This window comes from Notolepis coatsorum (assembly GCF_963971535.1).
Source record: "Notolepis coatsorum genome assembly, chromosome: 17".
NCBI lineage: Eukaryota > Metazoa > Chordata > Actinopteri > Aulopiformes > Paralepididae > Notolepis > Notolepis coatsorum.
The window spans coordinates 68,376,580-68,520,758 of NC_140181.1; the positions used below are offsets into that span (position 1 = coordinate 68,376,580).

Sequence of the window (144,179 nt, forward strand, 5' to 3'; positions counted from 1 at the left end):
CCAGGCGATCAGAGTCTTGAACACTGAACTCTCCACACACAAGCAAACATGAGCACACACACAACACACACACTGTATACTCTTGCTCACACACTAGCAGTCACTTTAGCATGAACACACACACACACACATGCTGCACACGTTCACACTCAACGGTCACTTTACACAATGAAAGGTCACTTTAAAAACAAGAACGGGAGTGGTTCTTGTATAGTAAACAGATGGATATAGCAAGCTAGCATAAGGACACATAGTATAACTGTAGATTGTATAGTATAGCATTGTATAGTAGTGTACATAAGACCCAGTGCCTCATCCGTAGCTAACAGTGTATTGCACTATCGCAGGACCTTAGCATGTCTTACCATGATTTTTATAAACTGTATGTACATATACCTGTTATGTCTTATTCTTATTACTTGTATTATTGCACAAATGTCTTATTCTCATCCTATTCTTATTACTGTATTATTGCACAATCGCTGCGGGCATGACCCCCTGCATTTCACTGTATGCTTGTATGCCGTGACAAATAAAACTCTTGACTCTTGACTTGACTCTTGTTTGTAGTTGCTCCATGTTTGAGCTCAAGCTTTTAAATCTGAAGGACGCTCTTATGAAAACTCATAAAGCACTCTATTATGCTTACGCGGTTCTTAAAGAATGTCAGAAAACACATTGGTAAACTGTGTCTTATTTGAGGGTTGTCATAATAGCATAGTGTGATGTGGCATTCCACACACTTTCAACTAGGTCACTATTGTGTGCTTTTGTTGACACAGGAATGTGTGTGTGTGTGTGTGGACTGGTAGCGCTCTAGCTTCCATGGCAAGTTGCCATTAACTGTTTGTGCTTTCTAGGGCTGTACCGAATGCTTCGAAGCTTCGATCATAATGTTGACATTCAAAATCAACATTCAAATTTTTTATTTTTAATAAAAAGGAAAAAAACTTTTTTTTGTGTCTATTCAATCTGTTTAAACCAATGGGGGTTTTCTTCACAGTTACAGTTAAAGATTAGGCTACACTAATATTATAATATTATACTATAAGACGTCACCATCACTTTCATACCAACCGTGCCCTTATTGGATTATTTATGTTGTTAATTGTTTATTTTTTTTGTAATTTTTTTTTTAATAGACATTCGAATGTTCAATCGAAGCTTCGAATGTTAAAAAATGACATTCGGGGGCGCCCTCGTGGCGCATACCATAGTGCCTCGCGCACCTACGCGGCCGACCCGGGTTCGATCCCAGCTCCCGTCGTTATTTGTTGCATGTCCTCCCCACCTCTCCTCCCGTTCGCCCTCTCCTCTGTCGGTCCTGCGTGGCCAATAAAAGCTGTAAAAATGCTAAAAAATAATAATAAAAAAAAAAATGACATTTGGTACAGCCCTAGTGCTTTCATCATGTTGTAATGAATAAACTGCCCTACCCATGATTTTATATAATTGATTTTATGATTAGTGTATATAACACATATCTATTTGTTACTATGTGTGAGTTTGAATGTTGAATGAATGTTGATTAGAGCCTTGGCGTATACATTGGTTGTAATCAACATTCATTAATTTGATCCCTCCCGCGCTCCCTTTCCCCCCTTCCCCCTCCCCCTCACAAGCTCCATGTAACGCAGTGGTCAACAGTCTGATAATCTCATCTCAACTGATTATGGTCTTGACTGAAGGCAACCTCAGTTACAGTGGGTGACAATATTGTCACAAGGAAAGATGAAATTACCTACCTGGGTTCCATCCTAGAGGCAAATCTTTCCTGTGACAAAATGGCATCCAACAAACAAGATTTTTGTACAGGATCTCCTCTCTGGTAAATAAGATAATACCTTGAAGACTAACAGGAGCACTCATTCAAGGGTTCTACAACTATACTTGCACCTCATGGTACCAAAGCACCTCAAAGGCGCTAAAAACAAGATTACAAACATCACAAAACAAACTGGTCAGACTACTATACTTGACCTTACCCCTAGAACCCACCTCACCCCTGCCCACTTTGACAACCTAGGATGGCTTAGAGTAGACGACAGAGTACAGCAACTTGCAATGGGCCTGGTCTACAAGATACACTATACGACTAAGGTACCCATGTACATGTCAAAATACTTCCCAAAGGTCAGTGAATACCACGACCACAACACCAGAGGAAGCTCAACAAATCATGTTAAACCCAGATTCGGCTCAAACAAGGGACTAAACACGTTTCGCAATTATGCCACATCAATGTGGAACGCCCTACCCAAAGCTGTAAAGGAATGTGAATCCCTACCCACATTCAAAACCGCTCTTAAAGAGCACCTACGGGAGGCTGCAATTCTAAACTGGCCACTGTAAATGTCCAAACCCCCCACCCCCTCCTAATAGACAGTCTCCTCCCCACCGCATGTATATATTCTCTCCCCGCCGTATGTATATTTCTCTCCCACCCACCCACCCCCTCCAAATGTACAGTCTCCTCACCACCTTATGTATATTTCTCTCCCACCCACCCACCCCATCCTAATGTACAGTCCCCTCCCCATCATATTATACTCTGTCAGGATCTATGGGTAACAGTACTGTATATTTGAATACCGTATATGTCACAAATGTATCAGTACTAAATACCTGTATGTCCCTATGCCATAAATGTCATGTATGTTGAGTATGTCATAAATGTCAATATGAATTGAAAATGGGGGACCCTGATGTAAACAAGACAAACGTCTTTCTCTGGTCTGCATCCCCTTAACAATTGTGTGTATTGAGCCGTACTGTATTGTACCCATTCTGCAATCTGTTAAATAAAGTTTTCATTCATTCATTCATTCATTCATTCATGTCGAAATACTTCCTAAAGGTCAGTGAAGTCCACGACCACAACACCAGAGGGAGTTCCACAAATCACGTTCAACCCAGATTCGGCTCAAACAAGGGACTAAACACGTTTTGCAATTATGCCACAATAATGGAGGTCGATTTCTATCAAAAATAATGTGGAACGCCCTACCCACAGCCATAAATGTCTTGATGAGTTGAAAATGGAGGACCCTTATGTAAACAGACGAAAGTCTTTTTCTTGTCTTCATTCTCTTAGCAGTTGTTAGTATTGAGCTGTACTGAGCCGTAGCAATCTGTTAATAAAGTTTTCAATCAATCAATCAAACCCGCGGCAAAATTAATCGTATCACGTGGCACCACCGTAACACTTCCGGGATTCTGAAATCAGGGAGGAGATTGCGGGGGTCAAATGAATGAATGTGGACGAGAGCCGTGATGTAAGTGGTTGCCGATACGGCTGTGGGGGTGCTAGAGACATGATCGAATAGACGTTTATGCGCCTCGCTCTCCTGAACACGGCGTGACCCATAACTAATCGATCAGAACTAAATCGGCAGAGAAAAAGCCCATTTTAAAGCACCTATTCCGCATGGACATGCGCAGAGTGCCCATGGAGTCTGGACGACGCGAGATGACGCTCGAATGAATGTGGACTGTTCCATCAGAGGGGGGAGCTTCGATGGTCATGTAAGTGGCTACAGACCGCTGCACTTAAATATAAACATTAGTCTACCTGTAGACTCAATGAGGTAATTGTAGATGTCGCCATAAGACGCGTCTGGCCATTTAGTGGGATCATTTTTTCATTATCCTGTTCGGCTGAAAGGACATTGGCCACCGAAGCTCCCCCCTCTGATAGAACAGTCCACATTCGTTCGAGCGTCATCTCGCGTCGTCCAGACTCCATGGGCACTCTGCGCATGTCCATGCGGAATAGGTGCTTTAAAATGGGCTTTTTCTCTGCCGATTTAGTTCTGATCGATTAGTTATGGGTCACGCCGTGTTCAGGAGAGCGAGGCGCATAAACGTCTATTCGATCATGTCTCTAGCACCCCCACAGCCGTATCGGCAACCACTTCCATCACGGCTCTCGTCCACATCCATTCATTTGACCCCCCGCATCTCCTCCCTGATTTCTTCTTCTTCTTCTTCTTCTTCTTCTTCTTCTTCTTCTTCTTCTTCTTCTTCTTCTTCTTCTTCTTCTTCTTCTTCTTCTTCTTCTTCTTCTTCTTCTTCTTCTTCTTCTTCTTCTTCTTCTTCTTCTTCTTGTAAGTTTCCGGCGGACTACGCGTCTAGGCGTATTGCCGCCCTCCACAGGACAGAGGGAGCACTATAGATTTCCAGCCCTATAATCTATTATACAGCCCTGCAGCAAGCAGGAACTGCACAACAGCACTAGCTCTCTCTTGGTGGTTCTCACCCAGGCCTAGAAATGAAGGCAAAGAGAAAGAATTAACTCCGCGGAAGTGTAGTGGTCTATTTTCGCGTAGTTGTTTGCGCAAACTTGTGGCTGATTGGTGGAAAACAATGCGACGCCTAAAGTAGCACAACTATTGGTTGACATGTTCTTGCTTTTCGACCAATGGGAATGAGCGCTTTTTACAAACTGTGAGGAAGTTGCTACACTACAGTATGTTTCCCTGCAGTGTGAACTCTCAGGACAAGGACCTTTAATTGGGGCAGAAATCATTAAACATTTCGGAATTTACAACAGCAGAGACGTTTCTTGATCGCACGGAGGGAATTAACTTGCTACCGTTGAATCTGTAAGTACGTAACCAGTCAAATGCAATTGTTCACGTTTGTTCTTCGCCTGTATTAGTTTTGTTCAACATGTGCTAAAGTCGCAAAGTTACTGTAGTAACCCTACGTTATGTTAAATAAGCAGTGCTGGTGATTATTCATATTGTATGCTTGTTTTAGCGCTAACGTGATTGCATACTCTCGAGTACAACATTTGACGTAATGCTAACTTTATGTCGTGAAAAGGACGTGCTGTGGGTTATCTGCTCTGTTCGAACTCAGATTATGGTTGTATTATTGGCTGAACGACTGGCTATATAGCTATTAGCTATGAATTATAATGTTACTTAACATTTCTTCTGTTTTGCAAGGGTTTGTATATTTTGCTTGCATCTCGCAGCATCTAACGTTAGTCTTGCTTTTTGGTCAAGGCAAGATCATAGCTGTTGCCCTGTAGTTAGGAGGCTAATGCTGTTTGTGTTTACTGCATGATATTTGGCCTAATTTGTCTAACTGTATGTTTTGTCATTGTTGCTGCTTGTCGTTGCAGCAGATCTGCAATCCAGCGTCTTTGCATATGGACACCTCACCAGTATTTCAACAGCAAAGTCAAAACAAAGTCCAGAAAGAACATAGGTTTGATTGATTGATTGAAAAGTTTATTAACAGATTGCAGAATGGGTACAGTACAGCTCAATACATACAATTGTTAAGGCGATGCAGACCAGAGAAATACTTTCATCTTGTTTACATCAGGGTCCCCCATTTTCAATTCATCATAACATATACGACACACACAACATACAAATAGACAGTACTGCTACATCTATACATTTATGACATACCAGATTTGCAAATACAGTACTGTTTGTGATACAAAAAGTGTCCAGAAAAAGAGTGTATATTTGACGTAGAAACTGTACATTGGAGGAGGTTGGGTAGGTTGGGTGGGTGGGGGGGGGGGGGGGGTCAGGTAGGGGGTGGGTGGTGGACACTGTACACTGTACATTGGAATACTGACAAAGCCATACTTGGTCATTTACTGTACAACTGGGTTAGGACATTTGTATGGGCCAGTTTCGAATTGCAGTCTCCCGCAGGGGTGAGGTGGGTTCTCGGAGTCAGGTCAAGCAGTAGTCTGACTAGTTTGTTTGAGATGTTTGTAATTTGGTTTTTAGTGCCTTTGAGGTAGGATGATGGGTAGGATGATAGGCCAGTGGGTCTCAACCTGTTTCATGTCAAAGACTCACAAATTGATATAAATTAATTTCATTAAATGTAGTTACAGAGACTCTAATCTGAGATGATCTTTATCGCTGGATTTGGTCCAGAATGTTGTAGCTGTGATAACGGTAGAAAGTAAAACCTGTGATTGGAATAGTCAGTACAGTAAATCCTCTCTGCGAACCCCATGGAACTCTCTTGAGGACTGCTATTGGATCCCCATTAGCCACAGCAGTGCTGTGGCTATTCTTCCTGGGGTCCATACGTAAAATACAGTTACAGACTTTATACACTCACAAACCACTCGTGTAGGCCCTAGGCAGACAGTTCATCTTATCATCTTATTATTCATCATTAACTTACAGATCACACAATTTTTTGGAGATGCCATTAGTACTTTTTTAATAATTGTTTGTTTTTCTCTTTGACAGAATCAGGAATGATCTTAACAAAATGCCTGCAGACCCAAAGTCCTCTCCAAAGTTTGTTCCTCCGCTTTCTAAACGAGATCTTGAAAACCGGGACCCAGGGAGCGCAGAAAAAAGGCAAAAAGCACCTGTGAGACTGGGCATTAGTAGACTCCCAGTGCTTGCAAAGTCCCTGCATCTTCTTCAGACTCCCTCTGACTTCAGTCAGTCCTACAAGAAGTGGGAAGAGAGCCCTCTGGCTGTAAGTGCCTCTTTCCCTGTTTTGTGAAATGGAACAGAATTAGTTTCACTCAAAGTTATGGTCTTTAATATGTTCCTTCTCTGTTCCTCCGCAATATATTTTTTTCTTTTTCTGCAGGGAAAAACTAAGAGGAAGAAGCCGTGCACTAAGCCTGTGCCTTTCAACTTATCTCAGCCCAAGAGTACAAGGACGGCAGCCCAGAGCCAGAGGCCTCTGCATGTTTCTGCGTCAAGGACTGGCACTCGTGCTCCCCAACCTGAAAAGACTTCACACACCGCCCATCCAAAAACCAGAAATATCAATGAGAAACTGCAGAATGCTACCCAAAACACCCAGAATACACAATTTAATAGGGATGTGGCCGCTCATCTCTCTATTGCTCAACACTTGGCAACAAGAAAAGCCAATCCATTGGTCTTGTTACAGCATAATTGGGAATCGACCATGGGGACAGAGAAGCCTCAAGGACATCAGCCTACCTCTGCTGTCTCTTCTCTATCTCATGTTCCAAAATGGACAGCTAAGCCTCCAGGCAATGCATCGCTAGCAGAGCCTGGTTATTCCAGTGCATTTACCACTGGCTCAGTGGGTATTGACAATCCTTCATCGTCCATTCCAAATGAAGTAGAGATGCATCAGAATAGTCTAACTACCGCAGAGGACTGTTTGAAAAACTTGGACCTACTTAGTCTTAAAGATCCATGCAAGATAATTCGGACTAGCCAGCCAAGTCAGTGTGCCCCCAGTGCAAATTTACCAAGCAGTTCAACTGGTGAGTAACATGTCTCTTGGCTTTGCAGTCAGACAATAACAATTCCTTGTTGGATATAAATAGAATTGGTAAAGAATGTCCAAATGCTCTCCTGCTGCCATTCCTTCCTTATTCAGCATTTTATCATAACACTGCATTGTATATTTTCTAGGGCTGTCAATCAATTAAAATATTTAATCGCATGATTGTCCATAGTTGACTGTGATTAATCAAAAAAAAATTGTCTGTTCAGAATGTTCCTTAAAGGGTTATTTTTCAAATCTTTAATACTCTTATCAACATGGGAGTGGACAGTTACTTTTATTGATATATTACAGTAATAAATAAATTTGTACACTTAAATGTGCGTTATGTGTCAATTAGTGGCGTTAATACACATTTGCTCTAACGTTTTATAAATACGCTAACTTTGACAGCCCTAATATTTTCTTTTACAATGTGTACTCGGGGCTGAGATCTTGTGTGTCTTTCAGGCAGTAGGGAGGCCTTCCAGTCGGACCACGCAGCCTTGCTCAGTATCCTAAAGAACGAGGGGATCGGTGTCACAGGCCCGGGGTCTACACTTCGAAAGACCATGCAACCCTATCCTTACATGGTGAGCTGGTTTCACAAGTCCTGCATCGTACCCATACTGGCACAATACGACGTGTTCAAGTTTCAAGTTTGTTTATTAATTATCACAATAAAATACACATACTTTACGGTGAAATGCTTGGTTCTGTATGAGCCCCTGAGAGTGTGCTTTATACAGTAAAAAAAAGTAAGTAAAGAGGAATATACATATATACAGTCTAAAGTACAACCTAGGTACAGTCTAAGTACAGTGAGTAAGAATGAGTTAACAGTGAGGTACAATGCAGAAAATAAGGTACAAAACTTTGAGGTAAGGTGCAATTGCAAATGAGGTATGAATGTACTTGTAGTGCAAATCTCTTTAATAATAGATACCCGTACTTTTCGCACTATAAGCCGCACCTGACTAAGCCGCAGCAGCTAAATTGAATGATGTGTACATATATATATAAGCCGCACTGGACTATAAGCCGCATGTGTTTTAATGTTTAATTACCATAATGTAAGGAGTGGAGCCTGCGGCTTAATTTGACTCGACACGGGAAACCTCACCCGGCCTGGACACGGAAAGGATTGACAGATTGATTGCTCTTTCTCGATTCTGTGGTGTCGTTCTTATATTGAGCTTTAAGTTCCCACCTCTACAGAGAATGACTCCCACCTCTACAGAGAATGACTCTCACCTCTACAGAGAATGACTCCCATTGGGACACAATACTGTTGGACAAATAACAAGAATTAACTCATTTACAAGTTGTATTAAAGGGGAACTATCTTATAAATGTCCTTTTTCAGTGTTTAGCATTGTTTCCTAGCTATGTGGACTTATATTAATATGATCTATGTCTTTAATTCTCATATTGACGCATTCTTCCAATTCTCCTCTCACAATATTCACCCTCACTGAACGGAGTCATCTGAAAATGTGCTGATTTGTGATGTCAGAGAGACTCAGCTGCATGAGACTCACACACACTCCACACAGTTCCGAACACAGTGGTTGGAGCCCAGGCTCAAAACGGCTTAAGATCTTGAGGTAGAAAAATGCTGTTTTTGAGGACTTGATTAGAAATACAAAACGATGAATTAAAAAAAATAAAAAATTACAGAGGTGTTCCATAAACTCACAGGAATTGTGTAAAAGTGCCCAAATAGTGAAATAAATAGTAAAATAGTTCCCCTTTAAGTAAATAGCAAATAAGGGAACAGATAAATAACATTTCAATGCAGTAAAAAAAGCAATATTTCGATTTTCGGGTTTTGTCCACATATAAGCCGCACCGTTATATAAGCCGCAGGGTCGAAAAATGGGGAAAAAAGCTGCGGCTTATAGTCCGAAAAGTACGGTAAATATAATGCAGTGTTTCCCCTAGGATTCTTTCAGTGGGGGTGGTAGGCCCCCAAAACTACTAGTGTTTTCGCGGGCCACGTGTGTCACGGATACGTGGTGTCAACAGTGTCGTCATAGACGCGCGCAGTAAGGTGGTTGGTATCGGTGCATTTCTCTACACTGAGCTGAAATGAAACGATTGCACATAAATTAGGTAAATAAATATTAACAATATTTATTTACATTAACAATATTTATTTACAACACATAAATTAACTTATTTACAATTATACATACAGTAGTGACAACACACATATGAACTATTTACAACCACCAGTGTCGGAGCGAGCGCACTCAAGTTGTTCGGAAATTCTGAGGGCTCAGAGTGCACACTGGACGCTCTGACCAAAGAGTCAGTTTATCAGAGCGGAGCAGATTTTCAGAGTGAATTTATTAACTCACCTTAACACTTTGGTTGCCACTTGTTAACATGCTAAAACGTGGTTGGATGCCAGCACCCACTTCAATGATAGCGTTGTGAACGCATAATCTCTGTCTTAAATTATGGCTATGTGTCTAATATGGCCGTCGTTTATCAATGACTTGTTTGCAGTCAACATTGTCAAAACGGATTGTTTTTTAATCGGTTCATTTAAGTTTTATAGCATTTTGAAAAGCCCTAGTTTTTCAGGAAAATATATAGATTCCGTAATAAACGCCCTTTACTGGAATATTCTGGCATACACAAAAAACATTGTCATTTTTCGGGGGTGAAAACCAAGAAACCAATGTATAGACTAGGGCTGACCCCTATTAATCGATTAGTCGACTAATCGGTCGAAAGGAGCCGTAGTCAACTGGCTAACCTCTTAGTCGAATATAATATAAAAAAAAAGAGAATTTTTATTTTTTTATCATTCTTTCCAAAAGAAAAGAGGCCTAGAACGTGGCTAACGCTAATGGCACGCATACCAGAGGCCAACTGCCTACGAAAACAGGCACAGAGGCACTGAAAGAGGATTTCACCCATCTAATGAACACACTAGACTAGACAAATATCAAGATGTATCCATCAGTGGACCAATTGCATGCTTTTGCAGAGCACAAGAAGCCTTCAGTCGACTCCTTCAGACATTAAGCACCCCCCACAGCCCAAATGGAATGATGCATAAAAAATTATATATATATATATTTTTTAAGTCGACCAATAGTCGACTAAGGGCAAATTTTGGCCAATCCTAGTCGACCATCCAAATCCTTAGTCGGGGACAGCCCTAGTATAGACATAGCAATGGCAAAAAAATTGCCAGGCCTAATGCGAGCCAGGGAAGTCTTGTGCTTGTAACGTGGCTTCATGTTTTCATCCACTGAGCCGTGAGGCTCAACATGCTTGTTTGGTTGAGGTCTGAACTCTCCAAATTGCCCATAAATATCGTTTTTCTGGGTATTGTCCAGTTGTTGCTGTATGTTTTATCTGCCCAAAATTCAAGCAAGCATGAAAGCATTACAGTAAGCATGCACCCCGCTCCCACTGGCGCGCACCCGAAACCACCTATTCCAGCGTTCTCAGTAGGACGATCACACCCTATTTTGATGCGATCGTGCTCTGATTCGACCCCGAATGGTTAGTGAGAAAGCCCCCTAATCTAATGGGGTGCAGTTACACAGGGAGAGTCTGCAACACTAGCGTGAGGCTCGATTGATGAAATATGAATTCGAAAATCGCTAATAAAAAAATATACGACAAACAAACGCTATATAGTGTTGCTGGCATTCAACTGGCGGCATGAACTAACGACAACGCGTCCATGGCACTCAAAGTGTCTAGGGCCCTATGAAATCCGTTTTTATTTTTCGGATACGAATTTTCCTGTTTTCGGATTTCTCTGTTTTTAAATTTCCCCGTTTTCTGATTTTTCTGATTTTATATTTTTTCCTTTGGATTTAACCAAAAAAAACGATACAAAATTATGTTTTTAACTAACTTTAATAACAGTACATCTGCAAACAATGCCAGTGTAGTTCAATGTTCAGTGCCAGTTAGGTTATGAGGTTTATTTTTTCAGTTCAACTGCAGTGCAATAACTAAATAATAATTAAATAGTTAAATAATACAAAATAATAATTTGTTTAAAAGAAATCGAAAAAAAACTGTAAAATGTAATTTATTTCAAAGAGATGTCCTTTTAAAGGTTCATGCTTCTCCCCATCTCTGGCTGACATCACCATTGATACATGATGGTTAGGCCTTTGTGTTTTCCTCAGTGAGGGATTCTCTTTTGTCGGTCAGCAGCGTTTTGTACTTGCTGAAGCTTCTCTCTGTATAATTATTTTTTAAGTTTAAATATCAACATTATCTGGCCATCCTCGGTAAATGGTAAATACTATCAAACTTGCCAAAGACCAGAGTTGGGACGGACACACACACACACACACACACACACACAGAAAGGGAGAATGGCTTATATGAACTATCCAGTTCGTTTTTATAGTGTAACGTTTGGCTACTTGAAGGAGAGAGAGAGAGACAGTCTCGGAATGGATTTGGTAGCTTTCTTTCTGCATCTCCGTAGACTGTGCCGCACCACCGTTTTAAAGTCTTAGTCAATATTGATTTATATGAAAACCGATTTATGTATAATTTAGCTAGCTCGCCAACGTTACTGTGATTAAAGCAAAATAATAAAAAAAAAAATGTATTTACATTTTTTTTAAATAATTTTTTCTGGAGGGGCGGGGCGCCCCGCCAAGGCAATGGTAGGGGAAACACTGTAATGTAGTGTTGGTGTCTAAAGTGAGTGTTAAGGTGAATGTTTGTTTAGAAATGAGTGTGTGTATGTGAATGTGTGTGCAACAAGTGTTACATGGAGTCATTGAGCATCGTGATGGCCTGGGGATAGAAGCTCCTTCTGAGTCTCTCTGTACTGGCCATGAGACTCCGGTAGCACTTGCCTGACCGCAGCAGTTCAAAGAGGCAGTTGTTTGGGTGACTAGAGTCTTTGGTTATTCTCTTAGCCTTGGCCCTGCAACGCTTGTTGTAAATGTCCTGGAGAGTGGGAAGCCCACCTCTTCTCCTATATCTTTTCTACACCGTTCGGCTACTTTGATCCCTCACAAAATGGAGAGAAAGCGGACGGAAGGCATTGCTGTGTCCACTGTCTGTCAGTTTGTTATTAAATTGGAACCTAACGTAATCGTGCGTTTTGCAGGAACCGATCTTCTAACGGACGGTGATGTATCTGTCGCTTCCAAAATATCATCCCCTCCAAACTATTCTGTCCCATCAAAATGGACACAAATCTTTGCAGAGACGGACACATCATCAGCCCTGTCCCAACGTTGAAGAATAATTTAAAAACAGAAGGACACAATGGATCAATGTAGCCCGGTCCCTACGAGTGTACTGGTTGTACTCATCTGACTGGACCTTTGCCGATTTGATGGCTCACTGATTGAGCTTTTTGGATTAGATTTTGTGCTGTGTTCTTGTTTTAATTGTAATTCCATTGTGTCCTGGTGATGTAACGCTAACTGTGTAGATCCTAAGACTTAGAATAAGAGGATGGGTCACAGTCAAAACATTTATCATGGAAGTTATTCTGCACCATCTGGGACACTACGCTACTTCTTAAAATGCAATTTTGTCTCCCCACTGGTAATGAGGGAAGCCATTTTCAAACGTTTCTATGATTGCACTGACCCATCCTCTTATAATTCTAGGCTAGGACTGTTTCCCATTGACCCTGGGAACGGGGTGTAAAGAAATCCCAACCTGAGCAAAATGGCCGCTGTGTGAATATTGTCAACAGCTATCTATCAGTTTGTTTACTTTGCTCTGTTCTCTACAGCCCCAGAGAGTTTCTGTTATGAGGAGTCTGCAAAAGACTGGACCCTCGACAGGTTGGTGCAAGACTGGAAACCCCACGTGTGCTATAAATATGATCTTGGATTACATTTCATATACTGGTTGCTGTTAAACCTAGGCTTATATGATAAAAGTTGAAGTTAAATTGATCATTTCATAGAATCTGCTAACCTTCATACAGAATGCTACAGTAGAGAGTGTGAAACTGTAATTCTTATATTCTCTGCTCCACGCCGCCTCCCATGTGAAGGCGGAACTGGAAATATAGATGATAAAATATGGGTTTTTAACTAGTGTTGACTAAACGTATGCTTGAAAAAGGTTATGTAGCGTTTTTTTTGCTTGCTAGCTGTTATAAATGATAAAATAAATAAATTATTGTAATCAAAACTAAACCAAATAATCTGGAAGTAAAGACCAATAGACACAAAAACATATAGGCTATCCGTCAGCAAACCAAAGAAAACCATTTGGGAACCAGCTTACCATGAATGATGATAGTGATTTGATACAACACAGCATCAGAACCAAGTGGTAACGTTAGCAACTAGCATGCTATGTTATGTTGGTTTTGCTAACTATGTAACTGTTCTCATTTGGTCAGAGATTGAAGAGACGGAACTGCTTTCGACCATTTATTGCCTATGGACGACACATAAAATACAATAACTGTAGTTTTCTGGTCACTGCACATCTTGCATACCTCAACAGACGGGTACAAAACTGCTCTTTTTATAATGTCTCAATGACACAGTATTTATAAAAGTACATGTATTTTACATTCTCATAACAATTACTTCCCAATACAATGTACCACAACACAGTATCATACCATTAATTTGCAAGTCTATAAACCAAATTGGTAAACTTGCACGACCTGCTGGACATAGCAGGAAGTGCATCAGTAAATTAACAACAAATATAATGACGTCGAAAATAACATGTTTGCACTACGTATGAAGCCACATACCTATGGACGACACATAGAATACAATAACTACCGTACTTTTCGCACTATAAACCGCACCTGACTATAAGCCGCAGAAGCTAAATTGAATGATGTGTACATATATAAGCCGCACTGGACTATAAGCCGCAGGTGTTTTAATGTTTAATTACCATATGTAATTAGCATTGGGACACAATACTGTCGACAAATAACAAGAATTAACTCATTTACAAGTTGTATTAAGTTTAGCAAATAAGGGAACAGATAATAACATTTCAATGCAGTCAAAAAAGCAATATTTAGATTTTTACATTTTCGGGTTTGGTCACGTCGAGTCACATATAAGCCGCACCGTTATATAAGCCGCAGGGTCGAAAAATGGGGGGAAAAGCCGCGGCTTATAGTCCGAAAAGTACGGTAGTTTTCTGGTCACTGCACATCTTGCATACCTGCATGTACAACATAAAAGAATACATTAAGCAACAAAGAAAGTATTCGCGCCATGACACGTTTCCCCAGTTCTAATATTTGCAAAACGCAACACACACATACACCAATACCAGCGGTCAAACCAACACAGCTATCATTACATTATGTAATACAGTGAGCGTTATGCACTATGTTATTACAGTTTAATGTTTAGACAAATTCTAACCAGAGAAAATATTGAAATAGCAGAGCTACACTTCAATGGGGGACCTACCTCAACAGACGGGTATAAAACTGCTGGGTAGGTACGGCATCCCCACAGGGACATGCAGCGCGATATACAATGACCTCAACACGTCACCAGGTGGCTCCCAAAACAAATACGGTATAATGTTTCTCAATTTAGATAAAATTCACATGCAAACAAATATAATTTCTAACTCTGTTACACACAGTCAAATGTGTCTATTTCACTAGCATGCTAGCTAGATAGCTACTTGGATTCAATCATAATGTTTCTAGTCCTGACCTGTTGATAATAACACAAGTTAACATAAGTTTGAGACGTGTAGTACAACAATATTCGTCGGGCCACAAGGCATACTCTGTGTGCAAGTATGGGGGCAAGTAATGTTGTCACCACCGCAGAGGGGCCTATAATCACAGTAAAGAACTGTTAGCTATTGAGGCTTCTATTAAACTATTTCCAACATGTGCCACCTGAGATGTTGTCTCTAATATAGCAAGTGAAATCCAGGAGAAAACAGTAGTTTGTTCCCTGGTTACCATGAGTAGTTTGAATTCTTAAAATTAGATAGATTTCTTAAAATTAAAATCTTAATTTGAAAAATGTAAATACATAAAAAAAAATATATATTCATAAATACAAAAAAAGGATACAATTCAACAACAAACAAATGGTTAAAACTAATACACAATATTAATTTAACACTTCCAAAGGAGTAGGAGGAAGTATAAATGTATTTAATACTTCCTCTTCTCTACTACTATTTGTGAATATACAGTCTAAATACACATATATATATATATATATACAAACATACATACATACACATATCTACCCATAAATGCATACATTTCAATATATGTACCCACAATAATAAAGTAAACGCCTAATGTAATGTAAACAGTAATGTTAACACCTGCTGATTGTCAAAGCCCTTCTTCATCCCTGTACCTCGTAAAAAAATCATATACCTCTTTTTAAACTGGTTCATGTTTGGGTTCATTGCTTTAGCTCCACATTCAGACTGTTCCACAGTTTCACTCCACAGATTGAAATACAAAAAAAATTCATTGTTGTACAAACATGAAGAGTTTTTTAATGTAACTTCCCCTTTCAAATTATAAATTCAATTTTAGCAATCGTATAAAACAATTGCTTTGCAACCAATTCAAATTCTCATTGGAACGCCTATTTAACCAATCGCATTTAACCGTTGTATTATGTTAAACAACTCACTCTAAAGAGTTAGTGGGATTTGTACTGTGCCTGAGTTCACATCCTGCTTGACTGTGTCGTAGGAGCAGCAAAGTCGGTTCAGTTCTCCCCTGACCCTGCTGCGCTGAGCAGCATCCTGCACGGTGAGGGGGTGAAGCAGCCTAGACGGCCTCTGGAGGCCACGCCTCGAAACTCTATCTGTCCCTCAGGCAGAGGCACCTCCATCTACACCGTGAGTACATTTTACATTTACATTTTGTCATTTAGCTTGCCGCTTTTTATCCAAAGCGACTTACAAGTTCTGTACGACAAGTCAGCAGGAAGGGTACAACTCTTACAACTGAGTAACAATGTTCATCAAACAGTGCTTTCAAGGGCGGCTAGGTGGTGCAGTGGGCAAGGCGCTCACCACCAATGCAGGAGACGCTGGCCGCTGGGTTCGAGCCCAGCTCTCCGCATTGCATTCAGCTTTGCTGGTCGTTCATACTAATACATTTGGCAGTATTAGGGGGTGGGAAGCTGATGGGTGGGGATCGGACGTTGTGGACAGCGACTCCTACAGGTCGGTTGGTGCGCCTGTGCAGTAGAATCAGGAAGCGACGGGGGCGGCGTCCCTCCAAAGCGCAGACCCCCGACGCTGAAAGATCGCGCTGTGCAGGTGAAAAGATGCGACGGCTGCTACCTCGAGTACCGGAGGGGCCTCGTGCAATGTATGGCTTCGTCCACATTACAGCCGGCTTGTGGGAGGCATGGCCTAACAACGTTAGAGACAGGGGAGGGTAGAATTGGACGATACGAAAATTGGGATGGGAGAAAAATAGAAAATGGGAGAAAAAGTTGATAAAAAAATAACAGTGCTTTCAAATGAACTTGGGTGCTGCAGTGTTGAGTGCATAGTAGTAAATACATATTAGTATGGTAGGAAGAGTGCATGATAGTATAAGAAGGTTAGTGGGTTATTTTTATTTTTTAAATTCATTTCAGATATTGATTGAAGAAGTGTGTTTTTAGTCAATGGCGAAAGATTGGTCGGGTTTCGGCTGTCCTAACTGGTGGGAAGTTCGTTCCACCACCATTGTGTAGCGAGGACCGAGAATAGGCAGCTTCTCTTTGATGACCCTCCAGGAGCTCGGATAGGAGCGGGTCCGAGGCGGCCAGAGGATGTAGAGCGGAGGAGTCTTGAGGGTGTGTAGTTAGAGACCATTGACCGGAGGTAGGCGGGAGCCATTCCCATCGCAATATGCCAGGTCAAGGACCTTGAAGCAAATTCGTGCGGCGATGGGGAGCCAGTGCAGGTCCCTAAGAAGCGGGGTAACATGGGCTGACTTTGGTAGGTTGTAGATCAGAAGGGCGGCTGCGTTCTGAGAGGCTTGGTGGTCGGTAAACCAGCGAGCAGTGCATTGCAGTAGTCGAGGCGATACATGACTGTTGATTGGACAAGGAGTTGGGTGGCTTCTTTTGTCAGAAAGGGGCGGATCCTTCTGACAGTGAGTAGAGATGGTTTTCCTTAGTCCTAACCTGTGCCGGCTGTGTCTTGCTCTCGCTACGGTACTTTTATGAACATCATTTTAAAAGTTTGATTTACTGTGATGGTTGGCTTTTTAGGCTCAGAGAGTGCCTGTTTCAAAATGTCGTGCTGGAGGTCCCACGGGTAAGATCCTTTACCATTCCTCTCGAAAATGTCTGTAAATGAATGCATAATCAGTAATCACCTTTTGTCCTTCAAACCCTTCTGAGGCATGACTGCTTTCTCCTCAGCAGAATGCTCTCCAGCGACAAAATGGACTCCTCAGCGAATCCCCATGACCTGCTCCGTGCCGATGTCTGCTATGGCCAGTATACATGTATGTCCCACGTTTTCATGTCTGGTACCTATGACCAGTATACATGTATGTCCCACGTTTTCATGTTGGCTATGACCAGTATACATGTATGTCCCACGTTTTCATGTCGGCTATGACCAGTATACATGTATGTCCCACAATGTTTGCTCTGGCCAGTATAAATGCTTGTCCCATGATGTGTGCTATGGCCAGTATCAGGGTTTCTGACTTGTCCTGGAAACTCTGAGAATAGATTTTCCAGCCATGGAAAACCTTGAAAATTTACTAAAGTGACCAAATATCCTGGATAAAAAGCTGTTGTCCTTGAAATGTTTTATTAATGCGTATGTAAACCTAGGTGTGTATTTTGTTTAAAACTCAACTGTTGGTAGGATTATAGCCGCACTGTCCAATTTGTGGCCCACGCTCCCCTTGTTTTTGCTGCCATGGCATTTGACAAGTGCATGCTTATTCTCCTTATTTTTAAAGTGCGGTACAATCCTAACTGTAATGACTGCAAAACATTTTGCAGTCAATGACTGCCTGAAGTCTGGAACCCATAGACATCACCAGATGCTAGGTTTCGTCCCTGGTGAATCTGCCAGGCCTCTACTGCAACTGCCTTCAGTTCTTGCTTGTTCTTGATGTATGTTCCCTTCAGATTTGTCTTCAGCAAGTGAAATGCATGTTCAATTGGATTCTGGGCAGGTGATTGACTTGGCCATTGCATAACATTCCACTTCTTTGCCTTAAAAACTCTTTGTTGCTTTTGCAGTTTGCTTCAGGTCATTGTCCATCTGCACTGTGCACTTGGCTGAATATGAGCAGATAATATTGCCCGAAACACTTCAGAATTCATCCTGCTGCTTTTATCGGCATTCACAGGGAACCAGTTTCATTGGTAGCCATACATGCCCACACCATAACACTACCACCATGCTTCACTGATGAGGTGGTATGCTTTGGCTCATAAGCAGTTGCTTTCCTTCTCCATACTTCTCTTCCTATCTTTGACCTACATGGATCTTTGTCTCATCTGTTCATAGGATGTTGTTCCAGAACTGTACAGGCTTTTCTATATGTTCTTTTGGCCAACTCTTAATTAGTTTTTCATGTTTTATGAAGCTTACCAATGGTTTACATCTCTGTATTCACTCTGGTGAAGTATTCATTTGATTGTTGACTTTGACACAGATACACCTACCTCCTGGAGAGTATTCTTAATAATAATAATAATAATAATTAATTTAATTTATATAGCGCTTCTCAATAACCCGAAGTCGCTGTTGTGAAGGGGTTTTTCTTCACCAGGGTGATAGATTTTGTCATAATCAGCCAGTATCACTTCGTCACCTGTGGTAGAGCCATATGAAATCAGTTTTATTATTTTCCAAATTCCATTAAATTTTTTCCCAAATTCAGAATTTTTCCGTTTTAAATTTCAGAATTCTGTATTTTGCTTTTTATGCTCATTTTACCGTCAGAAATAGTGTCTAATAAGTGGGAATGAATAAATGTCCACAGTCCATTTAATGTTTTTAAGTGCTGCAACTCAGAAATACAGTTCAATTTTACACAATATTTTTCAAATAATATTGTGACAAAATAAAAATGCACACAAAATAAAAACACAAATTTCAAGTGTAAACAATAGATCAGGGGTAGGCAACCCTAGGCACGCGTGCCTGCATAGGCACGCGGGGGCATTTGCATAGGCACAGGGGGCAGCATTTAAATAAATTAAAAAAAAAAAAAATGTTTTTTTTGTTTTTTTGTTTTTGAAATATTATAGTGAAATATTTTGCACTGTTGTCACATTTATCTTGTTGAAATCCTCCCACAGGTTCTTTCTACTACCACATATTTAATTGAGACCCTTTATTTGTTTATTATTTCAATTTAGCTGGAAATACATTGCTACATCATTCAGTAACATTTGCAGAGCCTTATAACAAAAACATTATTACGGTCACCATTGTGACCAGTGGGATTAATCAACTAATTGTATTATTTATTTTTCTATTTCATTGAACATTGCACAGTACTCAAAATGTGAGTATTACCAAGTCAACTTGTGTTCTTAAAACAATGACAATAAACAGTTTTATTAGGTTGAAATAATGTGGTTGTGTACTTATTTTTCTGTTAACTTATTATGGATTGAAAACTGAAAACCTTAATGCACAGTAACTGAACTCAATATTTGTAAGTTCTGGTAACTTATTATTATATTTCTTTTTACAGTGTAGTCTTGCGATGAATCAAAACTTATTTACACGATATACCTCACATTCACCCTCCATTCACATCCTGGTGTTCTCCATTAGGCCTGTAGGTGGAGCTATGACAGCACACGTACAGTGCACACACCAATGGTGTGTGATGTGTCCAAAAATGAATGGGCAAATGTACTGTGGCACTGTATGCAGCTGTTTGTCTGCATTGCACCCCCCCCCCCCAACTCAGATTTAGGGTTGATACAACCATCATAATAATATTGTTAATAATAACAATAACAATAATGATGTAATAATGTAAAAATTATCATTAAAAAGACCTGATTATGAGAACACATTTTTACGATGCATGGAATATTGTTGAGGCACACTAGTTACAACTATATTTCAAACAGGCACTCCATGTCAAAAAGGTTGCTGACCCCTGCAATAGATACAGCTAGAGTAGCTACTACTGACATTATCACAATGACAATGTCAGTAGCCTAGCTATATCTATTATATTGTGATGAAATATAGTAATGCATAATTTAGGCACCTTTTAGTTTATTTCGTTTATATAAAGGACGGTGTACTGACAATCATTTGCATTAAACAAATGGATGGGTGCACCAGATTTAGCTAGAAGCTATCATTTCCATCTATAGTCCTATGTACTGTAACGTTAGCTATTTAATCATAATAGTGTGTTTTATAACGTGTTTTTGCGGGTCCAGTCCACGGAACGTTGACAGAATTTGCAAAACACCTTATCGCCGGAGGCATAAAAGTCATTAGGATACTGCTCTGCTCTGAATTTAGGGCTTATTGCAGAATTTCTTAGCTTCTTGACGACGTTAACACCGAAGCAGCCAGACGGCAGACGCTTGGACACTGCTGTGTTGTGTGTAACACGCAGCGGTCCCCGGTCATGTTTGCTTTGCACCAAACGTTCCACCCAAAAACGGAATTTCAGTCCAGATTAGGCAAAATTCTGCAATATTCCACGTTTTGCAGTTGATTCCATTTTTATTGGTCAATTCCGCGATTCCGTCCGCGATTCCGTGAACGCGGATTTCATATGGCTCTACCTGTGGTTCCGTGAAGTTTCTGCGTTGTGTTTATCTCTTACTCCGAAGTCGACTTTCCCCGTACTGGCTGTACAACTATTTCAACCCCGTTAATGCAATCCGACTCATGAAGAATTCGACACTGGCAACGTGATCTCTTTCCTTAGATTGTGATGTTTATTTTCATAAACATATTCAGATTCAGAGTATTTATTTGCCACATAGAATCATACAATCAGAGTTTCTTCATTACACAATCATAATTATCATTCCATGGACAAAAGGAGCAGGAAGAAGAATAAATCTTATAGTTACCTGCCCCTTATTCCTAAACTAAACGAGTATTTACTTAATGATCGGTGTACAACCTAATTTGCACAAATAATAATTTATACCATTATACAAGAAACACACAATCCACAGTTAAACAAGAAAAAATTAAATAATAATAATAATAAAGAATAAAGAAAGAAAAAAAAAAAAAAAAGAAAAAAAAAATCTCACAAGGGAAAGAATTCTTATGTCCTCCACCACAGTTGTTTTCTGTGGTCTTCTGTGTCTTTTGGTGTTGCTGAGCTCACCAGTGCGTTCTTTCTTTTTAAGAATGTACTAAACGGCTGATTCGGCCACACCTAATGTTTTTGCTATCTCTCTGATGGGTTTGTTTAGATTTTTCAGCCTAATGAATGATTGCTTGCTTCACTGATAGTGACAGCTCTTTGGACATCATATTGAGAGTTGACCGCAACAGATTCCAAATGCAAATACCACTCTTGAAATGAACTCAAGACCTTTTATCTGCTCCTTGTAAATGAAATAATGAGGGAATATCACACACCTGGCCATGTAAAAGCTGAGCTGCCAATTGTCCAATTCCTTTTGGTCCCTTAACACATTGAGAGCCACGCCCCTATGCCCAAAATAGGCCGTTCCGTGCCAGCGTTTTAGTCAATGGGAAAACGGGGAAATTTGCAAACGCTTAAACTATATCTTAAAGGAACACTCCAACATTTTGGGAAATTTGCTTATTTGCCATCTACCCTGGAGTTAGACAAGAAGATGCATACCTTTTTCTTCTCTGTGCATGCAGTAGGAGTAGGAAGACGTTGGGAACTAGGCTAATGGAGGAACCTACTTCCAGTGACTGACGCTAAGCTAGGCTAACGGTGCGCATCTTCCTACTCCTACTGCATGCACAGAGAAGAAAAAAGTTATGTATATTCTTGTCTAACTCCAGGGTAGATGGCAAATAAGCTAATTTCCCAAAATGTTGGAGTTTTCCTTAAAATTATGGCTATGGGTCTAATACACCCGTCGCTTATCAATGACTTGCTTGCAGTCAACATGTACGAAACAGATTGTTTTTTCATTGGTACATTTCCGCTTTATACCGTTTTGAATACGAGTATAGTTTTGAAGATTTCTAGTAGGGGTGTAAAGGTACACGTATCCGTACCGAACCGAACCGTTTCAGTGTGTACCGTACCGTACCGAACTGCTGTGTAGTGTACCGTACCGAACGAATACAACGGTATGTTAACCACTAACGACCGCCCACCGGGGGCTGTTTTTATCACAATCTAATATAATTATTATTTTTATTTTTTATTTTACAAGTCGATTATTAATTTCAATATAGAATATTCGTTGACAGCCCTACACGTACAATTAGTTACTGCACACTACATCACCCCTGAGTGGAACATGGAAAGCCAAACTTTCCCCCACTGTACCGAAAACCCGTACCGAACCTTGACTTCAAAACCGAGGTACGTACCGTACCGTGGTTTTTGTGTACCGTTACACCCCTAATTTCTAGTGATTCCAGAGAAATCCGCGATAATGGCTCTTTAGTGCAGTGGTTCTCAAACTTTTTACACCACGTACCACCTGAGAATGTAGCTGGCTCTCCAAGTACCACCATATGACCGATGTTAAAATACAGTCTATTCAGCTATGCACAGTTCACGCAGGAGGCAAATTTATTCCTAATACCATTATTTATTGTTATCTTTTGTCAGACACAGCCACAATGTACAAAGGGGTAGCACTAGAACTAGCAAACTCTTCCACACAACTCATACAATGCAAGGGGCATTGAGAACATAATAACTTAACATTCTCACATAGCAAGTGAGAAAATTAAGAACAACTGTATTTCAGCAAATGTACTTAATTCTCTCTCTCTCTCTCTCTCACAGCAAGCAATTGTCCTTCATTCTCTCACACTCTCACACACACAGCATGTTGTTGTCCATTGACAACTCACATAAACGGGGCCGGACTGGGGAAATAATCCAGGCTGGGAAATATAGTCCCAGTCAGGCCACTTTCTAAGTGGGGGTCCCCCACCAGGAATAATTTTGGTACAAAGACTTAATTTCCTGCATTCTGGTGCAGGAATATTTGAAATGTTACCCTTTAAATGCCAGTTTGTGTGATGGCATCACAAATTATTGTTAAAAAAAACACAAAGTAAAATATTTTCAATATATCAAATGCAAAGTAAATCTTTCTGGCGGGGATTATTACAGGCTAGGCATGGGTCAATGATTAGCAACAACACAGATTTTGATGGATTTTTTGTAATGTCAGATTTAACAACAACTCTTTTCAGAAAAGTGGGAGTATTTCATTTTTTATCTGACATTACAAAAAATCTAAAAATAAAAATGGTTATGATCAGGGCTGAAGTTGAATAAAAGATTTATGACTGTTTAGACTGCATTACTCTCTGTCACAGTGATCTCCTGGTTGTTCCCCACTTAGGTTATCTAACTATCGCGCCGCCGCAACTAGAAACACTGGCCTGGCCTGCTTCTAAGTTCAGTGGCCTGACTGCAAAAAGAAATTATTTTTTTTTTAATTTCTTTTAAGTACCACCAGCAGTACCACTAGTGGTACGCGTAGCACAGTTTGAGAACCACTGCTTTAGTGGAATACACAAAACACGTAATTTTTTGGCTGATTTATGAATCGTTTTCAAATAAACGCTAGATTATCGATAGTATTATGTGTACTTATGCACGCTAGAGAAGCGGGCTGAAAAATCGATTATCCATGACCTGGTCAGCGCTAACGTCATACACACAGACACGCTGCGATGGCTGAGAAAAAAACATCAGATTAACCCAATACTGGTAAAATAGAGTCCTTACCTCACATCAGATGTTCTGCAAAAAGATTAAGCCATTCCAAATATTGATCGCGTTTATTGATCCAACGTTATAGTCCGAAACACATAATCGACGCTGCTCTGAGGGTCCTCAGTCAATCTGGTAACATTGTTGTGAAGGATCAGATTAAACCGAATATATATATTTATTTATGGATATATATTGAATAGTATTTGTATATCGTTTGATATCCCTTGTATATTCCTTGTACATATACACGGAATATCCCTTTAGTCTACTACAGCCCATAATAGTTCATTCTCTTATTGGACAAGGACCTGGCGCCAGGGACAAGCCCCTTGGAGCCAAGTTCAATGGTACCGACGAAACATGTCCCTACTAGCCCCGGCTCTGCGCAGGAATACGGCTACCGAAAAGAGAGTGGCACTATTTGTTCACCGTGCATATAAATAGGGCGCAAGTAAATGTAGACTTCCTCTTATCCCTTAGTCCTTTACCCTTCTACCCAACTAAGTAACAGAACGTGAAGCCTCACCCCACGATACCGCGTGCGGTGTAGTATGGCCTGTTTGGCCTTAGAATAGCATTGAGACCTCGTGCGAATTAATAGCTGAATTGTCAGAGTTTGGCACCGTATTTCTATTAAGTAATAATAGTCTATTATGTATGGTGCATCGTGCGGTTAGAGTTCTAAAGTGAGCAGCACCCCCATCGCTTCCTCGTGTTATCTAGAGTCTTAACCAGGTTGGGCAGACCACACGTGGTGCTTTCATCCGAGGAGTTCTAGGCGAGGACCGAGTGGACCTGTACATTGGATTACCTACCCGACGACTGCTGAGCCCTATGCGGCATGGAATATATATTTGCTTTGGTACTTTGATTTGTGGAGCGGATAATCGCCAACACCGGTGAGTGTTGGATTTACCCTGAAAGGAGTCAAGGTGAGACGGCGCTCAGACCAGACTGAGGTCGCCTCGCTTCTTCTTCACTGTGGAGCTACAGCTACAGCTACAGCCTACAAGAGAGCCAAGGTGTATTCATCTGTGGATCAAGATTCTACTGCACTGTCTTCTGTACGTGAAGTCTCCCTAGACATCGTTGACCAGACGGGATACTGCCGACGGCTCTCCTACCCCCCCTACCGGCTTACGACCGGGAGGACCCCTACAGTATATCCAGCTATAATCATTAAGTGTGCCATCGTTATAATTCCCTAAGAGCCAGGTTGTATACTTGCTTCCTGCGTAACCAGAGATTGGACATTCAGTGTTGATTTGCCTACGAGTACTCATTTGCCTTACAAGAGCATTCAAATCATAAATGTAATGGTGAATATTATATGTACCTTTTGCTATATATTAAATATTTGATTATTACCTTTGTGTGGACCTGGTTTCATGGTGGGAAAGTGTTCATCATATTTAGATATCGTGTACTGTATGGCCAGTAGTTAAAGTACATAAAGCGGTAGTGGTTTAATGATACCATACTTATCAATACAGTCAGGGAATTGTACCCCTCAGTTACAAACATGATACTGCATGCCAGAGAAGGGAAAACCCCCGGACCGGACTTTTTTTCTGGTGCACAATTGCCCACCCAATCCAATCCAATGATGTGCATTACCATCCGGGAGACGATAGGCGGCGGTATTTGCCCTTTTCGAGCTCAGACCCATTCACAATGATAACGTCAGGCTGGATGGATGAAAAATGTATGGATATTGCTAATAAAAGAAATAACGATTAAAAGACGAGCAAACTCGTCATTGGCACTCAATGCATGGCGAGTTAGCACGACTGATCTCGTCGTCGGCACTCAATGTGTTAATAAGGGGGGGGGGGGGCATGTATAGAAATTATTGTAATTCCTACACCATTCGCCTCATTTCAAATCTCATTGTATATTTATGGACCCATTTGTATGTCCCACAATTTGTCTGTTTAGTGTCCTCTCACCAACACTGATGCTCGCTCACTCATCTCATGACGCCATTGTTTAAATTTTCAGAAGAGGCTTCTGTCTGCACAGCGGACCCCCTGCGACGGTTCTCCCAGGCTCGGGGGCTTCCCGGGCCACGGCACAGAACTGCAAACGCACAAGGAGGTGAGAGGACAACAGGGGAGCTGGTCAATGGTCATGTTGATGAAATTAACCTAGTCGGTGTCACTTGATCACTTTTAGACAATGTACAGGAATTTGTATCACCTTTTCAAATTCCACAGTACAATGACATACAGTCCACTAGGATATAGAGCAATATTGTGATGTACTGTAACAACTGCAATGACATTCATCTACTATGACATTTGGGGGGGGGGGGGGTATTGTTGTCATGGTCAGTTTTAGAGATGGTCTTTGTTTTTTGGCAGGAGATTGTCCAAAGGTTATTCAATTTTAATGATCAAGAGGAGGATGAGAAGGAGGAGGAGGTGCTGGTGCAGAAGAGCACAGGAGGGCCGCCGTTTTGCCAAATGCCGCACAGAGAATCTGTAATTTTTTTCTCAACGGGCAAAAAGCTCCACAGAGCTCCGTTATTTGAGAAGCAGGAGAGCTCCACGCGGCCAGAGGAACACGACACGGTCCCAGCAGCTCTGAGAACGGTGGTCCCAGAACACGCAGAGAGAACATCTGGGTCAGACGCGTCCCGACACTTCGACCGTCCTGTTCCGAGTCAGCCCAGAGGTAACGCTGAACTTAATACTTTGGGATTCACAAAAAACCTGGCATCTCGTGTACCACGTCAGGCACTCCGTCCAATGGGCTGGGGCTTGAGGTCCAGTGAGGTTAAAGGCACACGCCAACATTTTGGGAAATTAGTTTATCGTCTTCTCCAGAGAGAGAGAAAAGAGGATAGATGCCAGTTTCCTCTCTGTGCGTTCAGTAGAAAGCTATCTGGCTGCATGTTAGCCTAGCTTAGCACAATGAATGGAAGCGGACAGTGCCGGTTAGCCTTCGGGAGAGGTGTTAGTTGGACAATGCCTAGGCTAACCGGCACTGTCCGCTTCCATTCATTGTGCTAAGCTAGGCTAACGTGCAGCCAGATAGCTTTCTACTGAACGCACAGAGAGGAAACTGGTATCTTCTTGTCTGTCTCTGGAGAAGACTGTATAAGCAAATTTCCCAAAATGTTGGCGTGTTCCTTTAAGGTAATGGTTTATACATGAGATGCCTGGCTTTTAGATCATGTTGGATCAGGTGGATTGAATGGGATCATTAGCAGCAGGACTGCTGTTGCATCTTATCAGCTGAGCTGAATAATCATTAAATGCAATTGTAGGCCTATAGACCACTGCACTTCCGCGTTACATTGAAATCGGGGAGGAGATAGCGGGGGGAGCAAATGAATGAATGTGGATGAGAGCCGTGATGTAAGTGGTTGCAGATACGGCTGTGGGGGAGCTAGAGACATGCTCGAATAGACTTTTATGCGCCTGAGTTTCCTGAACACGGCGCGACCCATTCCTAATCGATCAGAACTAAATCGGCCGAGACCAAGTCCCTTTTCCAGCACCTACTCCCCATACACATGCGCAGATTGTCAACAGAGTCTGGACGACGCGAGATGACGCACGAATGAATGTGGACTGTTCCATCAGAGGGGGGAGCTTCGGTGGCCAGTGTCCTTTCAGCCGAACAGGATAATGAAAAAATGATCCCACTAAATGGCCAGAGCCAGACGCGTCTTATGGCGACATCTACAATTACCTCATTGAGTCTCCAGGTAGACTAATGTTTATATTTAAGTGCAGTGGTCTGTAGCCACTCACACTACCACCGAAGCTCCCCCCTCTGATGGAACAGTCCACATTCATTTGTGCGTCATCTCGCGTCGTCCAGACTCCGTTGACAATCTGCGCATGTGTATGGGGAGTAGGTGCTGGAAAAGGGACTTGATCTCGGCCGATTTAGTTCTGATCGTTTAGGAATGGGTCGCGCCGTGTTCAGGAAACTCGGGCGCATAAAAGTCTATTCGATCATGTCTCTAGCACCCCCACAGCCGTAGCTGCAACCACTTACATCAAGGCTCTCATCCACATTCATTATTATGCTCCCCCTGCTATCTCCTCCCCGATTTCAGAATCCCGGAAGTGTTGCGGTGGTTTATGACGGGTGTCTGAGAAAAAAGGAAAGGGTATTAATCAGGGCTTGACATTAACACCCGCCAAATGTGGGTAGAATTCGGCTGTGGCGGGTAACTCTGTCATTCTACCCGCGGGTGACTTTTTTTTTATATGAAAAAAAAACATTGTAGTCTACAAAAGGCATCAGCAATAATTAAGTCAATCCAGGTGATACTACATAATACTACAACTCCCACGAGGACTGGGTGCGCACAGTGTGCTCATTTATTGGCCCATCCACTTCGCCCTATCGCCGTCGTTTTGCTCGCTCGCTCGCTCTTGCTCTCTCTCTCTCTCACACACACACACACACTGAATAGAGCAGGGGTTCCCAAACTTTTCAGGCCAGGGCCCACAAAATAAGGCGTCAGAGAGCCGCGGCCCAATGCACATCGTCAGGGTTTTTTTTTTTTTTTTTTTTTTTTGCCAGGCGACAATTTTTTAAGCCAAATATCACTTCAATCCTATTAAGTTAGTTCAAGTTAGTTATTCATTTATATGTGCTATTTATGAGAGGGCTAACTTGTTGCAAAATAATAATGATAATAATAATAGCCTCATTAAAATACTATTGTTGCTTCGGTTGTTTTCAGCGTTTTATGTGCATAATCTGTTATTTAGTTTGAAATGTTCGTTGAAATAAGTAGATTTTTTGTTTTTGTTTATTTATTAAGTTAATATAAAACCATATAGTCACATTTTAGAATACAACTAGAAACACTGTCCTGGCCTGCTTCTAAGTTCAGTGGCCTGACAAAAAAATAATATTAATAATAAAAAAAAAAAAAAATTAAATCATCTCGCTGCTCGCGGCCCACCTTTGGGTCGCGACCCCGACTTTGGGAACCACTGGAATAGAGGACTAGACATCAAAGCAAATATTGGTAACAAATAATATATCACAGTGCTCTACAATTTAATTAAGTTTGTAAGTTTGTAAGCCAAAAAGTTAATGTCAAGCCCTGGTATTAATTCAAATGACTGAACTAAAATGGAGTCAGAATGGAGAAATATATATGTTAGCAAAGCAAAGATGAAGATGCTTATCAGTCAAAGGACCACCCCTTACAAAGAGTTACAGAAAACAAAGCATGCATGTGGGGAAAACTGCAGTAGCTGTAGCTGTTTACTAAGATGTGCAAGAGGAGCATTCACATTAATTTGAGGAAATTCCTTGAAAGGGAAAAGGGAGAGCTGGATGAGGAGAGATGGCAAACTGATTAGAATAGAATAGAAATACTTTATTTATCCCAAGGGAAATTCAGCACTACAGAACCTGAAGTCAGAATGGTCAGGAGAGCAAAGATGAACATGCCCCACACCTAGGCCTGCCACGATAACACATTTTGCTGGGCGATTAATTGCCCCCGAAAATATCGCGATAAGCGATATTATTGCGACCGGTTAGAGAATTTTTTTTGAGAAATGTATTTCCCAAAACTTTTATTTTGAAGCCCACCGCTCCGTCTTTTCCGGTTTTAGACTTTTATTTTGAAGCCCACCGACCGGACCGGAAGTATTGTTGTGATTAATATTATCCTAAGCAGAACATATGAGCCGACAACATGTCTCGTCCGGTTGTTTTTGAGCTAATAACAAATGTTGAGATTGTTGGTGAACAACTAACTTTACGTTAGTTTTAACGTTAGCTACTAACGTTAGATGCAGCTACTACAGGCAATCAACGATGAGGAGGAAGCGTCAAAGCAGTATATAATAGAATAGCTGTGGTGCGTAAGCACTGCAGCACGACTCGAAACTACCGGAGTGTTGTAATAAATTTATTCATGTTTAACTTGTCCCCGTGTCCAGTCCTTTGACTAGCCCCACCCGTTCATTGTAAACAATGATGCATGTAATTGTATTAACGTTATTCTGTGTTGTACTTGTAGCTATGCTATACGTTGTATTTCGTTTGTTATCTAATGTTGTTAGCATGGAATGAGAATCAAAGCTCTATCTTTCATCTTTATTTAGCAGTCCAGTTTCTCCGGGCAGTAGCGAGTAACTACTTGGGTCTAAAAATAGCTAACGTTACACTACAAATAATGCTACTTGGTTAAAAGGAGCAACACTATTGAGAAATGTAGTTAAGCTGTGGCGTTGCCCCACGGAGCTCCCGTGCTGTACTCTAGTAACGTCAGCGGCCCGCCTCCCAACACGGACAGTGACTGACAAGCGGCACTGGTTCCGCCTCATTAAAACAAACGCGCAAATAGCAATTAATCGCGCCCGTCAAAATCATTGCATTCATTTTAATTATCGCAGCAATTAATCGATTTATTGCTTATCGCGGCAGGCCTACCCGCACCCATACACAAAAAGTCACATTAGAAGCAAAACAAGCATGTGGAAAAGACAAGCAAGACACAAAAAGACTCTATACTATAGAGTTACTATAACATAATTTAAAAACCTAATCAGAACTGATTACCTTAAAGGGGACATGCATTATAAATGGCCTTTTCCAGTGTTTAGCATGTTTTCCTAGCAATTGGGGATTATATTAATGTGGTCTGTGTCGTTAATAATTATCATATTGACTCATCAGTCTAGTCTCGAGTTCACGAGATCCTCCCTCACTCAACTAAGCTGTTCTGATTTGACTGTATCTAACGCCCCCTCTATGGTTGACAGCGACAGCAGAGCGAGTGGAAATATCTTCACTTCCTCAAACAGAGCGAGGCAGAGAGAGAACGAGGGAGCGAGAGAGAGAGAGAGAGAGAGGGACCGTGGTGCAGGAGGCCTGTACGTTAATGCCAAGCAAGCAGTGCAAAAATGCTTCCGCATTCGTCACCGCACGCTAGTGCGGTAAAGCGCCCTTCTTTTCAGACAAATGCTACCGTGCGTGCACCGGCGGCGGCGTGCTCGCTCAGGTGCGTGCGTGCGCCGGCGTGCTCGCGCGAGGTGCCCGCGCATGCGACACGAGCGGAGCTCAATATATATAAGTCACCGCCCCTTATTCAGTATCCAACAAATAGCTCAATTGGCTAGGACACATGGCTGTGGATCCTATGGCTTGTTTGCTGGCGAGTTCGAATCCCATCGAAAATATTTTTTAACGTGATTTTTTTTTAACGTGTATTCTTTCGCCGATTAAGGTTAGGCATTGTTTCGGAGTTGGTTAAGGTTAGAACGGTTAAGTTTAGGCGCTGTTAAGGAGCTGGTTAAGGTTAGAGTTTGTCAAAGAGAATGGCAATATAATTTCTATGGTTAAGGTTAAGGTTAGGCATTGTTTCGGAGTTGGTTAAGGTTAGAACGGTTAAGTTTAGGCGCTGTTAAGGAGCTGGTTAAGGTTAGAGTTTGTCAAAGAGAATGGCAATAGACAGCCTATTTCCGCGAAAATGAAAGGCGCATTACTGCATGCCACTACGGTAAATTTTTTCACTGCTTGCTTGGCATAAAGCTACACGCGTGCAGGAGTGTGTGTGAAACACAAACACGCACGCATTTACACAAACAACCTGGACCGCGTGGGGGAAGCAGTGGAGAGATAACTTTATGCTCTGTGTCCCTCACTCTCTCCCTGTCCCTCTCTCTCTATCTCTCTCTCCCTATCCCCCTCTCTCTCTGTCTGCCAGTCGCAGACTGTGGGTACTCAAAGCGCTTATGGGTGGAGCCCATCCAAAAATTGCCTTAAATCCTGAGGCTGAAAAATGATGCTTTTGAGTACTTGATCAAAAATATAAAACGATGCATTTTTCTTTTGAAAAAAAACTTTCTGATGTGTTCCATAGACTCTAAGGAATTGTCTAAAGTTGCCCAAATAGTGCAAGGAATATCAATGCATGTCCCCTTTAAACGATCTGAAATTGTGGTAATATTCATCTCTTAAAATAGAAATAACAACCAACACATTTTTTGGCACACACACATACACTAATTTTCAGATTTTGTTCCTTTACCCTCTTTGATCTCTGTTGCAACACCAATGCCTACTATAAATATGAACCGTTGCATTCCAGACATCCTTGTCCAGAAGAGTTCTGGTGTGAGCTCTGCTGTGGCGTTGCTGCGCAAGCGTCTGCCTCCACTTGATGAGCTCCGGCTGGACGAGGAAGTGGCCACCTACACCTCAGCCCCTGCCCCAATGGCCTCCCAGCCCCCACTACCCCGCTGTGACAACCCTCTGGCCTCCACCCTGTTGTTCCAGGAGTCCACTGTGAGTTCAGTATTAATGATTTTTAATGTATTTTTATCTATATATATTTTTTTAACCCTAATTTAAACAGCTGCAACAGAAAATGCGTTATGAGTTTTGTCATATTTGCTCAAACTGGCAACATGCACTCACACACCTGATTTTTGTGATATTATATAGTCTGGTATAAGTATGGCATGTACTAGTCAACACCAGGGATGACAGTGGCTCAGGGGGTAGAGCAGTTGTCTGGTAATTGGTTGCCTCCGCCGTCGGTGTGCGACTGGGTGAATATGAGGCAAAAAAAATTGTAAAGCGCTATATAAATGCACCAATTACATCATGCCAGGCAATGTTTAAATAGGTCCTGCATTCTAAAAACATAAACAGTTCCTTTTTAAGGATTTTTTTTTTTTTTTTTTTTATATTTTTATTTTTTGCACAAATCTCTCCAACATTCCAAACATCTCTTTCCACATCATCATATTCAATTTCCAGGATTTGCCTTTTTCTTTTTTGTAAGAACATACAAAACATGTAAAGGACTCATACAAATACATTAATAACTGACATGGAAAATAAAAAAAGACTTACGAAAAAAGAAACATACTATACTATACATTATGCGTATACATTCCTGATATATATACCTTGCATGTAGACCGAACTACCTTCGAGCAGGTATGTGCTGCATCCTCTATCGGGATGCCACCCTTCTCCATATTGCATGTGAGAGAAAGCGCCCCAGACATATGCAGTTGTGCATGATAACATGCATGCACGCATGTCTCCGACACATGTATGTGGGTACGTGTATCACGTAAGCATGTGTACATGCCTCATATGTGTGTGTGTGCATCTTCCTGGTATGTGACTGTACTCCTATCTCTTGTGTGTGTTTCGTATCCATGTGTGCCTCTGCCCCCTATGTGAGTGTATATCTCAGATGTGTATATATATGTGCGTCTCAGCTACGTATGTGTGTGTCTCCTATATACATGTGTATCCCCTTTATGTGTCAGTGAAAGCTTATATTTCAACTATGTGTATATGTAGGTATGTGTATGCCTATTTCCTATAAATGAGTATGTGCATGTATGTGTGCCCCTGACGTGTATACCTTATCCTTGTGTATATGAGTGTGTGTAAACCTATTATGTACACATATGAATATGTGTATCCTAGATGCTTGTATGCGGCTATACCTGCGCACATGTGAGTGTGATAGAGACTGTGACCGTTCCATAGACACACCATCCGGACATAAAATATATGTACATATATACACAATACATTATAAAGCACAAGTACCATCAGATCAAATCCCCTTTTTCATATTCATCCTTGATAATATTGTAATCCCATCTTAATCATTTGTCCCCAGACCGTTCAGTCAGGTGTAGAAAACTGTCCCATACCTCAGCGAAAATATCCTCTCTCCCTGCGACTCTATACGTCACCCTTTCATATGATGCTGTCCGGAACATTAGTTCCATCCATTCTTTAAAAGTAATATCAACAGGTGATTTCCAATGTCGTAATGCAATTCTACATCCTGATATCATGGCCATTCTATACCACATTCCCCGGTATTTAGGCAGTTTAATCCCTTTCGGTACTATACCCAAAACACATGCCATTGGGGCGTTATTTATCTTCACATTCAAGACCTTACTTAGGAATATCACAATTTGATCCCACATTTTCCGGACCTTCTCACATTCGTACAACATGTGCAGTAAAGTGCCTGTCTCCTTCTCACATCTCCAGCAGATGTCACTGTCAGTCTGGCCAGTTTACTAGGCGTCCAATAGCTTCTGTTCAACACTTTGTAAAAAATAAGTTGTGATTGCGCCTCCCTAGAGAATTTACTCCATTTGGACACCAGTTTCTCCCACATTTCCTCAGTAATATCCTCACGTACATCGTTCTCCCAGCTCAATCTCAGACCCGCCAATTTGGGTGCATTGTATTCTCTTATAACATCATAAAATCTTGACGCACCGCCTTTCCTACGCCATCCTTTATAGAATATTTCTTGAATTGCAGTAATCGGGCCACACTTTGGTCCTCCTATTGATGACGATATACAATGTCTAATCTGTAGGAATTTATAAAAGTTTTTATTATCTATATCAAAATCCTCTTTAATATCCTCAAAAGGCAAGACCCCATCCTCCCCGGCTATATCCCCTAGTACATGTATCCCCCTTTTAATCCAATCGTCCCATATGACTGATTTCTTACCAATCTTTAGTTTCTTATTATACCATATAGAGGCTCTCGTAGTTAAATATGGGCTATCACCAGTCATTTTGTGCGATTGATTCCAAGTTTCCCTGATAAATGCCATTAAAGGGTTTTTAAAAGGTATAGGTCTGTCTGATTGTGTCAGGAAGGATTCCAGAGATGAGGGATATATCATTTACTCCTCCATCTTGACCCAAGCAGGTGCCTCCTCAGACGAGTGATTCAGTTTGGAGAGCTGGGAGAGCGAGAATGCATAGTGATCTTTTTAAGGATTTGTAAACTATTTATCTGGTCAAGTTAAATGTTCTGCTGCTACTGATGCTGTTGTGTTCTTTTCATCTTCCAGGGGTTTGTGCCAATCTGCTGCGATCCCTCCTCTGGCTCCACCTCCCCCTCTCCCCCTCTATTATGATGGGGGTGGGTGGAGGGTGGGCGGGTTCTTTTCGGTAGGATATTTGACTTTCCTTTTTCCCCTACCTAATGTGATTTTTTTGTATGTCCTTTTTTCACAAAATAAAAAATTGTATCACAAAAAAAAAATACCATGGCTACTATCGAAGTCGCAGATGATGGAGTGGGTGGGAGTGAGTGAGTGAGTGATGGAGAAGTGGAAGATCCTCCTTCTTGCTCTCTGATTTTAAATAGTCCAACACTGTCTCCTAGCTAGTTTGATCAAGTTTCATTCGTTCACATAATGTGTATCAAATGCTCACAATATATTTATCCTAATAACCAGTTGATTAATTACCACATAAGTGTTGGCTCATTTACTAGGGATGCACCGAATGGGAAATTCTTGGCCGAAACCGATACCGAAAATAGGAAACAGTTGGCCGAAAACCGAAGGCCGAAAATGATTCATAGAATAGAATTTTTTTTTTTACCAATGTTGTTCAGCTACCTGATTATGGAAAAATATATGATTATGGCAAAACTTAACTTAAATAATCACTATTATGGGTCCATAAAACATTTATTCAGCACTTCTGAATGCATACAGTACATTAATTCCAAGTCAAGTGGCGGACATCTGTGCTCTACTGAGCGCACCTTTCTAGTCCGCAGATGAATGTGCTCTCTTGACTTTGGCACAATAGACGCGCGACGTGTATTCTTGAGAATGATAATAATAATAATGCTCTTCAGATTATATTATCAACGACAGACGGCGTCAATGTGTGAAACACAATCCCCCCCCTCTTAAGTTAACCGCGACGGGCATAATAGTAAATAAGGATATAAAGCATGTTAAAGACGCATTTATTATTTATTGGACGCGTTGCGCGCTGAGTTTACATAGAAACAGCGCGACACATAGAAACAGCGCGCATGTAATGACTGAAGCCACGTTTTGATGACATCATCACAACAACACGCGTTAGGTTACAGGTTGTTTCTGTTTCGGTGATATATTTTCGGTGAAAAAACTCTTTCGGCCGAAAGCCGAAAGGCCATTTTTTGTCATTTTCGGCCGAAAACTTTCGGTGGCCGAAATTTCGGTGCATCCCTATCATTTACTGTATGAAGGAAGAAATAGAAGATTAATTGATGCAATTGAAACATTGATGTTTTTTCACTGGGATCAAAAATGAATGTTTGGGTTGATAAAACAAGTCAGTATTGATACAGATGAGAATTGTCAATTTAGTTTTGTCCATTAAGTTTTGATGGCTTGTTACATTATGTTTCTGGACTTGATAAATCTTCTAGCTACAAAATAGATTAGGATAATTGACACAATTGTGGGTAGTAGTTGTTCAAATGTTCATGCCTTTTTTTTTGTTAAAGATCTCCAGATGTATTTTAAACCCTTAAAATGTGTATAAATATGGTTTTTCCACCAAATTGTTAAATAAACTACTGAAAATGCCATCTCTATACCTTTACCCTCATTAAGAATGCAAGGATCTGGGGCGCCCTTGTGGCGTGTACCATAGTGCCACGCGCACCTACGCGGCCGACCCGGGTTCGATCCCAGCACCCGACGTTATTTGTCGCATGTCCTCCCCACCTCTCCTCCCGTTCGCCCTCTCCTCAGTCGGTCCTGCGTGACCATGAAAAAGCTGTAAAAATGCTAAAATATAATAATAAAAAAAAAGAATGCAAGGATCTATGAATATGAAAATCGGCAACAAGCACTCATTGATATTTACCAGTAATTCCATGTTGGCAGCTTATACTTTCAAGATGGTGTCAGTATCTACTCTGGCAAATTCACAAAGGGATTGCCGCAGCTTTTTCTGACACTATGCCTGTGCAAAGGGCGCCGAAACACGCCTTGCTATTCACAAAGCCCGCGCAAAGGGTGAAGTACCGTGCTAACTGCATTGAGGTAATATGGGCAGGAAATGTGCCCCTTTCTATGCAAATGAGCCTCATTGCAAAAACACAAAAAGTCACAAAGATTGGCGCTAATTGCCACGTGCAGTTAAAGGATAACTCCACTATTTTGGGAAATTAGCTTATTTAACATCTTCCCTGGAGTTAGACAAGAAGATGCATACCTTTTTTGTCTCTGTGTGTGCATTTTAGCTTTGGGAATAGATGCTCTGTTAGCATAGCTTAGCTTCATCACTGGAAGTGAGGCAGGACAGTAGCCTTACAGTGCCTTACAGTGTATTGCAAGGTCTGACATTGACCAAACTTGATATGCATGACCTTGGTGGGCTCTAGGTCAACTCCTGAAAAGGGGGTCAATGTCAGACCTTGCAATCAAAAGTTAGGGGCGCACTGAAATTATGGCAAGGGTTATTAGCCCCCTAACTTTTGATTGCAAAGTCTGACATTGACCCCCTTTTCAGGAGTTGACCTAGAGCCCACCAAGGTCATGCATATCAAGTTTGGTCAATGTCAGACCTTGCAATACACTGTAAGGCACTGTAAGGCTACTGTCCTGCCTCACTTCCAGTGATGAAGCTAAGCTATGCTAACGGAGCATCTATTCCCAAAGCTAAAATGCACGCACAGAGACAAAAAAGGTATGCATCTTCTTGTCTAACTCCAGGGAAGATGTTAAATAAGCAAATTTCCCAAAATAGTGGAGTTATCCTTTAAAGTGACGCTATTTATGTCTTCAGAGAATTGGTGGTAACTAAGCGCATTAGTGGCCAGCGTCTCCGGTGATCCGTTGGGTTAGGTAATAATCACAGAGAATAGAACCCACACACTCATTCTCCAGAATAAACTTTTAACGTATAATGTTTTGTCAGGTCCATGAGTGGATGCTGGAAACACGGTCAATGAAACGTTTATTCTGGAGTATATGAGAATGCAGGTTTAATTCTCTTAACTAAACATTAAATACAACTTAATTTCTCACAAAATATTCCTAAATCTGAAATTATTTTCCCTGGCACACAGTGCCTAACTTCGGCCGAAAGATGCAGGACCATGGACAGGTCTGCTCAAACGAATTTCTTTTGGGATGACATGACAAACGATTTGCTACCATCTGGGTGGGCAAATTCTAGATGTGATTTCTTTTTTATTATTCTATACATCCCTAGATTGTGTTTTGTAGGGCTGTCCCCGACTAAGGATTTGGATGGTCGACTATGATTGGCCAAAATTTGCCGTTAGTCGACTATTGGTCGACAAAAAAAAAGAAAAGAAATAGTATAATATTTGTTATATTAAAAAAAATATATATATATTATTAAAAAAAATGTATCATTCCATTTGGGCTGTGGGGGGTGCTTAATGTCTGAAGGAGTCGACTGAAGGCTTCTTGTCCTCTGCAAAAGCATGCAATTGGTCCACTGATGGATACATCTTGATATTTGTCTAGTCTAGTGTGTTCATTAGATGGGTGAAATCCACTTTCAGTGCCTCTGTGCCTGTTTTCTTAGGCAGTTAGCCTCTGGTATGCGTGCCAATTAGCTTTAGCCACGCTTCTAGGCCTCTTTTCTTTTGGAAAGAATGTTACATTTCTTATTTTAGGTTGGCCAGTCGACTACGGCTCCTTTCGGCCGATTAGTCGACTAATCGACTAATGTTTTTATATGACCATGATCATGTTTTTAATATGCATGTGAGTCTCCTGAACACGTAGAGAAAAACCCTGAGTCGATCGGACCTTCCTACCTGAGCTATATGGTAACTTTCTCGCACCTACCTCAAAATACCTCCGCAACAAAGGCATTCACCTGTAGGGGGTAGGTACACGAAAGTTACCATAGCTCAGTGTAGGAAGGTCAGATAGACTCAGACGGAGCAAATAGCGGGCGCAAAACACATGCAGATAAGGGTGCTATTAGCAGGCAGCAGCGCAATCCATTCTTTGTGAATTCGCCCCTCAGTGTTCTGTGTATGCTGTAGAATAGATCAAGTTACCACATATTGGCCCAAGATAGGTTCCACCTATTTGTGACATCACACATGTACAACTCAGAAGTACAGGGAAGCTCTCCCTCCAGGGGAAGAATGTGAACAAAGTTGCTCTGGTGAGTGGTGACAAGCTCTGCACAAATCTGTATAGTCAAAGACATGCTCCCAAGAATAGTTAACCATAAAACAATATTGTGTTGTACGTTCCAGCACTTTCAACTAGACTCCAGAATTGTGTGTGAGTGTGGACTGGAATACTAACTCGTGTTTGTAATGTACATTGTTTATAATAAATCCATATATTTTAACTCAAGATGTGTACAGATTCAAAGTGTTTTAAATTCCTCTTTGGTCATGGATTGGACATAAGATTTGACATTATTGTCTTGCATACCCCAAATTGTCCTCAGGGCAAACGTCGAGTTCAAGTCTTTTTCTGGAAGCCAGTGCAGCTCACATGTAACGAGGGAGGGACGCATGTACGCATCATGTGACACGGACGGGTATTCTATAGTGGAGGTGTTTCAGCTGTCGAGCGGCAGACGGATATGGACACTGCTGCTGCTAAATCAGCCCGCCGGGCTCCTTGCTGTGGATTCCTCATCTTTGTCTTCAGACAGCAGGGGACGTCCCTTCATAGTTGATATTAGTCGACCCAAGATATTCTTAGTTGCTATGTGTTGAGGATTTTCACCCTGCTGTATCAGTTTAGCTGAAGATTATAGCCACTTTTGCATTCAAATAAGTTTCACAAATAATTATGTCTTTGATAACACTAGATCTAAATGGGTCGTTTTTCTTTTTTACATCCTTTGCAATGAGGACAATAATATTGGAAAAGCAGGCATTTTCAAATTTGTGGATTGAATGGACTATTTAAATAGCTTCAAAAGTAAAAAATGTCTTTAGTCCGGAACAGCCCTAGTTTCTTCTTTGGTGTTAGGCCCATAAATCACTATTAGTGGCCAACTCCCTTCTTAAAGTTGTTTTTGTTTTTTAAATAAAAAGTGACTAATTCCAAATCTATTATTATTCAGTGATTAGATTGTTGTTGAAATGGCTCAACCTGTTACATTTCAGCCATGGACAATTGTTTGTATCTCATGTGCTCTAAGTGTGTTACAGTGACTGTATATTTTGTTCAGTCTTGTGTGTGTGTGGGAGAGAGGGAGCAAGCTTGTATAGGGGGCGTGGGACAGGATTAAGACCAATAGTCTATAAAGCCCACTCCTTCTCCCAGTCCTCCCCTGAGAAGCAGAGAGAGTGAAGGAGGGGTAGCAGCACTCTGTTCCTTTCCCCTGGTCTCTTCATTGTGCCACCGGTCCTTCTGGTTCTACTGGCAACATGTCCCAGGATAACGCCCCAGAAATGGACTCTACTAAGATGGGGATCGGCCGGTCCATTGCTGTGCTTACATCCGGAGGTGATGCCCAAGGTAAGTGATGGATTGTACTACTAGGACTGCCAGAGAGGAGCAGCAGTATTCAACAGGGAAGAACGATTGCAGAGCTTCACTGTACATTTACCTAGCGAAGGTTACAGCATCACATTGAATTGGCACTGGAATAAAGTACTCTGCCAATTAGGTCTCGATAACCTTGATTGTGAGTTCAAGGTGTATTAGAGAGATATGGATATGGTGTTTTGCTTGAGTGGTGTCTAAAGTTGGCACAAAAGCCAAAGCATAGAAAGGCTTTATCTCAGATGACAGAGTGGTGGCTGATGGATGTGTTTGGCTTTGAACCATGTTGTTAGTGTGGGAGTTATTATAACTCCAAACACAATCCCATTCAGATAAGCATTTTGACTTGGCTGGCACTCTTGAAGAGCAGAAGTTGTAAATGGTGAGTGATAAATTAATAACGCTGACAGTTTGATTGAACCCCACGTTCATGTGCTCGTCAGAAACTCTGAAGGTCCAAGTTATCAAATTTCACGAGGTCTAATCTGCTAGTGTTCACATGTCAAAGTCAGAAGAAAAAAACGTTGCACCAATAACAAATTTTTTTTAACTCAAACTATGGCTTTAGGTCACTAGTGCTTTTTATCACATTGATAATATCGTTTTTTACTGCACTCTACCAAAATAATTGTGACTGAACTAGCCAATGGCGATGCCAGTCAAAGGGCATAACATCACTACTCATCTATCAACAGTGCTACAGTAGCTTACAATGTGCTGTAAATGTCATTCTAGAAAGCATTTCATTGGACGCAAAATTAGTATACGCCTCTGTGTGCAGGATGACTAATCAACATTTAAAAGATTATTTTATCCAGGAAATAAGAAACTCTAAAATACCATTAAGAATACTTACAAAACAATCCGTTTGTCATTGGTGGGACAGATACTGGTATATAAGTGACAATCGGTGCAAGACATAAATTATAAAAGAACATTAACATCTATTTTGATTTCCTGGGGCCTTTAAGGACATTTGGATAATGTTTATCCCACCTTTATTACACCAAACTATTGTGAAGAACCTGCAATAGATAATCACTCTTACAAATTCAATGTAGCCTCCTAGTCACTGCGTGCAACCCCATAACCACTGCCACTATGTTACCTAACTTACCTGCGGTATCATCGCTAAGTCATTCCAAACACGGAATGAATGCACATGCATGGAAAGGGCCGTCTTTGTATCATGATAAGATTTATTTCGGTTCACAACATGGCCTCCATAGAATGGTAATGATGTCATGGAAGTGAACATTGTTTTACATGCAGATGGTGCGCGAGACTCTGAAGTTAGCATGTTCATCACGACTGGGCTGTTGAGTCGATGATGATAATGATAACACCGTTGCCATGGCAAACCATCAGCTCATCATGCACCAAACCAACACGGATTTTAATGACGTCATTATCAAACATTCCATGGCAACCACTTTAAGGTGTACTAAGCCAAATGTCAAACCATGCCCTCTTTTCTTGATCCTCCAATCACAACTGTTGCTTTCCTCTGGCAATTTGAGAGGTTTGAGTGTAGATGTGAATGGGGACGTCTGTTCTATCAATTCTAGTTCCATGATCCCCAGTAAGCCCCCAAGCTTTGGCGTGGAAGCTTTATCTCCCTCTTGTCCCCCTCTTTCTCTTCTTTGGGGCTAATTTTAGTGCCAGTGACCTTTTTCTGGAATGACATAGTATGGAGGCGGGCAAGGACAGCTGCTGAAACAAGAGACCCCCCCAGTGCCAGCCTACCACAACACACTGTGGTGCACAGACATGCCAAGAAACTCTTTTCTGATCTTCCTGATCTTTCCACCATGGCTATGTGTAAATGCTGTACAGGTCAAATCACTAAATGGTTATGGCAGTTCTATAATCTCATATCTGTGTTACATAACCAGAAATCCTTCATGCATCAGAGGTGAATTGTAGGCTACTTATTATGTTATTATTTTCTTTAACTTTTATTTACCCAGGGTAGGTTCACTGAGCGTGGATGCTCTTTTATATTTACCCAGGGTAGGTTCACAGAGCGTGGATGCTCTTTTATATTTACCCAGGGTAGGTTCACAGAGCGTGGATGCTCTTTTATATTTACCCAGGGTAGGTTCACAGAGCGTGGATGCTCTTTTATATTTACCCAGGGTAGGTTCACAGAGCGTGGATGCTCTTTTATATTTACCCAGGGTAGGTTCACTGAGCGTGGATGCTCTTTTATATTTACCCAGGGTAGGTTCACAGAGCGTGGATGCTCTTTTATATCTACCCAGGGTAGGTTCATTGAGCACGGATGCTCTTTTTCAGCAGTGCCCTGTTTCACACTACTGCAGCTGCAAACATTGGCACCTGGGAGCCGCTCAGTACAACCACAGTCTTCTATTGTTGGCCACAGAGCCTTTAAGTTCCCTCAATGGAACTTCAGTGGTGGGTATTTACCCACTCCAGGGATCAAACTGGCAACCTGGACCTACCGGTCTGATCCCTTCTAGTCACAAACCCACTTCTCTAACCTTTAGACAGAGGCTGCCCCATTTTACCACAGTGTTTGCCACTACAATCAAGGCTTGGGCTTTGAGAAGAGTCTCTTGTTGTGTGTGTACGTATTTATTAATCCTCACCCATCATTGACCATATTCACACTGCGCCATGCGGATGTGGTCAATTGATAACACCCCGTGATCCTGTATTAAAAGTGCATTCTTTGTTCTACATGTTCAAATAAAGTGTTTTGTAGCTCTACATTCCGCCAGCCGGTATAGATATAGAGTGTGTGGTCAGTAACATGGGTCTCCCAGTCCCTCCACTCTGCAGTAAACAGAAAATACATTTTCTGCTATCCCATTCCCACTTTATCCCACCAGGAGAGAGAACTCTCACTGCAAAAATTGGCTGACAAAAATAAGAAATAAAACCTAGTTTTAGGCAAATATATGCTTGAAACAAGTACAATAATCTGCCAGTGCAGTAAACTAATTTGGCTTGGTTAGATTTATTGAAGTAAAAAATATATTTGTCTCTCTCCTGACTGGGAGTAAACAGTGATGGCTGTCAGAATGTAGAGCGAATGTAGATTTAGCAATTCCACTTACAGCATCTTTAAATTAACCACATTTGTGTCCCAGGTATGAATGCAGCAGTGAGGGCCACAGTCCGAGTTGGTATGTACACTGGAGCCCAAGTCTACTTTGTCCACGAGGTACGCTGAGAGATCACGCACACTGCCAAGTTATACTACATCACCACGTCATTATGATTGCAAATAGTAAATCAACTCCATTAACATGACACATACGTATTACAGGTATTATGATATTCGTTCTTTGACATAAAGTAAATAGATGTGGTTTCTCTCTGCTTTACACTGATGCGTATTACAGGGCTACCAGGGTCTGGTGGATGGAGGGGACAACATTCGTCTCGCCACGTGGGAAAGTGTGTCCATGATGCTGCAGCTGGTAAGAAACGTACACACCCCTCATACACCTCTAGTGGCGTCAGTGAGCTCTATGTAATAGAACACTTGTGATGTGTTTACGTGTAGCGTTCAAGCTTTTGTTAAGTCATAAGGGCTTACTACACGGTTTTATTTAAATTAATTTAATTATAAGGTCCCCAGTGTTTGCACTGAATTAGGAAACTCTGTTTTTAGCTTCTATGCCCCCAACACATTGGAATGTTTTGCAAAGCACTTTAAAACTCAATCCTTTAGTATCCATTGGTCAGTTTAAAGCTATAATAGCCATTTCACCTCAGTCTGTAGTTGTTTTAATTCATTTAAATAGTTTTATGTATTGTACCTCTCGACGTCACTGTAAATGAGAACTGGCTCTCAATGATCTTTTGAAATTAAATAAAGATTGAATGAATTAATGCATTTCAAACCTTTATTTATTCTCAAAGAGGCATTGAGGTTTCCCTCATTTCCAATGCTGTCGAGATTACAGGCATATTAAAGCAGGTAGAAACACACAAAATAAACACAAAGGAAAATAAAATCAGTTTAGATAATTCGACTTAATTAATTAGGACGAAAACACAGATGAAAACAAAATAAAGAAAAGTCTGTACTTGGACCGGACCTTAAGCACACGCCAGTCATTTGAGCACGTCATCGTCAATTCCAATCTACTGTAGCGCGATCTGGTAACATGAGAAAGTGATAGGCCTATATTTAGAGGCTGAACAGCATCCACATACTGTATCCACACAGCCAAGCCCATTTTCCAGCATGAGACGTGAGGCACTCTGCAAATTAGACATTGAATATGCTCTGTCACCTTGCCACTACACAGCCAGTGTGACGGCTGCCTTGCTGAACTGTCGCGGCTTGTGTGATGATGGGGTCCACACTGACAGCATGATCTGCAGGACATGTTCGATGTCTATTTTGAGGGCCTGTCGTTGCACACTAGAAAACAAGCTTCCTACCGAATCCCTAGGATGACACAGGGCGCTCTAACCTTCTAACCCTCACTACCACACTACAGACGGTTAACCTCACTGCCAGTACGTCACATGAGAGACCCCTGAGAGAGAGAATTATCACATGACATGACATCATCCAATCTTGTTAAAAATACTTTGTCACTTCAATCAGCTTAATTTCTCAATCTTGTGACGTTGCCCAACGCCCAGGCACAGAGATTCATGTCGTAGAGGTTATTTTCCTTCCTCCTCTTACCTGCGTTATGGATTTTCTTTTTAGGATAGGAATTTGAACATGTGAAACGTCTAAATTGTGTACTGTATGATATATCTTTTTAGTACTGAATAGATTTATTATAGAAAATTGTATCCCTAATCAATCTGTTCTAAAATAAAGTACTAAAAATATATATCATACACAATTTGGACTTTTCACATGTTCAAATTCCTATCCCCCAAAAACGTATAGGTAGAGAAGCATTCTCTAAGCTCAATGTCGGTTCACTTTGTTCCAAAAGGTACTTTTTTGGATTCGTGTTTTAAGCATTTACATGTAATTATTCTAGTTTTGTTTTTGCTTCTTCTTCCCAAAACAACATCACAGTGCTTTAATCGCCAGGTAATGTACCGTACTGCCAACCGACACCATCCTTCTGTTTCATCCACCAGGGCGGCACAGTCATTGGCAGTGCCCGCTCCAAGGACTTCCGTACCAGAGAGGGCCGTACGAAGGCAGCCTGCAACCTGGTGAAGCTGGGCATCACCAACCTGTGTGTGATCGGGGGCGACGGCAGCCTGACTGGCGCCAATGAGTTCAGGACTGAGTGGAGTGGGCTGCTGGCTGACCTGATCAAAGCCGGTGAGGGACCGGGGTGGGGAAATCATGGGAACGTGGCTACACCCACCTAAACTCATTTGACCCACCTTCGTAGCTGCGACCAAGTGTCAAGTTCAAGTTCTGTTTTATTTGTCACATAAGGTATTGTACATGTACATGCTTAGTTCTGTATGACCTTTCTGAAATTGTGCTTCATACAGTAAAAAGGTAAAATAATAAAGACCAAACACTATACAAAATATACAATATACAAAACTAAAATGAGGTAGAAGAGGTAGTGCGTTTTAGGAATAAATGGATAGTTTAAAGTGTTTAAAGTGAATACCCTCTTAACATGCAACGGCCCACATGTGGGCCCTGCCCACCGGAACTTTGGCGACCTCTAGTGGCTCGGGTGTGCATCTTTTTTAATACAATATATATATAAAATCGAAAGCCCTATTTGTTGCCTGTCGAGAGCCATTTCAGGTGACAAAATCCGTTCAGCAGTTCTCAAGTTACATGCCGATATGTGAGGCGTGCGCCGAAGTACACGGTATTGCGCAAATACCACTCCTGACTCTCGAGCCTCTATCTCTGTCAATCATTTGGCGATCTCGAAAATGATTGGACAATTTGTAGTAAATGAGTGTGGCTCTCCAATGATACGAATCAGGGATCTAGGTAAAAAGTCACAAGAGAAAAAACGCCGAATTAATTGAAGTCTATGAGGAAAAGGAAACCAGGAACGCTACACAAGTTTACCAAAATCGCTCCTAATCACTGATTGATTGATTGATAAGTTTATTAACAGATTGCAGAATGGGTACAGTACAGCATGTGCTATAAGTATAAAGTATAGTATTGTAATAAATACGTGAGTTATACCAGTAGCAGGAGAAACTGCTATTTAGCAGGGAAACTGCTATTTGTCCTAATGCCCTGAAATAACCAACTTCACAACCGGGGTACAAGGAGTAACAACTTTATTTCATTCAAGTGCCTATAATAAGCGATTATACCGAGGACACAGGATCTATTAATTAAGAGGACCAATTGGGTACCGTAGAGTTCCTATTATATAACACCCTCTTCTATGAGGCACTGCAATTACAAAACACGGTGTGTCTAATCCCACCTATTAAACACCCTCTTTTTGAGGTACTGCAACTGCACACCACGGTGTGTCTAATCCCACGCATTAAACACCCTCGGTAAGAGGCACAGCAATTGCACACACCACAGTGTGTTTAATCCCACACATTAACCACCCTCTGTAAGAGGCACAGCCCTTGGAACAAAAGGCCTAATAAACCACGCACGTCAGACACCCTCTCGACGAGGCATTTGCAAAACACATCGAACCATAGTAGTTAATTAAGGAACACTCTTCCGGCAATAATTAATCCCCCCTCTCGTCTTCCCCTGTCCCTCCTCAATCGGTCATACTCAATATCCTACCGGCTTGGCTATACAATAAATAGGGCATAAATAGGGGATAGGAAGAAATAGCCTATATGCAGATAAAATTAAGAGGTACGGTAGAATACAGAGAGCATAACTATAGGATACCCTAATAATACCATATACAATATAATATACCAATTTACACAGTAGGCCTATACAGTTTATAAAAATAGAGCATAATACAACATCCTATACTAAGTGCAAATGTGGGTAACAGTGGACTTAACTCGCCGCACGGCGCGACCCCCCCGAGGGTCGAAGCTTGGACCCCGTCCAACTCTCCGGGCGAATGCTCCGGCACACGGTGGTCCTCCAGGTTGTAGTTTGATTGGTAACCTGATAATCGTACCCGGTGTCCGCGAGGACGTTCCAAGTATAAGGTCTTTGGGAGCGATGTAACTCAGTACCCTCTATGTCCCGTCCCTATCTGTCTCCAGGAGGGTAAGCCTCCCCTCCTCACGCTACCGGTACCTGTGGACGGCTGCTAACTTATCTTCATCGCCGGTGGATAACTCTCCACGATCGACCCCACCCCCGGGCCCTAACAGAGTCTGGTTACTGCTTGTGTGCTCCAACCCCGATATCTGAGTCCCACTCGCTTATCAATAGTCTCAGCGTCTCATCCCCGCACACAATCAGCAACACCTGAGTTCAATAATGAAGCCACTTGAGTCCCTGCTCCTGACGTCATTACTTCGGCCCATTCACATCACACTCCCCCCCCCCCTTAAAGAAAGGACTCGTCCTCGAGTCCTACGCCGACATGTCGTAGTCTAAAGACCAACGGGGTGCCCTCCGCTGGCGTACTGGACGTCCCTCCTCGACAGACCCTGCATGCCGACCTTCCTGCAGCCCCGGACTGGACACAACCACCTCCGACTGGGGCGCAGCTTCCGTCGCAGCGGGAGCCCCCTGTGTCCCCTCTGCCTCCTCCGGCCCACGATCACTGGCGGTCTGGTCTCCTGGGGCCTCATGTGCTCCTTCTGAGTCCTCCGGTCCACCCTCTGCGTCCTCCGGCCCACGATCACCGCCGATCCGGTCCACTGGCCCCTCCTGTGCTCCTTCTGCGTCCTCCGGTCCCCGATCACCGCCTGTCTGGTCCTCCGGTGGTGGCCTCCCCCCCGCAGAGCCATCCCGGCTGGAAGATCGATGGCCGACCCAACTGGCACCAAACGGGGACCCAGAGGACTGACGCCGGCTAGACAGGTTTGGCCCACTCCTCGGATTAGCTCTCCTGGATGCTGGGACTGGGGGCTGTCAAAGAAGAGGTGAAAGGTTTGAGTCGGTTGAAGTGAACCACACTCTCTGGCCCTCCCTCCACTAGCACTAGCCTATAAAGCACATCGGTCACCCTCTCCACCACTCCTTTGTACACACCCCATGCTTCCTGGCCTTATTCTGAACCCAAACCAATTCCCCCTCGGAATAGTATTGAAAATTGGCCCTAAAGTCATAGGACTTTTTCTGCTGTTCCGAGGCCCTGGCCTGGTGCCTTTTAACTGCTTCCACCACCGTGGACAACGTATCCCGCAACCTAGACACATAATTGTCCACCGAGTCACAGGACTCCTGATTGCCCACCTTCAGCATAATATCCACTGGCAGAGCAATTTCCTGTCCAAACAGTACTTTATATGGGGTGAAGGAGGTGCTAGCATGCACACTACTACGATAGGCCAACATAACATAAGGCAACAGTGTGTCCCAGTTTAACTGATTGTCCTCCACAAAGAGAGACAACATGGACAAAAGGGTTCGATTAAAGCGCTCCACCAGGCCATCTGACTGGGGGTGGTAGCGGGATGTCCTTGTTTTCTGCATGTGCAGAAGCCTACATAACTCCCTGAATAGATTTGACTCAAAGTTACGACCTTGGTCGGAGTGGATACTCCTTGGCGCCCCAAAACGACACACCCACTCCTCGGTCAAGACTTTGGCAATTGTCCGTGCTTCCTGGTTAGGCAATGGAAAAGACTCCAAGAATGTCGAGTGCCACCCGTTCAAAAGGTCTAGATACCCTGGATGTCTGTAGGGGTGCACATGGCCGCTTCCCCTGACTCTTCCTTGAACCACAATCAACACATTCTCTCACCCATCTCTTGACATCGCCAAACCAGCCTGGCCAATAGAACCGGTCTTTAACTTTCCCTTGCAGCTTCTGCACCCCCAAGTGCCCCCCGGTGGAGACATTGTGCAGCTGCTCTAAAACCCCAGACACCATTAACTGAGGGAGCACCACCTGTACCCGAGAGGCTGCATCGGAATTTGCAGGAGGAATCCGCACCAGCCTATCCCCCTGCACCTGTAGCTGACTCCACACAGTAGCATAATTCTGCAGGCCAGCGTCCACCGGTATTGAACCAGAACCAACCTGATTTTTAAAGTTAATTATTTGTCTTAACTCACTATCGGCCATCTGTGCATCGGCTAACTCATCAGTCTCTTTTTCCCCACTGGACACTACAGAAGGCAGAGCTTCCTGTACTGCGCACATCCTTACAGCAGCCCTGTCTGTTATTGCCTGAGAGGCCTTCTGGTCAGATATTTCTTTTTCCAAAAAAGCCGGCAGCCTAGAAAGGGCATCAGCATTGCTGTGTAGCTTGCCTGGACGATGCACAATTTTATACTGGAAATTGGCCAATTGTTCAAGCCAACGAGCCAACTGCCCCTCCAAGTCCTGAAAGTTATGAAGCCAACGGAGAGAATTGTGGTCAGTTCGCAACACAAACTCCCTACCCAACAAATAGTGCTTGAAGTATTTGGTAAACGCTACCATACTCAAAAGTTATTTCTTAGTGGTGGCATATTTACGTTCCTGTTTTGTAAGAGCCCTGCTAGCATATGCTATTACTCTCTCGAGTCCTCCCTCCTCTTGAGACAATACTGCCCCAATCCCCACGTCACTTGCATCCGTATCCAGGATAAATGGTTTACTGGGGTCGGGATAAGCCAAAACAGGGGTGGTAATCAGATTACACTTGAGCTGCTCAAAGGCTCCCTGACAGTCCTCACTCCAGCGAAAGTGCCTCCCCTTTTCTGTCAACTGGTGCAGAGGCCGGGCAATGTCAGCAAACCCTTTCACAAAGCGCCTATAATATGAGGCTAGTCCCAAAAAATTCTTAACCTCAGTCTGGCTGGTAGGAACAGGCCACTCTCTGACTGCCTCCACTTTAGCAGCATCTGGCATCACTCCCTCACTAGAGATTACATGTCCGAGGTACTGGACTCTCGTTGAAAACAAGTCACACTTGGATGGTTTAACCTTAAGGTTGGCCTGCTGAAGTTTTTCCAGCACACCACCCAGGCGTGTTAGATGTTCATGGAAAGTGCGCCCAAATACAATTATATCATCCAAATACACTAAGCAGGTAGTCCACTGCAGATCAGCCAGAATTAGGTCCATCAACCTCTGAAAAGTGCTGGGTGCATTGCAAAGGCCAAAACTCATCACATTGAACTCAAATAGCCCCTGACGGGTGGTGAATGCAGTTTTATGGCGGTCTTTCGGGTCTACTTCCACCTGCCAATAGCCGCTCGCTAAATCCAGGGTGGAAAACCAACAAGCATGACAAAGGCTATCCAGGGCATCATCAATCCTAGGGAGGGGGTATGCGTCCTTTCTAGTAACCTCATTGAGTTTCCTATAATCAACACAGAACCGGAGCCCACCCCCCTTTTTTTTTACCAGTACAATGGGAGACGCCCATGGGCTACAAGATGGCCGAACTATCCCACTATCGAGCATTTGCTTCAAGTGGCTCGTCACCTCTTGCTGTAAATGGAGGGGGACCCTTCTGGGGTGCATCTTTATTGGCTTTGCATCCCCCGTATCAATCTCATGCGGGGTCAGTTGAGTCCTGCCTAAGTCAGTCTCCCCCTGACTAAACACAGTGAGGTTCTTATGCAGTAACTCCCTGACTTTAACTCATCAGGGGCAAGACCCCTCTCCCCCACGCCAAACTGACGCATGAGTGTATCAACTGTCCAAGGCTGCAAGGTTTTTCCCCCCTCCCTCTCGTCATGCAGCTCCGCCCCCCCTTCCTCTATTTCAATATCAGTGAATAGGGTGCCTACTTTCATGCCATGCTTTAGCATAATATCCTCATTAGTGACATTAATAACCCTCACCGGTAATATGCCCTGCTGGACTCTACTGTACCACCCGAGCTACCAAAACATCACACTGTTTGGAAATGGAAGTGGAGGGTTCCAGCATTGCTGCTGCATAATCTCCCCATCTGCTCTGGACCTGACCCAAAATAATAATTTCACTGCGTGGGGGCACCAGGGTGTCAGACAGCACTATCACAGCCTGAGGCTCTAAGGATGGGTTAGGATCAACCAGGGGAAATTTCCTGCCCATTATCTGACATTGTTTCTTTCCCAAATCAACCACCGCACCATATGTTGAAAGAAAATCAAATCCAAGCAAAATCTCATCAGAGGGAATGTCAGCAACCAAAAATGTTGCTACCAGCGCGAGTGACTCCAGTTGACATACCGTCTGCCAGCATCCCAGAATGCTCATCCCCCCCCCATTAGCTGCTGTAGCCTGCCCAACATAATCTAACGGATCACATCCCCCTTTTGTAGCAGAGAGCCACAGTTGTTTAGGAATGACAGAGCTAGAAGCTCCAGTATCTACAAGTACATGACAGTCTAACCCACCTATCTTAGCTTGGAGATATCCCGAACCACCCTTCAAGCTGTCAGGGGCCACAGTAGACTCAGAAATGGGGGCGGGCATTGGACCCTCTGTGCACACCCCCTCTAGTTTTCCTGTAAATAAGGACAGTCGCGTCGGAAGTGACGATTACACCCACATTCCCAGCAACCCCTCTCTCTTTCTCCCTCACGTCTAGTCGGGGGAATGGGGGCACTAACAGAGTATGGAAGGGGAGCAGACACGGTAGGTGTAGGTTTAGGAACAGATTGGCTTGAATTGGCTATAGTCTGTACAGTGGTTTTCAGAGACTTAACTTCCTGCCGCAGGCCCTCTACGACCCCACGCAGCGTATCCATTTGTTTGTCACGCCCAGATTGCTCAGTGACTCCACGCACCTGTGCATCAGAGGCCAATTTACTACCCTCCAACTCCCTAATCAGCTCCAATTCTGCAGCAAGATTAATGGCATCCTCTAAGGTTGTAGGTTTGGCACTGCGAAGGCTAACTCGCAATTCCCCATTCCCAACATTGGAAATAAAATGATCCTTAGCCAATAAATCTTGGGTGTGGGCGTCCGCTGAGGGGTACGCTTTAACAACCAGCCTCCGAAGCGCAATACCAAATTCTCGGATATTCTCCTTATGTAGCCTCTTACGAGAAGAGAAGGTGGCCCTGCTCCAATCATCACTATCACATGGTTCTAAGCATCTACCCATTGCTGCTTTCAGTAAGACATAATTAGCTTTAGCTGCGGCAGATAACCCACCATATAGCTCTCGGGCTCGACCTGACAAGAGAAGACTCATACATTTTAGTCTCAATCGCTCCAATTATTAACCCCAGCGGCCATTTCAAACTGTTCAGCCCAATCAGACCATTCCCGGCCGGCACCAGTGAAAGTCTCAGGCATAAAAATGGGTCGGGGCATAGCCAGATTACTACTAGGGGAAGGAGACGCGTCTGATCGACTTGGGCCGGCCTCAGCCGGCGGTTGGTTATCTCCAGGCATATTTATTAACTATCCCACCGCTGTCACCAATGTAATAAATACGTGAGTTATACCAGTAGCAGGAGAAACTGCTATTTAGCAGGGAAACTGCTATTTGTCCTAATGCCCTGAAATAACCAACTTCACAACCGGGGTACAAGGAGTAACAACTTTATTTCATTCAAGTACCTATAATAAGCGATTATACCGAGGACACGGGATCTATTAATTAAGAGGACCAATTGGGTACCGTAGAGTTCCTATTATATAACGCCCTCTTATATGAGGCACTGCAATTACAAAACACGGTGTGTCTAATCCCACCTATTAAACACCCTCTTTTTGAGGCACTGCAACTGCACACCACGGTGTGTCTAATCCCACGCATTAAACACCCTCGGTAAGAGGCACAGCAATTGCACACACCACGGTGTGTTTAATCCCACACATTAACCACCCTCTGTAAGAGGCACAGCCCTTGGAACAAAAGGCCTAATAAACCACGCACGTCAGACACCCTCTCGACGAGGCATTTGCAAAACACATCGCACCATAGTAGTTAATTAAGGAGCACTCTTCCGGCAATAATTAATCCCCCCTCTCGTCTTCCCCTGTCCCTCCTCAATCGGTCATACTCAATATCCTACCGGCTTGGCTATACAATAAATAGGGCATAAGGGGATAGGAAGAAATAGCCTATATGCAGATAAAATTAAGAGGCACGGTAGAATACAGAGAGCATAACTATAGGATACCCTAATAATACCATATACAATATAATATACCAATTTACACAGTAGGCCTATACAGTTTATAAAAATAGAGCATAATACAACATCCTATACTAAGTGCAAATGTGGGTAACAGTGGACTTAACTCGCCGCACGGCGCGACCCCCCCGAGGGTCGAAGCTTGGACCCCGTCCAACTCTCCGGGCGAATGCTCCGGCACACGGTGGTCCTCCAGGTTGTAGTTTGATTGGTAACCTGATAATCGTACCCGGTGTCCGCGAGGACGTTCCAAGTATAAGGTCTTTGGGAGCGATGTAACTCAGTACCCTCTATGTCCCGTCCCTATCTGTCTCCAGGAGGGTAAGCCTCCCCTCCTCACGCTACCGGTACCTGTGGACGGCTGCTAACTTATCTTCATCGCCGGTGGATAACTCTCCACGATCGACCCCACCCCCCGGGCCCTAACAGAGTCTGGTTACTGCTTGCGTGCTCCAACCCCGATATCTGAGTCCCACTCGCTTATCAATAGTCTCAGCGTCTCATCCCCGCACACAATCAGCAACACCTGAGTTCAATAATGAAGCCACTTGAGTCCCTGCTCCTGACGTCATTACTTCGGCCCATTCACATCACAGTATTTTGGTTTGCAAAGAAAGTATGCAGTCCTCAAAAAAGAACTAGAATGGCCAATTTTGGGGGCGCCTGTTATTAAAGGTGAATGTTTGTGTGTGCATGTGGATGTTGTGTGTAATGGATGGGTTAGTGTTACATAGAGTCCACAGTCAGTCTGTCTGTCTGTCTGCCCCCCCACCCCAAATAGTTTGTATTACGGTCACGGGTAAAACCTCAAATCAAGCAGCTTCATTCGAGAATGGTTTACTATTACTTTGTGGAAAGTTTCGGTCCATGGTGTAAGGTCAACTTTTTTGGCATGTTCAAAACCTTTTCAAAAAGAGTTTCTTTTGTAATGTTCTGCTCTTTCTGTGATTTCTAGTGTGTGGCAGCTACCCACACGGGACGGTCGCAGTTTATCACAAATGATGTGCTTGTTATTTGTGTAGTAGGATTTACTCACCTTTTTAAGGAGTGATTGAAATGCATAGTAATAATAAAACAAAACGTGAATCATGAAGGGGGGGGGGGGTGTTGCATCATTGACATGGCAATGGTTGGAGGATAATGAAATAATGACAAATAGATAATAGAATACCTCAAATAGAAATACCTACATTTTAGACTTATTTGGATGTCTGAAAAGTAAGTGGCTGACTCTGGCGGTCTACATGTTGTCTCCAGGAGACATTACGTCTGAGGAAGCAAAGGAATCGTCACACTTGAACATTGTGGGGATGGTCGGCTCCATCGACAACGACTTCTGTGGCACCGACATGACCATCGGCACCGACTCCGCCCTGCACCGCATCATCGAGGTGGTGGACGCCATCACCACAACCGCACAGAGGTCGGTCACTACTGTAGCACACACATGCACATACTTATACTGCAGTCATTGTTACCTTGTACAATTATAATAATAATAATAATAATAATAATAATAATAATAATAATAATAATAATAATAATAATAATAATAATAATAATAATAATAATAATAATAATTATTATTATTTAATTTAAGCTTACTTCCTGTTTATCCACAGCCATCAGAGGACCTTCATCCTGGAAGTGATGGGCAGACACTGTGGGTCAGTGTGTGTGTGTGTGTCTGTGTCTGTGTGTCTGTTTTGACCACTCACTCACCCACTAACTAATTGCCCACTAGAAGACTGCACCCATGCACCCAGGCAAATCTTTCCTGTGACAAAATGGCATCCAAGGTAATAAAAAAAATCAACCAACGAACTAGATTCTTGTACCGGATCTCCTCTCTGGTAAACAAGAATACCCTGAAGATTCTGGCAGGAGCACTCATTCAAGGGTACTACGACTATGCTTGCACCTCATGGTACCAAAGCACCTCAAAGGTGCTAAAAACAAGATTACAAACATCACAAAACAAACTGGTCAGATTACTACTTGACCTTACTCCTAGAACCCACCTCACCCCTGCCCACTTTGACTACCTAGGATGGCTTAGAGTAGACGACAGAGTACAGCAACTTGCAATGGGCCTGGTCTACAAGATACACTATACGACTAATGTACATGTCAAAATACTTCCCAAAGGTCAGTGAATACCACGACCACAACACCAGAGGAAGCTCAACAAATCATGTTAAACCCAGATTCGGCTCAAACAAGGGACTAAACATGTTTCGCAATTAGGCCACATCAATGTGGAACGCCCTACCCAAAGCTGTAAAGGAATGTGAATCCCTACCCACATTCAAAACCGCTCTAAAAGAGCACCTACGGGAGGCTGCAATTCGAAACTGGCCACCGTAAATGTCCAAACCCCCCACCCCCTCCTAATAGACAGTCTCCTCCCCTCCGTATGTATATATTCTCTCCCCACCGTATGTATATTTCTCTCCCACCCTCCCACCCCCTCCTAATGTACAGTCTCCTCACCACCGTATGTATATATTCTCTCCCTATATACCTGTATGTCATGTATGTCCCTATGCCATAAATGTCATGATGTCATGTATGTTGTGTATGTCATAAATGTCACTATGAATTGAAAATGGGGGACCCTGATGTAAACAAGACAAACGTCTTTTTCTGGTCTGCATCCCCTTAACAATTGTGTGTATTGAGCCGTACTGTATTGTACTCATTCTGCAATCTGTTAAATAAAGTTTTCATTCATTCATTCATTCATTCATTCACAATGGATCCTAATACAGCTGTTCACACTCATTCACTCAATCACTCATTCTAGCCAGTCTGCTGTCTACTGTTAAAGGGGCACTTCACCAAAAACATTAAGAGTAAAGGAGAAGGAGGCATTTGAATATGGCCACCAATGACGTCATTGGGGACATTAATCATTATGTTGTGTTAATTACAGCTTAAAGAAATTAATGGTAGCAGACAGTCCCTATAAGACAAGGTATTGCTATTTTTCATCTACATCATTTCATGGAGCTGTAATTTACACAACACAATGATTCAATGTCCCTGATGACATATCTGGTGGCCTTATGAAGAGGCGCAACAAACACTGGTATGTGTACATTTTTAAGGCCCTTATTGGTAAGCTACCTCCTTATACTAAATCATTACTGGAATGGAACTTTGGTGCCTATGGAACCCGTTCTAGTGACTGGCTGGTCCCTTGAGTTTGCTCAGAACAGGGTAAATCTGCATTTCGTTATGATGCCCCTAGCTCATGGAATGAACTCCAACAGTCCTTAAAGCTTGAGATTCTCCCCTCTGTTGCAAAGTTTAAAACCTTGATCTCCAACTATTGTCAATCAAGTTGTACTTGTTTTAATTGAATGTTAACTTGTCTTATTGTTGTGATTTTATGTTCTGTGTAATTTTATATACCTTTTTTGCCTGTACGTACACTCGACGTGACTGTAAATGAGGGAAACCACAGTTGCACAGTTGCCTTTCGAGTTTAAGTAAGGGTTTGAAATATTCAAACTCATTTACTTTCAATAACTCAGCAAATTTGTTATTTTTAGGGACATGTTAAGGACTCATGAACAATGTACGAGAATGGTACAGCCTAAATAAATAAAATGTCTTATTTTGTTTCATTTTCCCTTACGCAGGAGAGCCTGTGTCTATGTCTGTTACAGATATTAATGAGATATGTTGGTTTATTCTGTAAAATACGTTATTTTCTTCCTTTACCTGCCCTTCTACCTGCGGCTGGGTGGCGCAGCGGACATTGTGCTCGTCACCAACGCAAGAGACACCGGTATCGAATCCGGCTGTCAGCGTTGCCTCCGGCTTGGGCCGGCCGTCATACTGACTCAATTGGCAGAGTTAGCGGGTGGAAGTCGATGGGTGGTAATCTGGTCGTTGTAAACAGCGACTCCTACAGGTCGGTCAGGGCGCCTGCACAGCAAAGACAGGAGATGGCGGGGGCAGTGTGAGCCTCCCACACGTTACACCTCGCCAATGTATCGGAGGGGACATGTGATGGGCTTCTATCCTCCCTACGACCGGCCAGTGGGGGGCACATGCGAGCAACGATCAGGACAGCGGAGGGAGAATTGGCATGAGAGGAAATTGGGATGGGAGAAAAATCACAGAAAAAGTAGGTTTACTTAGACTTGAAACAGGATGTCCTCTAAAGAGAATGCAGGGTCATCTGGGGAAACAGCTGTATGGCCTAAGAAGGCTGTAAATAGTTGTGTTTATTTACTTCCAGTACAAAAGTGAATACAAATAAATATCTTCAGTGTGGGGTGGTGACCCCGAACAGGGCCCCAAAGAATTTAAACTTCCATTGAATTTCACTCCAAGGTTTTCAGACAAATGTGCAGCCCTGCATTACACATCCAACAAAGAAATGTCTATTTGGGTGAAGATACTACTGTAACCAAGTGGATTTCAACCTGGGACCATATAGGATCCACACTAACCAGCTGAGCTAAAGGCAAGTGCAGGTTGACTGTGACCGACTCGTTAGTAGTTTACACTACTGTCGGCACAAGCAGGTATTCTGCCCCCAAGTGATACACCCTGCTAGCAACATGTAAGACTATACTCTGGTGGCTTAAACTTTTTGACCAGCCAAAGTTCAATGCAAGGACTACCAAACATGGACTATCATAACATTCTATATACAAAAGGGACATATAAATAGGGCCGGTTGTAACAGTGTGTCTGTGCCGCTGAGTTTGTGTGACCAGAGCAGAGGTAATGTCATTGGTATAATACAGGGTGGAAATCCCCAACACATATAGACTATCCATGTATTGAAAAGATTAATCCTTCATATCAATTATTTCCCAATTGATCTGGCAACAGTAGACCCTGAGTAACAGTGAGGTACAATGCAGAATAAGATGAGGTACAAAACTTAGGGTAGGGTGCAAATGAGGTATGAATGTAGTGTAAATCTCTTTAATAATAGATAAATATAAGGGCGGCTACGTGGTGCAGTGGGCAAGGTGCTCACCACGAATATTGGAGGCTGGGCTCAAACAGATCATCTCCCTGTTCGAGCCCAGCGCTCCACATTGCTTTCAGTTTAGCTGGTCGTTCATACTAATACACATTGGCAGTATTATGGGGAGGGAAACTGATGGGTGGGGATCGGGCGTTGTGGACAGCGACTCCTACAGGTCGGTTGGTGCGCCTGCGCAGTAGAATCAGGAAGCGACAGGGGCGGGGCCCCTCCAAAGCCCAGACCCCCGACGCTGAAAGATCGAGCCGTGCAGGTGGAAAGATGCGACTGCTGTTACCTCGAGTATCGGAGGGGACTCGTGCTATGTATGACTTAGTCCACATTGCAGCCGGCTTGTGGGAGGCATGAAACAGCGTTCAAAGACAAGGGAGGGTTGAATTGGACGATACGAAATTGGGATGGGAGAAAAATATAGGATATGCTGGGTTCGAGCCCAGCTCTCGGCGTTGCTTCCGGCTTGGCTGGTCGTTCATACTAATACAATTGGCACTATTAGGGGGTGGGAAAGCCGGTGGGTGGGGATCGGACGTTGTGGACAGCGACTCCTACAGGTCGGTTGGTGCGCCTGTACAGCAGAATCAGGAAGTATCGTGGGCAGCGTGAGCCTCCCACGCATTACTCCTCGCCACTGAGAGATCGTGCTGTGAAGGTGAAAAGATGCAACGGCTGCCTCCTCGTGTACCGGACACGTGAGGCAAGGCTTCGTCCACATTGCAGCCGACCAGTGGGAGGCATGGTCTATCAATGATCGAGACAGGGGAGGGAAGAATTGGATAATACGAAATTGGGATGGGAGAAAAATGGGGAGAAAAAGTTTATCAAAAAAAATATATAAAGTGTCTAAAGTGAGTGGTAAGGTGAGTGTTTGTTTAAAGTGAGTGTGTACATGTGGATGTGTGTGCAATGAGTGTAGAATAGATAATGGGTTGTTACATAGCGTCATTGTCATTGAACATCCTGTGTATAGAAGCTCATCTGTACTGGCCATGAGACTCCGGTAGCGCTTGCCTGACCGCAGCAGTTCAAAGAGGCAGTTGCCTGGGTGACTAGAGTCTTTGATTATTCTCTTAGCCTTGGCCCTGCAACGCTTGTTGTAAATGTCCTGGAGAGTGGGAAGCCCACCTCCAATTGTGTGTTCGGCTGAATGGGCCACTCTCTGTATTCTGCTGCGGTCTTGTGTGGTGCTATTCCCAAACCCGGAGGTGATGTTACTAGTCAGGATGCTCTCTATTGTGCACGGGTAGAAGTTCTTATGGATCTTCTGACTCACTTTGAACTTTAGGCGCCTAAGGAAGTAGAGGCGTTGCCGTGCCTTCTTCACTACACTGTCAATGTGTGTGGTCCATGTCAACTCCTCGGATATGTGGACTCCGAGGTACTTAAAACTGTTCACTCTCTCGACCGGTGCCCCGTCGATGCTGAGGGGGCTGTAGTCCAGGGGCCCCCAACCTCCTAAAGTCCACAATCATCTCTTTCGTTTAGCTGATGTTCATGGAGAGGCTGTTCTCCCGACACCCCTCACCAGGTCTATCACAGGAAGGAATTCAAGGGGAAGACAAATACTTGATTAAGATACTAATAGTGGCAGCCAAAAAAGCTTTAACTAAACTGTGGTACAGGGTAGAAGTGCAGACGAAGGACCAATGGATAGAGATAGTAGAGGGGATACAGGAAATGGAGAGAATCACACATCTGCTGAGGCTGCAAGAAGAGAAGTTTGAATTGAAATGGGAAAAGTGGGAAGAATATAGGAGGGGAAGGAACGACATCACAGGGGATTGAAAAGGATACAAGGAAATGATGAAAAATGTAAATAAAGGATGCAAATATAGAATATGTTTTATTTTTATTTCTTGTTGATGAGTCTTTATAATTTTGTATGCTGAAATGTATTGTCTATGTATGTTGTTGAAAACAAATGAAAATAAAAGAAGTGACTGGCTGCCTCCACATGTATCGGAGGGGACATGTGAGGGGCTTCTATCCTCCCTACGACCGGCCAGTGGGGGGCACATGCGAGCAACGATCAGGACAGGGGAGGGAGAATTGGCATGAGAGGAATTTGGGATGGGAGAAAAATCACAGAAAGGAGGAGAAAAAGTAGGTACAAAAAAAGCTGTTCGATCTCTCTAATGGTGACAAATGTATTGTATCTCAGTCACCTTTGTCCACTGACCCTAAACTAATGGTCTAAATATATAGTGTTCAGAAAAAGATAATGGATCCGATCAGTATGGGTAGGGTAGATAGTGTAAGGATTCTGAATCAGTATCAGCCATTGGAATGTGGTACTGTTACACTGTAATACGTCATCATGGGTATTTCTCTCATTCTCATTTACAAAACCTTCCTTGGTTTGATCCCTCCTTAAGTTGTGTGTGTGTGTTGCTCTAGGTACCTGGCCCTGGTCACAGCTCTCGCCTGCGGTGCAGACTGGGTGTTCATTCCAGAGATGCCACCAGATGAGGACTGGGAGGAGCACTTGTGCAGGAGACTGGCTAACGTATGTCTCCATCCACTGAAAGACAAGACAACCGCCAACATATTCTGACAAATGTATCTTTCCACCCCTTTTCATTTGGAAATCAACCAACTGAATCCTTGTGTTATTGTTACATCCTTACAGCAAAGAGCCAGAGGGTGTCGTCTGAATGTGATCATCGTGGCTGAGGGCGCCATGTCCAGAGACGGACAACCAATCACCTCTGAGGATATCAAAACGGTAAACACTGCCTCAGTAAACATTCTTTCCCCATTGGTGCAGAGCAATGTTTTTGTTTTTTTATTGAACTGAGTCAGGGCCCATATTTATCACATGGTCACACATGACCATATACACCTCACTATAACCCTTTCACTACCACACTACCAAAGGGTTAACCCTTTAACTGTGACAATACAGAAGGTTAACCCTTTCACTGCCACACGACAAAGGGTTAACCCTTTCACAACCACACTACAGAAGGTTAACCCATTTCACTACCACACTAACCGCACCACAAATGACGACAGTACTTGAAAAGGTTGAAGACCTGTTGATGTAGAGATTAGCAGATGCTGATGGATGTCTTTGTCTGAAGCTGGTGACTGACAAGCTTGGCTTCGACACTCGCACCACTGTCCTGGGACACGTTCAGAGGGGCGGCACACCGTCCGCTTTCGACAGAATCCTGGTAAGTATCTTGCTATTACAAATCATCTTTACCTCTGGGGAGGATGGCGGCTCAGGATGTTTCACTTTATAGTATATATATTTTTTTTTCTTTCCTTTTATATATTTAATTTATATTATAACTATTTTATTTGCATTAATTTTATTTAATTTAATTGTCTTGTCATTATTATTATTATTATTATTGCTGTTACTGTCCTGTGATGTCTTGTTTATTATTATTGTTACTGTATTGTGTTGTATCTTGTTTCATGTGGAAAAAGGAAAATAAAGAGAACATTTTGATAAAAAACTAAAACAAATTATCTTTACCTGCACCAAGGGTGAAGCCTTCAAAAACGTGTGTGTGTGTGTCCCAGGGCAGCAGGATGGGTGTAGAGGCTGTGATGGCTCTCCTGGAGGCGACTCCTGAAACCCCAGCCTGTGTGGTCAGTCTTTCAGGGAACCAGGCCATCAGACTGCCTCTCATGGAGTGTGTACAAGTGGTGAGTCTCCACCTCCTATGCACTTCCATCCATGCCTGGTTTAATGTATTGATTAGATACAAACGTATTGTCATCGTACAGCACAAGTACAGTACAACGAAAATAAGTTGGAATCTAACCAGAGTGCAAGGTAACAGTATAAGTGTATATACAGTGTGATTAAATGTAAACAAGTGATTAAATGGAATATAATAATGAAGCTACTGAGTAATTATGTACAGTGATACAAGTATAAATACACTAGGGCAGTAAGCCATACTGGCCAGTAGGGCTGACCCCTATTAATCGATTAGTCGACTAATCGGTCGAAAGGAGCCGTAGTCGACTGGCCAACATCTTAGTCGAATATAATAAAAAAAAAAAAATTAAATTATTATTCTTTTTTTTAATCATTCTTTCCAAAAGTAAAGAGGCCTAGAAGCGTGGCTAATGCTAATGGCACGCATACCAGAGGCTAACTACCTACGAAAACAGGCACAGAGGCACTGAAAGAGGATTTCACCCATCTAATGAACACACTAGACTAGACAAATATCAAGATGTATCCATCAGTGGACCAATTGCATGCTTTTGCAGAGGACAAGAAGCATTCAGTCGACTCCTTCAGACATTAAGCACCCCCCACAGCGCAAATGGAATGATACAAAATTAAAAAAAGTAATTTTTTTTTTAAATATTATATATATATATACCGTACTTTTCGCACTATAAGCCGCACCTGACTATAAGCCGCAGCAGCTAAATTGAATGATGTGTACATATATAAGCCGCACTGGACTATAAGCCGCAGGTGTTTTAATGTTTAATTACCATATGTAAGGGTTCGTGCACAGAGGGGATTGTCACAATACTGTCGGACAAATAACAAGAATTAACTCATTTACAAGTTGTATTAAGTTTAGCAAATAAGGGAACAGATAAATAACATTTCAATGCAGTAAAAAAAAGCTATATTTTCGGGTTTGGTCCACATATAAGCCGCACCGTTATATAAGCCGCAGGGTCGAAAAATGGGGAAAAAAGCCGCGGCTTATAGTCCGAAAAGTACGGTATATATTTTTGTCAACCAATAGTCGACTAACGGCAAATTTTGGCCAATCCTAGTCGACCATTCAAATCCTTAGTCGGGGACAGCCCTACTGGCCAGTGGTATAACTAATAGGTTGGTATAGTGTGTATATAAACAGGAATCTATATATATAAACAGGAATAGATATAGTATATATAGTGTGTATATAAACAGGAATATATGCAGGAATATAAGTATATACAGTTGTGATGGATCATTCATGGTCTATGTGGATTTGATTTAATTTATTCCTGTGTGCTATGGATGTATGAGCCACCACAGGACACATCAGATGCCCTTGCTCTTGGTTCCCAAATAGCAGCACAGAGCCGTGCTATTAATGCACAGGGAACCATGTTAGGCTCTCATGAGCATATTCTTCGCACTATCACAGAACAACAGAACACACATGCTGAAACAAAAAAACACCAGCAGTACAAACCCCAATCTTCCGGTTCCACAACCACCTTTAGTCCTGCTCCATAGTCCTCCTAGTAGTGAGCCGAGGATGTTACAGTGGTGGTGGCGAGCGGTGAGTAGGGCCCAAATGCGAGACAGAGGACAAGGAACGAGTCGGGAAGCGAAGGTAGCAATACAAGGTTCTTTACTGGCAGTAGTAAACACGGGCACATCACAAGGCACGGCAATAAACAAAGGTAGCGGCGCAGTCAAACTGGCTCGGGGAAACAAGACAGACTAGAAACAAAACCTGACCAGAAACCGAATTGAGTACGAAACAAAAGAGCATCAAAACGAGAACACTAACAGAACAGGGAGCAAGGGATAACTCCGCAAACGGCAGGAGGACACGAGCAACAGAGTACAGGGGGCTACACGAACGACCGGCAGAACACGGGGTAACACAGAAGACTGGGTACAGAGCATACGGAGCAGGATACTGGAAAACACGGAACAGGATTCGGGGATAAGCAACAAGGTACACTGGGTGAACAGAACAATGACGCCACGGGGAGACACGGGGCAGGCAGGCATAAATACAGATGCTGATTACAACAAGCAACAGCTGGGGAGACACGGACAGACTAGAATACATGACTGGACCGAATACAGATACACACACTGAGACAACACTAGACTAGATCACAATACAACCATACTGGGGAGAACACAGGACTAGATAATGGGACACAGCACAGATAGCAGATACACATGGAGCAGATCAGTGAGCATGACAGAGAACAGATTAATAAACGCAGACAGGCAAATCAGAGATAACATGAGTAGTAGCACCGACAGGCCGCAAGATGGCAGCAGAGGACCACTGTTCATGAGTCTTTGGGTGGAGTTGAGAAACGGATTGTAACAGAGGATCCCTACACCGACTCGTTATGATGGGCATCCAGGAAGATCTAGAGGGTTTATCACCCAGTGCAGTCTGGCTTTTGAGTTTCAACCCTCTATGTTCAGCACAGAGAGAGCCAGAGTTGCCTATATAATTTCTCTTCTCTCTAATGAAGCCCTATAGCAGACTCCGGCCTGTGCCGATACACATCTTTTCATAGCGGAGATGAAGAGTGTTTTTGACCATTAGGCACTAACGGCAACTTTTCTCCATGCCTTGTCAGAGAAAGTGAAAATGAATGATCCTGTCGTGAAGTTCCTGACACGTTTTGAGAGGTTAATCTTGTTGGCTATTTTTTTATTTAGCCGGATAAAACATTAACACATCCTGCACCAAAAACGTTGTACAACGTGTTTCAAGGTCATGCTAATTCTGCCATTCCACGGCGTACAACGTTATTGAGATCATATTTCATTTTTTCGCCATGGTATTCAGAATGCCCTCACGGAGCCTGGTCTGATGCAGTGTTAAGAACACTGCATTAAGAACAGGTTTCTTATTTACAATGTTGATCTGGTTAAGTTCCGTTCAGTTAAGTTAAGTTCTATTAAGTTAGATAGCCGGGCTATCTGTAGGGCTGTCTTAAATACTTCGAAGCTTCGTTCGATGGACATGGGATTCGAATATGAAAATAAAATTAGATTATTATTAAAAAATATATATATATATTATTATTATTATTATTATCTTTTTTTTGTTGTTGCAAAATCAACTCTGCCTCTCTTTGTTAATTACAACAAGCAATGCTGTTTGTTATTTAAGATGAGGTCGGACTCGGCACTGACAGATTTGTGTTCATTGTGCTGCTTTTATAAAGCCTCAAATGACTGCTTACAATATTTCATGTTTCGTTTGTCTAAGATTTAAAAAGGTTTAAACTTTACAGCACTGACAAAGTTGAACAAAGTGCTGTACAAGTCCCACAACATAAAAAAATAGAAAAAATCAACAAAAAAAACGTAAATGTTGTTTATTTTTATTATTTCGATGCTTCGAATTAAAATCGAATCTCGGCCCCGAAGCTTCGAATTCCAAAAAAAATTCGAAGGTCAGCCCTACGAATCTGTGAACGCAACTGAGAGAGAAAGAGCACTCTCACTTGCTCCACATCGGGAGTGAGGTTTACTGGCTCTCAGGGATTTACTGAATTGCTGGAAGACAGCCTTCAATACCCCCAGAGGACACTACGAATATCTGTCATGCCTTTTGGCCTTTCCAACTCGCCGTCTTCCAGGCACTTGTAAACGACACGTATTCGTACCCGAGCCAACCACCTCAAACTGAACCTAAGCGAAACAGAATTGCTTCATCTGCCGGCCAAATCCTCCCCGCTGACCGACCTTTCCATCACAGTGGAGAATGTAGCCATGGCCGCGTCCCCGACCACCAAGAACCTTGGTGTAGTCCTTGACGATCGGCTGAACTTCTTCGCTCACATCATTGCAACGACAAGAACCTGCAGATTCCTCCTGAGCAACGTTAGAAGTATCCGCTCCTTCCTGACAAAAGAAGCCACTCAACTTAGACTACAGATGGAAAATAGCTTCTGCTAAACATGTGCAAACATGTTTTCATGTGACAATGATTAATGTAAATGCACAATGTATACTAATATGTCTTTACTACTATGCACTCAACACTTCAGCACCCAAGTTTCAGCACTGTTTGATGAACATTGTTACTCAGCTGTAAGAGATGTACCCTTCCTGCTGACTTGTCGGCAGAACTTTGGATAGCTAAGCGTCAGCTAAAGGACAATGTAAATGTCAATGAACCGTTTCGGTACGGGACCTTCGGTTCAGTATGCGCTGTGTACCGAACAAATACAATGTTACTTTAACCACTAACGGAACGCACATCCAAATTCTTTTTTTGCATGCAGAACTTAATTCAAAACTCCTTCCCCTTCCCAAAATATAACTTGTGCAAAGGGCCAGATGTTGTTCGCTCAGCCCACGCACACCACTGAGAGATTACTTGTAAATCAGCATAGCCTCATAGTATGGTGAACACAACCCCCCCCCACTGTTTATTTCACAATCATATAGCTCTCTCCTAACACCTCTCTGAGGTTTCTCTATCCTCCTTTATGCACGAGCAGCGCGTGTCTGTCTGACAACCAAATCTGCGGAGTGCACTGGAGTAGATAGAGAAATTATAGGAAAAATATAATCTATACTCACTGCCAGTCAGCCTTTATGCGACGGAGAGATACACTTTCAATTTTGACGGAGAGATAGTTTCCCCATTTCTTTTATCCTGGTGTTTTGTGTTTTCTATAGCTTTTTATTTATTTTTAACGCTCTGCGTTACCAGTGGGATTTCCCCCTTTTGCGTGTGTCTGCATTTGTGTCCTACACCCTCCCAATCCTGACAATAGCAGCATGGACAAGAGGCAGGGAAACTATGTGAGAATGCTGTTCATCGACTACAGCTCAGCATTCAATACCATAGTCCCCTCCAAACTCATAGCCAAGCTCAGGGACCTGGGCTTGAACTATGACCTCTGCCAGTGGGTCTTGGACTTCCTGACGGGTAGACCCCAGGTGGTGAGAGCAGGCAACTGCACCTCCTCATCCATCACTCTCAACATAGGGGCCCCCCAGGGCTGTGTTCTGAGTCCCCTCCTCTACTCGCTGTACACACACGACTGTGTGGCACAGTGGAACAACAACACAATCATCAAATTTGCTGATGACACAGTAGTGGTGGGCCTGATCTCTGCCAATGATGAGAGGGCCTACCTGGAAGAGGTAAAGAATCTGTCGCAGTGGTGTCAGGAGAACTGCCTCTCGCTGAACGTCAGCAAAACAAAAGAGATGATTGTGTGGACTTTAGGAGGTCGGGGGTCAGGGACTACAGCCCCCTCAACATCGACGGGGCACCGGTTGAGAGAGTGAACAGTTTTAAGAACCTCGTTTCTGATGATTGATTACCAATAACGGCATTCGTTATTGTAGCATCATACACTGATCGGCTGGTTGGCTAATGCTAACAAGGCCTGATCAGCATGAAATCTACGTGAAATCGTTCTTACCTGTGGTCGGTTGGATCCCAAAAAGGATTTCCCAGTTATTGATCGCCATCTGGTAGATCGATATGTCCATTGGCTGATGCTATATTCCTTTACTGCATACTGAATTCGGCGTTGCAAAAGGTATTCCATGCGATCTGATGAAGGCATAGCTTCAGGCTAATAGAAAAAGTAGGCCTGAATGAAAAAAATTAACATCCGGTCTGAAACAAGGAGTACTCCATTCTCGAGACAGCACCACTACAAGGATCTGGCCGGTAATGCACTTTTCCGAATTGTTGTGGGAGTTGTAGTATTATGTAGTATCACTTGGATTGACTTAATTATTGCCGGTGCCTTTTGTAGACTACAATGTTTTTTTTTTTCATAGAAAAAAAGTCACTAGCCACTGTGGTGGGTAGAATCACGGAGTTACCCGCCACAGCCGAATTCTACCCACATTTGGCGGTGGCGGGTGTTAATGTCAAGCCGTTGTAGTAGGTGAAGGCAGTAGATTCATGCTACTAGGGATTGATTTCTGAAGTTCTTTTAGAGAATTTTTTTATCAATTATTTTTTATTATTTACATGAAACAAGACAACACATTAATCACAATCACAATACACAGAACTTCACAGGAAAATAACAAAAACAATAATAATACAGAAATAACAATTTATAAATTATAAAGACAAAAAGAAAAGAAAACAGAGTTCAACCTTTTTAAATTTTTAATTCTAAATTCAAGGGGAACTATCTAATAAATGGCCTTTCCCAGTACCCAGCCCCGATTCCCGGCCGTGTGGCCCTATATTAATAAAACGTACATCTCTAATTCACAACAAGGCCCACTCTTCCAATTCACCTCACAGCATTCACCCTCACCGAGCTGAGTTATCACAAAATGTGCATATCAGTGATGTCAGAGATCTCCCAGCTGCATAACAATGTGGCAGATGCCACCGGGTCACACAGTGGTTGGAGCCCCGCCCCTTTGAGAACACGACTCGAAAACAGAGCAATGAACCTTCATGAAAAACAAAAACCTACAGAGGTGTTCCATAGACTCACAGGAACCGTGTAAAAGTGACCAAATAGTGAAGAAATAGCTAAATAGCTGCCCCCCAATAAAATCCCCAGTTAAATTCAAGAGGACAACACAAAAGACAAGACAGACAAGCCATTTCCTCCTCCCCCTCCCACGAGACCGCCGGACTCCCCCGAACAAGCACCCCAACCCCGCTCAGCCGCACGCGGCGGTCCTGACCTTCTCAGCTGCTGCGAACCACAGGTCAATCCCAGCCTGCCCCACCCCAATCACCCGCGCCGTGGATATCTCAAGATAAATCACATCCAACAGTGTTAGGGACCAGTTAATCACTGTGAGCTTCTCAGGCTCCTTCCATCTCAATGCTATTAGCTTCTTCGCTGCCGTGACGCACGCTAGGACAACCCTTTTTAGTTGTACGGACGCGGGTAGTGTTGTTATATCGTTCAGGAGTAGCGTAACAGCTGTGAATGGGATAGTTAAGCCACACAGATCTGAAAGTTTGTCCGTTATTGACCTCCAGAAGCGGGCCACTGGTGGGCAATCCCAATACATATGCATATAAGTGCCAGTGGCCTTTTGAGAGCACAAAGTGCACCGAGAGTCGGTTATCAGTCCCATAGCAAATAGCTTCCTAGGTGTAAGATAGGTCCTATGAATATAATTAAAATTAATTTGCTGGTGATTGGGGTTGCGGGAATACAATGCCACATTTGCCCAAACATCATCCCAGTCAAACTCGGGGTCCAACTCCGGGATATTCACACGCCAGATTGTATCCAATGATACATTTTTATACGTGGATTGAATTAATGGCGTATAAAAGTCTGAGACAAACCCTCTGGAGGTCGTCCTGTCCACTATGAGCCTGAGGAAGGGGTGTGGTTGCAAAGCTTGAGCCCACGGCACGCCATGCGCCCTCAGCGCTGACCTTAGTTGAAGGTAAAGAAAGAAGGACTCGCCGGGAAGATCATACAATTCTTTTAAGTCCTGAAACGCACGAAGGCCGTTCTTATCATAAATATCCTCCAGAGTATGAACTCCCCTCCTTTGCCATTGAGGAATACTAACCGGCTTGTGCCCAACAAGTAGTTGCTGGTTATTAAAAATTGGAGAGTCCAGGTGCCATGGGCATTTAACCCCACATGACTTCTGTACATTACGCCATGTTTGGATCACGTGGGTTATGATCGGTCCATATCTCAGTCGGCATTTCGAAATAGGGACAGTGGAGTACACTACATCCTGCAATCTTAGCGGTGAGACCGCCGCCGCTTCTAAGGAGCGCCAAGATACAGCCTCTACAGGGTCTAGCCAGTACATCAGAGGTCTCAGTGAAAAGGACCAGAAATAAAGCTTAAAATCAGGGATTGCGAGGCCCCCATCTTGTTTCCTACGTTGAGTAGTAGCTCTTTTGATTCTCGGGCGTTTGTTATTCCAGATAAACTTAGATACCATCGATTGTACCTTGCGCCAGTGGTCTATTGGAGGGGGCAGGGGGAGCATTGAGCTAACAAAATGTATCCTAGGCAGGACGTTCATTTTGATTATGGAAGCCCGGGCTTGTAAGGAGTTAGGAAGGGACGACCATCTGTCTAGATCCTGGCGTATTTTATCATAAGTACCTGTGAAGTTGTACTTAGTAGTTTGACTCAGCGTGGGGAATATCTCTATGCCTAAGTATTTAAAATGTTCCACTATGGGGATATCAGCTGGTAGTCGCACTGCCTTGGCCAGCTCATTAAGAGGTAGGCAGGCTGATTTGTTCCAGTTAATCTTAAAGCCTGACAATTTACCAAAGTCGTTGATTATTCCCAGAAATTTTGTGGCCGACCGGGAGGGGTCATCCATAAAAATCAGTAGGTCATCCGCATAGAGAGCAATTTTGTGTGGTGTATTATTGACCATTATGGGGACGATGTCCTCCGATTGCCTAATAAATTGGGCCAATGGTTCGAGGGAAAGCGCGAATAGTCCTGGGCTCAGAGGACAACCCTGTCTAGAAGATCTGGAGACTGAAAAAAGTGTGGAACAGTTTTTGCCTGTCAGTATCATTGCCGACGGCGAGGCATACAGGACTTTAATCATATGAATAAAATTCTTTCCAAGACCCATAACCTCAAGTACCTTCCACAGGTATGACCATTCTAGTCTGTCAAACGCCTTCATGGCATCCAAAGACAGAACTGTGGACGGAGCTGTATTGTCTTTACTGTTATCGACTACATGCAACAGCCTCCTAAGATTATCTGCAGCCAGGCGCCCCGGGATAAAACCAGTCTGATCGCAGTGTACCAATACTGTCATAAATCTCTGCAGGCGGCGGGCCAGCACCTTGGCAAACACTTTTAGATCGGCCCCGAGAAGACTCAAGGGCCTATAGCTACCACAATCATTGGGATCTTTATCCTTCTTGAGAAGTAAAGAAATCAATGCCATGTTGACATCCCTTGAGAACTCCCCTTGTTCGATAGCGTAATTGATCATATCGAGCATCAATGGACCCAGTTGGTCCCAGAAAGCTAAATATACCTCGGGTGGAATCCCATCCCAGCCTGGTGCCTTACCCCTCTGCATTTCAGCAATCGTCTCCCTAAGTTCCATAAGAGTGATTGGTTTCCCCAGTTCCTTAGCCTCTTCCTCAGAAATGTGGGGTATCTCAAGCCCGCCAATGAACGATTCAAATTTAGAGTTATCGAAATTAACCTCTGAGCTATATAACTGTGAGTAAAATTCTTTAAAAGTGTCGTTGATCTTTTTTGAATCAGTAGTGACTGTTCCCTGTCGCGTCTTGATCGAAGGGATATCCGAGAAATGATCATTCGAGCGTATCTTCATTGCCAACAGATGGCTAGGCCTGGAACCGTGAAAGTAGTAATTTTGCCTTGTCCTATGTATCAAGAACTCAGACTGTTGTTTAAGTATGGAGTTTATTTCTTTCTTGACTATCTTACTTTGTGTGTTTAGTCGTTCACTATAGTTAGTTTGCAAAGATGCGTATAGGTCCGCGTATAATGTTTCCAGTCCTTCTAGTTTTTTTGACCGGGATTTACGCAAATTGGAGGCGAAAAGTGTGACATGACCCCTGATAAATCCTTTCAATGCGTTCCACAGGACCCTAGGGTCTTCGACCGTGCCGACATTGATCTGCAAGAATTCAGCTAGTTTACTCCTGAACTCAGTGCAGAAATCATCGTTCTTTAATAAGGTTGAGTTAAAACGCCACCTGGGAGCTCTCGTGGAGAGCCTGCCAAAGGTTGACACAAGGAAAATCCCCTTGTGGTCCGAGAGAGCCAGGGGAACCAATGAGACGTCGAAACTATCAAACATATTAGGGGACGCGAATGCATAGTCTATTCGAGAGAAGGTTTTGTGTCTGGCTGACAGGTGAGAGTAATCCTTGAGGGTGGGATTGGATATGCGCCATAGGTCTGCGAGCCCCGTGTCCTGGGCCCACATCCTGAGGGCCTTAGAGGACCGTTTTTGGTCGCTTGTTTCAGAGGACCTGGACTTATCCATCTCCGCATCCCAGCACGCATTAAAATCGCCACCCACAATGAGAGCGTATCCAGTAAGTTCCAACATATTCTTCGTGATTGTATTATAGAACGCTGAATCAAATGTGTTAGGGGCATACAATGCTATTAATGCCATCTTCCTATGAGAGAACTCAACTTTTGCTATAGTAATCCTTCCCTCCGTGTCCGACCACACATCCAGGACTTTGATATCAAGGTTACGTCTTGTAACTATGACGACTCCTTTTGTCTTATCGTCGGCTGAGGATGAGGAGATAACGTGATATTGTCGGTTTGCTAGCCTTGACACATCACCCACCAATAAATGCGTCTCACTAAGGAGAGCAATGTCAATATTTCTTCTCTTCAATAACCAAAGGACACTGGCACGCTTGTGTGGGGCGTTAAGACCCCCTGCGTTCCAAATTAAAATATTCAATTTAGCCATGGTCGAACTTGTCTAAATGCGTGGAGAACGTACCAGTGCAGCCAGGCTGAGGACAGAGGCGCTGATCCAGGCGGGCCCAGACGGTCAATCCCAAGAGTTCAGAGGTGGAACAATTACACACATACAGGACAACAGTACAGAAAACACAGAAAAATACCACCCCAGTTACAACCCCCCCTACTTCTACTCTATACCCTAACCCACCCGTCCTAATATTAACCCTCCTATACCCATTCTCCAATCCCCTCCCTATGCTCCATCCACTAAGGATGGTCATCTTCCTATCGTTTCCCACTGGAATCATGGATCCAATAAGACGCTCTCCACTCCGACCCCCTCTCTAGATAAACCCCTGATTAAACCCCCCACTAGTCCAATTAACACAAATAAAAATAAAAAAATTTAAATTCAATAAAGTTATCGGTCGAAAACCACCGTGAGCCTTGGCCCTAACATGAGACAACTATAAGGGAACAAATAGCTATTATTATATAATAACTCAACATCATCCCTGTAACCAACTACTTCCGAATCTGCATATCAATGTCGCAATGCTATAGCACAAATGGAAAAAGGAAAATTAAAAAAATTAAAGCATACCAGAAGATAGTCTAAGGCAGGACCCGATCACAGGTAAATTGTGCAAACAGATGTCATTTAAACAGCAACAATAAAAAGAAAAAGGAAAAAGGGGTATGGTCAGGTACAAAGGCTGGAATGACATAATCCTATATAAGAATAGAAGTAAACACCTTCATTAACCCGGGGATAGTAATAAGCTATACCTGACACAGCCTGTTATTATATATTGCATATATATACTTAACCGACCTTCTACGACTGGAGCCTAAGGCTCAAAACAGCCAAACCCCGTCTAGACAACGAAAACAACAAATGTGAGCCTTGGCCCTAATATGAGCCAACTATAAGGGAAAAATTAGCCATTATTATATAATAACTCAACGCCATCCCTGTAACCAACTACTTCTGAATCTGCGTATCAACGTCGCAAAGCTATAGCACAACTGGGTAAAAGAAAAAGAAAAAATAATAAAGCATATCAGAAGATAGGTAGGGCAGGACCCAATCACAGTTAAATTGTGCAAACAGATGCCACTTAAACAGCAACAACAGCCAAAATACGTAAACATTAACGGGTCCCGAATGATTCGGTGCGGGCGATAGCCATAGCATGTTAGTTAGCCCGAGGCTAGCGCGCAAGCTAGTGATGACCAGCCAGCACGCTCGTATCTGAAATGAACATTGTCCAGCTAGCTCGCTAGCTTCCATAGAGGCGACACACACGTACGACCATGAGGTCAGCATTAGCAAGTAACAGAAGTAATTGGGATGCCCCGCTAGCTTGGATGGGCAGTGGCCAGTTAGCCTGTTTGGGCATGACAATAAGCATTTGTGAGTAGTCCGCCCTATCAATGTATTTAGGCCCACATCGCCAAGTCACTCACCCGACATAGTTATCAAGCTACAGTCTCGGCTATCCCCCCGAGATATTCCTCCGCTTTAGCCAACGACCAAAATGAACGACGATCATCGCCCTTACAAGTTCAAGTTCAAGTTCTTTAATAGTTGTCATACAGAAGTACAGAATACTTTCATACAAAATGCTTCTTACTGTTACGCTCCAGAGACTGTGCTAGACAAGATAGTATCAAATAACATAATAACATAATATAGCATGAATTTAGAAGAAGAAAATGAGGTCACAGTGTTCGGTATAGACATATGTACAATGTTCTGAGTTACCATATAATATACAATACACAATACTATGCAGTGTACTAATGTACAGTACTATCTAGTGCAAAGCAGAAATGGGATGAGGTACAATTTTAGGTACAATTTACAGTAAGGTGTACGAGTTGTAGTGCAATCCTTCATCCATAAATATAAAGTGTGGGGAGTGGGTGCTACAGTGTGTTTGTTTAAAGTGGGTGTGTGCTATAAAGTGTGTGGAGTGGGTGCTACAGTGTGTTTGTTTAAAGTGAGTGTGTGCGTGTGGATGTGTGTGCTATGTGTGTTTGGTGGTTGTTGTTGTGTAGTGTTCATTCATTGTTCGTTTAGCAGCCTGATGGCCTGGGGATAGAAGCTACTTCTGAGTCTTTCTGTGCTCGCCTTGAGACTCCTGTATCGCTTGCCTGACGGCAGCAGTTCAAAGAGGCAGTTGTTCGGGTGGCTCGAGTCCTTAATAATTCTCTTAGCCTTCCCCTTGCAACGCTTGTAGTAAATGTTCTGGAGGGTGGGGAGCCCCCCTCCAATTGTGCGTTCGGCTGAACGTGTCACTCTTTGTAGTCTGCTTTGGTCTTTTGCAGTGCTATTCCCAAACCAGGAGGTGATGTTGCCGGTCAAGATGCTCTCTATTGTACATGAGTAGAAGTTCTTAAGGATCTTCTGGCTGACTTGGAACTTCCTTAGGCGCCTGAGGAAGTAGAGGCGTTGTCGTGCCTTCTTCACCACACTGTTAATGTGTGTGGTCCATGTCAAGTCCTCGGATATGTGGGCTCCGAGGTACTTGAAGCTGTTGACTCTCTCAACCGGTGCCCCGTCGATGCTGAGGGGGCTGTAGTCCTTGACCCCTGTACTTGACACAGTACAGATAATCTCGCGGGGGGGAATAGTGTAGGCCTCAGGCCCAGTTTCCATAGCCTGGCCATGACCACTTTGTATTCGCCTCTCTGTGCTTGAACCTCCGGCGAAAAGTCTTCGAAAATGGCCACTTTGTGATCGCCGAGACCTAGTTTACCCCTTCTGGCACGGGCCGACCGCATGATGAGCTCCCTCTGTTGTAGCCTGTTTAGCTTGACAATGATGGGCCTCGGCTCCTTGTTCACTCCAGGACTGGTCTTGCCCGCTCTGTAGGCCGACTCGCATACGGGTGGGCTGGGGAGGACATCTTTCCCCAGTATTTTCTGCAACAATTCCGGCATGGTCTCCGAGAGACGACCTCCCTCACTGCCCTCCGGTACACCAACAATCCTGATGTTGTAGCGTCTCTCCCGGGACTGCATTTCCACAATTACCGACTGTAGTTTGGCAACGTCAGCCTGCCTAGCCATCAGGGAGCTCTCCAGACACGCCAGCCTCTCGCCCTGTTGAGAGGCCTCTGTCGTTAGCGAGGCTAGTTCGTTAGCATTAGCCGTGGAGGCAGCATGTAGCGACTCCATCTTCTCTCTCAACGGGTCGACCGCCAACCTAATTTCCTCTGTCATCTCTCGATGAAGGGTGTCAAAAAATTCCGCCTGTACTTTTCTTTGTGTTTCAGCGAAGCGTACCTCAAAGTCTGCATGGAGTTTGGTCATGACCGAGAGAACAGCTTCATTTATCTCACTGATTCCGGGCGACGGCGAGGGTAGACCCGGTGGCAGTTTGCCGGCTGGGGTGCTCATGGCTCTGGTCTCCATCGACATCGCAGAAAGTTGAAAAAAGTCGACGAAAGTAGTTGAAACTCGACGACTCAACAAGCAGACCAATAACAAATAAAAATAAAATAAAGACTAATGGGGAGAAAAGTGTATTCTCCCCACTCCATGAACGCCTGGCTCCGCCCCCCCTTTTAGAGGATCTCTATTAATAATGTGTTATTAAAGTGGCAGGACATTATCTCAATCTTCCTCCCTCTCCCTTTCCCTCACCTCTCTTGACAGACCAAGGACGTCACTGCTGCCATGGCCGAGGGCAGATTTGAAGATGCTATCAAGCTCAGGGGAAAGTACGAATATTTTCTTTTTAAACATATCAGCTAAATTCACTGCAGATAAACCACTAACATGGCACTTTCTTTGCAATGTGCAGGAGCTTTGAGAACAACTGGAACACATACAAACTGCTGGCCCACATCAACCCCCCAGATGTTAAGGTGAGAGAAAATCACTAACTCAATTATTATCTATCTGGACACTGGTTGCAAATGAATGCATATTATTCCTCATAATAATGTACACCAAGTGAATATTGACAATGTGAATTGATAACTGAGTACCTCAGACCGTGTAACTCCATTTTAGATTTTCAGAGAAGCAAATCTTTTCAAACTGTATTATCTAAAGATGGTACTGTATGTTAAAGTGTTGTGTACATTCACAGTTAATTAAAGACCGTAGAGGTTGAGTACTTTCTTGTGATATATCACATTCACATTCCCAAGTGATTTGTATTGACTTAACACAACTGCAAATACATGGGCTGCCCTAAAACATTTCAAAATCGAGTTGTATGGTTTTTCAGTTTACATGAATCTCTCTCTCTTGTTCTCTCTCTCTCTCTCTCTCTCTCTCTCTCTCTCTCTCTCTCTCTCTCTCTCTCTCTCTCTCTCTGCTCTCTCTCTCTGGCAGAGCAACATTAATGTGGCCATCATTAACGTGGGTGCTCCTTGTGCTGGTATGAACGCTGCCGTCCGCTCTGCTGTCAGGATGGGACTCATTCAGGGACATAACATGTTGGCCGTCCACGACGGCTTTGACGGTCTCGCTCACGGACAGGTGTGTGTGGTTGTGTGTGTGTGTGCGCACGCGTCCTCCAGCTCTCTGCATTTCAGACCTGCTAGTCAACACCAGCCGACATACACAGGCTCTGTAACACACAGCATCCATGGAAAACAATTCAAACTATGTCCACTATCCATCCATCCATCCATCCATCCTTTCATCCATCTATCCATCTATCTATCATCCATCCATCCATCCATCCATCCATCCATCCATCCATCCATCCATCCATCCATCCATCCATCCATCCATCCATCCATCCATCCATCCATCCATCCATCTATCCATCTATCTATAATGTGGTGTGCCCTCCCCTCCCCTCCAGATTGAACCAATCACTTGGACAGATGTGAGTGGCTGGACAGGAAAGGGAGGCTCCATGTTGGGCACCAAGAGGTAGAGGACCTGCTCATTACTTCTATATGTCACTTGATCATGAGGAGGGGAAAGGCTTCAGTCGCACCGCTAAACATCTCTTTGTTTGTTCTCTTCATCTCCAAAGAACTCTGCCATGTAAGGTGATGGAGGAAATCAGCCAGAACATCGCCAAGCACAATATCCATGCTATGGTGATCATTGGTGGATTTGAGGTACGATCAGTGGGGGAAACAACCGAGCCTGAAACGACAACTCATGTCAGGGAGGGTAATGATTCAGTCTGACCCCATAACCCCATTTGATCCTCATTTATCATTCTAAAATCTTATATTTTGACCATGATTTGATTAATTGTAGTACTTTGAGAATTTCAATAGGTTTACAAATGTAATGGGACTGATTCAGTCAGCAATAATTATATCAGTGGCAAGTGTGTGTGTGTGTGTGTGTGTGTGTGTGTGTGTGTGTGTGTGTGTGTGTGTGTGTGTGTGTGTGTGTGTGTGTGTGTGTGTGTGTGTGTGTGTGTGTGTGTGTGTGTGTGTGTGTGTGTGTGTGTGTGTGTGTGTGTGTGTGTGTGTGTGTGTGTGTGTGTGTGTGTGTGTGTGTGTGTGTGTGTGTGTGTGTGTGTGAATCTGCGCAATATCTCACAAACTATAGGGCCGATCAGCCTGTGCTTTGGCACAGAATGTTACGGAGGCACAAGAATGAGCGTGTGGGATGTTTCACATCAGGCAATGGGAAGTATTTTGGGGGAATCAATTTCCAGCAGTGAACGCTAGCGTTTTCTATTGGAAACAACTTGTGTATGCTAAAGGCACATCAATCTCTTGTGACTCACACTGACTCACTCCACAAGAGACAACATAAAACATGTGTACATGCCATACATCCTTCATTCATTGGGGGATATATTTATTACCAACTATAGCATGCCGTGGACATAATTGTGCTCCAACGAGCACCCATTCTAGTTATACATATTCAAACTAAATCTCTTAAACCCAGTTATTTGTTAGCAGAATTATTGATACATTGATTGAATGGATACACATAAATCCATTAATATCAACATAAATTGATAGAGATTAAAAATAAAATCAGATCAATGCAATTCATACTGATGCGTCCAAATGCATCCGTCATATTTTACACCCCTATTCAATTCAAGTCAACAATGACTGATCATCTCTTGATCGTTGTAGATTCAATACAGACATAGAAACGACATAGGCGACTGGGTGGCGCAGCAGACTAAGCGCTCGTCACCACCGCAAGAGACACTGGTATCGAATCCGGCTGTCAGCGGTGCCTCCGGCTTGGCCGGCCGTCATACTGACACAATTGGCGGTGTCAGCGGGAGGGAAGCCGGTGGGTGGTAATCTGGTCGTTGTAAACAGCGACTCCTACAGGTCGTCAGGGCGCCTGCACAGCGAGGGAGGAAATGGTGAAGGTAGTGTGACCTCCCACGCGTTACACTTCACCAATGAGAGTCCGCTCTGTCAGGTGAAAAGAGGCTACTGGCTGTCTTTTATGTATTGGAGGAAGCATGTGATAGACTTCAGGGCTCCCTAGACCGACCAGTGGGGGGCACATGCACGCAACGACCAGGAAGGGGAGGGGGGAATTGGCATAACGACTAAATTGGGATGGGAGGAAAATACAGAAAAAACTGGAGGAGAAAAAGTAGATAAAAAAAAAAAAGACATAGAAACGACATTTCACCGTCATAAACCTGACATGGATCTCTTTTACATTGACCTATTCTCTGCCCCCCTCCACAGGCCTATGTGGGTGGTCTGGAGCTGGTGCAGGGCAGAGAGAAGTACGAGGAGCTGTGCATTCCCATGGTGGTCATCCCCGCCACCGTCTCCAACAACGTCCCTGGCTCAGACTTCAGCATCGGTGCAGACACCGCCCTCAACACCATCACCACGGTATGTACTGCCTGTAACATAACACACACTCAGATGCACACACACACATACAGAAGCACCCACACACCCACACACACAGACAGACACACACAGACACACACACACAGAACAGACAGACAGACACACACAGACACACACACAGAACAGACAGACAGACAGACACACACGTGCACACACACACACACACACACACACACACACACACACACACACACACACACACACACACACACACACACACAACTTTAACAGATTTCCCTCCATATCCTCCTGCAGACCTGTGACAGAATCAAGCAGTCCTCGGCCGGCACCAAGCGCCGTGTGTTCATCATTGAGACTATGGGAGGATACTGCGGCTATCTGGCCACCATGGCCGGCATCGCTTCTGGTGCCGACGCCGCCTACATCTATGAAGAGAAGTTCAGCATCAGGGACCTTGAGGTGAGATGGGGGTCAATAAAACTCTTGACTTGACTTGACTACACGGCTGCTCAACGACCTCTGACCTACTTTTTCTGCGGATGGTTTTGTGAATAAATCTCCATTATGCTTCAATTACTGTGTGTTGGGTGAGTTCGGCCATTGTATAAAAGACATTACATCACTTGTAGTCGTGTGTTATAGGAATTAGATCATGCCTAGGGGGGGTCTAACGACCCTCGGCTGCGCGTCGGGCCTAACAACCACCCCTAGGCATGATCTAATTCCTATAACACACTCCTGCACATGATGTAATGCTTAACTAAGGTCCTGCGATAGTGCAATACAGTGTATTATATTCAAGCATGCGTTGGTGATTTCAACTCTGGTTGCACGCATTTTATTGACGCCACGTGCACGCACACGCATGCGCATAAGGCCTCTGGCATACTCGGAAACTGACGGATGCAGACACGCTGCGCATGCGCTTCTGATTATACTCCGTGTTTGGTGTCCGGAAGCGTCGCGTCGAGTGCTTATGTGATTGATTGATTGATGATTGAAAACTTTATTTAACAGATTGCAGAATGGGTACAATACAGTACGGCTCAATACAAACAATTGTTAAGGGGATGCAGACCAGACATCAGGGTCCCCCATTTTCAATTCATAATGACATTTATGACATACACAATATACAGTACTGTTACATTTGTGACATACAAGATATGCAAATATACAGTACTGTTAAACGGAGATCCTACCAGTAAATATATGACTACCTCAGAGCACCACAGACCACTGCTTCCTTTAAAAGAGGACTTAAAACATACCTCTTCACGAAAGCCGTCCCTTAGTTTTAACCTTTTTATACGTGCCTTGTGTGTTTTATCCCTTTTTTATGCTTTTATGTGTTGTTTTTTAATTGCCTATGTTTTTAAAGTCTGTTTTTACTCTGTAGCACTCTGAGATTTGATTTCCAAATATATAGTGCACTATAAATCTAATGTATTATTATTATATACATACATTACATTAAGATATGATAATCCTTTATTGATCCCCTTGGGGAAATTCGGGTGTCAAAGCAGCATATCGTCACAGTACAAATACAATATAGTCATATAAAATATAATAATATAGAATATAATAATAAATTAGGAGGGGTGGGTGGGTGGGTGGGTGGGAGTTCTCCAGGGGAGAACTCAATTTAAAAGTTCTTAGTGTACGCATACCAGGAGAAGACACTGCATTTCCATGTGGAGTGAAACAGTGCACAGTCTGAATGTGGTGCAAAAGCAATGTCCAAGTATGAGACAATTCAAAATGAATTAGTATAAGGAAATGATTTTCACGAGGTACAGGGATGATGAAGGGATTTGACATTCACAGGTGTTTACATTTTTATTTTATTTCTTTCATGTTTTACATATATCATATTTGTTTTGTAAGGTTTTAAATTAGTACACATTTGAGTAGTGGAAAAGGGGTAGGATTACATAAGTGTATACAATTATGTCTTCCTACTCCTTTTCGAACATGTAAATTGAGTTACAGTATGTTTTGTTTTTGTTTATTTTTTTCCATTTAATTTCTAGAGAGCAATGATTTGTTTTGATTTTATATTGTTTGTATTTACATGTTCTAAATAAAGATTTCAAATCAAATCACACTCCAGCCCAGTAGAAATGTAAATGGCTACCCCTCGACTCGACAACAACAAGAGTTGTTCCACGAGTTCAGTGTGACCCTGCTATCTTTATATGTATATATATATATATATGTTCTCCCCACCATATGTATATATTTCTCCCACCCACCCACCCCTTCCTAATGTACAGTCTCCTCCCCATCATATGTATATATTCTGTTAGGATCTCTGGGTAACAGTACTGTATATTTGCATATCGTATGTAACGGTACTATATACCTGTATGTTGTGTATGTCATAAATGTCAATATGAATTGAAAATGGGGGACCCTGATGAAAACAAGACAAACGTCTTTCTCTGGTCTGCATCCCCTTAACAATTGTGTGTATTGAGCCGTACTGTATTGTACCCATTCTGCAATCTGTTAAATAACGTTTTCATCCATTCATTCATTCAAAACGTACACGGACCATGTTGCTTTCCCAGCAGGCGCCGTGCTTGTAATATGACAGCTGGGCACATGCGCAGTCGGCACGCATATCCACGGAGGTGTCGTACCAAAATTTTGCCTGCACACGGACACGGATGTGAGGTCCGCACGGACGAGCGCGTTGACAAAAATTACACAAATGACGTCACGTGCACCAATGCGGCTTGCGGAGCCAAGTATGGTCAGGCCTTTAAATGTCCCCTCGCGTGCGCACAGGATGTAGCCTTTAATATATAAAGAAATTATATTGTCAACAGATATGGTGGAAAAATAATGTTTTAAATGTTACATTGTTAATTTAGTTTGTATTTACTTTTCTAGTTTAAGTTAATTCAATTAAATCAGAATGAATGAGGATGCCTCCAAAGCCACGCCGGCTAGGTAGCTAGTAGGCAGCTATGTGTTAGCAGCAGGCCTTTGTGTACGCACGCAAGAGTTATGCTCATAACAAGCGTGCATGTCACTAGAGGGTTTGATAGACAGCTTGCTCGTTCTAATCATTTGACTTGGTCATTTGTTTGATTATGTCCTTGTTTTCACTCCTGCCCCTTACTGGAACGACAGATTTATTTCATTTCAGTGTCAAGCTTCTTATTTTTTTAGTACTATTGATTACTGTCGACATATGATAAATCTAAAATGTTGCCAAGAATCGGCAGCCACCTATTGATCCTATGAGGCGCAGGTAGACAACACAAGATGTACCATTACTATTAGACAAATGGAAACTGCATTTACATTTAGTCATTTAGCTGACACTTTTATCCAAAGCGACTTACAAGTTCTGTACGACAAATCATCATATATGCAGTCATATATTTAGTGCAGAGTATAGTGAGAGTGCTATAGTGCAGTAGCCCAGTGTGCCATAGCTCATCAAATCCTCACAGGCAGACGGGAGTATAACGAGACTAGCTTGAGATGTCAAGGACCCTCAGTCGTCCCTACTAACACAATTGGCAGTGTTAGCGGGTGGGAAGCCGGTGGGGTATGTGTCCTGGTCGTTGTAAACTGCGACTCCTACTGGTCGGTTGAGGCGCCTGTTATATTTCATACTGGCTCGCGTCTCGCTTCGCCTATGGGATGTCCTCTGCGCATGCGCGCAAACTTCTCACATGTACCTTTACATCTACCTTACCACACCTCCGGCCACCATATAGCCCAGGTGGCGTGATCAGCTCTCCCTTCCGAGTCTGAATTTCAAACGAAAAACAGTCAGGGCTCCTCAGGGCTCGAAAAAGCGAGACGCTTCTCCAGTAATCATATAACTAGGGTTATAGGATAACCATCGTTCAGCAGGGAGGGGATCTGGGGGAGATAGCATGAACCTCCGCATGCGTTACGTTCCCCCAGTGAAACTTCTCGCTGTCAGGTGAAAAGAAGCGGCTGGCAACTCCACATGTATCGGAGGAGGAATGTGGTAGTTCTACACCCTCCCCAGGCCGACATTGGGGCAATGCACGCACCGTCCAGGAAGGGAATTGGCATAACGACTAAATTGGGGCGTCTATACTTTCCGTAGCCGCATTTCTGCAGGACGCTCTCTGATTGGCCGACTGCAGTTTCTACACTGGTTAGGCTTAGGCACTCTTTCGAAGTAGGTTAAGGTTAGAGTTTGTCTTAGAGCGTGACGGCAAGTTCTTTCGACGGTTAAGCTTAGGCACTCTTTCGAAGTTGGTTAAGGTTAGAGTTTGTCTTAGAGCATGGCGATAGAACGCCAGGTAGTTTGCAGGCTGTTCGACGCGGAAATGGGCAAAGACACAGCTCGTCACGCGATTGGGCAAACATGTCAGTGGCCAATCAGAGAGCGTCAGTCAGTGGCCAATCAGAGAGCGTCCTGCAGAAATGCGGCTACGGAAAGTATAGATGCTAAATTGGGATGGGTGAAAAATACGGAAAAGCCCAAAAATAAATAGTAATTTAAAAAGATATATTTTTTTATATTATACACGTTAGGCCATAGACCCCCATCTAAGACGATTTAGTTGTTAGATATGATTGAGTCCAGAATTCCAAAGCCGTCTATATTGTACAGTGGTGTAGTGGTTAACACTGTCGCCTCACAGCAAGAAGGTCCAGGGTTCGATTCCCGCTTGGGGACCAGGTTTCCATGATGCCAGGTACCCAGGTGGGGTATCTCCCAGGCCTTTCTGTGTGGAGTTTGCATGTTCTCCCCGTGCTCGCAAGGGTTTCCCCCCGATAAGATAAACCCAATGGAAAAACATGCACAACAACAGATCGCTAACGCTGTGGCGTCCTTGACGAAGACGGGCAGGAGCACTTGGATTGGTCCCCTGGCGCGGCCCTCGCCGACGCCTGTCTGCTCCTGGCTGCCCTTGGGGGGAAGGACGATGGGATGGGTTAATCGCAGAGACGAATCGCATCGGCGATCCTACAAGAGACAATGCATGCGTGTGTGTTCCGGTGTGTGTGTGTGCTAACCGTGTGTGCTAACCGTTAAACATTGAGGATAATTGCATGCCAATTAAAGACCTCTGAACAGGTCCTGCATTATTATTATTATATTATTGTAGTTGAGGAGCAGTGGAGAAACCTATAAACATTCATTCATTCATTATATTCACTTATTACAATATATTCTCTCTGGGCTAACCTCTAGTCAATGAAATTGTGAAATTAGACAATTCTATCGAATTGGGGACGTTTCGCAATTGCGCATCAACAATGTGGAACGCCCTACCCACAGCTGTAAAGGAATGTGAATCACTACCCACCTTCAAAACCTCTCTAAAAGAGCACCTACGGGAGACTGCAATCCGAAACTGGCCCCTGTAAATGTCCAAACTCAACCCCCACCAATGTACAGTCCCCCCCCCCCACCCCGCCTACTCGACCCACCCCACCCACCCAACCATCTCCAATGTACAGTCCCCCCCCCACCTCACCTACCAAACCCCAACCTCCTCCAATGTACAGTTTCTTCCCCCTCAAATGTATATACTCTCTTTTTTAGACTCTTTTTGTACCACAAACAGTACTGTATTTGTAGATCTGGTATGTCATAAATGTCTAGATGTAGCAGTACTGTCTATCTGTATGTCATGTATGTCATATATGTTACGATGAATTGAAAATGGGGGACCCTGATGTAAACAAGATGAAAGTCTTTCTCTGGTCTGCATCCCCTTAACAATTGTGTGTATTGAGCTGTACTGTATTCTACCCATTCTGCAATCTGTTAATAAAGTTTTCAATCAATCAATCAATTTATCAATCAATCACCCTTTGGAACCTCCTTAAGGGCCCCTGGGGGTCCCCGGATACCATTACCACATAGAGAACCACTGGTCTAAATATATCTCCCCCCCCCCCCCCCCCCTGTATGTATGATGTATGATCACTGGATTTGGTTTGCAGATGAACGTGGTGCATCTTGTGGAGAAGATGAAGACGACGGTGAAGAGAGGTTTGATTCTCAGGTGGGTTTTGTTCAGTGTTCATCACAAGGGGTACCTGAAAACCAAGCTTCTTCGTTATACCAAACCGGCCTCTCCCTCTCTTTTTTTATGCTGGAGCAGGAATGAGAAGTGCAACGCCAACTACGACACCGACTTCATCTTCAACCTGTACTCGGAGGAGGGCAAGGGGGTCTTCGATTGCCGCAAGAACGTCCTGGGACACATGCAGCAGGTCTGGTAGCGCGCATCCCAAGAGTGAAAACCGTAACACCTTTTAGTGCCTCAACGTAGAACTTGCAATCTGTCCCAAATGAGAACGGCGGTTCGATTTTTGTCCCCTATTTCCTAATTATACAGTATGGAAGCTCGCTAACACTGCTGTCTCTCGCCAACAGGGTGGCACCCCAACACCCTTCGACAGGAACTTCGGCACAAAGATGGGCACCAAGTCCGTCATGTGGCTAACGGCGAAACTGAAGGATTGCTACAGACATGGTATGTTCCAGCATTAGGATGTCCACGTTTTATAAAACCAACCAACCTAGTTTTTTCTCCTTATTATTAGATGACATTGTATTATATGACATGAATGACATGACTTTGTTTCTCTGTTGTGGATACTGAGGTAATAGTCATTACATTGAGTGTTAACAGACCCATTCCTCTCTATTGTCCCGTAGGTCGTATCTTTGCCAACACGCCAGACTCTGCCTGTGTGCTGGGCATGAGAAAGAGGTCGCTCAACTTCCAGCCCCTCTCTGACCTGAAAGACGAGACAGACTTTGAGTAAGACTCACATTTGTTCTATATGATAGACTAAAGAGGATGGTATATTGTATCCATTTACATGTATATGTAAAGGGGCATGCCATCCATTTTAAGAATTCACATAATGTTCTTTCATAATGTTTTGAAAAATATATTTTGAGCTTTTACACCCACATGAGGTTCATATTATAGCATTGCGAGAAGGTCTGAACCAGAATTTAAATCTCAGACCCAAATGAGGTTTTAATTCTGGTTTAGACCTTCTAGCAATAAAAAATAAAAATAAAAGAATGTTACCTTTATTTAGCCAGATAAAACATTAAGAACAGGTTTCTTAAAAAAATTAAAACACAGTTAGAATCATACACAAACAAATAAACACATGCGCAGCCTATGTAAAAAAGCGGAGCGGCAGAGCTTGCGGCATTATGTAGCCGTAATCCCCGCTGTTTTTCCATCGACGCTTAGCTCAACTGGTACGCTGCCGTGCTGTGGAGCCTGCGGTGCGGTTGGTCACAAGTTCGAATCACTTCAATTTTTTTCTTTTTTACGTTTATCATCTCTCGCTATAAACGTGCATTCTTTCGCTGGTTAAGTTTAGGCATTCTTTCGGAGTTGGTTAAGGTTAGGCATTATTTCGGAGTTGGTTAAGGTTAGGGTTAAGTTAAGGTTAGGGTTAAGGTTAGGCATTATTGAGGGGGGCGGAGCTGAGCGATCATGGAGTAGACGTGTTTCACATGAGCTCCCTTCTACCGTGCTGAATATACGTTTCTCCCCATTAGTCTTTATTTTATTTTTATTTGTTTTTTATCTGTTTGCTAGGTCGTCGTGTTTAGTATACATTCATCAACTTTTTTCGACTTTCTACGATGACGGGGGTGGAAACCAGAGCCATGAAACCATGCGCCACAACCAGCAGACCACCACCACCCGGCCTGGCCACATCGTCGCCCGTTGTCGGGGAGTTAAGCGAAGCTGTGCTCTTGGTCATGACCAAGCTACACGCAGACTCTGAGACACGCATCGCTGAAGCACAGAAGAAAGTGTTGGCGGATTTTTGTGTCAGCCTCCGTCGTGAGATATCAGAAGAAATACGGCTGGCGGTAGTACCGCTGACAGACAAGATGGAGACGATGCACTCTGTCTCCTCGGCTAATGCTAACGAACTAGCCATGCTAACGACGGAGGTATCATTACAGTGCGAGAAGATGGCGGGTCTCGAATCCGCCCTGCTGGCTAGGCAGGCTGAAGTCAACAAACTACAGTCGGCAATGGAGGAGATGCAGTCCCGGGATAGACGCCACAACGTCAGGATTGTTGGAGTACCGGAGACCAGCGGTGAAGGCCGTCTCTCTGAGACCGTGCCCGAACTGCTGCAGAAAATACTAGGGACGGACGTCCTCCCGTCGCCTCCTGTCTGTGAATCGGCCTACAGAGCGGGCAGGTTTTCTCCCGGCGTGAACAAAGAGCCGAGGCCCATCATAGTCAAGCTGAACAGACTCCAGCAGAGAGAACTCATCATGCGGTCGGCTCGTACCAGAAGGGGTAATCTGAGGCTTGGCGATCACAAAGTGGCCATTTTCGAAGACTTTACACCGGAGGTTCAGGCACAGAGAGGCGAATACAAGGTGGTCCTGACTAAGCTATGGAAACTAGGCCTGAGGCCCACGTTATTCGCTCCCGCGAAATTATCTGTGTTGGAGAAGGTCGGTGGTCAGCGTTTGTTTTGGTCGTTGGCTAAAGCGAAGGAATATCTCGCGGAGATACCCGAGTCTGTTGCTTGATATCTATGGCGGGTGAGTGACTTGGCGGTTTGGGCCTATACACATTGATTAGGCCGGCTATTCACAAATACTTGCTGTCATGCCCAGACATGCTAACTGCCCAATGCCCATCCAACTAGCGGGGCTTCCCAATGACTTCTGTTACTTGCTAAAGCTGACCTCATGGTCGTACTTGTGTATCGCCTCTTTGGAAGCTAACGAGCTAGCTGAACAATGTACATAATAGGCTAACGTGCTATCCGGATTCATCACTAGCTTACGCGCTAGCCTCAGGCTAGCCAGCGGGCTACGTCTATAGTCTGCGCTGAGACATTCGAGACCCGTTAATGGTTACGTATTTTGGTCGCTGTTGCTGTTCAAAGGGACATTGGTTAGCACAATTCAAGAGTGATCGAATCCCTAACTAACTTCTGGTATGCTTTTATTTTTATATCCAGGTTGTTTTGAGCTTTGGGATCCATAGTAGAAGCCAAGGTCGGTTGAATATGCATATACAATATATGATAACAGGTTGGGTCGGGTATGGCTTGCACTTCATGGCTATATGGTTATATGGCTTGCACTTTAGCCATGTCCCTTTTTTTCTTTCTTATTGTCGCTGTTTTTATGTCATCTGTATGCGCGATTTAAATGTGATCCGATTCTACCTTGGACTAACTGCTGTTTTGCCTTAATTTTGTTTTGAATTTTCCGTGATCCATTTATGCTATAACGTTGCGACATTAATATGCAGACTCCAAGGTAGATGGTTACAGGGTTGATGCTGAGTAATTATATAATAATTATTGTCGCTGTTTTAATGGCATTTGAATGAGCAATTTAACTGTGATTCGATCCTACCTTGGACTAACTGCTCCGACCGATATCTTTATTGAAACAATGTTTGACAACAGGTGGTGTCAGGTGTTGCCTATTACCATCCCCGGATTAATTAATGAATGTGTTTAATTCTATTCTTACATAGGTTATGTCATTTCAGCCGTTGTGCCTGATCAGAGGGACAGCTAAAGGGGTGCACTTTGACCATAACCCTTTTTTTCCCTTCCTTTTTTTGTCATTGTTTAATTGACATTGTTCACACAATTTTGCACAATTATCCTGTGACCCGATCCTGCCTTAGACTATCGGCTGGGATGCTTTAATTTTGTTTTGAATTTTCCTATACCCTTTTGGGCTATAACAATGCGACGTTGAAGCGCAGATTTGGAAATAGATGGCTGCAGGTTTGATGTGGAGTTATTATTTAATAATGGCTATTTTTACCATTATGGTTGTCTCATGTTGGGGCCAGGGCTCAGGTGGGTTTCGACCGATAACTTTATTGAATTTTATTTTATTATTATTTGTGTTATTGGACTAGTGGGGGTTTACTCAGGGGTTTATCTAGAGGGGGGTTGGAGTGGGGAGCGTCTTATTGATCCATGTCTCTAGTGGGAAGTGATAGGAAGATGACCATCCTCAGTGGATGGGGCATAGGGTGGGGATTGGAGAGTGGGTATAGGGGGCCTTATAATAGGACGGGTGGGTTAGGGTTTAGAGTAGAAGGAGGGGGGGTTGTAGCTGGGGTGGTATTTTTATGTGTTTTATGTACTGTTGTGTGTAATTGTTCCTCCTCTGAACTCCTGGGATTGACCGTCCGGGCCCGCCGGGATCAGCACCTCTGTACTCAGCCTGGCTGCACTGGTATGTTCTCTACGCATTTATACAAGCTCGACCATGGCTAAATTGAATATTTTAATTTGGAACGCAGGAGGGCTTAACGCCCCACACAAGCGTGCCAGTGTCCTTTGGCTATTGAAGAGGAGAAATATTGACCTTGCTCTCCTTAGTGAGACGCATTTATTGGTAGGTGACGTGTCAAGACTGGCAAATCGGCAATATCACGTTATCTCCTCATCCTCAGCCGATGATAAGACGAAAGGAGTAATCATAGTTACAAGACGTAACCTTGATATCAAAATCTTGGATGTATGGTCGGACACGGAGGGAAGGATTACTATAGCAAAAGTTGAATTCTTGCATAGGAAGATGGCTATAATAGCATTGTATGCTCCTAACACATTTGATTCAGCGTTCTATAATACAATCACGAAGAATATGTTGGAACTTAATGGATACGCTCTCATTGTGGGTGGCGATTTTAATGCGTGCTGGGATGCGGAGATGGATAGGTCCGGGCCCTCTGAAACGAGCGACCAAAAACGGGCCTCTAAGGCCCTTAGGATGTGGGCCAAAGACACGGGGCTCACAGACCTTTGGCGCTTATGCAACCCCACCCTCAAAGATTACTCTCACCTGTCAGCCAGACACAAAAGCTTCTCTCGAATTGACTATGCATTCGCGTCCCCTAATATGTTTGATAGTTTCGATGTCTCATTGGTTCCCTTGGCTCTCTCAGACCACAAGGGGATTTTCCTTACGGCAACCTTTGGCAGGCTCTCCGCAAGAGCTCCCAGATGGCGTTTTAATTCGACCTTGCTAAAGAACGATGACTTCTGTTCTGAGTTCAGGAGTAAACTAGCTGAATTTTTGCAGATCAACGTTGGCACAGTAGAAGACCCTAGGGTCCTGTGGAACGCATTGAAAGGATTTATCAGGGGTCATGTTACACTATTTGCCTCCAATTTGCGAAAATCCCGGTCAAAAAAGCTAGAAGGACTGGAATCATTATATGCGGACCTATACGCATCCTTGCAAACTAACTATAATGAACAACTAAACACACAACGTAAGACAGTCAAAAAAGAAATAAACTCCATACTTAAACAACAGTCTGAGTTCTTGATACATAGGACAAGACAAAATTACTATTTTCACGGCTCCAGACCTAGCCATCTATTGGCAATGAAAATACGCTCAAATTATCATTTCTCGGATATCCCCTCGATTAGGACGAGCCAGGGTGCAGTCACTACTGATTCGAAAAAGATCAATGACACTTTTAAAGAGTTTTACTCACAGTTATATAGCTCAGAGGGTAATCTTGATGACTCTAAATTTGAATCGTTCATTGGCGGGCTTGAGATACCCCACATTTCTGAGGAAGAGGCCAAGGAACTGGGGAGACCGATTACTCTCGTAGAATTGAGGGAGACGATTGTTGAAATGCAGAGGGGTAAGGCACCAGGCTGGGATGGTATTCCACCCGAAGTGTATTTAGCTTTCTGGGACCAACTGGGTCCATTGATGCTCGATATGATCAATTACGCTATCGAACAAGGGGAGTTCTCAAGAGATGTCAATATGGCGTTGATTTCTTTACTTCTCAAGAAGGACAAAGATCCCAATGATTGTGGTAGCTATAGACCCTTGAGTCTTCTCGGGGCCGATTTAAAGGTGTTTGCCAAGGTGCTGGCCCGTCGCCTGCAGAGATTTATGTCTGTATTGGTACACTGCGATCAAACTGGTTTTATCCTGGGGCGTCTGGCTGCAGATAATCTTAGGAGGCTGTTGCATGTAATCGATAACAGTAAAGACAATACAACTCCATCCACAGTTCTGTCTTTGGATGCCATGAAGGCGTTTGACAGACTTGAGTGGTCATACCTGTGGAAGGTACTTGAGGTCATGGGTCTTGGAAAGAGTTTTATTCATATGATTAAAGTCCTGTATGCCTCGCCGTCTGCGATGATACTGACAGGCAAAAACTGTTCCACACTCTTTCCAGTCTCCAGATCTTCTAGACAGGGTTGCCCTCTGAGCCCGGGACTGTTCGCGCTTTCCCTCGAACCTTTGGCCCAATTTATTAGGCAATCGGAGGACATCGTCCCCATAATGGTCAATAATACTCCACACAAAATTGCTCTCTATGCGGATGACCTGCTGATTTTCATGGACGACCCCTCCCGGTCGGCCACAAAATTATTGAGGATAATCGACGACTTTTGTAAATTGTCAGGCTTTAAGATTAACTGGAACAAATCAGCCTGCCTACCTCTTAATGAACTGGCCAAGGCGGTACGACTACCAGCTGATATCCCCATAGTAGAACATTTTAAATACTTGGGCATAGAGATATTCCCCACGCTGAACCAAACTACTAAGTACAACTTCACGGGTACTTATGATAAAATACGCCAGGATCTAGACAGGTGGTCGTCCCTTCCTAACTCCTTACAAGCCCGGGCTTCCATAATCAAAATGAACATCCTGCCTAGGATACATTTTATTAGCTCAATGCTCCCCCTGCCCCCTCCGATAGACCACTGGCGCAAGGTACAATCGATGGTATCTAAGTTTATCTGGAATAACAAACGCCCGAGAATCAAAAGGGCTACTACTCAACGTAGAAAACAAGATGGGGGCCTCGCAATCCCTGATTTTAAACTTTATTTCTGGTCCTTTTCACTGAGACCTCTGATGTGCTGGCTAGACCCTGTAGAGGCTGTATCGTGGCGCTCCTTAGAAGCGGCGGCGGTATCTCCGCTAATATTGCAGGATGTAGTGTACTCCACTGTCTCTATTTCGAAATGCCGGCTGAGGTATGGACCGATCATAACTCACGTGATACAAACGTGGCGTAATGTACAGAGGTTGTGTGGGGTTAAATGCCCTTGGCACCTGGACTCTCCAATTTTTAATAACCAGCAATTACTTGTTGGACACAAGCCGGTTAATATTCCTCAATGGCAAAGGAGGGGAGTGCATACTCTGGAGGATATTTATGATAAGAACGGCCTCCGTGCGTTTCAGGACTTAAGAGAATTTTATGATCTTCCCGGCGAGTCCTTCTTTCTTTACCTTCAACTAAGGTCAGCACTGAGGGCGCATGGCGTACCGTGGGCTCAAGCCTTGCACCCACACCCCTTCCTCAGGCTCATAGTGGACAGGACGACATCCAGAGGGTTTGTCTCCGACTTTTATACGCTCTTAATTCAATCCACGTATAAAAATTTATCATTGGATACAATCTGGCGTGTGGATATCCCGGAGTTGGACCCCGAGTTTGACTGGGATGATGTTTGGGCAAATGTGGCATTATCTTCCCGCAACCCCAATCACCAGCAAATTAATTTTAATTATATTCATAGGACCTATCTTACACCTAGGAAGCTATATGCTATGGGACTGATAACCGACTCTCGGTGCACTTTGTGCTCTCAAAAGGCCACGGGCACTTATATGCATATGTATTGGGATTGCCCACCAGTGGCCCGCTTCTGGAAGTCAATAACGGACAAACTTTCAGATCTGTGTGGCTTAACTATCCCATTCACAGCTGTTACGCTACTCCTGAACGATATAACGACACTACCCGCTTCCGTACAACTGAAAAGGGTTGTCCTAGCGGGCGTCACAGCAGCGAAGAAGCTGATAGCAATGAGATGGAAGGAGCCTGAGAAGCTTACAATGATTAACTGGTCCCTAACTCTATTGGATGTGATTTATCTTGAGATATCCACAGCCCGGGTGATTGGGGTAGGGCAGGCTGGAATTGACCTGTGGTTCGCAGCAGCTGAGAAGGTAAAGACCGCAGTGTGCGGCTGAGCGGGGTTGAGGTGCGTGTTCGGGTGAGTCCGGCGGTCTCTTGGGAGGGGGAGGAGGAAATGTTTTTGTCTGTCTTGTCTTTTGTCTTGTCATCTTGAGTTTAGCTGGGGATATTAGGGGGGGCAGCTATTTAACTATTTCTTCACTGTTTGGCCACTTTTACACGGTCTCTGTGAGTCTATGGAACACCTCTACAGGTTTTTGTTTTTTCATGAAGGTTCATTGCTCTGGTTTCGGGTCGTGTTCTCAAAAAATGGTCCTTGTGGTGGATTGGAGATGTACGTTTTATTAATATAGGGTCACACGGCCGGGAATCGGGGCTGAACACTGGGAAAGACCATTATTAGATAGTACCCCTTGGAATTAAAATTTAGAAGGTTGAACTCTGTTTTCTTTTCTCTTTGTCTGTATAAATTGTTAGTCTGTATTATTATTATTGTTTTTTTTATTTTCTTGTGAAGTTCTATGTATTGTGATTGTGGTTAATGTGTTGTCTTGTTTCATGTGAATAATAATAAAAATTTGATCAAAAAAAAGGTTAGGCATTATTTCGGAGTTGGTTAAGGTTAGGGTTAAGTTAAGGTTAGGGTTAAGGTTAGGCATTCTTTCGGAGTTGGTTAAGGTTAAGGTTAGGCATTATTTCGGAGTTGGTTAGGGTTTGTCGCAGAGAATGCCTGTCTGTCTTTCTTGACGTGGAGGATGCAGCCTATTTCCACACTGCCGCTCTCTCTCGCTGCCGTGGCCAATCAGAGAAACGCGACGCACTCTTCGGCTGGGATTAATATAGACGCGTCCTGGGGCACAAGAATTGCAAAAAAGGGTGGTATTCCCCTTTATACAATGTGTCTAACAGAACCCTCTGTCCCCCTCTTCTGTCTGGCGCAGGCATCGCATCCCAAAGACACAGTGGTGGCTGAAGATCAGGCCTCTCCTGAAGATCCTGGCCAAGTACAAGTGCAAACTGGACACGTCAGAGCACACCGACATGGAGCACGTCATCAAGACGAGAAGCCCTGGGCTGAAGCTTGTGGAGAAAGTCGAGTAAAGGAAGGAATACGAAAATAAATTTTTCTTCCGTTTTTCAGTATATTTGTTTTTCATCTTTTTTCTCCCCTCTGACTGTTTGTGCCTAGTGAACCCATTCTGTAGTAGCAGGTTTTCTTGTTTGCATTTCAGGAGAGAGAATAAAGATTAATTATAATCTCTTGTCTCTTTTGGTCATTTTGCCTGTTTCCATTTACTGAGAATAAGTGTGATGTTTTCTAAGAGGTGAGAAGATCCACCCTGACTGGCCTGCTCTCACTCTGCATATACAGTAGTGTGGCCTCCACAGTCCACACCCTGACCAGCCTGGGGGTCGATTATCTGCTAATTTTGGCCAATCAAAGTCGACTATACAGTCGGGGACAGGCCTACTGTTTTCACTACATGGAGCCAGGTCTTGTGTTGTGTTGTCCTTCGTCTGTTGTTCTATTGGTGTATTTTGATCATGTCCTGTCGTGTATATAATGTATTCTGTGTGGACCCCAGGAGGAATACCTGCTGCTTCTACTGGAGCTAATGCGGATCCTAATAAATTAAATCAAATATTGATTATTATCAGTCTAGCAGGTTGATAGATGCCTTAAGGCTCCAGTGAGTGGAAGTTCCATTATTTTGTTGTGCAGTCCAGCCAAAAATGTTGTGGGCATAAGACATTTCATAATTTGCTAGTATGAAATTATTTAGTGTACAATCTCAACTTGTTCAGTGTTCAGGTCACTATCTTGTTTTAATAAGCTTGACTTTATTTTGACCACCCATTTGAAACAGTAGAGCTCCTCCCTTCAGCAGAAGGATGGCATCCCGGAGGGTCATCAAAGAGAGGCCGGCTATTCTCGGTCCTCGCTCCACAATGGTGGAACGAACTTCCCACCAGTTTAAAAAAAAAACACACTTCTTCAATCAATATCTGAAATGAAGGGAATAAAATTGAAAATAGTGTTTTTAAAGAGTAAAAAAAATAAAATATTAATATAATATATAACGAATAATCATCCTTGCCTATATTACTACCTACTATACTAATATGTCTTTACTCTTTACTAATATGCACTCAAGACTGTAGCACCCAAGTCTCTCAACACTGTTTGATGACATTGACATGACATTGTTCCTGCTGACCTGTTGTACAGAACTTGTAAGTCGCTTTGGATAAAAAGATCAGCTAAATGACAATGTAAAATGTAAATGTTTTATTTTTTTGCACATAAGGTGAGAAGGGTGTGTCTTGTAATTAAAGGGTAAGAGAAGCTTTATTATCCCCAGAGTTTGAACTTGAACATGCTCTATGCCAGGGCTGGTTCTATGCCTAATCATGTCCATTTTCATGCTCAATTATGTCTCATACGTTGTTGAAGCAATTTGGTGCAGCATTTAATCTTGTTTGACCAAAGATCCCTCCAACATATCCAATTAAGACTCCAAGACCTTGAAGAACACCTCAGAGAAAGTCATGCTGGGATTTGGTATCAGAAACCTTTGACAATAGATTTCAGCAAGAATTGGTGGCAAGTACTTCTGTTCTGAAAATGTCTCAGAAACACTCCTATGCTCCACCACCGGGCCAGGCTACAGCAGCAGCAGCTCCACCACCAGGCCTAGCCCAGGCTACAGCAGCAGCCCGTATACCATCACGCCCGGCACATGCTGCTGCAGCAGCCCAGCTGCCACCGTTTCCAATGGTAACACCAGTGCTTTTAATGGCAATGCAGAACCTAACCTCCCGCAAACCACGGACATGTTTTTTTTATTTTTTATTATCTTTCCCCCCCCCTCCTTTTTCCGATTTTCTCCCATCCCACTGTTTAGTCGTTATGCCAATTCCCAACCCCCTTCCTGGTTGTTGCGCACTCCCCCCTACTGTTGGTCCGGGAGGCCGGAGACTGTCACATGCTTTCCTCCGACGCATGTGCAGCCAGCCGGCAGCCAGCCTGGCCGCGCAGATTCTCACCGGGAGAGTGTAACGTGTGGAAGGTCACACTACCTCCCTCCAGATCCTACCCTCGCTGTGCAGGCGCCCCGACCGAACTGTAGGGGTCGCTGTCTACAACGCCCAGGACCCACCCATCAGCTTTCCCACCCCTAACACTGCCAATTGTGTTAGTATGAACGACCAGCCAAGCTGATAGCAACGCTGAGAGCTGGATTCGAACCCAGCGTCTCCAGCGTTGATGGCGAGCGCCTTGCCCACTACACCACCTAGCCGCCCCTACCACGGACATGTTTAACAGTTAGGATTAAACCCAACATTAAAAAAACTGGGCAAAATTAACTTCTATCAGACTGTCAATAATGCCAATGCCAACCGCTCCCCCCTACCTCCGGTCAATGGTCTCTAACTACACACCCTCAAGACCCCTACGCTCTGCATCTTCTGGCCGTCTCAGACCCATTCCTATCCGAGCTCCGGGAGGGTCATCAAGGAGAAGCAGCCTATTCTCAGTCCTTGCCCCACAATGGTGGAACGAACTGCCCACCAGTTAGGACAGCCGAAACCCGTCCAATCTTTCGATGTCGACTAAAGACGCACTTCTTCAACCATTATCTGAAATGAAAATAAAAAAATTAATCTAACCCTAACTAACATTATTGTCATGCACTTGTCCTAATATACTAACCTACACTGTAGCACTCAACACTTTGATGAACATTGTTACTCAGCTGATAGATTTGTGCCCTTCCTGATGACTTGTCGTACAGAACTTGTAAGTCGCTTTGGATAAACGCGTCAGCTAAATGACTAAATGTAAAATATAAATGTACATACATTAGTGTACCCATTGTGGAATAACTATCTCCCCCTCCCCCACAGACCCCAATACTAGTTTATGTCTACCCTTCCCCCATCCACCCACCTATCGTCACCTCCTAACTCACCCACCCACCCCCCTTCCTCACCTCATCGCCCTCACCCGATACCACCCCCCCTTTCCTTCTCCTAACAAGAACCCCTCCCCTCCTTGACCACCCTCAAACCCCGACCTGGGCCAAGCCTACCCTCTCCATCCCCCAACTCACCCCCCCCCATCCAAACCCTCTGTCCCCCTCACCTGGACACACCCATCCCTATGACCTATATAGGCCATCGTTTCCCCCGTCTCAAGGAGCCCGTTTAGGGACCCCCCGGCCAGGGGTTTCGCCGGGTCTCTCCACGCCAATTCTCCTGAGTTCACCTTTGTCTCTACACTCATTGATCAGGGTTCAATTTCCCTCACACCATACTCACTACCACACCACATTCATGTACCCACACATGCTCTCTGCTACAGATGCACTTATTCACAAGAACATAAAAGAAATGTTACAAAAAAACAGCATTGCAAAATATCATACAGTGTCATACAGTAGAGAAAAAGATATTGCACATGGTGGAACATATTGCACCTTAGTAGTCAATGACATTATTTCACATATCCCAAACATATGCAATGCCGTATTGCACATACATGTATATATTACAGTGAAGTAGATGTGGTGGCAATAGGGGGGGTGATTTTTCAGTTCAGTGATGGCTCTCGGGAAGAAGCTGTTCTGCAGCCTGGAGGTGCGGGCTTTGAAGGCCCTGTATCGCCTCCCAGATGGTAATAAGGAGAAGAGGTGGCGAGAGGGGTGTGTTCCATCCTTTAGGATGCTGCTAGCTCTGCGGAAGCTGTCATTCAGTGTGGGCAGGGGGAGACCGATGATTTTTTGGGAGGTGTTTATGACTCTCTGAAGGGATTTCCTTTCTGTGCAGTTTGCGTACCATGTTGTGATGGAGTATGTTAAAATGCTCTCAATAAAGCAGTGGTAGAAGGCCTTAAGCAGCTCAGCAGACAGGTTGGTTTTTTTAAGGTCCTGTGTAACATGCATGTTGTTGCATGAAGCGAACATGGACATGTGTCACCACACTTGTGGTCATGCCAAGCCTGTCTGCATCAATGGACATAGCAGTCCAAGGACCTGAACCTATTGTCCATGCATTAAAACATTTATGATTTAATTTCCATCATTGTTCATTGAAATAAGCCCTGCCCCTTTAACATCTCATTAACCATTTGTTGTAGAGACTTATGGGAGGTGAACGCAGTACAGACTACTACTTTCATTGGTCTAGGTCAACCACACCCCCATGCCTAATGTGTAATGGTGTAATAGTGCATAATGGTTTATTCCACCAAAATAGTTTAAAGGTGTATTCGACCCAAATAGTTTTAAAGGTTTATTCTACCCAAAAACATTTAAAGGTTTATTCCACCAAAATAGTTTTAAAGGTATATTCCACCAAAATAGTTTTAATGGTTTATTCCACCCAAATAGTTGTATAGGTTTATTCCACCCAAATAGTGTAACAGTGTGTCAGAGTGTAATAGTGTGTAATAGTATAATAGTGTGCAATAGTGTAATAGCGTAAGCGTCATATTGTAATAGTGTGTAATAGTATGCTAGTGTAATAGGAATAATGCGGGAAGATCTGCTTTCATTGGTCTATGTTTGCCTCGCCCCATACACTTAAGCCCCACCTAATGTAGGCTACTAGAGCCCCATTCATTGTTTATGGAGTAGCCCCAGATTTGACATCCCAGTGACATCACTGATTGGAGGGTTCTCTCTCTGATTTCAAGCTTTAGGAGAGAGTTGGTGTATCTTCACAAATACTGACTGAACTGTCCTGGGGCACAGGAGGAACATTATCTGAATGGGTAGCATTCCACATCTTAAACTGCAACGTCGCTCATATGGGACGTTTTTCGGACTTTTTGCAACCGGCACTTGGGCGACCCCTAGTGGCTCGGGTGTGCATATTTTGTAATACAATATATATATATCGAATTGAAGGCTTATTTGTTGCCTGTCGATAGCGACAAAATCCAACAAAATCCGTTCAGCGGTTCCTGAGTTACATGCAGGTATTTGAGGCTTGTGCAAAGTACACGGTATTGCGCAAAATACCACTCCCGACTCAGTAGTTGCAGTAGTTCTGTCAATCTGGATCCGATCTCGAAAATGATTGTGGATTGTTGTAGCCAATGAGTGTGGCTTACAATGATACCCCATGTGGGGATGTGTGAATCAGGGATCTAGGTGAACAACAAAAAAAAAAAAATTTACCAAATCTTTTTATTTTCAAACACGAAACAACACAACTCACAACACAATAATAACAATAATACATAAAAGGCATCCAAGAACATAAACTAACAGAACAATGATTAGACAATAAAGTTGTCACAAAGTAAAAGTATAATAAAATAAAATAAAATATATACTATAAAAAGTGCTTACCGAGCCCCCTCCACCTCCAGGCCCGGCAACCGCGAGCCACAATCCCGGAGGACCCACAACCCGGCCCCCCCGCGAGCCAAAGCACCACGCCTCTTTAGTGCCTCGACCCGCAGAGACCCCGAACCGCGGCCCCCCCAACCAGAGCCCACGATCACCAAACCCAGATCAGAAGGGGGTCAGAAAATATACATAGGATCAGCATTGAATAAAAAATAATAATAAATAAAACAAAAATACAAAAAACACCATTACCACCAACATACATGAATATTCGCTCGTCCCCCCCCCCCCCCCCCTCTCGCCCCAGGACCCCAACGTGAGACATCCACATAATACCCCATTCAGTACTCAATTTCCAGAGTCATATGCGTTCTTTTAGTTTTTCCACCACAGCCAACCAGACCGCTATATTGGCTTCATTAACACCTATGACATGTGCAGTGGAAGTCTCCAGATAAATAACATCAAGATAGGTGAGAATCCATACCTTCGGACATAGCTTATCTGGTTGTATCCAGCGTGAGGCAATCAGCTTTTTGGCAGCCGTCAGACCAGCCAACATGAGTCTCTTTACATATACACACTAAAAACAGATTGGTCAAATTTGACCCAATTTGGGTTATTTTTGACCCAATTCACTGGTCAAAAAGGGCCCGACCAGTGTGTGGGTTAATTTGACCCAATATTATTGGTTATTTCATTTGACCCATAACTTGGGTCAAATAAACGAATACTAACAACCCATTTTAAGGGTCAAAATAACCCAACCTCCAAGTTGATTTGACCCCATATTGGGTTATACCAACGACCCATTTTAAGGGTCAAAATAACCCAACTTCCAAGTTGATTTGACCCCATATTGGGTTATACCAACGACCCATTTTAAGGTTCAAAATAACCCAACTTCCAAGTTGATTTGACCCCATATTGGGTTATACCAACGACCCATTTTAAGGGTCAAAATAACCCAACTTCCAAGTTGATTTGACCCCATATTGGGTTATACCAACGACCCATTTTAAGGGTCAAAATAATAACCCAACTTCTAAGTTGATTTGACCCCATATTGGGTTATACAAACGACCCATTTTAAGGGTCAAAATAACCCAACCTCCTAGTTGATTTGACCCCGTATTGGGTTATACAAACGACCCATTTTAAGGGTCAAAATAGTTGCTTTGACTGAATCTTGGGTTACATCAAAAGGGTCAAATAGACCCTATTCACAGCAGCCATCTTGTGAGCCAGATTGACAACGATTGACCAACAGATGGACACAGCAACATGATGATTAGTTACACATGTGTCAGTCTGGTTCACAGGATGTAGGTTTACCCTGCTGTGTCAAGATGGCTGCTGTGAAAAGGGCCTATTAACACAACTGCTATAGTTAGTACACTACATTAGGTTGGCACAGATGCTTGATTGAAAGGTATAACAGTCTAAATGTGCTGAAATCAATGAAAAGAACAGACCAAGGCGTAGAATACATTTAACTTCAACATTTATTACACTTGTTGCATATACATGTCACGGCGTGTGGACATCAAAAACTGATTAAAATATTTAACACGATTAATCGCATGATTGTCCATAGTTAACTCGCGATTAATCACAAATTAATCAAATTTTTTCTACCTTAAACGGATCTTTTTCAAGTTCCAAGTTTTAATACTCTCTTATCAACATGCGAGTCAACAAATGCTTTCGTTATGCAGTCATTTAACACAAAAGGATGACCCTCATGCATTGCAAATTTGCATCAAATTCAAAACAGAGTGATGCACAAAATAACTTAAAAGAAAGAAAATTCATTAAAACTATGAATAAAGTGTACATGAAATAATAGGGGAAAGAAAACGTTAGGAACTTGTTACATTCACCCACACAAGGGCTGAGTAATCGCACACACATGTTGTGCTCAGGCATTCGTGATCTATGCAGGTCGGGCACACCCTGAAAGCACAATGCTCGGGGCAGTTGATACGTGTTTTAAAGCATTTTATGTATTTGACATAAAGTACCCCAGGCAGTGTGTTCATGCATGGGAGTTTCTCCAACACGTTATATATAATATTGAGGGACCAGAGTCCAAGCATGTAGCATTCTTAAGGACAGCTGTACGTAACGCAAAACGTACAAATGAGGAGGAGGTGGAATAGGTGAAGTATTAGGAGGGAAGGTGGGGGAAGAGATGGAGGAGGAGGGAGATGGGTAGACGCTAAGTCCCGTATTTCTATATGTATATATTAGTGCTGTCAATCGATTAAAATATTTAACACGATTAATCGCATGATTGTCCATAGTTAACTCGCGATTAATCACAAATTAATCAAATGTTTTCTACCTTAAACGGATCTTTTTCAAGTTCCAAGTTTTAATACTCTCTTATCAACATGCGAGTCAACAAATGCTTTCGTTATGCCAGTGTTTCTCAGAGTGGGGGGCGCGCCCCCCAGGGGGGGCGCAGAGGCATGACAGGGGGGGCCTTGAGATTTATAAAAAAAATAATAATAATAATAATAATTTGGATTCCAGAAAATTATCACTAAAGTGCCATCTGTTGCAGCTGCACTGTTCTCCATGAAAAAAATACCATTTCTCAAAATCTGAAAATCATTATTTAATAAAACACAGAAAAGGATCACCAAGTTACTCTGGATAAAAAAAAAACCTTTACAAACAACATTGAGACAAAGCTTCCTGACACATCTCCATCCAAACTCTTGGAAGAACTCTTTGAAATCTCATCTGATACCACCTAGAGAGCTAGTTTCAGAGTGTGGTGCTGAGTACCAAGTATCTCATCTCATGGCCCACCAAGTATCTCATGATGCAGCAGTTAAGGTGTTGATACCATTCAGCACCACATACAGTATCTGTGTGAAGCTGGCTTTTCATCCATGACAGCTCTGAAAACAAAATATAGGGCCAATTTGAAAGGTCACGATATTGCTGTTGTTTCAATAAATTTAAACATGGCCCATTTCATGACTATTTTGTTGGGGCGAGGGGGGGGGGGGGGGGCCCAAAATATTTTGGTCCGCCAAAGGGGGGCCTGACAGAAAAAGTTTGAGAAGCACTGCGTTATGCAGTCATTTAACACAAAAGGATGACCCTCATGCATTGCAAATTTGCATCAAATTCAAAACAGAGTGATGCACAAAATAACTTAAAAGAAAGAAAATTCATTAAACCAATGAATAAAGTGTACATGAAATAATAGGGGAAAGAAAATGTTAGGAACTTGTTACATTCACCCACACAAGGGCTGAGTAATCGCACATACCCCCCCCTCTCTCTCTCACACACACTCTCCCAGCTCTCTTTCTCTCTTGCCCCTTCCCTTCTCTCTCACCCCCCTCTCTCTCTCTATATCTCACACACACACACACACACACACACACACATTTCAGAAACAAACATAGTATCAATGAGAGCATCAATAATACACCTGAGTATAGTCTAGTAAAAAAAGATCTTAAAAGTTAATCGTGAGTTAAAAAAAATAGTGGCATTAATAGAATCGGGCGATAACGTGTTAATACCGCGTTAACTTTGACAGCCTTAGTATATATGTGTTTTGATCTATCAATATCTGGGGGAGTGTTCCAACAGGGCAGTAAAGCAGTACAAAACCTTGTAGATGCAATATGTTACAGTAGATCCATACCATGCCGCCATCACCCCAGTCATCACACACATAATAAACCTCTCCATAAAACAGGGACACGTCCCCAAGGACTTCAAAATAGCGAGAGTAACACCCCTGCACAAAAAGGGCAGCAAATTAGACCCAGGCAACTACCGCCCTGTTTCTATCCTTACATCCATCTCGAAAGTCATGGAAAAAATAGTATACGAACAGGTCGAAAAGTACCTTACGGATAAAAATCTAATCTACGAATTCCAATCTGGCTTCAGAACATCCCACTCCACTGACACATGCCTTCTCTATTTGAACGACCACATCAAGCAAGAGGTGGACGCGGGCAAATACTGCGGCATGGTCATGCTAGACCTACAAAAGGCCTTCGACACTGTCAATCACACCATTCTGATTGACAAGCTAAAAGCAATTGGTTTTGATAGTTTATCAGTGAGCTGGATACAATCCTACCTGGAGGGGAGAGAACAGATGGTGGAGGTAAACGGTACCCTATCCCCCCCCCTCACAGTGAACTGTGGTGTTCCACAAGGAAGCATACTAGGACCACTACTGTTCCTAATTTATGCAAATGACATGTCGTCAGCTTGTGACTGCAACTTGTTCCTGTTTGCGGACGACTCAGCCCTGCTGGTCTCTGACAAGAACAAGTTACAGGTTGAAAAAACCCTCAGCTCGGAACTAGGCAAAATCTGCATATGGCTCGCCAACAACAAACTATCATTACACATGGGCAAAACAGAGTCCATTCTCTTCGGTTCAAATAACAAACTCAGCAAGACCGACGGCTTCTCAGTTACAGTGGGTGACAATATTGTCACAAGGAAAGATGAAATTACCTACCTGGGTTCCATCCTAGAGGCTAATCTTTCCTGTGACAAAATGGCATCCAATGTAATAAAAAAAAGTCAATCAACAAACTCGATTCTTGTACCGGATCTCCTCCCTGGTAAACAAGAATACCCTGAAGACTCTGGCAGGAGCACTCATTCAAGGGTACTATGACTATGCTTGCACCGCATGGTACCAAAGCACCTCAAAGGCACTAAAAACCAAATTACAAACATCTCAAAACAAACTAGTCAGACTACTGCTTGACCTGACTCCTAGAACCCACCTCACCCCTGCCCACTTTGCCAACCTAGGATGGCTTAGAGTAGACGACAGAGTACAGCAACTTGCAATGGGCCTGGTCTACAAGATACACTACACGACCAAGGTACCCATGTACATGTCAAAATACTTCCCAAAGGTCAGTGAATACCACGATCACAACACCAGAGGGAGCTCCACAAATCATGTAAAACCCAGATTCGGCTCAAACAAGGGACTAAACACGTTTTGCAATTATGCCACAACAATGTGGAACGCCCTACCCAAAGCTGTAAAGGAATGTGAATCACTACCCACCTTCAAAAACACTCTCAAAGAACACCTACGGGAGACTGCAATTCAAAACTGGCCCCTACAAATGTCCTAACCCAGTTGTACAATAAAGACCAAGCATGGCTTTGTCAGTATTCCGATGTACCCAACCCCCCCCCCCCCCCACCTCCAATGTACAGCCCCACCCAACCCCACCCCACCTACCCAACCTCCTCCAATGTACAGTTTCTATGTCAAATGTAGGTCAGTATTCCAATGTACAGTGTCCCCCCCCCTACCCAACCCCCCCCCCCCCCCACCTCCAATGTACAGCCCCACCCCACCTACCCAACCTCCCCCAATGCACAGTTTCTATGTCAAATGTATATACACTCTTTTTCTGGATTTTTTTAGTATCACAAACAGTACTGTATTTGAAAATCTGGTATGTCATAAATGTATAGATGTAGCAGTACTGTCTATCTGTATGTCGTGTGTGTCATATGATGAATTGAAAATGGAGGACCCTGATGGAAACAAGACGAAAGTCTTTCTCAGGTCTGCATCCTCTTAACAATTGTATGTATTGAGCTGTACTGTACTGTACCCATTCTGCAATCTGTTAATAAACGTTTCAATCAATCAATCAATGCCTGGGCTGGTGAGGCGAGGGTACTCCGTAATGACCTCTTCTATGTCCTTGGAGTGATTTCCCCGAATCCACTTGGCTCTGTAGAGGACGGTGTCCTTCATGTACTCCTGAACTTGAGTGAAGGGCTCCAGGTTATGTTTCAGCCACTCCGTTTGCTGCTGGGCCCTTTCTTCTGGCAGAGTCGATTCTATAGAAACATATATACAACACATTGTAAATTAACTATCTAAAAATGATCTCCAATTTCGTAACCCATTTTCACCAGTAGGACTTAGCACATTATTACAATCAGATCCTTTCCCTCCAGTCAGGCGCCCCGGCTGACCAGAGGGAGGTGCTATTGCCCAGCATTGTTGCATGTTTTGGTGAGGGGTTCAACAAGGTATATTAAACGAGGTAAAGTCAGGAATCAGCCATTTTTGCTCCATGGAGCCCCCCTTGAGGATTCATGTGCAGTAAGCTCCCCCTGGTGAAGAATATAGTTACCCCCTGGGGACACAGGAAAACATGGCCCTTTTTGCCGACCCCAGGTATTACCTGGTATATGCCCTGGGCGGCTCATTGGCTTCAGGCATTCGCTGTCTGGACCCAGAACCCCGCCTCTTTCGGACATTCCGAAGCCTTTCTTCAATGAATCCAGTAGCTGGATAGTAGAAAGGTTTGCCATTCTTCATTCCCTTCCGGCCTTTGATGCACCATATGTCCTGGAAACGATAAGACAAGATAGAACTCTGTCACCCTTTGCAATGTTATGCTTAAATTATGGAAAAAGTCCTGTACCTGAAACAAAGAGCAGGGAGGGGGGGGGATAAAATGCATCAACCCTGTACCTGGAGTACAATCAAATTGGATCTGATTGATTTTCGTGCAGGAATGGAAAGTGTTGTATTGTAAAATGCCATACATTTTTTTTAAACAGCTATTTACAAACACAACACAAAATACTATACTTTATACTTATAGCACATGCATGATCCTGGTCTCTTTTGAAAGATCACAATCTGGTCTGCTGCCCTCGATTCCTCTACGGCGGAGACCTCCTGGCTTGATCCAGAAGCTGCAGATTCCTCCATGGGGGATATGGTAGCAACAAGGCTTGTTGCAGGTGGCTCAGCATTCGAAGCCTTTTGCAGCAAAGAAAGGTTATCAGCTTAGAGGCATTTTAGGTTAAAGTGAGTTGTTGTGTACAGATACAAAATATATTTGCAGTCAGCAGTGTCGTTTTCCATTTAAGCGATTGACACCCAAGATGGCCAATAGCCTACACACATGGAAAAATTTAAATACTGGTGAAGATTTATTTTGTCATAGGGTTTAAAGTGGTTAGTGTTTAGTTGTAGAACTATTTTAATTAAACAGATTCTTACTTACAACAATTAATGTCATCTCAGTAGTCCAAGGAGTTTCCCCATCCCAGCAGTCCAACAATGTATCTCAGTCATCGAAGAGTTGTAGCAGAGTAAGGCAGTCCACAGCATGAAACTAAAGACTAACTATTCAAAATATGTTCGGAATATATACTGTAGGCTATCACTGTGTTTCTAGTAAATCAAGGCAGTGTTTCTTTCCTGATTCTTTTCCTCACTATTTACAAGTGGCAGTGGCCATTCAGATGGCCATTCACAGTCTAAAAACGTCTATAGCGCAGAGAGATGAATAAAGTGTCAACATCTCTGTATGACTGGACTGCATGTAGTGGGTGATGATCAAGCAGCTCTTTCACATCGATAGCCAACAAATCTTTGGTTTGGATCACACTGTAAGCAAAGAAATGCTTCTCAAACCCCATTGTCTCCCACCTCTGAACAACTAGCTTTACAGATGGCTCTAAAACCAAAATGGCTTTAATAAGCCCAAACTGAGGCTCTCCATCTTGGTCATAGGACATAAACACTGTCATGCCTGGTCTGTATGTTGTACCCTTAACAGTGACCCTGGCCGGTACATACAATTCAGCGAAAAGGGGGATTCCTGTGAGACCACTTTGAATTTCATTATAGCCTTCAAAATGAGCCAGAAAGGTAGCATACCCTGGACCAATTTCTGTGTTGTGGCTTAACACAGACCCACACATGAAACTGTAGCATTGCATTATCTGATGTCGATAAGCCATGGAGGAAGATGAAGATAATGATGATGAATGGGACGAACTAGAGCAAGAGGGAATCACAGAGAGAGTAGCCCATTTTATAGCTCATCTTAGATCAAAATCTTCCCAGACCTTTACAAATATAAATGTTGTGGTTCAGCAAACCTCAAGTTTAATTGGAGATTTAGTGAGCAGACTACAAACAAAGACCATGTCGCTTTTCAGTCAGTTTGGGCATGATCAAAACCCACAAGTAGAGGAGCTCAGGCAGGACTTTTTAGATGCAGCTAACCCTTTCGAGGGTCTGGAGACAGACTATAAACAGATTAGGTATTTTACTAACTCTGGGAACTTCATCCAGCCAATTGAGGAGTGTTTCTCCGATAACCAAACCTTTGTACAGCGGAGAGACTCTGCCACTGGCACCGTTCGACAAGTTGCTCTGACTGATACCTTTCAGCGTATTCCACTAAAGCGTCTTCTGGTCAAGATACTGGAGCTTCCTGGTGTTTTACAGGCCATGATGGAATGGCAACAGAGAGAGAGTGATGCTCTTCAGGATATATTTGATGGAGATTTCTGTAAAAATCCTCCACTCTTTTTGAAAGAGGTGTCAATCCCATTGCTGTTATACAATGATGATTGTGAAACTATGAACCCCCTCGGGTCAAAGACTGGGGTTCACAAGTTAGGATTTATATATTTTATCTTGAAGAGTTTGCCACCAGACATCCTATCCAATTTGCAGTCACACTTCTTGTTGGCAGTCTATAAATCAGATGATGCAAAAACCTATGGCATTGATGCAGTGTTGCGCCCTATTGTGGAAGAACTAAAGTGTCTTGAGAGGGATGGCATAACTGTTAACACGCCTAGCTTCCAAGGCGTTGTCAAATTCGCCGTTGTTCAGGTAGTGGGAGACAATTTAGGATTGAACGCAATACTTGGTTACATAGAGAGTTTTTCGGGGAAGCATGTGTGCCGTTTATGCAAAATACACAGAGATGTCTTGAAAGTACAGACACAGGTAGACGATACGCTGTCCCGAGATGTGAATACTCACGCAGAGGATTTACGGACAGACAACCCCTCTCAGACAGGCCTTAAAAGAGACAGTGTCCTCAACAGTCTGTCTTTTTATCATGTTACGGACAATATGGCACTGGACATAATGCATGACATCCTCGAAGGGGTAGGGCCATACGAATTTAAACTTGTGTTAAATGCACTCATAGAACAAAAGCTTATCTCACTAGATAAGCTAAACTATCGTATCACCAGCTTTGATTATGGCTTTTGTGATGTGGGAAACAAGCCCTCTGTAATAAGTAAGAATGATTTAAAGAACCTTGGAAGCCCTCTGCATCAGTCTTGTATTATATTGTGTGCTACTCGTAAATGTGAAAAGAGTGAATGAATGAATGAAAACTTTATTTAACAGATTGCAGAATGGGTACAATACAGTACGGCTCAATACATTGTTAAGGGGATGCAGACCTGAGAAAGACGTTTGTCTTGTTTCCATCAGGGTCCCCCATTTTCAATTCATAGACATTTATGACATACACAACATACATGACATTTATGGCATAGGGACATATAGGTATTTAGTACTGATACATTTGTGACATAAGCGGTATTCAAATATACAGTACTGTTACCCCTAGATCCTGACAGAGTATATACATATGATGGGGGGGGGAATGTACATTAGGAGGGGGTGGGTGGGTGGGAGGGAAATATACATACGGCGGGGAGGGAATATATACATGCGGTGGGGAGGAGACTGTCTATTAGGAGGTGGTGGGGGTTTTGGGCATTTACGGTGGCCAGTTTCGAATTGCAGCCTCCCGTAGGTGCTCTTTAAGAGCGGTTTTGAATGTGGGCAGGGATTCACATTCCTTTACGGCTTTGGGTAGGGCGTTCCACATTGTTGTGGCATAATTGCGAAACGTGTTTAGTCCCTTGTTTGAGCTGAATCTGGGTTTAACATGATTTGTTGAGCTTCCTCTGGTGTAGTGGTTGTGGTATTCACTGACCTTTGGGAAGTATTTTGACATGTACATGGGCACCCTGGTCGTATAGTGTATCTTGTAGACCAGGCCCATTGCAAGTTGCTGTACTCTGTCGTCTACTCTAAGCCATCCTAGGTTGTCAAAGTGGGCAGGGGTGAGGTGGGTTCTGGGGTTTAGGTCAAGTAGTAGTCTGACCAGTTTGTTTTGTGATGTTTGTAATTTTGTTTTAAGCGCCTTTGAGGTGCTTTGGTACCATGAGGTGCACGCATAGTCATAGTACCCTTGAATGAGTGCTCCTGCCAGAGTCTTCAGGGTATTCTTGTTTACCAGAGAGGAGATCCGGTACAAGAATCTAGTTCGTTGGTTGACTTTTTTTTATTACATTGGATGCCATTTTGTCACAGGAAAGATTTGCCTCTAGGATGGAACCCAGGTAGGTAATTTCGTCTTTCCTTGTGACAATATTGTCACCCACTGTAACTGAGAAGCCGTCGGTCTTGCTGAGTTTGTTATTTGAACCGAAGAGAATGGACTCTGTTTTGCCCATGTGTAATGATAGTTTGTTATCAGCTAGCCATATGCAGATTCTGCCTAGTTCCGAGCTGAGGGTTTTTTCAACCTGTAACTTGTTCTTGTCAGAGACCAGCAGGGCTGAGTTGTCCGCAAACAGGAACAAGTTGCAGTCACAAGCTGACGACATGTCATTTGCATAAATTAGGAACAGTAGCGGTCCTAGTATGCTTCCTTGTGGAACACCACAGCTCACTGTGAGGGGGGGGGGATAGGGTACCGTTTACCTCCACCATCTGTTCCCTCCCCTCAAGGTAGGATTGCATCCAGCTCACTGATAGACTATCAAAACCAATTGCTTTTAGCTTGTCAATCAGAATGGAGTGATTGACCGTGTCAAAGGCCTTTTGTAGGTCCAGCATGACCATGCCGCAGTATTTGCCTGCGTCCACCTCTTCTTTGATGTGGTCATTCAAATAGAGAAGGCATGTGTCAGTGGAGTGGGATGTTCTGAAGCCAGATTGGAATTCGTAGATTAGATTTTTTTCCGCTAGGTACTTTTCGACCTGTTCGTAGACTATTTTTTCCATGACTTTCGAGATGGAGGTGAGAATAGAAACAGGGCGGTAGTTGCCTGGGTCTAATTTGCTGCCCTTTTTGTGCAGAGGGGTCACCCTCGCAATTTTGAAGTCCTTGGGGACGTGTCCCTGTTTTATGGAGAGGTTTATTATGTGTGTGATGATTGGGGTGATGGCGGCTGCTGAGTCTCTGAGGAATTTGGAAGGGATGTTGTCGTGGCCAGTGGCCTTGTTAGGTTGGAGGGCGCTCAGTTTATTGAGTACCTCATCTGTTGTTACCATTTCCAGCTTGAAGTCGTCCTTGCGGACCCCTAGGTTTTTGTAGTAAGCTACTATGTGTTCTACCCCATAAAGCCCTGAGTGGGAGGGTAGTTTGTTTACCAGTGTTGTGGCTATGTTTGTGAAGAAAATGTTTAAGTAATTGGCTACATCCAGCTTGTCTGTGATGAGCGTGTTGTCCGTTTTTATGTTTATGTTTGAGAATCTGGTTTTAAGTTTTTTACTGCATCCTAGTTGATTATTGAGTAATTTCCAAAGTTCACGTGGTTTGTTTTTGTTTTCCTCAGTTTTGTCATTGATGAAATTCTTTTTTGCAGTTTTGATCATGGAGTTTACGTCGTTTCTTAGTCTGTTTCTTTCTAGTTTGAGTTCAGTCACGTGGGCTTGGAGTTCACTGCTCGTGCTTTTAGTAAGCTTTGACTGACTTTTACGAAACTCAGAGCATTTTTTGTCTCTGGTTTTCATAGCACAGAGGTCGGCAATTGAGAAACATCATTTAACAATAAAACAGAATGCAAGGCCGGTATGGTTAAAGAGAAAATCTCTGATAACTGAGTAGTAACACTTTCCCAGAAGATCTCAACTGGAGGGCACTCCCAGTACATGTGCATATATGTTCCAATGGCACCGTCTGGACACAAGGTACATCGAGAGTCAGGCCTGAGACCCATTAGGTTCAATCGCCTGGGGGTCAAATAAGTCCTATGAACAAAATTTAGATGAATCTGTTGGTGATCTGGGTTGCGTGATGATAGTCTAATATTTTCCCAGACTGCATCCCAATCAAAATCTATATCCAACTCAGGGATATCCTTTCTCCAAATCGTATCTAAGGGTAGGTCTTTATATGAGGACGTAAGTAAGTGCCGATAAAAGTCAGAGACGAAGCCTCTCGATGTCTCCCTGTCATAAAATAATTTGTGAAACCGGTGTCGCTCTAGTGGAGCGTCTCATGGGACTCCATGAGCCTTCAGAGCTGCCCTCATTTGTAAATAAAAGAAAAAGGAGCTTCTGGGGAGATCAAATCCGTTGGATAGGTCCTGAAAAGACCGGATACCCGAGTCATTGAAAATATCCCCCAATGTATGTATGCCTTTCCCTTCCCATCTAGGATATCTAATGGCTTGTTGTCCAATAAGGAGCAAATTGTTATTGAATAGTGGGGAATGTGTGTGCCATTTATGGCGGTTAGTGCATGCTTTCTGGGTGTCACGCCAAATCTGGATCACATGTGTGATCAGAGGGCCAAATTGTAATTTGCATTGCTTAATTGAAATGTTGGTATACACGACATCTTGAAGTCTATGTGGGGACACCATCTCCTCCTCCAATGGGCGCCAGGACACAGCCGCTTGAGCGTCAAACCAAGTGATAAGAGGTCTCAGAGAGTAAGCTTGAAAATAATACTTGAAGTCTGGAAATGCCAAACCCCGTCTAGTTTACTCCTCTGTGCAGTGGATCTCTTTAAGTGTGGGCGTTTGTTATTCCAGACGAATTTATATGCAGCAGAGTGCAGTTTTTGCCAGTAACCAACAGGGGGTGACAACGGTAGCATGGAGCTGATAAAATTTATTCTGGGTAAAACATTCATCTTAATTATTGAGGCGCGGGCCTGTAGTGAGTTCTTTAATTTGGACCACCTGTCAAAATCCTTCGTAATCCTGTCACTCAAGCTGGAGTAGTTATACTTTACTGTCTGGTTAACAGTTGGGAATATTTCAATCCCAAGGCATTTAAAGTGCTCTACCATGAGTATGTTTGCTGGAAGGATGGTTGCCTTCGCAGTCTCGTTGAGTGGAAGGAAAGCTGATTTTGACCAGTTGATCTTAAATCCAGATAGACTGCCAAAGTCATCTATTACTTGGAGAAGATAGGGCAGAGAGACGGCTGGGTTCTGCATAAATAGGAGTACATCATCCGCATATAAGCTGATATGGTGATGTGTGCCCTTAATTGATACAGGGGATATAACCCGGGATTGTCTTATGTACTGAGCCAGAGGTTCGAGTGAAAGAGCAAAGAGTCCTGGGCTAAGAGGACAACCCTGTCTAGAAGAGCGTGAAACAGCGAATAGTGGTGAGCAAAGCTTCCCTGTCAAGATCATGGCAGAGGGATCTGTGTAGAGGACTTTGATCATGTGAATGAAACCCTCGCCCAATCCCATCTTTCCCAGTAATGCCCATAAATACGACCACTCCAATCTGTCAAAGGCCTTCATCGCGTCTAAGGACATGACAGCCGTAGGGGCTGCAACATCCTTACTGGCATCAATCACGTATAGTAACTGTCTGATATTATCCATGACCAGTCGGCCTCTTATAAAGCCGGTCTGATCGGGGTTAACCAGAAATGTCATATGCTTTTGAAGTCGGATGGCCAGCACCTTAGCATATAGCTTGAGATCGGCTCCGAGGAGACTTAAGGGTCTATAGCTGCCACATTCGGTGGGGTCCTCATCTTTCTCGAGTAGAACAGATATAAGTGCCATATTGACATCCCTGGAAAAATTGCCCTCCTCGACTGAGTGTAAAATCATTGAAAGTAATAAGGGACCAAGTATATCCCAAAAACGCAGTATAGAGTTCTGGTGGAATGCTGTCCCAACCAAGAGCCTTGCCCCGCTGCATATCAGCAATTGCTTCCCTGAGCTCATCTAGTGTGATAGGTTCAGCTAACCGTTTAGCGTCCTCCTCTGAGATTTGTGGTAGGTTAATTTGACTAAGATAGTCCTCCAGCTTGGCGTGATCAAAGACCACTTCCGACTCGTACAGGTTGGAATAAAACGAACGAAATGTATCATTGATTTTGTTGGGGTTGGTGGTTATCTCGCCCTGTTGGTTCTTAATGGCAGGGATATCTGCAAATTGATCGCTGGCCCGTATTTTCATAGCCAGCAGGTGACTGGGTCTAGAACCATGAAAGTAGTAGTGTTGTCTTGTTCTGTGCATTTGAAATTCAGATTGTTGTCTTAAAATGGAGTTGATCTCCTTTTTCACCATTTTAATTTGGAGTTCCAGTCGGCTAGAGTATCTTTGCTGCATAGAGGACATCATTGTTTTATGCAGCTCTTCCAATTCTACTAACTTGGAGAGATGTCCCTTGCGGAGATTGGAAGCGAATAGAGTGGTATTACTCCTAATAAACCCCTTAACCGCATTCCACAAAGTTCTGGGGTCCTGTACCGATCCAGCATTAAACTGCAAGAATTCAATGAGCTTCTCCTTAAATTGTAAGTTAAATTCCTCGTTCTTCAGCAGCATTGAGTTAAAGCGCCATCTAGGGGCGCAAGATGTCATTTTGCTGAGTGAACCCTTAAGGAGGATGTATTTGGACTTCCGGTTTGGCGAGGAGCGGGTGAGCAGCTGCAGAACAGAGCTCCCGGTCCAAAATTCAAGAAAGGTAATAAAAAAAAAAAAAAGTTATAAAACACGATAAAAAGTAACAACTCGAAGATAAAAGAAAGATGACAAGACCCAGTGCACAAAACTCGAGGAGAAGTGAGAGAAGAGTGACCCCCGACAAAAAAAAAACTACAAAGGGAGAGGTACAACACGAGGAGATGACGCAGCAAGTATAACGTTAGACCACAGCGAGGTCTGGCTGGAGACGGAGCTACAAGCTAACATGGAAGCTAACACGATGAATATGCAAGTTAGCATTCGGATCAGGCTAGAAGCAATACAGAATGCTAACGATGCTAACATGCAAATCAACACGCAGGCTGGACTCGATGCAATACAGAATATTCAGAGGAACATGGAGGCTAATTCAAAAGAAATAAAAACGTTAGACAACAGCGAGGCTGGAGATGAAGCTACAAGCTAACATGGAAGCTAACATGATGAATATGCAAGCTAGCATCCGGATCAGGCTAGAAGCAATACAGAAGGCTAACGATGCTAATGTGCAAACCAACACGCAGACTGGACTCGATGCAATACAGAATATTCAGAGGAGCATGGAGGCTAGTTCGGGAGAAGTGGAACGGACGACCCCCAAAAGAGGGACAAAGAGACGCTGGATACAACCGGACCAACCAGGACTCGGGCACCGAGGTCGGACGGACCGTCCGGGATGCAAGCACGGAGGTCGCCCAGGCCGGCCAGGATGCAAGCATTGAGGCCACACACACCAACCGGGAGTATCGGCGGATCGACCCGGGAGAGGGGGGCCTTGCGTGTTGCGGGGTCGGTGGTGGGGTCTTGTGTGTTGTGGGGTCGATGTGCGGGGGGTGGGGTTCTTTGGGACATGGGAGGTGGCGGACTTGGCTCGGTGGGGGGAGCCCCCTGCACTCCCCTCTACTGGGCCGGTGTAACGTTCGGGAGACTATCATCCTTAGGATTGTCTCCCACTGTCTACCTGGGTCACTCCTGTTGTTATTGTTCACCTTGTATGTCACCACTGATTGCTGTCATCACTAATTGTCTGTCACACCTGGGTGCTGTCATTGGCTGTCAGACTGCTGCTCCTCATTGACAGCGTGGAATGTTGAGAATGTGACGTATTTAACATTTGCTCTATTCCTTGTTCTTTGCTAGAGCTTCACCTAATTCTACGGACGTACCTACCGCTGGACAAGCACAGACAGATTGTCTTCTCCCTGTTATTGTTTATGCTTTTCCCCTGTTAATAAACAGTTCAACTGTTTTGTTATAGTAATACATTCTCCGTCTCGTTCTTCTACCTCGACAACTTGGAAGTCACTTACCCGTTCGTAACAGAAGCTCTAGCCATCATGACTTCCAACGAGGAGATACGGGACGAGATGGTGAGCCTACGGGACCAGCTCAGGATCATGATGGAGCGGCAGATGGCAGTCGGTGTCGAGCTGGGTCGACTGGGAGATGTTTCCCTGGCTTCTCAGGAGACGGCGGAGACAGCGTTGGCGGCGGTGAGCCAGGCCCGCTCTACGACATCAACGAGGATATTCACAGCCGGAGGAGCATCATCGATCGGCGGGGAAGGCGAGCGGGGGTATCCGGTGGATCGGGAGGACTACCGAGAGCCACGTCTGCCGGCGCCGGAGCGCTATGGAGGGGCTCCTACCGGCTGCCGTGAGTTTATCGCCCAGTGCTCTCTCATTTTTCAACTACAGCCGCGTACTTTCCCCAGTGGTGTGGCTCGGGTAGCCTATATTATAACTCTCCTCACGGGTCGTGCTCTCTCTTGGGCCACAGCGGAGTGGGAGAGTGGGTCTGTGGTCTGCCGCGACGCGGATGCCTTCGCCCTGGAGTTGCGCCGTGTATTCGATACCTCCAGGGTGATTTCCATTTACGAGGCCGGCAGTCGACTTATGTCCTGCCGGCAGGGCATTCGCGCCGTAGCAGACTACGCCATAGATTTCCGTATTGTGGCTCGGGAGGCGGACTGGCCTGAGGTTCCCTGCTGTGTCCATTTTTTGCATGGTCTCTCCACTCGCATGCAGGACGAGCTGGCTACGCGGGAGCTACCCGAACGCCTGGATCTATTGATTAACATGGCCATTCGGTTAGATAATCGTCACCGGGAGAGGGGACGCAAGAGGGAGGCTTCGTCACAGGTACTCTTCCGTCCCTCTCCTAGTGTCGATCGGCCAGCATACCAGCCAATGAGAGAGCACCGGGGCGATGACGAGCCCATGCAGCTGGGAGCGTTGAACCTCTCTGAAGCAGAGAAACAGAGGCGGGTCAACGAGAAGCGCTGTTTTCATTGTGGCCGCACGGGGCATCGCTTCGCCGCCTGTCGGGGCTCGGGAAACGCAGGAGCCCGCTAGGCCTGGGGAAGGTGCTAGCAGGTGGGCATGTCTCTCCGGTCATAAACGTTCACGACTCACGTACTTTTTTTGATGTCAGTCAGGTGGGGGGATTCTTCTACAACGGCCAAGGCTTTAGTGGATTCGGGGGCTGCGGGCAACTTGATTCATGTGGGGGTGGCTCTAGAATGGGGGGTTCCTTTAGAGCAGTGGTTCTCAACTGATCTAGCCTCGGGACCCAACATTTTCCTTAGTCATTAAGTCGCGACCCAAAAATTTTAACCACTATGATTTATGTAAAAAAAAATATTTGCAGTAATACGCAATCATTCAAAACATGAAATAAACACAAAAAAGTGCAACAAAAGTGCAACTATTGCTAAAAACCCAATGAAATAAAAGAATAATAAATAATATATGCTTCTTAGCAGATTTCTTAGCTTAACATAACAGACCTAAATTTGGGGGAACTAATGGGATAACTGAGTTTGCAACAAAAGTGCAACTAGGGCTAAAACCCAATGAAATAAAATAATAATAAATAATATGCTTCTTAGCAGATTTCTTAGCTTAACATAACAGACCTAAGTTTGGGGGAACTAATGGGATAACTGGGGTTGCAACAAAAGTGCAACTAGGGCTAAAAACCCAATGAAATTAAATAATAATAATAAATAATTATGCTTCTTAGCAGACTTCTTAGCTTAACATAACAGACCTAAGTTTGGGGGAACTAATGGGATAACTGGGGTTGCAATAAAAGTGCAACTAGGGCTAAAAACCCAATGAAATAAAATAATAATAAATAATATGCTTCTTAGCAGATTTCTTAGCTTAACATAACGTTAGGTTATGACTATAACCAAGTTCTGTTAGTTAGGGGCGATGCTTGGCATCGCTACTGCACTATCTCGCGTACGTGCATGCGTACTGAATAAACCACAAATGTACCTCTAATACCAGTATTAGTCTGACCACACCCCTCATCAGCTTACCTTCATAAGCAGGTGTGTGGTCACCTGCTCTCCTCCTTCCCAAGCTTTCACCACAAGGTGAGGACAAGGGCTGCAGCGGCCGTCCGATGCCAAGCATCGCCCCTAACTAACAGAACTTGGTTATAGTCATAACCTAACGTTCTGTATCGTTAGTGGCTTAGCTTGGCATCGCTACTGCACAAGGGAGGCCAAGCGGAGCCACTTGGCTGACAAATACACCCCGCTGACAGCCCCCCAAAACCATCAGAACAGGGAGGGCCGAGCCCCCCCGACCCCCCCTAATGGAGGGTAGCCCCCCTATTAGGGACGTCACGGGAGGGCGACGGACCCGACCGTGCGAAGAGGCACTCAAGCAACTCAACGCACAGGGTGAGCAGACCGTGGCTTGACCCCACGACTACACACACGCACAACCCGCATGCCACCCGGGAACGAACGGAGGAACAACCTCGTTACTGCCCCCAGAATCACGGGGTCAAGGGCAAACCCAACCCCGTGGCAAGGCCGTAGCAGCGGAGCACGAAGGAAGACCCAGACCCACCAAAAGGACTGGACTCCCTAGAATGGGGGCCCGGAGAAGTCCATGATGCCAGCATCAAGACCCCACCAGGTGGGCACGTAGTGCCCCGCCCCCCACATCGCCAGCGTATTCGGACAAAGGCCCCTCAGTTACTGCACCTGGTATTCCCAGGCGGAACCAACCAGGCCAGAACCTGCCCAGCTTCCGAGATCGGACGAGATCAGGCGTGTTCAGGTCGGTATGGCCGTAAGCCGAGCGGGCCCCGTCCCCCCAATAGTACACCGCCTGGCACACTGACCCTGCAGAATAGGCAGTCAGCATGGCCGTAAGCACACAAAAAAGGTTAACCAACGGAAGCAGGCAGCGCACCGGGGAAAAACCAGGCAACAGGCTGTCAACCCTAGCCTGGAGACTGCGGACGAGACAGGCGCCAGAGGGGACAGCTGAACACAGCCGCCCCGGCGGAAGGAGCGTAAGCTGGCGGTGTTGCATGACCAAGCCTCCATTTAACAACCCCCACCCAGAGGGGTCGAGGCAGAGAAGGCTGACACGATTGGCAGACGTCATGAACGTGCAGGGGCACCCTCAAACGGTGAACCCGGGAGTTGACACTGCTCCAACACACCAGGGAATCAACCACCTCGGTGTTACCCAATGCGGTGGTTGTTCCTATAACCCCTCAAGAAAAAACTCCAAAACACACCTGCGGGTATACACCGGCTATACCGCAGTACAAGTGTTTCAGTTTCCAAAAAGGGTTAACCCAGGCCTACGGGTCGCAAACATCACTTCGGACCGGGCCTGGCGGTACGGGAAGCACAGGGTCACCAGAGGAGGTCAAAAAACCACCCCCACAGGCCCCTCTTCGCCATGCGTGAGAGAGGAGCGAAAAATAATGGAGAACCAGCCCCTAAGCACACCGTACCCGGTATTCCCCGGCGGTCTCCCAACCAAGTACTAACCAGGACCAACCTGTGTAGCGGCCGAGATCCGACGAGATCGAGCGCGTACAGAATGGCATGGCTGTAAGCCATGACGACAGTGCTGAGTAAAAACATACCCAACCAGGGTCTCCATAGCGCTTAACCCTGTGACACCCAGACCGACCTGGCATTTTTCCCCCTGAAAAAAGCCCAAGTCCCTCAGGGTACCAGAACAGCAGATCTGCATCCCCGGCGGACAACGGGTTCAACTGATCTGGACCAGCGTGACCAGAACCAGTCCCGTGCCCTAACCACGCCGACATGCCTACTCCAGGAGAAGGGCAGATATGCGTGTTGATCTTAACATGAAAAGAAGGCGCCACCCAGACGTTCGGACGAACCGCGCCTGGTGGCCCACCCCAAGGGCGTGAGACCCCACTACATATGTTCAGATCCATCCCGTCATCATCCCCCAGACATGAACGAGAATCCGTCGACAACCCACCCAGGTCATGGGATGTGGTCGCCGGAAGAGGAAAAACCCCCATCTCAGTTGCTTTATAAAAACGCTGTTTCAACCACAAGCAACCAAGGCGTGCCAGTCAATCGCCTGTTTACAGCGAGCTAGCACTATACGTGCGTCGGGACACACCCCCATCAATGAACAGGCTATTTAGACCTGTCATTGAATCCCCAAGGCGCCCAGGGGAACGACAAGAGGGGTGTGACACTCCCTAACTCCAACACTTCTGGAATAGAAAGAAGGAAGCATCAACAGTATGTATCCCAGTCTACACAGCCGGGGTAAAAAATGTTCACATTTTTACATCCCACCACCCTCCCATAGGAAAGAGACGGGGATCCCCAGAGAGACTTCCCACGCGAGCTGTACAGATTGAAAAGAATATATTGCACCTTGAGCCATGTAAAAAACTGGTTTTAGGGCCTCCGGGGAAGAGGCACCGAACCCATACACACTCAATAAACGAATTGAATCGAATATACATACAATAGAAAAGGACCCTTCTAGAGGGTCCACTCACTTTGACAATCTGAGGAGGAAGGCTCTGTACTCTGATGGAGGCTTCCTCACATGGAAGAAGGAGTCCGAACTCACAGAAGGCCTGAGTAGGCGCTTGGTGAGGAGGAGCCCTGACCACCCCCCCTGAAAACAGATCCATCACATGGACCTGAACAGCACACGGAAGTCCTACCAACAGAGACGCGCACGGTGACGTACTCTATGGCGGGGGAATTCCTGCGGTGCACACGCCCAATATACCAGGCCGTGGGACCAGGAACTCCCTCCCCCCCCCCCCCCCCCCCCCCCCCCCCCGTAACGTGCCGAACCGCCACGTGACGGGAACCTTGAAGGACAGGGGGTGTACCCCTGACCGACAGAACAATGGGGAGAGGAAAGGTTACCAGTTCACCCCTTTACGACCCCACACCCATGATACGACGTAACGACAAAAAGAGAATATGACACAGTCATAGTCAGCTCTATGAAGCGCTTCACAGCTCCACACAGCGCATGAGCTAACCTGCTATCTGATTTTTACTAAGGAAAAACACAGAATAGAGAAGGCTCTAAGAACCCCGGTCCAACATACACATGTGCTTCTGTGGCCAGTACAACCCAGTTGTAGGTCACATGACACACACAACCCATCATCACCTACAAAAAATGGCAAAAACACTCAACAGAGGAACGCCGTTTTTTTCACAATGAGAGAATACATCATTCTTGATTAGTATCGACCACAGGCCTTGCTAAGCACACATGACAGCAACCAAACCAATTTCCCTTTAGGAAATAAGTTTCTCCAGCAGATTTAGCACAACCTCAGCAATCAAGCTAAGAGTCACATCGTATCCCTACCACACAAAAGACACAATTAATGCACAACATGTCTGATAGGAGGTGATAAAGTCCCCAGGGAACCAGGGGGGGAAAAACACAATCCTCCTATTTTACCCTCAATACGGCCAGTTAAAACAGGAAAACCTGTTAATGTGTGAACTCACTGTTCATTGTCATTACAGTCTGAGAAAGAACATTCTTTTACTCACTTGTCACCAAGCATAGCTTCATAGGTCAGTTGCCTTAGTAGTGAGTACACGGTACACATAAACACCACGATGTTTCTCACACAACAACCAGATCAATACATCACGATCTGCACGGAGAAGCTAACTGCCAGTGACAAAAACAGCTCACACACAACCCGCAACGTATCCCAAATGCATTGCAACAACACACGTTTTGGGAAAAAACACCGTTATTCACAATACATTTAGCAAGTAAAACCAGAAGACGTGTTATGAGGTCTGGCCAACCCCGTACCTACCCGGAACGCAGATCAGCGAAGTGCAGTCACAAGACACCGTAGAACACAGCCGTCCTGTGTTGTTCGACCCGGGCAGCGTCGCCGCTCCACCAGTCGCTACAGTCCTCTTTGTTGACGCAATCCCCGTCTAGGCTCAGGCAGGGTCGACGAACATCCCCTGCCAAGGATGACGTCGTGGTCAAGAGTGTAAAACATGTTAAAATCAAAGCACGTTCAACAGAATAGCATCAAGCTAACGGCTGCTCCAACCGTTCGGGTGCTATTGCTTCCGCTCGCGAGACGCCAATCTAACGACGCACGCGATCAGAAGCGAGCTCCCGGCGGCGCGCGAGAAGCTAAGCTACCCCGCGCCAGGCCACTGACCGGCTAACCGTAAGCCATGAACATGTAAACAATGACATAACACTCACCCAGACAGGCCGCCGTTCTGAACCCCTCCTCACTTTTTAAGAGAAAAGAGAAAACAAGACGTCAACACCGCTTCACAACGGTGACATTACCACGTCCGGCGGAATCAGCACAGTACCAACTGGCCTGTATAGCTGACTTTGAACATGAATCTGCCGCTATCGCACATTACATGCACATATCCCCTCGTGAAGGAATACTCTCATTTGGATATGAAAGATGGGGTCTTAACACGGTGACAGAGAGAATCCACTCGTCCAGAACACACAGGGATCACCAGTGTCAATGGTCGCGGCCCACTAGTTAAAACTATAATGGTCGCCAGACCAAGGCCTTCTGTCGCCTAGGCGGCTAAACAAAGGACCCTAGCCTGGGGCCGGTTTCCATAAACTTTGTCAAGTAGCCCCCATAGCACTAACAGACAAGTGGAGCCCGCCAGCAAACACTACTCACCCAACCTGGAACGCACCGCTCCTCACAACAGCGGCATGTCCGACAGTTCAGCTGTGGCCTGACAGGTTTCACCCCAACAAACACAGCAAGGAACTGCAGTTGAGAAGCATGCAGCGGCGTGCTCCCAATACGAAAACCGGTGGAGGGTTTTTAGAATGATCATCATCTTCTAGACACTCCAGTACGAAGACAATATCGCCGTATTTTCTCGAAAATAGTGAGAGAGAAAATAAAGATATGATGTCAACGTATCCTTGTTTCCCAAGCTGTTCCTAATCCAATTTCTTCCATCATGGTGTCAAGTGTGGGGATCTACCGAGGCACCTCTTCCTTGTGGTGAAAGCGAGAAGGAGGAGAGCAGGTGACCACACACCTGCTTATGAAGGTAAGCTGATGAGGGGTGTGGTCAGACTAATACTGGTATTAGAGGTACATTTGTGGTTTATTCAGTACGCGTGCACGTACGCGAGATAGTGCAGTAGCGATGCCAAGCTAAGCCACTAACGATACAGAACAGACCTACGTTTGGGGGAACTAATGGGATAACTGGGGTTGCAACAAAAGTGCAACTAAGGGCTAAAAACACAATGAAATAAAATAATAATAATAATAATAATAATAAATAATATATCCTTCTTAGCAGAATTCTTAGCTTAACATGCAGGGGACTAATGGGATAACTGGGGATGATGTTTGCTCCTGACAAGAGTCTCAAAGTCTGGGGTGATGGTAGACAAAGCAACTCTGAGGTCATGCTCAATGTCCAAACTGTTCCTCCGCTTTGTCTTCAGCTGGACCAGAGCTGAGAAGCCACTTTCACAAAGATAGGTAGTGAAAAAAAAAAAGTTAAAAAAAAAAAAAAAAAAAAAATTTTTTTTTTTTTTTTTACACCCACATCCGCGACCCACTCAAAATGGCCCCGCGACCCACTTTTGGGTCGCGACCCACCAGTTGAGAAACACTGCTTTAGAGACACTAGAGGTGCCCATCCCTGTCCGTTCGCTGGACGGCCGACCGCTTGGTTGTGGATTTGTTACCCAGCGCACCGGGAAACTGTGGGTTCGGGTGGCGGGTAGCGAGGGGGAATATTTGAACTTTTTTGTTGTTATGTCTCCTCATTCCGACATTGTTTTAGGCCACCCCTGGCTTGTGCTGCATAATCCTCGTATTAATTGGGCTACGGGTGAACTCTCCATGGGAAGCGGCGTCAGCGCTGACGCTGGCGTGAGTTCATCCGTCCCTCCCCCCCTCCCTCTTTTGTCTCTCTCCAGGTTGACGGTGGACGTTGCAGATTCTTTATTATCCCCCAACCCCGATTTGGCAGGTGTTCCTGCGGTCTATTGTGACCTGGCGGACGTTTTTAGTAAAAACGCGTGCTAAAGCACTACCGCCTCATAGACCTTACGACTGCACCATTGATCTTCTACCCGGCGCTTCTCCGCCCCGGGGACGGATGTTCTCTCTCTCCCGCCCTGAGACAGTGTCCATGAACACTTACATTCGAGAGGCATTGTCCGCGGGGCATATCCGACCGTCCACATCCCCTGCAGGCGCTGGCTTCTTTTTTGTGGCTAAAAAAGATGGTGATCAGCGGCCGTGCATAGATTATAGGGGGTTGAATGACGTTTCCATCAAGAACCGTTATCCTTTACCGCTCATGGACACCGCCTTTGAGTGCTTACAGGGGGCACAGGTCTTTTCTAAACTTGACTTACGTAATGCATACAACTTGGTCAGGATTAGAGAAGGGGACGAGTGGAAAACTGCATTTAATACTCCTAATGGGCATTATGAGTATTTAGTCATGCCTTTTGGTTTAGCTAATGCTCCAGCAGTTTTCCAAGCCCTGGTCAACGACGTGCTGCGGGATCTAATTGGGGTGTCAGTGTTTGTATATTTGGATGACATCCTTATTTTTTCTCGCGATATGGTGCAACACCAACTGCACGTTCGTGAGGTGCTTCAACGTCTCCTTAAGCATCAACTGTTTGTTAAGGCTGAGAAGTGTGTGTTTCACACTGACACCGTTTCCTTCCTGGGCTTTGTGTTGACGAAGGGCGATCTTCGCATGGATCCAGCCAAGGTGAGTGCAGTCTTGGATTGGCCACGGCCTTCGTCGCTCAAGGAGTTACAACGGTTTTTGGGCTTTGCAAATTTTTACAGGCGCTTTATTCGCAATTTTAGCGCCTTAGTCAATCCATTAACCGCTCTCACTAAGTCCTCTCTCCCTGGCTTTGAATGGTCGCCTAGGGCAGAGTCGGCCTTCTGCGACCTCAAACGTCGATTTACCTCCGCCCCTGTACTGATCCGTCACGACACAGAGGCTCCGTTCATTGTGGAGGTGGATGCCTCTGACACCGCGTGGGGGGGGTAATCTCGCAGAGATGTTTAAAGGATGGTAAGGTGCATCCTTGTGCCTTCTTTTCGCGCCGGCTGTCTCCGGCCGAGCGTAACTACGACGTGGGTAATCGGGAGTTATTGGCAATCAAATTGGCATTGGAGGAATGGAGACATTGGTTAGAGGGGGCGGCACATCCTTTCATTGTTTGGACTGACCATAAGAACTTGGCTTACATCCAAGGGGCTAAACGCCTTAACGCTCGCCAGGCCAGGTGGGCGTTATTCTTCACTCGATTTCGGTTTACCATCTCCTATCGACCCGGTTCCAAGAACGTCAAGCCTGACGCCCTGTCACGTCAGTTTGATCTTCCGGGTCGAGAGGAGAAGCCCCACCCTATTGTTCCACAGGCCTTGATTTTGGCACCCGTGTCATGGGGCATAGATAGGGTGGTGAGGTCGGCTCAGGCACGGGAGCCCGATCCCGGTGGGGGTCCTCCGGGTCGGATGTATGTGCCCAAGGCGGCACGCTCACGCCTGCTGCAGTGGGCGCATACATCCTCTCTCACCGGCCACCCTGGGGCCACCAGAACCCTGGAGTTTATCCGTAGGAGGTTTTGGTGGCCAACAGAGGGGGGGGATACACGCTCCTTTGTGGCGGCCTGTCCGGTGTGCGCGCGCAGTAAGACCTCTCGCCGTGCGCCGGCGGGTCTCCTCCGACCGCTTCCTATTCCCAAGCGTCCCTGGTCGCACATATCCCTGGATTTTATTTCCGGTCTTCCCTTATCGGATGGGTTCACTGCCATCCTGGTGGTGGTGGACCGGTTCTCCAAGGCGGCCCACTTCATTCCCCTTCCCAAGCTCCCCTCGGCCCGGGAGACGGCTGACCTTGTGGTGCAGCACGTCTTTCGGGTTCATGGGCTTCCAGTGGATATTGTGTCCGACCGGGGTCCTCAGTTCGCCTCCAGGTTCTGGAAGGCGTTCGCCGCCGGTCTGGGCGCCTCCGTCAGCCTGTCGTCTGGGTTCCATCCGCAGACGAACGGGCAGACGGAGCGTGTCAACCAGGACCTGGAGGGCGTTCTGAGGTGCTACATTGCTGGGTGTCCGGCGACGTGGAGTAGGAGGTTGGCCTGGGCTGAGTATGCGCATAATACCCTCCTCTCCTCCTCTACTGGTATGTCTCCCTTTCAGTGTCAATATGGTTTTCAACCTCCTCTGTTTCCCGAACAGGAGCAGGAGGTGGAGGTGCCGTCGGCCCAGGCACATGTGGCTCGCTGTCGCAGGACGTGGAGCAGAGTGCGGACGGCGCTGCAGAAGGCCTCGGTTAAGGCTCAGCGGCAAGCTAACCGCAAGCGTCGTCCGGCTCCGGTTTTCCGTCCGGGACAGCGGGTTTGGCTTTCCACTCGTGATCTCCCTCTCCGGGTGGAGTCCAGGAAGCTGGCTCCTCGCTTTATAGGGCCCTTTAAAGTGGTACGTCGGGTGAATCCTATGGCTTACAGGCTACGCCTTCCGGCCTCTATGAGGGTCCATCCGACGTTTCATGTGTCCCTGTTGAAGCCATTCCTCTCATCGCCCTTGTCCCCGCCACTCCCTGCGGTTCCTCCGCCCCGCATTATTGACGGTCAGCCTGTCTATACGGTGCGGAGAATCCTGAGTTGTAGGCAGAGGGGTAGGGGGTTTCAGTTCTTGGTGGATTGGGAGGGGTACGGGGTAGAAGAGCGTTCTTGGGTGCCTCAACGGGACATATTAGATCCCAGCCTGATCGATGATTTCCGGCGGCTGCATCCCGAGGCCCCTAGGTGAACGTCAGGTGCCGTTCGTCGGGGGGGGATACTGTAACGTTCGGGAGACTATCATCCTTAGGATTGTCTCCCACTGTCTACCTGGGTCACTCCTGTTGTTATTGTTCACCTTGTATGTCACCACTGATTGCTGTCATCACTAATTGTCTGTCACACCTGGGTGCTGTCATTGGCTGTCAGACTGCTGCTCCTCATTGACAGCGTGGAATGTTGAGAATGTGACGTATTTAACATTTGCTCTATTCCTTGTTCTTTGCTAGAGCTTCACCTAATTCTACGGACGTACCTACCGCTGGACAAGCACAGACAGATTGTCTTCTCCCTGTTATTGTTTATGCTTTTCCCCTGTTAATAAACGATTCAAGGGACCCGTGTCGCTGGAGCCCGGCTCCGTGTATAGAGGTCTTGGGATATGGGGGAGCCCTTTCTCTCGGGGTGGATGGCGGGAGGATGGGGATATTTCTTTATTATTTCTGTTATTTGAATGTATTGTCTGATGTATGTTTGTAAACTAAAACTAAAACTGCAAATAAAAATTTTAGTTTTGGGCTTCAAGTCAACGTCAAAGCTATCGAATAGCCTAGGGGAGGAGAAAACATAATCAATTCTGGAGAAAGTTTTATGTCTCGCGGAGAAAAAAAGAGTAGTCTCGTGAGATTGGGTTTAGTAAACGCCACATATAAATAACCCCTGTGTCTTTAGACCAGCCACGTAGGGCCGCGGCAGCTTGCTTTTGATCGTGGGTCACAGCATCTCCGGATTTATCAATCAATGGATCCCACATGGCATTGAAATCAGCACCCACTATGAATGAGTATTCAGGTAGTTTCAGCATCTCCGTAGTGAGTGCAGTATAAAATTGTGCGTCATACACATTAGGGGCATATGCAGCTATAAGAGCAATTTTCCTGTTAGTGTATTCCATCTTCGCTATAGTGATTTGTCCTTCCGCATCAGACCACACATCTAATAGTTTAATATTCAACTTCCGCTTAGCCACTATGGCTACTCCCTGGGATTTAGTGCTAAAAGAGGAGGAGCTTATATTATGATCAAATTTGTTTAGTTTAGCACTGTCAGCCTTCGAAAGATGCGTTTCACTCAGCAAAGCCACATCAACCTCCTGTCTTTTCAACCATGTTAGCACACTTTATTTTATGTTTTATGTTTATGTTGAATATTAAGCCCCCCTGAATTCCAGATCAAGATGTTTAAATTAGCCATAGTCCAACCAGGTTGCAGTATGACTGAACGTGATTCCCCCGAAGCAGAGCACTGTCACAACATATACACATCCCCACGCTAAGGTCCTATTGGGCGAGAGCAGACATACAGTAGAACGAGCCAAAAGAAGTAAAAAACTAAAATCCCTGTGTCCCCCCCTCCCCTCCCCCCTCAAATATCTTGTCCGATGTCGATCAAACATCACCTAGCACTATGACCGGGTCACAGCAACCAGAACCACATTACGTAACTTTACCATTCTAACCAGAATTGTATATTGTAACGAATTAGGAATAGGGGGAACCCCCCATCTCTCAACAGAGAGTATCAATCTATATCTATTCAGAGCTCAGTGCATAGAACATTATGCATACGATAAAGGCACATGAAACAAAGTTCGTCCGAACTGAACTTGATTAAAGTGAGGTACTCTTAACACATGTCGAAATAATACCATTGTGGAAACAAACCCCGATCATTACCGTGCTGCCAACGTTGAGGTAGTGCAGCGTCGGTGACGGTCTTTTATTCTGCTGTGATAAGAAAGAGAGTTAAATGCACAACATTGTCCGCAGCGGTAGGATAGCCTCGACCCAGTGGCGGACTGGCCATCGGGACGTTCGGGACGAATCCCGATGGGCCGGAACCAAAGTGGGCTGGTCCCAAAAAAAAAAAAAAAATTATACTTTTTTTTTTTTTTTTTTTTTTTACTTTTTTTTTTGGACCAGTGTGTGGGCCAGTGTGTGGGCCACTAATGTGGGCCGGTGTGTGGGCCAGTGTGTGGGCCAGTGTGTGGGCCAGTGTGTGGGCCAGTGTGTGGGCCACTAATGTGTGCCGGTGTGTGGGCCAGTGTGTGGGCCAGTGTGTGGGCCAGTGTGTGGGCCACTAATGTGGGCCAGTGTGTGGGCCGGTGTGTGGGCCAGTATGTGGGCCGGTGTGTGGGCCACTAATGTGGGCCAGTGTGTGGGCCGGTGTGTGGGCCAGTGTGTGGGCCAGTCTGTGGGCCAGTGTGTGGGCCAGTATGTGGGCCAGTCTGTGGGCCAGTGTGTGGGCCAGTGTGTGAGTCGGTGTGTGGGCCACTAATGTGGGCCAGTGTGTGTGCCGGTGTGTGGGCCAGTATGTGTGCCGGTGTGTGGGCCAGTGTGTGGGCCGGTGTGTGGGCCAGTATGTGGGCCAGTCTGTGGGCTGGTGTGTGGGCCGGTGTGTGAGTCGGTGTGTGGGCCACTAATGTGGGCCAGTGTGTGGGCCGGTGTGTGGGCCAGTGTGTGGGCCAGTATGTGGGCCAGTATGTGGGCCGGTGTGTGGGCCAGTGTGTGGGCCAGTGTGTGGGCCAGTGTGTGAGTCGGTGTGTGGGCCACTAATGTGGGCCAGTGTGTGGGCCGGTGTGTGGGCCAGTGTGTGGGCCAGTCTGTGGGCCAGTGTGTGGGCCAGTGTGTGGGCCAGTGTGTGGGCCGGTGTAGTGTGTGGGCCGGTGTAGTGTGTGGGCCGGTGTAGTGTGTGGGCCAGTGTGTGGGCCGTATGTGGGCCGGTGTGTGGGCCAGTATGTGGGCCAGTGTGTGGGCCGGCAATAAAACAATAAACAAGTTGCATAAACTAAATCAGATTAAAAATTATCACAGTTCTGGTTTGCCTTAAGATGCAGTTTAAGATGGGTCTTGAACATGGAGTATGTAGGGCACTCTCTAATCACAACTGGTAGGCTATTCCAGTAGTTACCACCTTTAACAGAGAACACAGTTTTTGCAAAGGTAGTATACCGAAAAGGCACCTTACAGTCCCCTCTACTGATGGCCCTGGTGGTAATGCCGGTGTCTGCTTTCTGTTGGATGAACTCATTCAATGGGGGAGGGGCAAGTCCATGCAGAACCGTGTACATGAAGCAAGTATATTTGAAAACTTGGAAATTCTCGAAACTTAGCATGTTATGTTTTTCTAAAACATTACAGTGATGAAATGAAATTGGTTTCCTATCAAATACTTTTATGGCTTTTTTGTAGAGTAATTCTATTGGTGTAAGAGTAGTGACATATGAAAGAGACCAGTTGATAAAACAGTACTCGATGTGTGATAAAATCATTGAATGCAGAAACATCCTTGCAGCATTAACTGGCAGGCAGGGCCTGATCTGCCTGAAGTTTTCGATGTTAAACTTGACTGTGTTTGTCACTTTCTTCACATTACTTTTTGAAGGTCAATGTAGAGTCAAATGTGACCCCAAGATACTTGAATTAATGTACAATGTCCAGCTCCGCCTCTCCCAGAAACACATTAGAGTGAGTGACCTCTACTGGTGAATTTGTGAACATCATACACACTGTTTTCTTGGTGTTAAGTGAAAGACATGCTTTTGTTAGCCAGTCTTGAATGAGACATGAGACATCAGTGAATGAGATTCACGTTTCCTCCCAACCGCGAGTAGGCCTAGAAGCGCAGAAATGGAGAATGCAAAAAAAGAAAGGGTGTAGCTGAAAAAGCTAGAATTGCTAGTAAAAGACGCAGAACAATGTTCTAAAATTACAGACATGTTTAGTAGAGGAAGGGCTGGCGTTAGAGTAGCTGCTGCTGCTAATGATGATGAAGTTCAAGTGGAAGGAACCAACAGTAACATGACAGGTGCGTGCAGTAGCCTAGTGCATATTCTACTGTTGGTGTCTGCCGGTTCATGAGGGCTAGCTAGCCTATACTAGTTCATGCAGTGATTTCAGTCATTCTATTACAAGACAATGTGCTTTCCGTATTCCTGATTCCTTACAGCACGTGGACGTAAATAGTCGTGACTCGTGACGTTTTTTCTCTGACTAAAAGTTTAGTTAGCAATGTTAGGACTAGTGCCCACCACAGCATCAGAAGCTAAAGTGCTAACCTAGAGAGCCAATCAGAACCTAGGACGGGCTGCAAATTAATTGGCTACTAATATTATAATAGTAAATACTCAAATAAAATACTATTATGTTCCCTTTCAAATTTTCATGTTGATATAATATTGGTAATCTAATTGATTGAATTGATTAGTTGCCATTTTACATGCTTAAATAAGATGTACCTTAGAATTCCCAACAGTTAGCCATGTTCTCGATTAGTCTCATCTACATGTTTGTAGATAACCACAGCTAACTAGCTTAAGCTAACAACTAGGTCAACTACTACCCCGTAGTTAAACAAATGTGATTGCATATAACAGCTAACTGCTACAGCTAAGTTGGTAGTTAGCCTATTCCATTAATGTTGAATGTATTTATGAAGGTTGTTGATGGTGGTTGGCGCTGAATAGCAGACATGATTCCGTCAGTCTGCCACAGGGAAGCTGTGTTTGCTGATGCTGCTCACGACCACCAGTAGCGTATGACTGTGTGAATGTGAATGCTTGATGGTTTCTGTGAAGCGCTTTGTGGAACAATGCTGATATACAGTTAAGAATGAGTAATTCACTTTTGGTTTTTAAGAAAATGGTTTGTAAAGCTATTTTTGAAAACTACAAGGGTGAATAATACTGTTTCTTTTTTGCTATTTTCTTTTAGAATACTGTTTTGGAGTCTTAATTTTTTTTAATGTTTGTTAAGAATATAGGACAGGCATAGGCTATATAAGCATTGCTTCAGTCTGTACCTTCTCAGTCACTGTAAAATCAAATATTGTTAAATGATGGTGTATATTGTATTGTGTGAGATGATGACTGAATAAACTACTACTACTACTACTACTACTACTACTACTACTACTACTACTACTACTACTACTACTACTACTACTACTACTACTACTACTACTACTACTACTACTACTACTACTACTACTACTACTACTTTGGGTGTTTTCAAAAGGCTGAAAAACGCTGTATGAATTCAAGCCATTATTATTGATTGCTGATGTTCTTCTTATGCAGTTGACTCTGAGGAAAGAGAGAGCGCCCAGTCCAGCACAGCTGACCCTGAGGGGAGAGAGAGTGCCCAGTCCAGCACAGCTGACCCTGAGGGGAGAGAGAGAGCCCAGTCCAGACAGACAGACAGACACACAGAGAGAGACAGAGAGAGAGAGACACAGAGAGAGACACACAGAGAGGGAGAGACACAGAGAGAGAGAGACACACACACACACACACACACACACACACACACACACACACACACACAGAGACACATACACACAGAGAGAGAGAGAGAGAGAGAGAGAGAGAGAGAGAGAGAGAGAGAGAGAGAGAGAGAGAGAGAGAGAGAGAGAGAGAGAGAGAGAGAGAAAACAAGCTCTTGGAATGGGTGTCTGGGAGGAAGTGGGGGGTCTTTCGATGTTGATTAAACGGCAAGCAACTAATGTCATGAGCAGTGATGCCGGTAACGCGTTACTAAGTAACGCGTTATTGTAATCTGATTACTTTTCCCCGAAAATAGTAATCTAACGCGTTAATCTTTAAAAGCCAGTAATCTGATTGCAGTTACTTGTCCAAGTGGCTGTGCATTACTATTTCGTTACTATCTCATCATAAATTCATAATGCAGGCGGAATGCAGTATTTTATTTCGTTTTCGACAGTCAAAAATACATTTTTGAGCTGTTTTTCTTATTTGGGAGTGACGTGGTGTGGCAGTGAAAGGGTTAAATACAAGAATGTGGCCCGCGGCGTGACTGGACTCTCTGTCTGTGAGTGACTCTGCTTTGGCCCAATCACATTCCCCATCCACAGTCTGCGAATCAGAGGCAGAGTAGGGCGGGTCTTCACAGCACGTCATGTGACATATGCGCCAATCGTGTGACAGCAGGGCTCCGTTGCATTCGTCTGAGAATTCCACCCCAAAACGCTTACAGGAAGAAAAAACGCGGCTTATTATTATTACCGAGGCGCGCGGCTTATTATATTATTAAAACAGCTACTTGTGGGCACTCATAAAAACACTGTGGTCTACAAGTTGTTTAGCGAGAGGATGGTGGTAATGTGCTTCAATAGAACAATGGATCAATGCCATGTCAAAACTCGGCTCCGCAGTACACACACAGACACACACACACGCGCGCGCGCACACACGGGATCGCAGCAGCCACACACACATTTCCACTGTCCAATAGACAAGCGCCCTTTTCGACCGCGTGACATTGTTCAGATGTTTCAACTTCACCCCCAGAACCGCACCGAGTCCACCAAAACTATATGTGAAAGCGACCTAAACGTAAATACTGTCTACCGCTAAAAACAGCACATCCAATTGCATTGAAAGCATCTGGAATCACAACACTACGACGCTTCGACTAGGTACAGGAGGACTCGGAGGCCAGCCAAACAGCAAAAGAGAGAGATTGTTTCTTTCCCTATTGATTAATGTATATTTGATGGTGGCAGAGCAAAAGCTCTTATTTGCCAGATTTACAGTTAATTTACATGTTAAAGAGAGACTGATTGTATGTTTATAGAGAGACATTTATAAAAACAATTTAATAGTTACAGTTGATATAATTGAATAGTTCAGCCTGCATTTGTTAGATGTGAATAGATACACTGGTTTTGTAAAACCACTGGCTGGCTGCTCTAATGCTGTGAGCATCATAGACTGTTGCTTTACCATACTTGATGGTACAGAAGCTGAAGCACTAGTTTAACAATTTACGTTATGTGCAGAGAAACAAGTTAAAAACAATTTATGCACTTTCAATAAAGCGCTTTAAAAAAACTGTTGGGGGAACGACGACGACTTCGTAACCTAGTTACTTTCAAAGTAACTAAGTTACTCTGATAATCAAGTAATCAGTAAAGTAACTTGGATTACTTTTTAAAGGAGTAATCAGTAATCAGTAATCGGATTACTTTTACAAGTAATCTGTGGCATCACTGGTCATGAGTGCCAAATTAAAGGACAATAAATCCAATCTAACTGAAATTGTGTAGCACAGACCTTTTCTATGGATCAAAACCTCAATATTATTATGGTGTAGTTAATACTTCATGTATCCTTAATCCCTAGGCTAATGAGGCACTAAGATGTTAGTAAAAAAAAAAAACATATGCCAATGACAGGAAGTAACGGTATATGTATGTGTGTGTCTCTGTGTGTGTGTGTGTGTGTGTGTGTGTGCACTGTGCTCAAGTGTTTCATAACGGCCGTTGTGTGGGCCGGTTTCGGGGCCGGTGCGTGGGCCGGTGTGTGGGCTGGTGCGTCTGAATGTCCCGGGCTGAATTTGTGTCCCAGTCCGCCACTGCCTCGACCTGCCACCCGCATACAGTTCGTTGCAAAGGGGATCAACCCCCTCAAACGGACGGATCATAAGCACATTCAGTCTGTTTGAGTGAAAATTGTGATCTTCATCCCACTCGGTTAGAGCCGAATAAAGACAATAAAGATACGTAACAAACCTTGCGCCGTTCAATGGATAGTTCGAGTGTTAGATGATAAAAAAGGCAAGAGATAAAGAATAAAGAAAAAACTGATAAGAGTACAGGGCGTCTGAATTACAATCAAATAGTCAGTAATCATGTTCGTGATTGAGACAGTACCGTATAGAGAAGTCAAGTATTACCGTCCTGAGGATTGAGAAAGCCACAGTCGAACGTGTTTACCATAGTGCTGGCCCGGATAGCTAGCCGGTGTGCTAATAGCTCACGTGCAGTGGAGTCATTAGCTTGGTTAGCTTGTATGCTAGCCGCCCACGTGTGGAACCAGCTCCACTCCTACAGGGCCGCTAGCTTGGATAGCCAGCATGTTAGCAGGCCACGCGTGAAGCCAGCCTCCGGTACCCAGCTCCGGTACAGCTCCAGCCCCTCATTGCCTGTCGCTCGGTGTATGCTCCACCGTGGCCGGTCTGTTCCTCTCAGTCGGAGTGACTGTGTTGCTTTTTCGAATGAAGTCCTCCGCCTCGGATGGTGACTTGAATAGTCGGTTGCACGATACCTCTCCCCGTCCCGTCTTCACCTTCAGCATTGCTGGGAATAGCAGATACACCTCCACCGCCCGCTCTCGTGCCAGATCCATGGCACCGGCAAATGCTCTACGACGTTTAGCTGTGTAGTCGCTAAAGTCAGCGGCGAATCTCAAGGTGCGGCCGTTCACCACCGGAGGTTTCAGTCTGGCCTCTCTCAATATATGCTGTCTCGTCTGGAATCTCAGGCAGCAGAATATGAATGTGCGAGCGTTTGCACGTTCGCCCTTCAACTGGGTAGCGGGTCTGAAGATCCTATGCGCTCTTTCGATCTCGGGCGAGCCAGTTTCGGGAACCATTTTGGAATCATCTCCTCGAGATATTTTATCGGTTCGTCCTCCTCTGTTTCATCCGGCAACCCATATATTCTAACATTACATCTTCTACCACGGTCCTCCAGGTCCGCCGACTTCATCTCACAATCACGTAGTTTGTCCTCCAAGTATAATATTCCCGCGACGTTGGTCTCAGCTACCTCCACGACCGCGGACATACCTCCCTCCGCCATGGCTAATTGTGCGTCTATGGCAGTCACCGTCTCCTGTAGTGCATCCACCCTACCAGCTAGCTTAGCCAAGATAGCGTCCGTTTCCTCACGAAATATCGACCTGATGAGTTCCTTATCCACGTCGTTCAGGGTTCCCAACTTGCTCTGCGTCTGTTTAGACATAATTCTAACTTCAAGAAAATCAAATGGTATAAAAAATAAAACATAATCAGCCTCAGGGTTAATGTGGTTTGGTTGCCGAGCTCCGAAAAATCAGCCAGCCATGCGCTGTGAAACGGAACCGGAAGTCCCAACAACTAAATTCTTTAACAGGAAGCCAAATTAATTAAAGTCTATGAGAAAACTGAGTTTTTCTTTGTACACAGTTTACCAAAACACTCCTAATCACTCATTTCTGAATGGATCTTTATGAAATTTGGATATGTACTACATAAGCCATACCACCTTCTGGGGAAATACTACCTCTGGACTACTAACTACTACAGACAAACTTGAGTAACAAGTTTGTTTTACAACTCAAGTTCAGACCTATGTAACTCTATTACCTTAGCACTAGATACCACTAGTTTCTGGAATCAGAAACTTCAGAATGTCATCTTTCAAAAGAGACCAGGCTCATGCATGTGCTATAAGTATAAAGTATGTTGTTTTGGTTTGCAAAAAAAGTATGCAGTCCTCAAAAACGAAAACTAAGATGGCCAATTTTGGGGGCGCTTGCTAACAGGTTTTAAAGTGTGTTTCGCAGCACAACAGAGTCATTCCTGATCGCATCTCGAGTGTGATGAAAAACTATTGGATTGCACTAGTCCTTCCTTTTCAAGTATCCCTTTTTTTTTAAACTTAAATTTTTATTTAACATTTATAGACATACAACACAACATTTACAGTGACATCCATAACATAACAACATACAGATCCGGGCTCCCCCGCATCCCAGGTCCGTCCCACGCGGGGCCCAGCACTCAGCGACACGGGTACCTTGAATTTGATTGGGCCAGACCTAGTAGAGGGGCGAGGGGTGATACTCCCCCCCACCGAGCCAAGTCCGCTACCTCCCATGTCACCAAGCCCCCCACCCCACGCACAACGAACCCACACCCCACGAGATCCCACTCTCCCGGATCCCCCTGAGAGAAACCCCTCCCTCCCGCCCTCCTCCCCGAGAGATAGAACACCCCCATATCCTGGTCCACCATGCACGGAGCCGAGCACCCAGAGCCCCCACCCGCCCCCGCCCGACCGCCAGGCCCCCGGCCCACGAGAGCCCCAAGCCCAGGTCCGCAGAAGGTCCAAGCACCAAGCCTCAATGGCCCCCGACCCCCCGCGACCCCAAGCTCGGTGCCCCCCCGGCCCGGAGACCAGACCGCCCGGCCACGACGGCCGAGAACCCCAGGAAACCCCGCCCCCCCCACACCAATCCCACAACACGCAAGGCCCCCCCTCCCCCGGGTCGAACCGCCGGAACGATGGCCCCTCCCCCTGACCCCACTGAACCCACTGTACCTCCCATGTCACCGACATCACCGCATACATTTATGAAATTAAAACTAACCACACAATAAGAAAAAATTACATGTATATAAATGGTTATATGGTTCGCACTCTTTCCCCGGTTGGCGCTTTGGAGGGGGATCAGCCCTCCCACTGGAGAAGCCCTCCCTCCAGAGACGAAGATACCCCCCGAAGGAGGCTCTCCAAGCCTCTCTTCATGTCCAACATTTTGAATTCTTGTCCTTCATATTTGTCCATGTGCACATTTAAAGCAGCTGCTATTCTAACATAACTCTGAAGAAATAATATAAAAAAAGACTAAAGACAATTGGCACTTCTCAGGTAATTCCTTTTAACCCTGTTTGACCCCTGTTGGCGGGTTGGAGGGGTAAGGCTCTCCTGGAGAGGGCCCCTCCTATAACAACGGAGATGTCCCCTGTGGGGGTTCTCCAATGTCCCTATTATTGTCCAAAAGTATCCCTTTCTTATTGATGACTAAGAGAAGGAAGATACTCATCCTTTAGAAATGCTGGTATTGCATTAGCAGGAATCCTCTTGTTCGGTATCACAATAATAACAGCGTATCGTCTGAAAATAGAGGTGTCCTACAAGAGGGAATATAGAACATTTCTGAAGGAAAGGTCAAATGCAACATGTACAGATGTGAGGAAAAGAAGATCACTTTACTTGCTATTAAAAAAAACATTATGTTAGTCCCTTTCACTGCCACACTACCTGTTACAAAGGGTCAGATTAAACCGAATATATATATTTATTGCTTGAGATCCCTTGTATAATATTTGTATATCGTTTGATATCCCTTGTATATTCTTTGTATATATACACGGAATATCCCTTTACCTGGGTACAAACCAGACCATAATATTCGTTCTCCTATTGGACAGCGACCCCTAGGCGCCAACGACCATACCCAGGGCCGGACTGGGGAAATAATTCATACCGGGAGATATAGCGCGAAATATAGCCCCAGTCAGGCCACTTTTTAAGCGGGGGGTCTGGGGGTCCCCCACCAGGATTTTTTGTTACAAAGACTTAATTTCCTGCATTCTGGTGAATTTTAGTGCATGTGAATCACAAACTAATGAGCCAACAATTGCTTAGTACAATGTACTGTTATGAACCTCAAATAAAACTGTTGTGGCACTAGCAATGCTACTCTCTCCACCTTCAAAAAGAAAAAAGCAAGAGCACAACATATTTGTCTATTTACTATTATAATACAGTTAACCACTCTCTCCACCTATTCAAACAGAGCAAGAGCACAATACCATATTCACTTTACTGATGCACTACCCATCAACAGTTAAAATAGCCCTTACACAAACATTAAATAACAGACCTTTCATTATTACAAAACTACCTGGCTCACTGCCTGGCTGTTACAGTATTCTGCAGAGTGCCATCTGCCATTCCATTCGCCGCCTCCACTTAAATCAGTTGTATCGCCTGGTCCCGCCTCCACCAATCACAAGCGGCAGCACGGCTCCATTGTGTGTGTGTGATCCGAGGGAGAGAGTCAGATAGTTCTCCAACTCTGTCGCAGACAGTGAAATCCTGGTTGTTCCCCACCCACCTAGGTTATCTAACTATCGCGCCGCGCCGCCGCCACAACTAGAAACAATGGCCTGGCAAAAAAGGAAAAAAAATTATAAAAAAAAAAAAAATTATTTTTTTTTTTTTTTATCTGTGCAGGCCAGGCCACCGGGAAAACTCCTGGTGCTCCCGATGGCCAGTCCGGGCCTGGCCATACCCCTAATGGCAAGTTCAAAGGCAACGCCAAGGCATGTCTCAACATGTCCAGGTTTGCGCAGTAATACGAGACAGAACTGAGGTTGGCACTAGATTATTCACCTTACGTATAAATACGTCGCAGGTGGATACAGCAGTAGTCTTATCCTAAACGTTGAAGCCTTCACCACGAGACAACGTGCCGTGAAGTGGGCCTCTTTGCCCCTGAATAGAGCCTTGAGAACCGCGTGCGAATATATAGCTAAAGTGTCAGAGTTTAACGCAGTATCGTTGAGTTCGACTTATTCTAATGTGAAGTAATAGTCTATCATTTATAGTGTATCGTGCGGCTACCATTCTTCAGTGACCAGCATTACCACCGGTTCGTCGTACCTATAGCTAGTGCACTTATCCAGGCTGGGCGGCCTAAACTCGTGCCACCACCCGAGGAGTCCTAAACGAGAACCGTTGGATATGTACACCGGAGAACCTACACCGGCGAATGCAGAGCCTTTTCTGGCTGGATTATATTGCTTTGGTACCGTGGCTGCTGGAGCAGAGAACCGTCTACCCCACTATCGTGTGGGATCTACCCCTGTGAGGAGCACCCTCGAGCCCGCCTCTAGGACCAGAGGCTGGCTAGCTTTCATCCATGCTGTCGGGCATACTGGATTATAGCTGTTGCTTTGTCTGCGGACCAAGGGAGTACTGCACTGGCTCCTGTATCTGGAGCCTCGTTATTCCGCGTTGACCCAGACTTTGCACCCGAACATTCCTCTACCCTGCCGGCTTACAACCGGAGGGAACCCCCCAGTGTCTCCAGCTGACTACTAGTGTGCCTTACGTAATTGCTATGCTACAGGTGGCGTCAGTTATACCCATCTTATTATTCTCATGGACTTACGCTCTTGACCTACTTTAAGTGTTCTTCGCCTTACAAGCGCAAGTATAATTCTCAATCTGTAACCTACCGTTGCTTGCTCTAATAATAATAAATCCCTCTAACTAGAACTTTATGTGTCATTGCCGTATTCTTGTGTGGGTGTTCACCAGATATATTCATGTACTGTATGGCCAGTAATTAAAATACATAACTAAGTAGTGGTTTAATAATACCATACTCTCAATACAGTCAGGGAATTGTACCCCTCAGTTACACTACCAAACAGTTATCCCTTTCACTGCGACAATACACAGAACACTGACCAGACATTGTTTGTTGCTACTTTGTCACAGGTTAAAAATCCACTGTTTCAGGGAGGAACTGAAGACTACAGTCATCAAGCTTGTGCATAGATCAAGAAGAACATGCATGAAACTGTTTGAATATTCTCAAAGCCCATTGTATCCTATCCCACTTTACTGCTATAAGAAATCTATAGTAAGAACACATTGCTTCTAGCTTGTTTTCTTTTATGTGAAATGTGTTGATGCTGTAGCCGTGGTGGACGCTGGAAAAAAAATTCAGCAATGTGCTTGATAGACATATCTGTGTACTTGTGCTTTTTTTGTGTTTTTGCATGCAATTCACCAATAATGTACCAATCACATTTTACATATTTATTTACATATACCTTTTCTTTCCTAGTATTGAATATGCAGTTGACACCACATTTTAAATAAATTATTTCCTTCCCTGATGGCTGGATTATGCCATTAAGAGCCCTTGTCAATAAAGAGCTATGGGCTCCCCTCAGACATTCAAAGGCACGCTCCCCCAGGAATGAAAATATTTTTTCAAACAGCTCTGTAATATTAATTTCTTGGCCATTTTGATAAAGGATATCTGACATATTCCAATTAAAATTTGTGAAATTATACTATTAATATACACAAGAATCCTGGTTCTCTCTGTGTCATTGGTGATCTGGGGGCCATTTGCCCAGTAGGTATATGCTTTGTCTGTAATCCAGGCATTCCTTCCCTGCCTGGCTACCTCACACCCAAAAGCAAAACAGTTTTACAAACTGGGCAGTACATTAGTTAGACAGTATTCCTGGCTCCAAAAAGCTAATTGATAAGTTAAAGTGAATGTATTGCTTGTGTCCCCCCTAATAGCATTTAAATCCTACACTGTTTTTTTTGCTTTTGTGTACTACCTTGTGTTGATGCTGCTGCTAGGCTGGGGAGCCAAGAAACAAATAATTGCACTCCTCTGTACTGTAAACGGAATGGGTTGTGACAAATAAACTTGAAAAGCGGCATTCATTCTGAACAGCTTGTTAATCTGAAGACTTCAAACCCTGGGAAAACGGCAAGGAGTGTCTATGTAATTCCGCCCCCAGCACCTAAATAACATTTCACACTGCCAAATCCATACAAAGCCTACCCCTTTTCCATAACATAACCATTTTAAACATCTCGGATGGCTTCAGGGAGAGGGATGATTTTACACTTTTCCAAAAGATGAAAATTCATTTGACAATGGAGCTTGTGCCACCATATAGGCACATTTTATGGTTTCAAGTTTCAAGTTTCTTTAATAGTTGTCATACAGAAGTACAGAATACTTTTGTACAAAATGCTTCTTACTGTTGCGCTCCAGAGACTGTGCAAGACAAGATAAGTATGAAATAAAAACATAGTAAAATTAGAAGTAAAAAAAGAGGTCACAGTGTTCAGTTTAGACATATGTACAATGTTCGATGCAGAATAGACGTAGTTACCATACAATATGGTAGGCTACCCTTTCTCAATTCTCAGTAACAAACAAAAACTAGGTTTCCTTTACTCCATTTACAACCTACAGTAGGCTATATCTAATTTAGCAGAGCAATTGGCAAACATGATGACCCTGCCATGAATGTTTGAATAAACTGATCTCTGTATTAGTTGGTGTGAACTGATACTTTTCAAAGAGTTAAATGTAATGAATGAAGGGACTCCCTAAATACTTGGTATCTCATGTATATACCCACCCCTACCTTAACTTCACTGAACATCATGCACATCTTTGGTTCAAATAACAAACTCAGCAAGACTGACGGCTTCTCAGTTACAGTGGGTGACAATATTGTCACAAGGAAAGATGAAATTACCTACCTGGGTTCCATCCTAGAGGCTAATCTTTCATGTGACAAAATGGCATCCAATGTAATAAAAAAAGTCAACCAACGAACTTGATTCTTGTACAGGATCTCCTCTCTGGTAAACAAGAATACTCTGAAGACTCTGGCAGGAGCACTCATTCAAGGGTACTACGACTATGCTTGCACCTCATGGTACTAAAGCACCTCAAAGGCGCTAAAAACTAAATTACAAACATCTCAAAACAAACTGGTCAGACTACTGCTTGACCTTACTCCTAGAACCCACCTCACCCCTGCCCACTTTGACAACCTAGGATGGCTTAGAGTAGACGACAGAGTACAGCAACTTGCAATGGGCCTGGTCTACAAGATACACTACACGACCAAGGTACCCATGTAGGCCTACATGTCAAAAAGGTCAGTGAATACCACAATCACAATATTGAAATTATTTTATTGGGAAAAACCACTTGAGATACAGTATCTCGTTTTCGAGAGGGTCCCAAAACACCAGAGGAAGCTCCACAAATCATGTTAAACCCAGATTTGGCTCAAACAAGGGCACTAAACACGTTTTGCAATTATGCCACATCAATGTGGAACGCCCTACCCAAAGCTGTAAAGGAATGTGAATCACTACCCACTTTCAAAACCACTCTCAAAGAACACCTACGGGAGACGGCAATTCGAAACTGGCCCCTGTAAATGTCCTAACCCAACCCCCTCCAATGTACAGTAAATGACCAAGTATGGTTTTGTCAATATTCCAATGTACAGTTTTGCTTGTACAGTTGTACAGTGCCCCCCCCCCCCCCCCCCCCACCCTCCTCCAATGTACAGTTTTTACATCAAATGTATATACTCTCTTTTCTGGACTCTTTTTGTATCACAAACAGTACTGTATTTGCAAATCTGGTATGTCATAAATGTATAGATGTAGCAGTAGGCAATATGTCCTGATGAATTGAAAATGGGGGACCCTGATGTAAACAAGACGAACGTCTTTCTCTGGTCTGCATCCCCTTAACAATTGTGTGTATTGAGCTGTACTGTATTGTACCCATTCTGCAATCTGTTAATAACGTTTTCAATCAATCAATCAATCAATCAATCAATCAATCACCACTACACCCATAGGCCATTTTAATTGTGTGTTCATATATTTTTATTGGGGATGCTCCGCAGTTACATTTGTGTGAATATGGCCTACTGCCTGACTGTTTCGTAATGCCTTTTTGATCAAGTAAATGAAAACAAAAGAGAAAAAACTTTTCAAATAGTTAGAAAAAAATGAACTTAACTGGAAACGGAAATAGAGCCGACAGGTCATGTAGAAGTCGCAATGCCAGCCGGGACGCAGGCGGACTGTGTGCCTGCTCAGGAGAGGTGCGTGTCCCCAGTGTCCGCGTCGGTCGCCCGGTTAGGAATGCGTCTCACGAATTTTGATGGGTGTTGAAATATTTGTGACGAAACACTTGTAGGAACGGTGATGTAAGAAGAGTCATGTTTTTGCACCGTTTATACAATCAGCATCTCAACGTCCAAGTTTGATTTCTACAGCTAGCTCGTTTCGTTGATTACAGGCTAGCTTGCTAGCTAGCTAAGTGTGTAGCATACGTGCTAGCCCTGGCTGTGTAAGCTAGCTAGCAAGCTAGTTTCAGTGTGTCGCTGCCTGGCCAGACTAGTCGAGCAGGAGGGAACCGGACAGAGTGTTGAACCGACCCGGTGTTTCGAGAAGAGGGCGGTGGTGGCAAGCGGGGGCCGGGAGAACACGACGGGGGAGACGCGAGTCAGGGGCGGCCGATGAGTTCGGACCAGGGCGGAGAGCCGCCGCTGCTGCAGGAGGAGGCTGATCCAGGACCGAAGGACGAGGCTCCGCTTGGGACTGAGGGAGGGTCAGGCGGCATGGTGAGTCGCGGCCTTCGTTAGCAGACGAGCTAGTTAGCTGCTTACTGCTCATACAGTCCAACCGCCACCGACACCACAATTGTTGGTTCCCATTGCATCGGGTCGGATTGCTTGGAATCGCTGGGCCTCAATGCATGATGCCATGCGTCGTGTTGGTGGCTAACATACGGTAGTCATGTCATGGTCGATATTATAGGATTTTATCCAGTTTAAGCTTTAGCTTGACCATCGGCTTATTGAAATGTAGTGGAATGAGCACGGTGACTTTAGTTAACGTTTGTAACGTTAATTGTTTTCTAATCTTATGGCATTGTGTTTAGGCAAGGTGACTACAGTTAACTACCGTTAGCAATAACTATGATACATATATATCCAGGCGATATCGTGCAGCTCCAGACCTCAGCGCTGCACATGACACCGCTCGTCTGGGACTGACCACCGCCAGCCGAGCAGCAGCCATTTAATGGATCTATGGCAAACGTTAGCTTAGCTAACTTGTCACAGGACAGGAGCTAAGACGCTAATTTAATAGTTTGCTGAGTAATCATTAGCTAAAGTTACGAATCGAACTGTTTGTCGTTTACATTCGCTGATCGTTTTAGCTAAATCCATCTTAGGTGACGGATGCTTCGACGATTTAACCGTAAGAGATAGACGTTCATGCGTTGAGCTAACGTTACCTATTTATTGGCTAATCGCGCCCAGCGAGCAGCACACTAGCTTAGCTCTGTAACTAACATGCGTTGCAAATACCTGGCCTGGCTGTGTTACGCAGAGCAGTCAGCTGACTGGACTTGGCTTTAGCTGCTACGGCCTGTAAGAGAGACAAGCATGCACTGTAGCCATGTGTCTGCTGACAGTCAAAGCTTGCACTTTAATTTCATGTTGATAATTTAGGA

The 144,179-nt window shown here is 44.3% G+C and overlaps 3 protein-coding genes across 3 annotated transcripts in view; all 3 read left to right on the forward strand.

The window, feature by feature from the left end:
* The first annotated feature begins 3,512 nt into the window (after positions 1–3,512).
* On the forward strand, positions 3,513–36,430 carry troap (trophinin associated protein). Its single transcript, XM_084332749.1, has 13 exons — positions 3,513–3,525; positions 5,135–5,217; positions 6,237–6,474; positions 6,592–7,246; positions 7,720–7,841; positions 12,998–13,049; positions 15,938–16,086; positions 17,460–17,505; positions 17,616–17,698; positions 26,111–26,206; positions 26,473–26,785; positions 32,190–32,386; positions 34,962–36,430. The coding sequence occupies exons 2-13, from the start codon at positions 5,159–5,161 to the stop codon at positions 35,025–35,027; spliced, it is 2,076 nt and encodes a 691-aa protein (XP_084188875.1). The 5' UTR covers positions 3,513–3,525; positions 5,135–5,158; the 3' UTR covers positions 35,028–36,430.
* Positions 36,431–40,208: 3,778 nt separating this feature from the next.
* pfkma (phosphofructokinase, muscle a) lies at positions 40,209–94,628 on the forward strand. The gene is made up of 22 exons (XM_084332570.1): positions 40,209–40,376; positions 43,520–43,593; positions 43,775–43,852; positions 45,492–45,681; positions 54,788–54,953; positions 55,153–55,197; positions 60,939–61,047; positions 61,171–61,266; positions 61,625–61,717; positions 62,076–62,201; positions 76,323–76,387; positions 76,471–76,534; positions 77,010–77,156; positions 77,488–77,558; positions 77,665–77,752; positions 79,322–79,474; positions 79,751–79,915; positions 85,415–85,476; positions 85,576–85,687; positions 85,851–85,950; positions 86,136–86,241; positions 94,380–94,628. The coding sequence occupies exons 1-22, from the start codon at positions 40,286–40,288 to the stop codon at positions 94,537–94,539; spliced, it is 2,361 nt and encodes a 786-aa protein (XP_084188696.1). The 5' UTR covers positions 40,209–40,285; the 3' UTR covers positions 94,540–94,628.
* Positions 94,629–142,729: 48,101 nt separating this feature from the next.
* The window catches only part of larp4aa (La ribonucleoprotein 4Aa), a 64,581-nt gene continuing 63,131 nt past the window's right edge, over positions 142,730–144,179 (forward strand). The window contains exon 1 of the mRNA XM_084334018.1: positions 142,730–143,280. Coding sequence (XP_084190144.1) covers positions 143,176–143,280 — 105 coding nt within the window. The 5' untranslated portion in view covers positions 142,730–143,175. The remainder of the gene's footprint in view (positions 143,281–144,179) is intronic.

Coding starts and splice junctions, on each gene's coding strand:
- troap (XM_084332749.1), top strand. CDS start 5,159: ATGGACACCTCACCAGTATTTCAACAGCAAAGTCAAAACAAAGTCCAG. Junction 7,247..7,719: donor TTTACCAAGCAGTTCAACTG/GTGAGTAACATG, acceptor TGTGTCTTTCAG/GCAGTAGGGAGGCCTTCCAG. Junction 17,506..17,615: donor TCGTGCTGGAGGTCCCACGG/GTAAGATCCTTT, acceptor TCTCCTCAGCAG/AATGCTCTCCAGCGACAAAA.
- pfkma (XM_084332570.1), top strand. CDS start 40,286: ATGTCCCAGGATAACGCCCCAGAAATGGACTCTACTAAGATGGGGATC. Junction 43,853..45,491: donor TGTCCATGATGCTGCAGCTG/GTAAGAAACGTA, acceptor TTCATCCACCAG/GGCGGCACAGTCATTGGCAG. Junction 85,688..85,850: donor TCCTGGGACACATGCAGCAG/GTCTGGTAGCGC, acceptor TCTCGCCAACAG/GGTGGCACCCCAACACCCTT.